Genomic DNA, 144,179 nt, shown 5'->3' on the forward strand with positions numbered 1-144,179 from the left:
CTGCAGCTTGTTCACGTTTTGGTGTATGTACTACCAGGTCATAAGAAGTTTAGACGTGATATTCCGTGCGCGTATGATCTTAATCGAACGCAGCTAGGAAACCGCGCTGTGAGTTTCATTCATCTGCGGTACTACCCGTGCATATTTTCGTACAGAAAGTACACAAAAGCTGCTGCGAAGGCAACTGCAGTTACCTTGAGGGCGGTCACTCCAGTGCGATGATTACCAAAACAGGCCAAGAGTTGTGAAGCAGCTTTTCTGTTTTCACTTTCCCGAATTTCAATGAGTCACGCACTCTTCATCAACGGTCCTAGAAATCGAGTGAACATCGTTAGGATTCGGACAAAGTCAGGCAGCGCTATTTCTTAGAGTATTACATTTTTTTGAAGGTCATTAAGATCAACGTTAATAGAACTAAGATTCTATTAGCGTTGATTAAGATCATAATGAACGAATTAACCACGTACAACCAGCTCTGATCGAGCAAGATATTTAATTGTGGTATATACGGTACATTATGTTTAATGTCACAAAGTGAAATTGGCTATGAGGGATGAAATATAAGCAGAATAAGATGACCCGCATTTGAACAAAAATTTTCTCAATATATTAAAAAAATGCTCAGCAGATCGCGCAAATTGCGCTGCAAGTGATCGTGGACATCGTACAGAACATTGCATTTACGCTCATAACAAAAAAAAGCAGCATTCTTACGAGCCTTCATGTATATATTAACCTGTGAATGACCCCGACTACGTTTGTGCGATTAAACAGACGTCGAACGTCTTTTTATCGAGCAGGATAAAACAAGTTGGAAGCGCGCCCACTAGGTGAACCTTACAATGAACTAGAAGATTGAGTTCTTATTCAGTGAAATTCTATGACAAGTTGCTGGTACAGTGAGCTAAAAATACGATTTCTAGTTCAGTATAGTCGCTGGTAATATTGTTCTTTAGAGTGCTTAGGGCAGCAGAAAACGCACTCATCAAAATAGTCGTCATATGAAAAACGCACTTCCAATCATTTATATCATCGTCCTTGCATGCGCTAACAATAGGCCCGGAAGTTGAACAGTGTTAACTGTATATTAGTTTTTCTTATTCATTCTTATTTCTCGTTTTTTTATTTAATTTAATCCGTCACTATAGTCCAGCGTTGCTACAGTAACCCACGCTGTTGAGGCCACGGAGAAGGAAGACGCTGCAGCACTCCGCCTGGTAATTCCAGCAATAATCGGATAATAAAGTGTTGAACTATTTATATGCACAGGCAAAGCTTACGCTTCAGAATACAAAAAAATGCCCCGCCGGGGTAGTGCAGTGGTAAGACGCCCGACTACTGTGCCGGAGTACCCGGGCTCGAACCCGGCCTCGGCGGCTGCGTTTCGATGGAGGCGAAACGAAGAGGCGTCCGTGTGCTGTGCGATGTCAGCGCACGTTAAAGATCCCCAGGTGGTCGAAATTACTCAGTAGCCCTCCACTACGGCTCCTCTTTTTCTTTCCACTTTCACTACTACCTTCCTCTCTTCCCTTACGATGCGGTTGAGGTGTCCACAGAAAACAAGTGAGACAGTTACCGTGCCTTTCCCTTCCTATAAATAAATCAGTTTGTGCGCACGTTAAAGATCCCCAGGTGGTCGAAATTATTCCGAAGCCCTCCACTACGGCTCCTCTTTCTCTCTTTCACTCCCATCTTCCTCCCTTCCCTTTCAGCGTGGTTGCGGTGTCTACAGAAAATAAGTGAGACAGTTACCGCGCCTTTCCCTTCCTATAAATAAATCGGTTGTGCACAGAAAACAAGTCAGACAGTTACCGCGTCTTTCCCTTCCTATAAATCAATCCATCAGCGGAGGTGGCTTAGCTACAGAGCCAGTACCAGGCCAGTGCATTTTTTTTCTTTCTTCCTACAACCACCACCACAACAACAACAACAAAAGCAGCAACATCGTCCGCGTACACCACCAACTTCACCTCGGCTACTTGTAACTTAAACCCATTAATAGTGCGTCGTTTTTCATTATTTTCATACAAAATTGTCTCAAAGTAAATACAAAAAAAAGAGGGCTGAGGGGAAGCCCTGCTGCACCAAACACTGCACGCTTATGAGGGCCCCCAGACTCATCTTTACGATCAATCTTGTGCAGTTTTGGTAAGCCAGGGCCACGCCATTGCGTTCGCACAACCCACAATGGACTGCAAAATTTCGTGAGCAACACAGCCGAATACTTTCTCGAAGTCAATCTGGAGAATAGCTCGCGACCATCCCAGTCATTGAAACATTCAACAGCACTTCGCTCATCTTTACGGCTCATCTTTCTCTCATTCCACTTTCACTCCCATCTTCCTTCCCTTACGGCGCGGTTGCGGTGTCCACAGAAAAACAAGTGACAGTTACCGCGCCTTTCTCTTCCTATAAATAAATCAGTTTTTTTTTACGCTTCAGAATATTTGCACGTGCGAACTGGTTTCGAAGGCGGCGTCGCTTAGCGCAGTGTAGGCACGCTGCGTTTTTGAGTACACCCCTTGTCGCTGCCGATCGCAGCGCCACCTTTGTTTGCAAACATGACGCTGTGTTTACAAAGGGGGCACTCGCGGAGCCGCAGCCGACTGGGGGTGAAAAATAAGGTTAGCGTTCATAGGAATACATGGAATCGAAATATTCCAAAGTCGTTTTCTCATTTCACGGGGCACCTGTGATGTCGTTATTCGGTACGAAGCAACTATAAACATCCTAGAACAGCTCGTCAAAATATGAAATCTCATTACCGAGGCGAGGTATTTTTAAAATACGTGAAACATGTTGCTGTGCGAGTTGGAAAGGCGACCCGTAGAAATACATGAAAACACAACTTACCGGAACATTTTTCTCATTTTGCAGAGCATCAGAAGTGGTGGCTGGTCGTTAAACGTTGACCATCACTTTCAAGAAATATGTGATAAAGTATGGTACGTCATTACGGAGACAGTCTACTTTTAAAACTCCCCAAATAACCTGTACAGTCGAGCCCACTTATAACGGCCCCACTTAAGACGAACTTTCGCTTATAACGAACGAGACCGGAGCGACCGCCAAAATATACATTACTTCAGTGGCACAAGATCGCACGTATAACGAACGTCCATGAGCGCTGCCGATCGGTTTAGTTACAGCGAACGGACGGTGTAAACCCGGCGCCCCGATACGAGATAACGATGGGCTCCCATCCCTTTTGGTCTGTTTTCGCAATCCTCCTTGCAAGCGAGCTACCCTTTGCTCGCCGACGCGGGCTGCCTACGAGTGTCGGCGCGTGGTGTGGCCTCCAAGGCCACGCTGCCGCCCCTCCTCGCAACATCCGCTACCCTCTCCTCTCGCCGCCCCTCCTCCCAACTCCGCTCCACTCTCCTCTCGTCATTCCCTCGTCTTCGCCTGTCTCCACGGCGCCGGCCGCCGGCATAGTCTTGGAAGCATGGAGGAAGGCCATGCGATAGGAGCGATGGTGTACCGTCCAAATGCACACGTGTCACAGAATGTATTAAGATACTGCGCCTTTCCTGCAAACCAATTATATGTAGCACTGCAACGAATGCCGACAAGAGGCTAATGATGGGAGGCATATTATAGGATAGGAAGGGTAGGCTTTAAGAGGCATCTAAGAGACCATCTAACTCGTTTGTGATGTTCATGCGCAGCTTATGCACTAGAAACACCACCACACCACAGTGGTCAAACCCGGCACATCCCACATGTATAATCACTGTTAATCTGGCCATGTCTAAAAAAAAAGCTGCAAAGCAGGATTGGATTCGATTGAATTCTTGGACTGGATGTGGCTAGCCAGCGTCACCAGTATTGCCTGGGCCCTGTACGTGATACGGACAGGAAGCAGAGTTGAAAGGCGCAGAAATGTGAAATAAGCATTCAATAGAGGGGTTCTCTTGCATGGGTAAGGGTGCTTGCTTGGAATTACGGCATGCCCGTTCTCAGCAACAGCACACCAGTAATGTTTCGCCACGCTCCCTAAAGGTATTGGACTCACACTGCAAAAGAAAGTGCTCATTCGTTCGATCGTTGAACACATTTATTCAAAAGAGGGAGTAGATATGACGGCAGTCCTGGGTGGCGCCCTCAGTCCAGGGCACCAGTTGAGCGTGCAGCCAGCCGTGCCTGCACTATGAGCCTCTGCTGGGCGGGCAGGTTGGAGTTGCAGAGCCCCGCTGGAGTAGCGCAGTGGTTATAGCGGTGGACTACAGTTCCCAAGGACGTATTCATTATTGATATAAACAGCGCGAACACGAAAACAAGGGACAAGAAACACGAAAGCCACAGTACAGCGCATGTACTGTGGCTTTCGTGTTTCTTGTCCCTTGTTTTCGTGTTCGCGCTGTTTATATCAATAATGAATAAGTACCAACTCGCCCAACAAAGTATCTTGGTATCCCAAGGACGTAGTATTAAATCCCGGCCTCGGCGGCCACTTTTCGATGGAGGCGAAAAGCAAGGCACCCGTGTGCTGTGCGATGTCAGTGCACGTTAAAGGACCCCAGGTGGTCCAAATTTCCGAAGTCCTCTACTACGGCGTCTCTCATAGCCCGAGTCGCTTTGGGACATTAAACCCCATAAACTAAACTAAACTAAGCAAAAGGAAGCTTACGGTATACTGGCGAGCGCAATCGGCTTCAAGCAATGAGCAAGAACTTCAGCCATGGATGACGACCGAGCACAGGATACTATAATTGGTGCACAGGGAAGGGAAGGTGCAGTATCTGTCAAACTTGTGCTGTAACACCTGAACAGCACCCCAAGGGAAGGAAAGTGGGAGTGAAAGCGGAGAGAGTAAGAGGTACTGTAGTGAAGGACTACGCAGTAATTTCGTATTTCGACCACTTGGAAACCTAACGTGCGCTGACATCATAAAGCAAACGGATGCCTCTCCGTTTCGCCTCCATAAAAACGCAGCCGGCGGCTGTAATGATTGACCCGGGAATTCCAGCGCAGTAGTGCGGCATATTAAACAGTGTACAGGAACAAGATATTTAGCATACTGTAAACGTATTAGCGTAAACATACACTGGTTTACAGGATCGCCTCTTATGCACGCCCAGTGGCTACATATTGTCCCACCCTCGCCAATGCCTGGGTGCAGCAGGCAACTAGTAACCGGTATATGTGTACAATAGCACATCTCCAATATGATAAAACTCAAATTTCGCAAGCAGGAACCAAATGATGATCAAAATGAAGAGAGTGAATTAAGATGTGCTTTACTGAAAATACTCTGCATCCATGCGTGGCTACACGGCACAATGCAGCACACACAAATTGGATAACCGCACCACGCTCAGCGTCAGCTTGCACATTTTCTAACAAAGCATGCGGTAGCTTCCTGGAAAGCCACAAAGACAAACACGGTAACCAATGACACTGTATGTTTTATGCTGAACAAACTTGAACTTCAAAAAGGCATAAAGAGAAACTCTGAATGCAACCATCAAACAACCTTTGTGGCAGTTGCTTTACATGAAGCCGGAGGGACAAATGACAATGCTCGCTCAAGCAACATGAGTGATCGTGCTTACACAATATTAAAATTACTATAACTCAACTTCACAGGATGCTTTCCTGGAGCTCCCAAGGGTCCACAACCACATTAAGAAAGGAACTTTACAGAACAATATTGCATCTCCCTGCAAGAACACAGAGGTCGCAGATGACTGCCCCTATCGTGTGCACCAAATGGAAATTCAAAACACACAAACATGTCAAGTCACACATCCCACAGTGGAAAATGATGAGGTCTCCAGCATCCACACATCACACTCGTTTCCTCTTTCTCAACTGTTTCTTCGGTGGCCCGTCCAGCACGTCGCTCAAGGTGAGGAAGGCACGCACGCACAGCCATGCATCCATTCCGAGCTGATCAATCTGCATTTTTTGGTCAGCCCGCTCGTGGCAGACGAGTTCACTGCGCACGACACCAGCTATTTGCCAGAAATCAACCTGCAAGCGCCGTTTGCACTCCTGAAACTTCACGCTCACTTCTGTGGGGCCCAGCTGGAGTTTCTGCTGAATTCTGGAAGCCACCTGCGGATGCCACCAGATGCGCTCGAAGGCGGTTGCCGCCCGCTTCAGGGTCGAACCTAACACGAAGCTCACGGCGCACTCAACTAGGGCCAGGTTGCGCCGCATCAGCTGCTGCACTGCATGCCAGTAGTGGTAGTTGTGAGAGTACTGCAAAATGTACAAGGAGGTGAGAGTGTAGCCATTGGAAAGCAGCTGATGCAGGCTGCTGAGCATACGGCTTGCCTGCAGGTTACCACAGAAGTAATAGAGGTGGTACACCTTCCTGCTAGCAGCCACCCAAGTACAAAACTTGTCGACATCATCTTCATCCATTTCCCAGTACCGGACAGAGAGCTTCTCTATAGTGTCATTCTTGCACAGGCTACCAACAATGATGTGTGCGAGCTCTTTTGAGATGTGAAACCTGAAGCATGCATTTTTCAGGACTCGCGTTGACGATAGGTAGCCTGCAATGAGTGTTGCGTCCTCTACCGTCACATACAGCCCATAGCTCAGACTCAGATCCAGCCCAGTGATGTGGTCATGCAGAGGCAGGGCTGCTATTACTTTGTGAAATGCTAGTCGGTCCAGGTTAGTTAACTTGTGAGCCTCTACCCCCCCACTCAAGAGCTTGCCATACGACTGCAGGGCCAACACAAATTCATCCGCATACCACAAACAAGTGTTGAGCTTCACCTTATTGCAAGCGTGCATGCTTTGCAGTGCTTGGTAAAATGACCCCGCATCATATATGCGGTCAAAGCAGAGCTGCTCTAATGTGTGGCAGTTAACAGCTTCTGTAAGAAGCTGGCGGTTATCGCTTTCACAGAAGGTCTGTGGCAGAGAAAGCCTTCGCAGAGAAGATGTCCTCTTCAGCGCTAATATGAAGGGAAAGGCTTGAGAAATTCTGCCAATCAAGTCAACAGCATAGCGGTGGATTGGGTCCTCCATCCCGCTCTGGTCATGTGGCAGTTCATGCAGCGAATCTAAGTCCCAATAGCAGGAAGAAACGTCCACCTCCAACAGAGATTTGCTTATGGCGATGAGACGAACAAAGGCCAGGGCAGTGACCAGGTCCAGGTGAAAGTGCTTAAGCCGTAGTACATTCAGCGTAGAGTTCCCCAGGAGCGCATTGAAAACAATGTCCACCTTCGATGACTCACAGTAACTGTGCTCAATGGTCAGAGTTCTTAACGTTTTGTTGCAAGAAAGAAAATGGTGGAACGCAGTTCCTTGTTGATCCGTCAGCACAGTGCCACCAACCATAAGTTCCTCTATGCTCTCATTTTTCTCCAGAGATTCAATAAGAGTTACAGACTTCCAAAAGAGTGAACAATTGGTGACATCAAGGACACGGAGTGACTTTGACTGGGCAACAATGCTAGCCACTGCGCGCTCTGCAACTTTGACGCCCTTGGAATAAAACTTGCGCCAATCCAAGGACAGCTCTGTGATGGACTCGATACCGCATATGCTACGCATGAGGTGACGCACTGCACTGTCTGTCAGCATACACCAGGTCACTCGAACTACTTTCAGCGTGCTCTTCTGCAAAGCGTCGCAAAACACCTTTGCATAGCAACTCACCACAGGATGCAGCTCATCAAGGGCCTGCAAATGGAAAAGAGCAGCATAGCAGAGCAATCATTCTTATACAGATCTAAGAGCTCCTTTCTCTAGCAATCTGCTTGGTAACAAAGACATACAGCACACCTCGCTTTGCTGCATAGTTGGCAGCTACAACACTGCTTAACAGAGGCACATGAGAAAACTGTACAAGTTTTGTTGACAGCAAAAATCAATTGCCAAGTTCTCTCAGTGGTGCTGTTTGTTACGAAGCAGCAGACAAATAGTGATCCTAAAATTGGTTTTAAGAACTGAGATGCTTTTTCCCCTGCCACCTCACTAAATTGTAGAGAAAACCAATATCATTACATATGGGCATTACAAGACTGCACTCAGCCATGTTGGCTCATTCCTCGATTCTCTTTTTGTGAAACTATTCCCCGCCTGAACTTCACCCCAGCGAGGACTTTGTGACCACTGTTCAGAAGCTTAAGCCCACAGCGATCTCACAAAAAAAAATCTTACTTTGAAGAAGCTGCACCTAGATGGCATAATATATGATTTCTCACAAGGACTCCATTTTGTTTTTAAAAGGAATAAAAACTGTCTTAACCATGCAATGTTTATCAGCACTACGGAAAGCCTGCTGTCTAAAGTGGACTTCTTAGGCACACTGTAGAAAACGTCTGAAAAGAATTTTGCAATCACTTTATACGCCCATTTTTATGTAGTCCCATGCTGGAAACCATGATCAGCGAGTGCAATGGTGACTGCACGTCGGCAAAAGTGCTGTATCAAAAATTCATATCTCATCTGCCACATAGTAGACTGGACATATTTTAGTACTTAGTAGTGCCCATTATCCACATCCATGGTTCTTGCAGACCAGGGAAGTATGATTAGTAGACATAAAACTTAGTGGTTACGGTTTCACCTAAAATTTAAAACAGTGCGGTGCCATCTTATGACAAAAGCTAAGAGCACCTAATTGGCGATGTGAAGTGAGTGTTGCTTCTTATTCAAGAGCACACTGCACTGAAGTGCATGAAGTATACAATCAAACTAACAGGCACTCACAAAAGAAAAACATAACACACTGTACATAAAGGAATTGGTGACAATTTCAGAGACATGCTCACATTGGGAACTAATGGTGACTGCGCATCGGCAAAAGTGCTGTATCAAAAATTGATATCTCATCTGCCACATAGTAGACTGAACATGTTTTAGTACTTAGTAGGGCCCATTTTTCGCATTCATGGTTCTTACAGACCAGGGATATAAACTGATCCCCTCATATAACACAGGTAACAAACGAAGCTAATCGCGTGCTCGGCTTTTATCTGCGAGCACTGCGTGCAACTCCCCCATAAGTTAAGTTACTAGCTTATCTAACATTTACTCGCCCCAAACTAGAGTATGCATGCGCTGTCCGGGATCTTTACCAAAATAACCTTTCCAGCAAACTAGAAGCTACACAAAACCGCGCGACATGATTCATATACTCGGCTTATTCCTATCATGTATGTGTCACTGAACTAAAACAAAATGCTCCCCTTACTAGCTTAGCACGCAAACGCAAAATTGCTAGACTCTGCCTTTTCAGAAGTTTTACCATCACCCCCTGCTCAAGTCTTTCATCAGCCCCGCCCCCCCATACCTCCAGCCGCACGAACCATGAAAAGACCGTTTACCCTCTGCTTGCCTGGACATCTGCGCATCTGTCATCTTTTTTTGTTCGCACCCCACGGGACTGGAATGACTTGCCAAACACTGTCATTCCATCCCATCAACCTTCAGATCATCTATCGAATGATTCATGTACTCGTCAACCACTCCCTCATGTAATACCGCTAAAATGGGGCCTTTGAGGTATCAATAAATAAATAAATAGCCAATAATGGCAGCATTTTGCCGCAAGACAGCCCTTGTTTTATGCAATTTTCCTACACATCTTACTCTCTATCCTACTCGTAAACTAATCTGAAATCTGGCAATGCCTAAAGTAGTATTGGTCGATTATACCAAGTGTCCCTGCTAGGTGTAATGAAGGATTTAAAAAAGATGGTGTGCCCTACCCCAGTGAATCCAGCTGTATTGAGAATCGCATGGCAGAATCTTCATTAGTTATTTCATACTCCAAACTGAGTTCAATAGTAAATAATTAGCCGACTTTTTAACTGTTGGCTTTCGGAATAAAGCACCAATACAGAAGTTGTAGATCACCTAGAATAACAGCCAAGTAAAATGTTCTACAAATCTATAGTCTACATAAGCTACCGTTTTCACCGTCCTTGAATGTGTTGTGTTAGCCATTGTGGTGCATAAGTCATGCTTAGATAAATGCGACAACTAGAACATTTCATCGCATACTGTTTATAGCACATCACAGTAATGTAAACAGGAGTAATGTGCCAGGCAGAGCTGGACTGAGAGGAGAAAGTTGACTTTTGCCATGCACGTAAACCCAGCGGTAGCATCATCTCAGAGGCCATTAACGGATGCGGGGTGCCCTCGTCAAGCACTGAAAGGCGAAATCGTCACTTGACATCACTCCTCTCTCCTTTCTTGCTATCCCCAATTTATACTTGTCCTCGCTATCCTTTCCCACAGAGAAGACGACGGCCAGCCAGAAAGCAAAATAAACAAAGACCTGTGACAACAAAAGCACCCCCTTTGTTTTCATTATGAGACAGTGTGCCACCACCACCGTGCTAGAGATGATGCACTACACGTAAACTATCGTATCGCATTACCTTTAGGCACTACGAAATGAAATGCAATGCGCTACTGTTGCCTTCATGTAAGCATGGATATTGGCAACTGAGGCCTTCATGTCAAATACAGGGTTGAATGTGGTGCCATGCTAAAAAATACTTTTTGTTAAGTTTCTTTAGAAGATTTGCTTTTTTTTTTAAGTCGAACGTGAAATTTCACATGGGCATTTCCTCATAGCAAGAAGCTTGGGCAAAATGAAATGTTTTCAACCGATTTAAAATGCCTGGTGACATGAGGTTCCATAGTGCACAACAAAAAAGAGACACAACAGAGCACTAACTTCCACTAAATTAATTTTTATTTCACTCAGACAGCTTTTACCCCTTTTTCCTCGGCACACACGAAGTTGATCAAGAGAGGGGTAATAAAAACATGCCTTTCTAATGCAGTCAATACGTCATGTACATGCCTATGCAGACAAGTTTCAGGAATCAAGTAGACTGCCTACAGGAAGCAGGTTACCCGAGGCACCTCATAATTGCAATAACAGAAAGCCTGCGCAAGCAGGTCAAAAGCACAAGGTTGACAGATAAAGGTGAAGATGTGAACAAGAAAATTGTGGTAATACTCTACATTCACAACCTTTCCCACGTGCTCAAAAAGATTGCACAGAAAATTGAGGTAAAAGTTTGCATGTCAGCACCAGAAAAATCTCGGTATGTGTAAGGTCACATGCCCCGATGACACTGATCGGAGTTTCTGCTCTATACGGCGTAAGAACCAGTTCGTGGCATGTACGAAGAATGTCTACAGGCTACCACTTTCTTGTGGCAAGTTGTATATAGGGCAAACAGGCCACTGCCTAAATAGGCGACTTAGTGAATACCACAGAAATGTTAAAGATGAGAGTTTGGGCAATTTGACTCGTCACTGCCGTGGTCACAAGTGCGTGTCAAAGTTTGAAGTTTGCTCAGCGATAGGCGAACATGGTGATGAAAAAACGAGAGAGATAATAGAAGCTGTGGCAATGGAAAAAGAGGGGTTGGAAAAGTGTGTTAGTAGTACTGTTTCACTATCAAAAGAAGAAAATATTTTCGGATTCGGGCCGTAGGCAATTGCATGAAAAGTGCTCACAGGCAGGTCGGTGTGTGCTTTTTGTTCTTGTGTGTTGACTCATAATGCGAATAACAAGATAAACATCGCTTGTTTCTGCATAAAGCTGTCAGAGCAAAATAAAAATTTGTTTAGTGGAAGTTTGCACTTGTGTTGCGTCTCCTCTTTTTATTTTTTTTTTAATCCGGTGGAGAATTGCGCGGCACCGGGATTTGAACCCTGTCCTCTTGCATGCGAGGCGGATGTTCTACTGCTACGCCACCGCCACCACTGTTGTGCGCTACAGAACCTCACGTAGGTTACCCACTAGCCGGAACCCTGACCCTTCTAAGTTAAAATGCTTCTCACTTCAAGTTTTGCACAATAGAAGATGGTAAATTGTTAGGTCATCTCCGCAAGCATCACATACAGGATTTTATTCTTTGAGAAGCTAAGTTTTGTGCAAGATGTATATATGACCAATGTCGAGGTGACATAGGATTACTCGATTAAGTGCTGTTGACTGTATGACTTTCATTCTTGAATATGCTTAACAAGGTGTAATTTGCTATTGATCATTATACCATGAAGCCTGCCATTTTGTTGTTTACTCGGTACAAGCTTCGTAAGTCTTTATGAAAAATGTTGATTTGTTTTATTACAGTGTTATGAGTATGGGCAGTGCATTCATCCGTGTTCTTAATCCCGTTGAGTCCCACGTGGCTAGGGACTCTGCGGAACTTCACTAAATATCCGTATTTATCAGCTTTTACTACAATGTGGATGTCATCTCCTAAGTAAAAATATGTAAATTTAATCAGGGTGGTGTAGTGGTAAGACACCCGACTACTGTGCCGGAGTACCGTTGAGTCCCACGTGGCTAGGGACTCTGCGGAACTTCACTAAATATCCGTATTTATCAGCTTTTACTACAATGTGGATGTCATCTCCTAAGTAAAAATATGTAAATTTAATCGGGGTGATGCAGTGGTAAGACACCCGACTACTGTGCCGGAGTACTCAGGTTCGAACCCGACCGCAGTGGCTGCGCTTCGATGGAGGCGAAACAAAGAGGTGTCCGTGTGCTGTGCGATGTCAGCGCACGTTAAAGATCCCCAGGTGGTCGAAATTACTCAGTAGCCCTGCACTACAGCTCCCCTTTCTCTCTTTCCACTTTGACTCCCACCTTCCTCCCTTCCCTTACGGCACGGTTCAGGTGTCTACGGCTACAAGTGCGACAGATACTGCGCCTTTCCCTACCTGTGAACCAATTATTATTACTTTATTATTATTATAGGAAAGGCACAGAATCTGTCGCACTGTCATGGTGGCTTAGTGGTTAAGGGGAGACAAGGGTCTTAAAACGAATTTTGTTATTTACTAACCAAATTTGATGAAACTTCCGATGAGTGTTGTTTTTTCTGCTGATTTCAAATATGCAAAAGTTTTCCTTCCGGAAAAATGTGTTGAATGCGTTGTCATGCTAAAATAATACTTTATAAATCGTGAATCAGATGTATTTCCAGTGCGGCCCATCAGTTGTCATTTTACAGATTTTCTGCAATGCCATCGCCTCAACTTTGCTGCATGCGCTGATAAGCCACCACTTGCTCGCCAAGTGCACTGGCGACAGTCGTCCTTCATCGAGGCGAGGGGTAACCACACTGCTTTCCAAGTGCAGCGAACAAGGACTGTGATGGAATGCCTTCATTCTCCAGGCACATCTCCTATCAAGCAAACTGCCCAATTGACAGCAGAGTCTGAAACATGCTTCGAAGGAACTGCTCAGAAAAGAGGGCGCCTTTCTTCTCAGCCTAGACAGTCACTGCTTTACAAGGTGGTTGTGAAGCCGCGTGAGTGCTTTGATGCTACAACCTTGTCACATCGTCTTCTTTAACCAACCCTTGACAAATGCCTTGGCATGACAAGATTTCAAAGCTTCACTATTCACCGCCCCACCAACGGTATAACTGTTTGTGTGTGCTCTTTCCTACGTTGATCGGCTCTGGGAATTGGAAACTCTGCCTGCCTCTGACACACCCGATACAACAGAGTTGGCAGTACAAGCTTATCTGGCATTTCGATTAAAGGATGCCCCCTATGGGGTAACAGCCTTAAATAACTCTCAAAATAAAAATATTTCATGTGACGATGCTACTTGAGCGTCGCCACACGTGTCGGGAAAAAAAAATCCACTGACTCTTCCCTGAAGCACTCTCCCAGACGCAACCTTCAGGTAATATAATGAGCTTTACTGAAAGCCAGTATAAAAAGCAGCATTAATGCTGTCTAGGAGCATATATTGCAACTAGCCGTTTTTCAACATGGTTTACAACTTCTGCCACTGACAATGCACCTGGAGTGAATTAATATAAACAGTCTTAGCTAAATAACCTTGTGGAATGAAAAATGTGCTGCAGGCTAGGCCAGCACCTTTTAATCGCCCTCAGCTCATCTCACCAGGGCTAGGAACCTCCACTCCTTTCAAAACTTTTTAAAGTTATTTAGCTGGGACACCTGGCAAACTGTGGATGCAGTTCTCAGCCTTTAGCCGATGCATGCCAGTGGGACTGCATTTGCTCTGACGAGAGCTACAGCGAAGGCCTGTGGTGCTGCCCTGTTGTCATACAACTGGACAATCCTGTCAAAAATCGGCAGTCTTGCATAGACATGGGCATCCTCACGAGGGTGAACCCTCATGAGGGCGTCCTCACCCTTATCCTCATGAGGATTTGACTTGGTGCGGGAAGGGTGAGGGAGGATGAGCACTGATAAACTTGTGAGGGTGAGGGTAAGGGAGGGCAAAGAAGGTGAGGTAAGGGAGAGGGCAAATGTTCCACAAAAAGCGTAGTTTCTGTATAAGAAAATGTATGCGGCAACACTAAAGGCACGGGTGAGCAAGCATTTTCTCCTCCACTGGGCCTGAGTTCTATAGAAAACAGATGTAATGGAACAGGGCACAGGCGCTATAGCTAGGCTTCGAAAGAAAAGGATATTTCATTTATTTATCCTTCATCTCATACCCTAGTGATGCCCTGAGGCAATAAATATCGATTAAAAAAATAATACACAGCAGAAACGGCGAAGAAGCAGGAACGAATGCCACACAACTGCTCTGGCGTTCATGGTGAAGAAGAGTCTAAGAATGACCCCAGCTGCAGGGAGTCACCGACAGAGATGTAGGTGTTTCCAGCCTCACAAAACATGATGGGACCGGCGAAGTACTCAGGACCACCGTTTCCAACTGCTAACATTTCTTTGCCATTAGGGAAATGCAGATCCAGAAAAAAAAAGCGCGTCCTAAAGAAAAGGGATGCACAGAAGAAACGTTAAACACAAAAGACCAAGGTTGGTTGATCTTATCTGCTGCGACCCTGCCACGCGTCTTTTTTTCTTTCCTGTATGTAGTAGCTTGCATGAGGTCGATGCATCAGAAGGTATTTCTTGACTGCCTGGGCAGCAAAGCTTTGCATAGAGCTTTCATAAGCTGTGCAAATCCCAATTCGCAGCAAAATTAAGGGAAAACAAACAACAGCGAATTTGTGCTGATAAAAACCCCAATAAAATAAACTGCAGTTCAACATCTGATGTAATCGTTGTCATGTGTTTGCAAAACAAAACAGCAGTGAATCTGTGCTGACAAAAGCCCCAATAAAATAAACTGCAGTTCAACATCTGATGTAATCGTTGTCATGTGTTTGCAAAACAAAACAGCAGTGAATCTGTGCTGACAAAAGCCCCAATAAAATAAACTGCAGTTCAACATCTGATGTCATCGTTGTCATGTGTTTGCAAAACAAAACAGCAGTGAATCTGTGCTGACAAAAGCCCCAATAAAATAAACTGCAGTTCAACATCTGATGTAATCGTTGTCATGCGTTTGCAAAACAAAACAGCAGTGAATCTGTGCTGACAAAAGCCCCAATAAAATAAACTGCAGTTCAACATCTGATGTAATCGTTGTCATGTGTTTGCAAAACAAAACAGCAGTGAATCTGTGCTGACAAAAGCCCCAATAAAATAAACTGCAGTTCAACATCTGATGTAATCGTTGTCATGTGTTTGCAAAACAAAACAGCAGTGAATCTGTGCTGACAAAAGCCCCAATAAAATAAACTGCAGTTCAACATCTGATGTAATCGTTGTCATGTGTTTGCAAAACAAAACAGCAGTGAATCTGTGCTGACAAAAGCCCCAATAAAATAAACTGCAGTTCAACATCTGATGTAATCGTTTTCATGTGTTTCCAAAAAAAGGAGAATTTTCTTATTTTTACCATGTTTTGCTTTGTTGTGGATTAGCAAAAACAGTCATATCGTACATTAAATATGTACGGCATGTAATTGCAACACATTCTCTTTTTTGTAATTGCTATAGCATTAGGTTTTACTTTTTCCGTCTTCTTAAGACAATTTTTTTCAGAGGCGTTTTAATATTGTTGGGGAAGTAATAGTATGTGAGCAGTGAGTACAGGGAAAAAAAGAGTTGTTTCATTTCCAGTATCCGTTTGCATTTCGTGTTAACCTGCTGAAGTCCTTACTGGAGTATCGATTTATAGCTCCATTCTGTAGTCAGAACAAGTTTCATGCACTGTAATGCCCAACGATTATAATGCCGAATGTTATGACAGACTCATGCATGAGAGGGTATGACAGTGCTCAATCAGGTTCTATAAATCTTTGCTGAATGCGCTTTCAGGTTTGGCTTCGCCTATAATGATGCCAGCGCAAGGATGCTTGCAGTTCTTAGCTTTATATATTGCTGTCCGCAGAATCCAAGCCTGCTGGAGGTATCAGCCTTGCTAAGAAAGTTATTTTAAACCACTAGTTAGCTCAACCCAAGCTTCTTAAGAATGGTATGGCTAAAAACTCCCTGCATGCCTCTCTTGAATAATCCTGCCTACATGAAACGACACACAGCATCAGCATCTGGCTGAAAACATTGATCAATGCAAGATTTTCCTGTGAAGTGGTCATCCTTGTTTAAGAGGCCCTTGCCAGTGATGCTACGGGTGTAGAGAAGCACTGCCGCTGTGAAAAAGTACAAACTACAAGGCCTGTAGTCATTTCATATTGCTATCAAGTTTCTCAATGCCGTCGTAGTCGTCTTTACTGCACCCCAAGAACTGGCTGGCTGGCATGTGCAATATGGTGCAGCATCAAGTACAAGCTGGCCTGCAGCATCAAGCACGTAGGCAGGTTCATCCTGTGGGAGAGTACCGTCGTTTACCAGATATCACTATCCTGTCAAACGCTACATGGGACAAATTGGATACTGCAGAAACATTACACTTCAGGAGCACCACGCAGGAGTAGGCACACTGGCGAGGGGTGGGCAACTGGCCGTCCACTGTGACCATTGCCGTGGTTCTGTTTCGCGGAATCAAGGCGCACGCCTCAGTTACGTGAAACGACAATCTTGAAGTTCGTGTCCAAATTCAGCAGCAAAATTAAAGAGCCCGGTAGAATCTGCATTGGAGTAATGTGAAAGCATGGATGCTGCTGTTGCTTGCTTCTGGCTGCTTCTAGTAGCTTAATTTACTTCTTGTTTACCTATTTTAGTCTTCGGTACTTTCAAATTGCGTGCCACTCCCTCCCTATGCCCTTTTTCGGCTTTACTTCTGGTTGCATGACGTCGCATTAATTCCCTTCTTGTAAACCCATTTGAGTCTTTGGTACTTTCAAATTGCGTGCCAATACCTTCCTATGTGAGTGCCAATACTCACCTATGGGGCTGAAACGTGGAGGCTAACCAAGAGAGTTCTACTTAAGTTGAGGACAACCCAGAGGGCTATGGAACGAAAAATAGTAGGGGTAACATTAAGAGATAGAAAGCGTGCAGAGTGGGTCAGAGAAATAACTCAAGTTACCGACATTCTAGTAGAAATTAAGAAGAAATGGACATGGGCAGGACATGTAGTGCGAAGAGAGGATAACCGATGGTCGCTGAGGGTAACAAACTGGATTCCAAGGGAAGGAAAGCGTAGCAGGGAGCGGCAGAAAGTTAGGTGGGCGGATGAGATTAAGAAGTTCGCAGGGGTCAAGTGGATGCAGCTAGCACAGAACCGGGTTAAGTGGAGAAATATGGGAGAGGCCTTCGCCCTGCAGTGGGTATAATCAGGCTGATGATGATGATGATGACCTTCCTATGCCCTTTTTTGGCTTTACTTGTTACATGATGTCACATTCTTGACGTCACCCTAATTGACTGCCTTAACTATTTTAATATTCAATACTTCCAAATAGCGCGCCAATCCCTTCCCATACCCTTTTTCGGCTCTACTTCCAGTTACGTGACGTCATATCCTTGATGTCACTATAATTCACTTCTTGTTTACCCATTTTAGTCTTTAGTACTTTCAAATTGCGTGCTAATCCCTTCCTATGGCCTTTTTCGGCTCTACTCCGGTTGCGTGACATCGCATTAATTCACTTCTTGTTTACCCATTTTAGTCATTGGAACTTTCAAATTGCGCACCGATCTTTCCTATGGCGCCTTTTTTGGCCCTAATTCCGGTTGTATGATGTCACACCTTTGAAATCACATTAACTCCCTTCTTGTTTACCCATTTCAGTCTTCGGTACTTTCAAATATCGCGCCAATCCGTTCCTATCGCCTTTTTCGGCTCTACTTCCGGTTGCGTGACGTCATATCCTTTACGTCACGCTAATTGACTGCCTTAATTAACTACTTTAGTCTTGGAGGCAATTGCAGCCCAGGTTGGCATGGCGATAGTGTGCAGCGGGTACAAAGTGGCACTAAAGGACGTCTTCGTATTTCACGGAGGGCCAGGGCACGTTTACTTTAGTCTTTGGTACTTACTAGCTTTCAAATTGCGTGCCAATCCTTTCCTATGCCCTTTTTTAGCTCTACTTCCGGTTGCGTACAATATGAACTGGAGGGCTAGTTGCTCTGACATCTTCAAGTGGTGCAGCGCAACGGCACGAAGCCTAGACCAGAGAATGAGACAGACACAGCGCTGAACTAACAACATAAGTTTATTCAGGGTGCCAACACTATATATACCCTGGCGCCGCAGAAATAACATGAAATGAAAACATGGGACAGCAAAGTCAACCCGTATCACTCTGGCATGCAGATATTTTCAAGTCCGGCAATTATAGGATAGCAGATAGTTGAGCTCTTTCTCTGATATGGCAACGGATGGTGTGCTGACACAGTTCGCACCAAGCTGCTTAATTTCCGATGCCTCAATGATCTCCCTTGTTAACTTATCTTTGTGGGTGGTGACAATCTGGCTTTTGTTAAATAAAGGATAACACAAGCAGTCACGACAGTGAATTCTTATGTGGCAAGCAGCATTCTTACCATTAGTGCGATGTTCCCTAAGTCTGTCATTCAGACAACGGCCAGTCTGTCCAATGTACGAAGAACCACAGGAGAGGGGGATCGGGTAAACAACATTATTTATACAACACACATATTTGCTGAGATGATTTTTTTTACAATTGTTAACATCATCTTCTCTATTCTTACCAGTTCTATTCACACGCGAGCACATGGAACTTAATCTGACAGGGGCTGAAAACACCACATCAACACCAGCTCTTTTTCCTATTCTTTTCAAATTATGGGACAGAACATGGATATATGGTATAACGGCCACATTCTTTTCGACGTTACTTTGTTTGACCCTGTCACCAAGTTTTAGCTTTTTTAACATTCCTTCTGCTACTGAAGCAAGCATCTCAAGAGGGTATTCTGCCTGAACAAGCCTGTCTACTTGACCTGAAAAACTGCAGGTAACTTTGTGGGTGCAGGATTTTTTCACAGCACTGCTTAAGCATGACGTCACCATGCCACTTTTAACTAGTTTCGAGTGAGCTGAGCTGTATGGAAGCAATGGCTTTTCATTTCTGGGCTCAAATGACCATCAACAATGAACAGCGGTAATATGCAATGTCAGGTCCAGAAACTTTATAAGACCGTTTGCTGGCACTTCGTGCGTTATTTCAAGTGGCGCCATAAGATCAGAAAAAACATAACAAAGGTAATCCACGTTGTTTGTCAAACCTGGCCAAGTCACATTCTACTAAAACAAGATAATCATCAACAAACCTAAACAAACTAACATTTATACCCACAAGACGTTTTTCGAGTACCTTGTCAATCATTGCAAGATAAATGTCGCTGAGCAATGGCACGATGCATGAACCAATGCATATCCCTTTCTTTTTTTATAAAAATTTTCCTTTCTATTCGGCATAGGTAGATTGACATCGCATCCTTTAACGCCACATTATTCACCCATTTTAGTCTTCGGTACTTTCAAATTGCAAGCCACTCCCTATGACTTTTAGCTCTACTTCCGGTTGTGTGACTTCACATCCTTGACGTCACCCTAACTGACTGCCTTAATTAACTACTTTAGTCTTTGGTACTTTCAAACTTTCAAATTGCGTGCCAATCCTTTCTTTTTTGGCTAGACGTCAGGTTGCATAACATCACATCGTTGACATCACCACGACTAATTTAATTAATTGTTTTAATATTTGAGACATTCAAATGTAGCGCCAAGCCATCGGCTAGTGAGACCATTTTCACCTTTACTTTTGCATTTTTGCCTCTAATTATTTACCTAATTAACTCATTGACCTATTTTTTCGGACAAATTACGTCACCCTCTATTGATTAACACCACTCATACCTCTACCACTTCTTAATTACTCAACTGCTGCGAACACGATTCTTCATCTTTGCCTCTAATTAATTACCTAATTAACTTATTTGGCCTAATTTTTTTTCAGTCACAACATTCGATTGACACTACTCATTAACTTCTAGCACTTCTCAATTACTCCCAGCTGCTGCGGACAACATTTACATTTTCTGCTTGGAATTACCCAATTAACTTATCGGCCTAATCATATATCGGCCTCTTGTGTTGGCAAGTGAAACTTCGGTTGCCTTATCCGGTGAAGATTTCCTACACACGCCAGCGTGACAGTGTTCTTACTTCGTCATCACTTTGCCAAGATCAGCTTCACTGTAGAGGTAGACCACGTTTATATCAGTTTTCAACGTCTCATCGAAAACATTGTTTTCTGTGCTTCGTACGTCACGATACATAACGAAAAAGTGATGGTGGTTCAATGCTGCAGAAATTCCGCAACTGTTAAATTGGTGTTTTTAACTGACACAAAGCAGAGTTCACATTCGAGGAAAGCTACAAAACATCTTTTTACACTCGGCGATCGAAGTCTGCATGGGCCGGGCCCGACCCGCTATAAAAATGCTTTTTTTACCTAATGAGGTGGGAGGGTGACATCAAAATTGAGCCCTCCAGGCCACTTGGACCTCGAGCAAGACCTGCGGCCCCAAATCCACACAGGTACTTTCATTTGGCTTGGTTAAAGCGGTCTGTAATATCGTAGCTTACAGCTTCATTGAAATGTTTTAAGTGTTCTAAATTTTATTCACATACAGAAGACTAACTGGTATGAAGTACTTTTATGCATGTTGCCAAGGCGAGAGTCGCACCAGAGAACACCTGTTTTGCATACTGTTAAAGTATCTGCAAGGTCCGAACAAGAGGAAAACTTCGGAGAAGAAACATTGAGAGTTTGCATGATACCTACTCTTGAGCACGCAACACTACCATTCAGCATCTCACACTCACTCTAAGACTGACTACATAATAATAATAATAACAAAGCAGACAGTTGAGGTTAAATTAAATCCAATTCCACATTATCATGGTATTCTCTAACTGGCAGGTTGAATCATGACAGGACTGCATTTTCATTCTGCTTAGCCATTTCTGTAAAGGGGCCTCCTCTCTTCCGTGAATTCCGCGTGTTGTTCTGCAAGCATTTGCTCGCTTCTCGCATGAGCGATATTCCTGCTTTCAGGTAGCGTCCTGTCCCTTTGTCTGCATTGTGCCAAACACACGCATACACCATGTGTGTGTTGCTAAACTAACTAAAAACAAAGCAACGAAAGCCACTATGTTAAAACAGCGCTAGAACACGGACAGATAGAAAGAGACGAACACAAATTCATTCATCTGTCAGTGTTCTAACGCTGTTTTAACATAATGTTCGACCAACAGGCCCAACAAGCCACTCTGAAAGCCACTACTGGTACTAGGCCCGGAAGATGCCCAATTCTGCAGAGTACAGGGTTGTAGCACGCTTTTCCAGATGGCGGTTCCCGCATTTCGGATCTCCCAACAGTGCCACAATCCCGTGAAGTAAAAGCCACGCATGTGTTTACCCATGTATGGGCTCCCCCTGCTCACAATACCCTCTCTCCCCCAATACCTGCTCTATACTGAGGCGACAGAGTTTAGCGAAAATGGGGAAAATACCCTTTCTTCCATATTCTTTCTGCGAGCGTTGGTGTGAGGATGCAGTAAATGTTTGTGTAAGAATTTTCACTGTACTCTTATTACGCAGCTTGTTCACACATTGGCGGCTATACCACAAGTGCCTACTTATCGGTACTCGATGATGTAAGCTGCGATACCGAGCATTGCTTCTGCGCAAGCTTGTGTACAGGTGGGTGCCACACCATGGTTTCAGTGCGTGATTGCGTTGGAAAGGCGCATGGCAGAGGCTTAAGAGCAGGCAAGTGTTCATTAGAATTGGCCTGCCTGCGTAAGTACCGAAAGCGTCCCTCAACGGACTTGAAATAAGTTGTATTTGAACAGCGATGAGAAATAACACTTTTTGGGATGAAAGAAATAATTTTATTTTTTTCATTTACATGCCGTGATATGAAGAGAAAGAATAATGAAGACTGGCCCTAGATATTATTATCCAGAGGGTGGCTGGTCAAGCTATCAAGTTTACTCCATATTTTATGTGCTGTTATTAAAATAAAGTGATGCAATTACTCCCTCTGCATTCAACGTCATGCGTAGTACCAATATACACCTGATTTTTTAAAGTGCTGAACTATGGGCACCTTGCAGGAGTAACTCTCACTGAGATGTGCGCACCCCACGCAGCGCGAAGGAGATTTTTGTAGTGGCCGGTGCTCCCGGCCGTGCCGCTGAGACGCGGCAGATCTGCTATGTGTGGGTTGCATTAGCCGTTCGTTCTTTCTATTCGTGGCATTCTATGGTCACAAATAAATTGCTAGGTTGCAGTCACTGGGTTGCACACATTTTCACTGACCTGATAAAATAGTTTTCACGTCCCCAAATAAGCTTTACGAAGCAAAGCAACGCTAAGTTTCGATCGCTGCCGTCCAACGAGCAAAGGAGCTGGCAATCATGCTCGGATTTGCTGCATCCAGATTTTCCACGAAGCGTTTTTTCCCAAAAGAAGACAGAACACACTGCCTTCACCTGCTTTAGCAGTCTTTCTCACCTCGTCAAAAAAAAAAAAAAAAAGAAAAAAAAAAAGAAATTGGCCAACTAATAGGCATCTTCATTATGTGGATGATGCCAATTGGCATGCCCAACGAATGGAATTCGCATCTACTGGGACCGCCGTGCGCGCCCAGTGGGCGGCTGCGCTTGTGAATGCAGTTGATCATTGCATAATATTTATGTAAGCTGTCCTGTGGTCTATATTTCCCTGTCTACAATAGCTTGCATGAGCACCAGTCATATACAGGGTGGGTGGGCCTTCATCAGGTGCCGATACACCTTTTGTCTGCTCTTCCCGTTTTCATTTAATGAACACCAAACGAAAATGTGAAAAAAAAAAAAAGAAACCTCCCTTATCTGATATCGATGTTCCAGCTATCTGCTTCGCCCTCCTCTGTTGACGTGATTCATAATGCCCCTGTCTGCCATTCCATGCACATTTCATTTAGTTGTATTAATGACACATCGATGTCTACTGAGCTGTTCAGCCTCAAATGATGAACTGTTTCTCATGCCATACTGCTCTATTAAGACTAGTAACACTGATAAACGTTACTTTTCTTTTTACTTATTCGTGGACGCTCTGAACAGATCTTGCATTCATTACATGCCAACCTGCTCCTAGCAAGTGGTTGCGAGCGGCTGGCTGCCACCTGTTATCTTCCTGTCCTAAATTAATTTCGTAGCAAAGGATTTCAAAGTACGGTTAGAGAGGAAATAAGTATAGTAACAAAAACAATTACTAGCATTTATGTCAGGATTTGAGCAGGACATTCTTTCAACAAAACAAAAAAAAATAGGCATGCTACAATTCCCATGTACCTGTCAGAGGGGAACACATGCATCTGTAATAGAAACCCTACATCACTTGTTGTGCCCTGCCATAATGTAGTTTTCCATTCTCATAGCTGTGTCAGCGACCGCCACCGCATGGACAGATTGATCAGTGTGGACCCGCCATCCTTTCCTTTATTATGGTAACCGCCTCACCAGAAAGACAGCTAAAAGTTTTAAAAGTCTTCTGCGTACAAGTGCCAGCGGCATTGTTAAGCCACAATAATTGTTCTTGAGTTTTCAGGCTTTTTTCGTTTCTTCAGCTCCAGCTTCATTCATTCCTATTTTTCTCCCATACTTGTTCCATCCTTCTCCGCCGCTCAATTCCTTGCAACTTTCCGTTTTTTCGTTTATTTTTTTTTTTAGCTAGTCCCGCTTGGGGCGTTCGAGGCTGGCTTTGTGTGAAGCTGCACCACACGTGGGAGGAAGGGTGTTCGCCACAAACGTTTTTGTATTTTTTTTACATTTTTACCATGTTTTTGTATACCCCTCCCCCTTTGTTTTTTGCTGGACGTTTTTCTAATGCGAGCGCTTCTTCTGCCGTCTTCCGTTTCTCATGTTTCCAGCCCCATCTCGTGTCGTGTGGATCCCGGATTGTCCACGCTTCACTGCATCACTCCAGTTGGCCAAAACTGGCACCATTTCGCAGCGCAGACCCCAATTACATCCCCACAGCCGCATCTTTCAAGCACTCGCCCTGCCCAGGTGGCTGCGCCGACCACTACAAAAATCCTCCGCCGCCCACTCGTGGCGCTGCCTGTTCGCCGCGCAATGCTGCCCCCAGAGTTTCTGCACGGTGCCCATAGGCTCAATCTTTACTAAGCGCATGTTATTTTTTGTCTGTTTCAAAATGGCGCACCTTATCTCTCAACATTACTAGAAGCTGCATGCAGCCCCCCCCCCTCTTTCCATACTCATCCTTTCCCAACCCTCGCCTACGGCGAGAGGAGAGAAGGGGGAGGGGGGCGTCGTCAAGAGGGGCTGCCTGCAGTGGGGGAGCGACAAAGGGATTCTGAAAGAGCGGGGCTCGAAGGCGGGGCAGGTAGCACCTTTGCAATACAGCATGGGAATAGCGGCCTGAGTTTCGACACTTTCTAGTTTCGTGCGCACCCCGGGTACAGTGTTCGACAAGGCTGTAGCTGGAACGTTGGTAGCCAGGGTGCACTTCAGGCCCGAGAGCTTTGGCTGGCAGCGCTTCGTTTGAAGACTGGCTCTGCACAAGAACAGTTAGCCACACTGCATGGGAGGAGATAGATAAAGCACAAAGCAAACAAGTTACCGCTGGGCTTCGCTCCCTATGGCAATGCGCAGACAGGCTAGACTCCTTCACAGCGATGGAAACTGTCATTAGGAAAGCTGTTTGAAAAATACTATTCCGCTCGGCGGGCAGACCACACACTCCTAGTAATGCTGGTCCACAGCTAGACTCGAGCAGCGGCTGTGGCTGGTCTTATCAGATCTCCCTGAGGCGCCGGATGGAGACACGGGTTCATGTAGCAGCATTGCTCTCCGAAGAATACACACACTCCCCCACCGTTCGTTCCTTTGTCGCTCTCTCTGTCCAAAGTAAGGGTCTTCCTTCAGCCCAGTCTCCAAATAAAAAAAAAAAACAACAGTAAGCAGAAGGAACGGCTGGGCAAGCTCTTGAGCTTGTGTTGGTGACTTGCTGTGTAGCTCTCAATCGGACGTACACTCAATGTTGACGCTTCTGTTGAAAACAACACTTTGGTGCGCTGTTGCAAACTCTATAGGCTCAAGAATATCCGTGTACAATGTGCGCAGTTTCCATTCCGGCTGTCTTCACATATATTTTCGGGAAACGTGCGGTCCAAATGAAAGGTGTGTACGACGCCATACAGATTCGAGGTGAGTTTCATTCTTTTGCAGCTCTTGGCTTCACAGTGCAGGCTATCCGGTTTCCGCCTTTTGTATATACGGGTACTGTCTGGAACTAGCAGATAAGGAGATGTGAACATAGGCAAACTAACGTAGAGGGAGTTGGTTCATGTGCTGCTTTTCAATCCCAGTTCTAAGAGCTGCTTTTTTTTTTTTTTTTTTTTTTTTTTTATAAGCCGGTCTAGATGCGACCTAGGAAGCATAATCAAACCTTATACTACATGAAATGCTGGCCTGTTCACCTTGCACGTCGTACTGCTCTAATTAGGCGCTGTCTTGTTCTGCTCTCGCTTAACTTTAATAAGAATTAGAAAAAAAAAAAAAAAATGAGCTTGCACCATGCACTGAGGCGGCGTTCGTGAAAATCAGAAGTGAAACAGTGCTAAGTGTTTCACTTTCCATTTCTTGTAGTATGTTCCTGGAGGAAGTCAGATGTGATCAGAGCAAATAAAACAGGTAGACAAGAATCAATCTAGACAAATAAGTGGTGCATACCTATGTTAATGAATGGGCCAGAGAAATAACTTGAGTTATTGACATTCTAGATGAAATCCAGAAGAAATGTCCATGTGCAGGGTATGTAGTGCAAAGAGAGGAAACGATGGCAGCTAAGGGTAACGAATTGAATCCCAAGGGAAGGAAAGTGTAGCAGGGGACGGCAGAAAGCCAGGAGGGCAGATGAGGTTAAGAAGTTTTGCAGTGGTCAAGCGGTTACAGCTAGCACAGGACCGGGTAAGTTGAGAGTAATATGAGAGAGGCCTTCGCCCTGCAGTGGGCATATTCCGGCTGATTATGATGATGGTGATGCTGACTTAGTTCTCCTCAGAATGGAGTAAAGATATCAGCTGCAGCCATCTGTGCTCCTTTCCTTTTTCTCCTCTTCTGTACTGTTCTCGATCAATAATCCTTATCGCGTATCCGGTGCAGAACACCAGGTAATCCAAAAGGAGGTTGATAAGATACTCGCTCAAGACATCATCGAACCCTCGACGAGCCCGTGGGTATCCCCAGTCGTTCTGGTTAAAAAGAAAGACAGCAGTTGGTGCTTTTGCGTCAATTATCGCCCTCTCAACAGTATCATTAAGACGTCTACCCTCTTCCCAGAATCGATGATGCCTTAGATTGCCTCCATGCAGCTAAATACTTTTCTTCCATCGATTTACGGTCCGGGTAATGGTAGATCGCTGTTGGCGAGCAGGACTGTAAAAAAAACGCATCTGTCACACCAGACGGCTTGTACCACTTTAAAGTCATGCCGTTTGGTCTCTGTAATGCACCGGCGACCTTTGAACGAATGATGGACTCCCTTCTAAGCGGATTTAAATAGACAACCTGCCTGTGCTACCTCGACGATGTCGTCGTTTTCTCGCCGCGCTTTTCTTCGCACCTTGAACGCCTCACCAGTATTCTCAATCTATTCCGTACAGCCGGCCTCCAGCTCAATTCATTGAAATGACAGTTTGGTTGCAGCGACCTGTTCCGGCAAAAATTCACGCCGTCAAAGATTTTCCACATCCCCAGTCTTCAAAGGATGTGCGCAGCTTTGTCAGCCTCTGCTCATACTTTCGCCGCTTTATCAAACATTTTGCCCATATCACTCGTTCTCTCACCGACCTACTTAAGAAAGACACCGCTTTCATGTGGGGCCCTGACCAGCAAGGTGCGTTTTCAACGCTTATAAGCTTACTGACTTCTCCCCCTGTCTTGGCTCATTTCGATCCCTCAGCTTCCACTGAAGTTCGAACAGACGCCTGCGGATATGGGATCGGTGCAGTGCTGACTCAACGCCAACATGGCAATGACCGCGTCATCGTATATGCTAGCCGCCTTCTCTCCAACGCCGAACGCAATTATGATTACTGAACGCGAGTGTCTCGCCCTTGTATAGGCTGTCGCTAAATTCCGATCTTACTTTTTCGGCCGTCAATTCTGAGTTGTAACAGACCGTCATGCGCTTTGTTGGTTGTCATCTCTGAGAGATCCCTCCGTCCGTCTTGATCGCTGGGCTTTGCGCCTTCAAAAATACTCCTGCAACGTTATCTACAAGTCGGGGCGCCTTCGTCAAGATGCTGATTGTTTGTCTCGCTATCCTGTAGAGCCCCCTGATCTCAGTGACACAGAAGATATTCCCTGTGTCTTCACCCTCTCCAATCTCGCCAACATAGCAGGTGAGCAGGGCAGCGACCCATCTTTAAGAGCCATCACTGAAGGCCTGACATCTGGAAGAACAGATTCTTCTCTACAACGTTTTGTTGTACAGGATGGAGTGCTCTACCGCCGTAACTTTCATAATGACGGTCCTCCCCTCCTCTTGGTGATTCCCAAAAAGCTCCGCTGCTCTGTTATTGAAGAACTCCACGACCTGCCCACAGCTGGCCATCTCGGTGTGTCTCGCACTTACGACCGGGTGCGGCAACGTTTTTTTTTTGGCCGGGGCTATACCGCAGTATCTGCCACTACATCGCAGACTGCGACAAGTGTCAGCGTAGGAAAAAACCATCGCGGCCACCAGCTGGCCTTCTCCAACCATTTACGTACCCCTGGAACCATTTTATCGTGTTGGGCTTGACCTTCTTGGCCCCTTCCCAACGTCACGGTCGGGTCACAAATGGATCGCAGTGGCAAACGATTATGCAACACATTATGCCATCACACGAGCTTTACCCACAAGCTGCGCTACGGATGTCGCTCACTTTCTTCTACAGAGCGCCATTCTCCATTACGGCGCTCCTCGTCAATTAATCACCGACCGCGGCCGCTACTTTTTTTTTTTTTCTTAAGAACAGCGCGACTTCGACAAGGACGGAAGGAAGACAACACGGACAGGCGCTGACTTGCAACTGAAGTTTATTGCTCGGAACGTGATAATATATATATCAGGCTCCAAACAACAAGAGAAAACACAGAAGCGATACACATTTGATTAAACACTAGAAAACTCGTGCGATGCCACCACGTCACTTCCCTGTAGCTAGATATCTAAGCTCCTTTGCTGACAACGCTAAGGACGGGCTGCTGACACAGGCGTCATTTGAGGCCGCACAAATCGCATGGTCAAATGACGCCTGTGTCAGCAGCCCGTCCTTGGCGTTGTCAGCAAAGGAGCTTAGATATCTAGCTACAGGGAAGTGACGTGGTGGCATCACACGAGTTTTCTAGTGTTTAATCAAATGTGTATCGCTTCTGTGTTTTCTCTTGTTGTTTGGAGCCTGATATATATATACTACCACGTTCCGAGCAATAAGCTTCAGTTGCAAGTCAGCGCCTGTCCGTGTTGTCTTCCTTCCGTCCTTGTCGAAGTCGCGCTGTTCTTAAGAAAATGGCATACCAACTCGCCCAAGCATCAGCGCTACTTTTTGTCCCGAGTTGTTGAAGACATCCTGCGCTCATGTTCTACGAAGCATAAGCTCGCGACTGCGTACCATCCCCAAACCAACGTCCTTACCAAGCGCTTCAAACGCACACTTACGGACACGTTATCCATGTATGTATCACCTGATCCCCAAGACTGGGACCTCGCTCTTTCATATGTGAGCTTTGCTTACAATTCTTCCAAGCACGACACAACTGGTTATTCACCCTTCTTCCTGCTCTTTGGCAGGCACCCCGCTTTACCTTTGGACACGCTAATTCCTCCTGCTGGCCGCCCCATAACTACCTACGCAAGTGACGCCATTGCGCAAGCCACTGAAGCGCGCCAAGTAGCCCGTAGTCAGCTCCTCACCTCTCAGACTTCTCAGGAGTCTGCCTACAATAGGCGACATCGCCACGTAACCTATGACCCTGGGTCCTTGGTTCTTTTATGGTCTCCTGCACGCCGTATTGGTCTCTGCGAGAAACTTTTGCCCGCCTGTAGTGGCCCTTATCGGGTGGTGCGCAAGTAACTGATGTGACGACGTATGAACTTGCCCCTCTTGTGCTCGCGTCCTCCTCCTCTCGCCCCACTACTGACATTGTCCATGTTTTGCGCCTGAAACCATACGAACTGATGCCTTCTTTGCCAGATTAGCGCCGGGACGACGCTTACACAAGCGGGGGGGGGGGGGGGGGGGGGGGGGGTCACGTTATGTTCGTCTTCCTTCTCTTGCCTCGCGGAAGGGACAAGGTGATAACGAAGAAGTGGACTGGTTCGGTGTTGCTGCTATACCACTTGAGGCTGTTGTAAATACACTGTAAGTACATCGAGTTTCCACGTAACAATACTACACCAAAAACCCAAAGGCTTATATACAAAAATATCTGGTGTACCTTCACCCACCTTAGAAATACTTTTCACAGTAAAAGCACTAATCCAGAGGTCCAGATCATAGCAAATTTGTCTAACTTTTGCGTATTCATGTGTAGTGCTTTCACAACAACAACAACAAAATACATCAGAATAGAGTGGATTCAAACCAGTCAGGTCCGATTTGAACCCAGGTATTCAGTTTATCAGATGCAGTAGTCAAGCATCTCAAACAGTGAGCCACCACGGCATGTGCTTTTACTGCTCACAACTAGGTCTAAGTAAGGTTAAACTTCGGCTAATTTTGAAGCAGCGGTGAGGTGTCTATCACATAATAAACGATCCTTTGAAAATTTGAGTGAGAAAATCGGAGTACAGAGCTGCAGGCCCTGCATAAAATAGAGAAATTGCAGCTAAGTGTGGTTTCAAGCTGTCAAAGCTGGCAATAGGTCTGCCTATACAAGCAAATTCAGCTGGCACTGCCAGCATCTAAAATGCTTTGAGAACTGCTGTTTCCAAAAAAGTGAGTGCCAATGCAAACTGCCTCAATGCTACATAGTGACCCACAGATTGTGTAACATCACAGGACTTGGCATAGTTGAGTTGCAAGCAGGTGTGAATCAAATGCAGACAAACCCTTGCATTAATTATTTGAAGCCTCGCAGTCCCCCAAACTGAAGTGCACGCTCCTAGCAGGTGGCAACAGGAAGGTGAAGTGGCCAAGCACTCACTGGTTGGCAGGTTGTGTGTCATCATAAAACCAGACAGAATGATCGAGCTCGAAGGAGCTGCCAGCTCAAGCAGCTCCCTTCATATGGAAGGGTGAAATATGAATTTAACACAAAAGAGCTGTCGCAGTCCCGAAAAACCTCTGGCAGGTAGATAGCAGCTGACATGGCTAGACACTGGATTGGTTGAAGGTTTCCTCAAAGAAAATTACCACTGAACAGCAAAGGATTCTGAAACCAAGCACTGTCTGTCACTTGCCAGCACAGATGATAACATCACCATGTGGCATGCTGCAGAAAACTAATCTCCACGCTTTTATGCCACATGAATCTCACTGACCGTGCATGTTTTTTTTCACAGATCTGGGAGGCTAGGCTAACAGCCTTCACTTCTGAAAGACAACAGTGAGGTCTTGTTATTTTGGCCATCAAGAAGGCAGGAAAATGTGCAAGTTATCAAAAAATCTTCCGAAAACCACGTGCATCCCCATAGTATTACCTAGTGAACACCTGTACGATGGTAGTCTGCATATGAGATAAAAAGGAAGTGAGAACAACGGTTTTTCCTGGTTTTCTGAAGTCCTTTGCTTTGCGCACAGCGGCAAGAATGTTCAAGTCTCCAGATTTATAAAGGCCTCCACGGTTCTCTTCACAGCCAATGCAGTAGCAGTGATGACTCTTTACAATAGCCCTGTCGTGTTTTGTGGATGCTTTACTGCACAGACTACACAATGGAGCATACAGCACAGCAGTGCAGCATAGTGGAAGGGCAGACATGGCACGCGGAAGCAAACAAGAGAAATATGCATAAGCGGAAAAATTGTAGAACTTCCTATTGTCCAAGAGAGCATACTAGCGAGCTCGTTGGTGCATGATAGACGAGCCCACAAAATACAGGCACTGTATAACAGCACAATACAGCACCTATATTGTGCGGTCTTGTTTTCGTTTTCGCACTGTTTTTATTACCTTCCTATTGTCATCATGCCTGCTATTGAGAGCACGCCTCTGGTGCACGAGCAGCACTGTTCCATGTAATTCAGCCAGAGAGAAGCTTGTTCGAATAATTCGCCACAAGATCGACCTAGAGGTGGTGCCACCGTCGCTACAATAGTGGGGATCGGAAGCCAGCGGCGCTCGCAGAAACGCCGCTGGCTTCCGATTTAGAGTGTTCCAATACTGCAGACAAAAAAATCCGTTATATTTGTCAATGCAGCAAAAAAAAAAAGCGCTAATTTCGGGAAACCAAGGCACGCAACAACCCATCTTTTAGATTTACCGGCATCACTTTGCACACTTTTTGCGCTGTATGGTGCTCACAGGCCCGATATTTTGGCCTGAACATGAACACATAGCCTTTTCAAGAGAGTGCGTGTGTGTTATACGAGTGAGACAAGCGAATTTAGTGTCAAGCCCACGGAGATACAAGGTTCGTACTCTGGCCTGCAGTACTTTAGAGGAAGGTTCGTGCTCTGACCTGCAGTACTTTAGAATGAATCAATGCAGCCTGGTTCATTATATCGCACTTTACTCAAGGATTAAGCAGGTTAAATGTAGCAATTGAGAGCGTACTGCCTTGCGGGTTGCCATAGGCTAAGTGGACATCAACTCTGGCTGGACAACCAGGCACAAGTATTCCCCAAAAATGAGATTACGCCGACACTATACAGGAAGCCTCGCCACACAAGAAAGTTGACTGCTCACGTGTAGAGCAGTGAGTGGATTGAGTTTGCCGAGCTCACAACAAGACGGGTACTTTTTGCGGCAGATAATCTGGTGTACCACTGTGAAATGACTCTAAATGAGTTCTTGAAACCGAAAGAAGTATAAGGAATTTCTGATGTGTGTGATGTTTATAAATGGTAAATTAGTAGTGTAATTATATTTTTTTCAATGACAATGAATTTTACCATGTGACAGAAGTTTTACACACTTGACAAAATTTAAGACTATCGCGCTTAATTTTCAGCAACATTAAAGTGCAAGCTACAAATCAGTAGCTGCGAAGACAGCATAAAAACTACGCTTGGTCACTGTCATATTCCGACAAGGCATTTTGAAGGTTGGAAGATTTCTTTATCATTGTAATTATTGAGCCGTGACTTGGGGCGGTTCTGTTGTTACTTCCAAAATAGGTGCCGGATATAAAACTATCCTGAAAGAAATGGAGTTCATCTTTTCATGTGACTGTAAATATATGTATTTATTCCCGAACTTAACACAGATGGTTAAGCCCATATGAAGCTATTTTACTCCCCTTGTCATAAACAACCAGTTTGCTCAAAGACAGCACTAATGAAAAGGTTCTGGTTTGGTTTGTGGGATTTAACATCCCAAAGCAACTCAGGCTATGAGAGACGCCGCAGTGGAGGACTCCGGAAATTTCGACCACCTGGGGTTCTTTAATGTGCACTGACATCGCACAGCACACAGGCGCTTTGCTTTTCCCCTCCATCGAAAAGCGGCCGCCGAGGCCGGGATTCGATCCTGCGTCCTTGGGAACAGTAGTCAAGCACAGTAACCACTGCGCCACCCCGGCGGGTCACAGATGAAAAGGGGTTCTAGTGATTCTAATGGGCTACCAGTGTACATCGATCTATGTGTATTATGTAATATTTAGTGTAACAAGTGCCAGGAAGATTTGTTTCTCAAACGTTCGAGCATTTCTCTAAACCAAAATTTGCTCAATACCACTTTTACGGATGCACAGAAGCCTCAGGAAAAAAGAGAAGAAAAGAAATGCATATATGCATTTAACGCGCCATGCGAGATCGGCTATGTAACGGATGATGTAGGGGTGGGCCTCGGTGTCATTGACCCCGTGAGGTGTTTAAGGTACTGTCAAATCACACAGCCGAGGAGCACTTTTCGAAACGGCCGGGTCGAACCCCCATTTTCGAAATTATTAGTAGAGCACCCTACTACTGAGACTCCGCAACAAAGGTTTAACAGCAAAAAAAAAAAAAAAAAGAAAAGAAGAAAAAAAAAATACTCAGACAACTCTATTGTGAATACAGAAAGCACAGAGTGGCTTGTCCACACTGGATTTTGCTATGCCGCAGTCTGCGGTAGCATGTTTCAGTAGTTGCGGTATTCCAAACCGAAATGGGAATATAAGATTTTTGAGTGTTTGCATTAGGTTGCATTGACGGCAGCAACCTGTTTTGCTTTGACACGGCGCCTAACAACAGCAGCGCTTCGTTTGAGACACCGCTTGCCAAAGAATCTCAAGAAGACTGCGACTGATGATGTCCTTTCCAGCATGACATACTCGATATGGACAAGTATTTTTTTTAATGGAGCGTGGAGTTATAGCCTGTTCATATTTCTTTTGCAAGAGGCAGATAGGTAAGCAAAAGCGCACAGAAATCGCAACACGAACAAAAATCACTTGTACATGCCGCACGCGCACACATAAATCACTGCAGGCTGGCACGGGACATGAACACGCATCCACACTGGGTAGGGTTTGCCGCTAGGTGACGACTCTGCTCGATCTCGAGGCCAATAGCTGGCTTTGCAGGTCGCATTTCAACTTGATCCCCTGTCAGATTTAACTGCCCCGCCGGGGTGGCGCAGTGGTCGAAATTTCCGGGGTCCTCCGCTACGGCGTTTCTCATAGCCTGAGTCGCTTTGGGACGTTAAACCCAACAAATCAATCAATCAATGTCTGAATTAACTGGTGCAAGCACCCCACATTCGAACTGCCAAGCATCTGACGCACGTGGATGTCAGCCTACACTGTGCTCGTAGCTGAAATTACATGAATTTCCGAGTACGAGACTTCGCAAAGCATTTTTCAGTATAAATGCCATGAGTACAAGTAGAGTGGCAGGAAAAGTTTTAAATGCAATATTATCAGCAACTGAATGCATCATTTGCTGCTGGACAAATATCAGTACAGACCAACTCGCCTACAGCTAACCTGTCGGCCACGTGGACACCATTCGTTTGATTCAAAGTTTATAATAGACAGCCTTTCCTCATTAGCACAACTAAAATACAGCCAGTGAAGAGTGGCATGCATTCCACAAAATATCTTGCACATGTTGGAAGTAGACAGTATCACGCCGCTTTCCACGATCTCCTCGCGCAATCATATACTCTTCACCATGACCATTGTTCACCACGAGCTCCTTCAGAGATGCTAAATTTCTAACGACGATCAAAGCATTCATGGAGATACCAGCTCGACTTGCTCATCCTGCAATTCTGACTGCCTGCATGAGACAGCAGCAGAGAAGGCAGAAACCGATTGACCTGGCAACACATCTCATGGGGCTAACTAGGCCAGCAAGGCATATTACATGAATGTTGTAAAATACCACGTAATCGCTCCATCATGAGAGCTCTCAACAGCAATAACTGATCAGCGGTGCTGCACACTGCAGTTGCTTTTCTGCACTGCCTAAGTGCAAAGCAGCAAAGCATCAGAGGATGCCAACATACTAAGCGCCCGTTCCCGCTGAAACATGACTTCGTGAGAAACGCGGAGGCTTCTATCTGATGCCTTAGGGGAAGAGAGGTGAACCATTTGGTAATCACTTCATTTGCATGCCAGCAAGGCCAGCTCTGGAGATTGCTGCATGAGCAAAAATGCTGGTCTCCGGTGTAAGGAGGTGAAGCATCTCAAAGCAACCAAGGATGCGATCCCAGCTCTTCATTACCCTCTAAGAACCAGATTTGTTACTAAATCTCTTCCATGCTTAGGACAACGCAAATAGAGACTGAATTCTGCGACAACCAGCAAAAGGAGCTGTGCATGTTGGATGTCTATAAATACTAATAAACACTTCAATGCAGTGAAAGTCTCAACTCTAAATGCCTTTGTACCGCATTGAGCAGTTACATTTTTCAAAATCAGGCGGTTCAGATAATACATTTTCCCGGAAAAAAACATTTTTTCCCACTTTTTTTTTTTTTATCAACAAGGTTTTACTTCACATTATCGCCTCCAGAGTATGCCAGATAAATTCTTTGAATTTGTCAAGTCGTTTCTGGAATTTGTTGCAATTAATAATTGCATATCATCATATTTAGAAATATAGACCTCTTCGCAAATACAATGTTAAGACAAATCTAGTATGTAACATCATCTTATGAGAGTGAAAATGTCATTGATCATCCTACTAGACAAGCACTCAAAAACATTGATTGATGTATGTCGCTTAAGTTTTCAACCTGAAATTACCGTATTTTATTTATTTATTTCAGAATGGAGGTAACACGTTTGCCCTCGAGACGGGACAAAAGGTTGGAGCATGTCCTCCTGACAGGGCCCTAACCATAGAGAGCAAGGAATATGCAGCAACAGTGGCGACGTCAGCACGGTTACAAAGTATGTACCAGTCGCGTTTTCTTCGGCAATATGTAATCATATATCTTTTTTTGCTCTATTTTATTTTTAAAAACAAGCTTCGAAGTGTGGTTACCCAAAGAAAAGAGATTGTTCTAGCAGAAGAAATCTGGGTGAGAGTTGTCAACACGCACCTCCACACATCGATGCCTGGTCATCACGCAGTGCAGGAGGACAGCCGCATGGTTTCCTTCCCGTGTGACCTTCAGAATGTTGTACTGGTTTTCAGCTATACGCAGTGCCAGCTTGCCAGGCTTTATCTCGTACACCTCCACGCCCAGCAGCAGAAACCACTCATTCAGCGGTGAAAGCAGGTTCGCCACCACAGGACATGTGGCATCCAAGTTCAACCAGCACTGCAATGGGTTAGGTTGATGCAACAGGGTATGTGAACACAGATCTGGTCCCCACTGATAGTCAAAGCAATTATGGAGTTTAAATATGCTGGCCAATTACGGAGTTTAAATATGCTGGCGTTACAGCAAGCGTAATGGTTGCACTCTTATGTACACAATTTTCACATTCTTGCTAACCATGGAGGTAGAAAAGAATGCAGGAGAGATCCTGTCGTCACATTTTGGAAACCAAAAATGAAGGCTCTGAGGTGCCCTCATTTCACATGTGCTGCAAGGGTGAAGGAAGAGCAGATTTTTTTTTTCCATGCAGGGCCACTGGTACCAGACTGACATCAACATCATCATCAGCCGGACTATACCCACTGCAGGGCGAAGGCCTCTCCCATATTCCTCCAATTAATCCGCTCCTGTTCTAGCTACATCCACTTGACCCCTGCGAACATCTTAACCTCGTCCGCCCACCTAAGTTTCTGCCGCCCCCTGCTACGCTTTCCTTCCCTTGGAATCCAGTTTGTTACCCTAAGTGACCATTGGTTATCCTCTCTTCGCACTACATGTCCTGCCCATGCCATTTCTTCTTCTTAATAATTTCCACTAGAATGTCGGTAACTAGAGTTATTTCTCTGACCCACTCTACCATTTTTCGTTCCATAGCCCTCTGGGTTGTCCTCAACTTAAGTAAAACCCTCTTGGTTAGCCTCCACGTTTCAGCCCCATAGGTGAGTACAGGTAAGATGCAATTGTTGTATACTTTCCTCTTGAGCGATACCGGTAAGCTGCTAGTCATAATCTGCGAGTGCTTGCCAAATGCGCTCCATCCCAATGTTATTCTTCTTGTTATTTCCCTTTTATGGTCCCAATCTGCGGTTACTACCTGTCCTAAATAGACATATTCACCTGCTACTTCCAGTGCTTTGCTACCTAACATAAACTGCTGGTCCTTCCCGAGGCTGTTGAACTCTGCAAATTGATTTTCAAGCCTACCTTTCTACTTTCCCTGCCTAGGTCATAAATCATTCTTTGCAGTTTATCCTCAGAGTTACTTAGCAAGGCAATGTCATCAGCAAATTGCAGATTACTGAGGTATTCTGCATCTACCCTTATCCCTAACTGCTCCCATTCCAAGTCTGAGTACTTCCTCTAAGCAAGCTGTGAATAGTACTGGGGAGATCGTGTCTCCTTGCCTAACACCCACCTTTCTTTATAAGAATTTTGTTACTTCCTTTATGCAGAACTTGTAGAACCTTTTCATAGTTTCTAAAGCTTTCTTAACCGCTTCCTTTGTCACTGGCGGAATGTCTGACTGCTTTTCCCTACTGCCAATCTCATTATTGTCCTGACCACTTTACTTACTGTACAGATCAGTATAGAGCTCCTCAGCTTAACTTGCCCATATTCGTGATGACGTTCCCTGCCTTGTCCCTTGGCGCATACACCTTTGCCTGTGCCCGATTTCTTCACTGCTTTAAGGCTTCCCCCCATTCTTTACAGCATGTTCAATTTTCTCCATGTTATACTTCCTTATATTGGCCACTTTACGCTCATTGATTAGCTTCCACATCTCTGTCAGTTCTATCTGGTCATTTGGGTTGGAAGCTGTCATACTTTGGCGTCTTAATCAAATTTTTCGTCTCCTTAGACAACCTACCAGTATCCTCTTTAACTATCCGACCACCTACTTCTACAGCGCACTCAGTAATGGTATTATTGTTAATTATTGTTCACTGCTTATTGCTCATTGTTGTTCATTGCTTCTAGGCTAATGTCGTCATTCTACGTTAGAGCTTAATATGCAATTTGTAGCGAGATCTAACTCTTTTGCCTTCCTCCTCACTGCTAATTCATTGGACTTCTTTCTTATTAATTTGTTTTGTTCCCTCTTCAGATTGCGGCTAATTCAAGACCGTACCATCCTGTAGTCACTGCATCGCACCTTTCTGACTACATCTACACCCTGCACAATGGCAGGGTTAGAATACAGTATGAAGTCAATTTCGTTTTTAGTCTCCCCATTGGGGCTATTCCACGCCCACTTCCGGTTCTTTTGTTTGCTGGAGAAGGCATTTATGATCCTCAAGTTATTGTGCTCTGCAAACTAAACTAGTAACTCCCCCCTGCTATTCCTAGAACCAATGCCATAGTCACCCACTGCCTGGTCTCCTGCCTGCATTTTCCCTACCTTGACTTTGAAGTCGCCCATTAGTACAGTATACTGAGTCTTTCCTTTCCGCATTGCCGATTCTACATCTTCATAGAACCTTTCAACTGCCTGGTCATCATGACTACATGTAGGTGAGTAGGCCTGTACAACCTTCAGTTTAAATTGCTTGTTAAACTTAATTACGATACCTGCCTGAACATTAAAAAGACGAAGATCATGGCATCTTGCCCTAATAAGTCCTGGAGCATCAATGGGCAAGAAGTGGAAGCTGTGACAGATTTTCTGTTCTTGGGCGCCAAGATTACCTCGGAAGGAGACTGCAGCCATGAAATTAGGAGACGCCTGCTTCTGGGAAAGAGAGCAATGGTTAGCCTTGACCACCTATTAAAGAGCAGAGACATTAGTCTGCCAACCAAGATCCGTATAACTCGTGCTATGGTCTTTCCAGTTGTGATGTATGGATGCGAGAGTTGGACTGTGAAAAAGGCTGACCGCCGAAGAATTGACGCGTTTGAATTGTGGTGCTGGCGAAGACTCTTGAGAGTTCCTTGGACTGCCAGAAGATCAAATCAGTCGATATTGTCGACCATAAACCCTGACTGCTCATTGGAGGGTCAAATTCTAAAGTTAAAGCTCAGCTACTTTGGTCATCTGATGAGAAGAGAGGAGTCGCTGGAGAAAGATTTGATGTTGGGAAAGGTTGAGGGTCGCCGGAGAAGGGGTAGGCAGCGAACGCGATGGTTAGATGGCATTCTCGAGGCATTGCAGATGAAGCTATGTGATGTTAAGAAGACAGTGAGAGACCGGAAAGCGTGGCGTGACATGGTCCATAGGGTCACGAAGAGTCGGACACGACTGAACGCCTGAACTGACTGACTGCCACCCTCTCATTAATGCTACAAAATTACTCTATATTACCAGTTATATCCTTACTGACGAGGAAACCTACTCCTAGTTCTCCCTCTCCGGTAACCTGATTGACATGACTCCAGAGAAAAGCTTTTGCAGCAAACCAAAAAGAAAGAGGACTCTACGGTGCCTAGCTGTTGTGTTTATTGGTACAGGTGATGCATACCAGTAAAAGAGTGAAGCACAACGTTCAACAACTTCATCTGTTCTACATGTTCCAAAGTCATAGCATTCACCCTGACCTTCTTCACAGTTCTTTATTCAGGCCCAGTGATTATTATTGTACCTTGACCAATTTGTTATTTTCCAATAGGCTTGAAGCACTGATAGAAGCAGGACCCCAGAAACAATGCATGACCAAAGATAACTGCTTCCCAAGTATTTCAATACCCACGAAATCTAATTATACGCTAAGACAGAAATATTCGTACTTTACTCAGCAATACTGCTGCAGTGCAGCTTGTGGACCAGGGCCTCCCCTATTATCTATTTCTTCCTCCATGCTGACCATGGTGCCAGCCATTACCAAAATGTCTCTCGACAGCCTTTCATTTTGATGTGGAATATATTACACGATTGGCAAACTATGCACAATTTTAACCAATACTATGAGAGACATGATACTATGAGGCAGCATTCCTGCAATGTTTCAAAGATCAAAGCACTGAGCGGTATGCAGATATACTCCAACACATCTCAACACTATAGGTGAAGCAGCGAGTAAATGATTAATGTGCTCCTTTTTATCAAACTGTCATTGGTGGTACCATGATAGCACCCAGAAGGTTAGGACTACCACTCTGTGATTCACTTCCTTGAAAATGGTTCCTTACCAAGCACCAAGATGAATGAGGCAGATTTCTGTCTGGTGGACACAAAGTGCAACAAAGAATGAAACAAGAGAAAGGAAAGATGGAGAAGAAAATCAACGTGACATGCACTTCACAGCAACAGCAGTGTACACTAGACAAGAGTCCTAGGGCAGCTGTACCGCAATAATGATGCTGAGTGGCAGCCACAAAGGTTATGCAACAGTTAAAAACAGTGTGGGTGCACTAAAGCAACACAAATGCAAGAATACAAAAATATTAGCTGCCGAGGAATGAATATGTGCCGGGTAGATTAACACATACAAACAAACCAAAAGTCAAGTTTCTTAGTACTCAATACCCCTCACCTAAAACCTTTTCGATTCGCTGTCACCATTTCAGCAGTCTTGTATGTGTTGCATGTGCTGCATGGCAGCACAAGCACTCTCCTAAATTTTCCAAACCTCCACAAAACCCCAGTCAAACAATACTGCATGCATCAGTGCAGTTTGCTCAGGACAAAAGGATGAATATAAGCTGTGCTGTATCATCTTTGTTTGTGTGCCAAATGAGCAACTCAATGACACCTTAGACACCTTTAACACCACCCTGGTTTCAGAAAGGCAGAAAAGTCAACAATAAACCATTTCCCAGGTGGCAAGAAAACCCTATGGCCAGTCACAATACCATTAATGATATGGCGCCGGAAGATGAGCCCCCCAGGTTGGAAGGCGTCCCACATGTTACTGGGGATGAACAAAGGGCGATTCCTAGTAGCTCCAGGACGAATGAAGCGGCTGGGCTAAAGACAAAAGGACGCTCAGTTGTGGATGTGTCGGGAAGCGACCGGAAAGTCCGATGTTGCAAGGAGATATATCACATAGCAACATGGAATGTAAGATCTATGACGCAAGGTAAACTGGATGTCGTCAAGCGAGAAATGAACCGATTGAACATTGATATCTTGGGTATCAGTGAGCTCAAGTGGACCGGAATAGGAGAATTAAACTCCGGCGACCATTATGTCTTTCATTGTGGGCACGAGTCCAAGAGAAGGAATGGGGTCGCTCTCATAGTAAACAGAAGAATGGGTAAAGCAGTGCTAGGGTACAACCCCAAAAACGACCGAATGATTTCACTTCGGATCCAAGATCACCCTTTCAACATAACAGTTATCCAAGTCTATGCACCAACCACTACTGCTGAGGAAGCTGACGTTGAGAGATTTTATGCGGACCTACAATGCCTTCTAGACCGCACCCCATCATCAGACATCGTTTTTCTCGTAGGAGACTGGAATGCTAAGGTCGGGAGTGAAGAAATATCCGGAATTATAGGCAAGTTCGGTCTTGGCGAGCCAAATGAAGCTGGGCAGAGGCTAGTGGAGTTTTGTCAAGAAAACAACCTGACCATAGTGAATACTCTTTTTCAACAGCACAAGAGGCGCCTGTACACATGGACTTCACCGGACGGTCTGTACAGGAATCAGATCGATTATATTCTTTGCCGGCAGAGATGGAGAAGCGCTATACAAGCAGTAAAAACAAGGCCTGGGGCCGACTGTGGCACCGATCATCAGCTTCTTGTTGCCAAAATTAAGCTTCGATTGAGGAAAACTCAGAAAACTAGAAGGCCTTTCAGGTATGATCTGGATCAAATTCCATTAGAATATGCTGTGGAAGTGAGCAATCGATTTCAAGAATTAGATCTAGAAGACAGAGAGCCCGAAGAGATGTGGACTGATGTTCGTGATATAATACAAGAAGTTGCTACTAAGGTAGTTCCAAAGCAAAAGAAATGCAAGAAAGCAAACTGGTTATCTGAAGAGGCTTTGCAAATAGCTGAGGAAAGGAGGATGGCAAAAGTTATGGGGGAAAGAGAAAGATACAAGGTTCTCAATGCGAATTTTCAGAAAATAGCAAGGAGAGATAAGAATGCCTTCCTGAACATACAGTGCCAAGCAGTTGAAGACAACAGCCAATTAAGGAACACAAGAGCTCTGTACAAGACAATCAAAGATATCAAAGGAAGCTTCTGTGCTAAGCTGGGCGTGATAAAGGACAAACGAGGCAAGGACCTCACTGAAGCCTCAGAGATAAAGAAGAGGTGGCAGGAATACACAGTAGAACTGTACAAGAAGGACCCGAATGTGCAAACCCAACATAAGACGGTTGTGATTACTGATCTCGAGCCGGGCATCCTGAAGAGTGAAGTTGAATGGGCCTTAGCCAGTCTTGCTAAGAAGAAAGCCAGCGGAAGTGATGGCATTCCAGCTGAGTCGCTTCAAAACCTCAACCATGACGCTGTTAGCATTCTGCATACATTATGTCAGAAGATTTGGACAACCCTGCAGTGGCCACAGGATTGGAGGAGGTCAGTTTACATCCCAATTCCAAAGAAAGGCAGTGCCAAAGATTGTTCCAACTACCGCACGATCGCACTTATTTCGCATGCTAGCAAGGTGATGTTGAAAATCCTCCAAGGTAGGCTGCAGCAGTATGTGGATCGGGAGCTTCCGGACGTGCAAGCTGGGTTTCGCAAGGGCAGAGGAACTAGAGACCAAATTGCCAACCTCCGCTGGATCATGGAAAAAGCAAGAGAGTTCCAGAAACCCATCTACTTCTGCTTTATTGATTATGCGAAAGCGTTTGACTGCGTAGATCACAGCAGATTGTGGCAAGCTCTCCAAGAGATGGGAGTTCCAATTCACCTCATCTGTCTCCTCAGGAACCTGTATGAAGGACAAGAGGCCACAGTCAGAACTGGGCATGGTCTTACCGATTGGTTTCCGATTGAGAAAGGAGTGAGGCAAGGCTGCATACTGTCGCCCTGCCTATTTAACCTATATGCAGAGTGCATCATGAGGAAGGCCGGTCTGGACGAGTCTTCATATGGAGTGAAGATTGCTGGAAAACGTATCAACAACCTTAGATATGCGGATGATACCACTTTAATGGCAGAAAGTGAAGTGGAACTCAAGAGACTTCTGATGCGCGTACAAGAAGAGAGTGAGAAGTTTGGGCTTAAACTGAACATCAAAAGGACAAAGATCATGGCGTCTTGCCCTATCAAGTCCTGGAGCATCAATGGACAAGAAGTGGAAGCTGTGACAGATTTTCTCTTCTTGGGTTCCAAGATTACCTTGGAAGGAGACTGCAGCCATGAAATTAGGAGACGCCTGCTTCTGGGAAAGAAAGCAATGGTTAGCCTTGACCGCCTAGTAAAGAGCAGAGACATTAGTCTGCCAACCAAGATCCGTATAACTCGTGCTATGGTCTTTCCAGTTGTGATGTATGGATGCGAGAGTTGGACTGTGAAAAAGGCTGACCGCCGAAGAATTGACGCGTTCGAATTGTGGTGCTGGCAAAGACTCTTGAGAGTTCCTTGGACTGCCAGAAGATCAAATCAGTCGATATTGTCGACCATAAACCCTGACTGCTCATTGGAGGGTCAAAGTCTAAAGTTAAAACTCAGCTACTTTGGTCATTTGATGAGAAGAGAGGAGTCGCTGGAGAAAGATTTGATGTTGGGAAAGGTTGAGGGTCGCCGGAGAAGGGGTAGGCAGTGAACTCGATGGTTAGATGGCATCCTCGAGGCACTGCAGATGAAGTTATGTGATGTTAGGAAGATAGTGAGAGACCGGAAAGCGTGGCGTGGAATGGTCCATAGGGTCACGAAGAGTCGGACACGACTGAACGACTGAGCTGAACTGATAGTATAAACCAACACTGACAGTGACCACCAAGCGCCATCTCGGAGCTAAATTTAAGCATAGACAGCCAGCAGTTCAGCCAAGAGTACCATTGCACACTTCTCTCAAAGCAATGTGACGCTCATTATGTGCACAACATACCATATTTACTCGCATCATAGGTGCACCCCAGCTTGGGTGCGAAATATCAAGTTTTTTTACTTTCGCGCATAATAAGCGCACCCCGAACTTGGCACTGAGATCAATGCCGTATTTACACAAATGAAAGCCGACACGCCTCCTCCAAACTCAGGTGAAAAAAGTATTAATAATAAAGAACACGCACATATATTCCACAACGCAAGATGCTGCATCTGAAACCTACTATAAATGAGCTTGGAAGTTTGGGCAAAGAACACTCATGACGATGACGGCAAAGCACGACAGCTTGGAGAAAGAAAACAAAGTTTTTTCCTTCCTCTATGCACGACAGTATCGGTGGTGACGGGCAAGTACAACAATATGCGGGTTGTCAAAAAAATTCATCAATAGGCGATAAAAGTTCTTCCGTCAACTACCGATACCCCCCGAACTGCCGCACGGAGAATGTACGCTTTTCGCTACCTTCTCTGTGGCAGCTCTGAAAGCAGGGAGACTTGAGGAAATGAATTCCAGGAGAGGAGGAGTAGTGTCTTGTCCATTTGTTTTCATGGGAAAAATCTGAAGCAGTGTTACGAGTACCGTTGGTCAAGGACTCTCGACACAAGCGGCAGTGTCATCACCATCGATGCACATTTTAGGCTAGGCGGCGCAAGCTGCCGTCTGACCCAAAAGGGTAGACCCACTACCATCTATCCATTTTTCAAAGGGGCCACATTTCGCTATTTTGCAAGCAGCGTGCGGTTGGTGTTGTCGTGTGTCCTACAATGGGGAAGTATGTGAGCTACACAGCTGGATTCAAACTGAAAGCTGTGCAGTACACAGTGGAGCAAGGAAACTGTGCTGCAAGCAGACATTTCAGTGTTGGAAAAACCAGCATTAGCTACTGGCGAAGTCAGCAGGAAAAACTTCAGGCCACCAACAAGTCACCACGGGCCTTCCGTGGTGTGAAGTCCGGAAGGTATCCGCAAGTGGAGGAGCAACTCGTTCAGCACATACGGCGCCTCTGACAAGACTGTTGTGCCGTGTCCCTTGAAATAGTGCAGACTGAAGCGCGTAGAACTGCCCGAGCGCAGGGCATCGAAGCGAAAGATTTTTAAGGCACATTCCGGATGGACAACGCGCTTCATGCGACGCCATGGACTTACCCTGAGAAGACGAACAACACTGTGCCAGCACTTGCCCTCGGCATACGAGGACAAGGTGGTGGATTTTCACAGTTTTGTGATACGCTCCGACAGCAAAAGAACTTCATTTTGCCCAGATTAGGAATGCAAATCAGACCCCCCTTTGTTTTGACATGCCAAGAAACGCCACTGTGGAGGACAAAGGTGCACGAAATGTGCTCATTAGAACATCTGGCACGGAAAAGCAAAAATGCACTGTTATGTTAACGGTAACTGCGGATGCGTACAAACTGCCGCCGTATGTCATTTTTAAGCGAAAAACGCTTCCCAAGGGAACTTTCCATCAACAGCCTGTCAGGCAGCCTGTTGTATCCAGCAATGCTCGTTTTGGACAGTTTTCGCGTCACCTCGTGGAAAGTGTTAAAGCAAAGCTGAAAGAACTGCACACAGATATTATTGCGATTCCGGGGGGCCTTACATCTGTACTGCAGCCTTTGGACGTGTACTTAACTAAGCCTTCTAAGGACAATGTTTGAAGGCTGCACACTAACTGAATGGCTGGAGGGCAGCATCAGCTAACTCTGGGTGGCAAAATTAGGAGGCCGTCTGTGGAAATGTTGTGATTGGATAGTGGAAGCCTGAAGATAGATCTCCGATGATGTCATCAGAAAAAACTTTAGGAAGACGGTGATCTCCAACGCATTGGATGCGAGCGAAAATGAGATGCTGTGGAATTCAAAGAAGTGTCCCCAGTCAGTGATGATGAGTGCGTGCTCTTGGTCTCGCATTGGATGCGAGCGAAAATGAGATGCTGTGGAATTCAAAGAAGTGTCCTCAGTCAGTGATGATGAGTGCGTGCTCTTGGTCTCCAAATCAGATGAGTAGAGCATAAGTGCATGTATGTAAATCAATTTTTCTTGTGCGTGCACTCGACATCTCTCGTCTGTTCACTGAAACATAAGCAGCTTTCTTTTTCATTTTTATGCTGAGTTTATTGGCAATTATGTGAGAGTAGCCATGTTCTTGACATACGTTAAATTTAAAGCGTGAGAATGCGAGTCGAAAAATTTTCGGAAATTTTACCCCGCGTTAGGCGCACCCTCAACTTTGAGCTGATTTTTCTGGAAAAACAAGTGTGGCTATTCTGCGAGTATATACGGTACTAATGGGTAAATCACAGGAGGAGCTTGGCATTTAGTGTGTAGAGGTATTGCACATGCCTCGAGGATTAACACAGGAGCTGTTTTCTCACTTCACTGACACTCGTGTAATGCAAGTTTAATTCAGTCAGCAAGCAGGGCAACTCAGGAGTAGGAAGAACTGAGTGAACCCCATGGGTAACAGCAGCCTCAAAGGACAGCTGTGGAAACGTCAGCCTGTAGCTGGACCTCGTTCCATTATCCTAATACCCGAGACAAGGGCATTTCAACAGCCTTCAAATAGAGAGACTGTCATGTCAATGGCCTTTGATTGCTGCTACATATGTGGCTTCAATGCCCATTGCACCAATAGCCCATCAAGTGTACGAAGCAGCTTGGAACTCTACATCGAAATCTTGAAAGCATTCGAGCGGCGGCAATGCGCAGTCTCGGATGCAGAGCATATGTAGAAATGCACTTGGGAATGAAATCAAAGCAGTAAAATCGCTGAAAATTCACCCTCCCCTCTCCTTCCTCTGAACCAAAAAGTCAGTCCTTAATTTAAAATATTGCAGAAAATACAACGCCATTTTTGCCAGTGGTACAAAAATCACCAACGCCAGCTCCCTAAAAATGCACGAATGCTATCACCTTCTCTAAAACAAGTAAATTTATTTTAAAAGTGCATAATATTAGTGTAGCAAATAATGTTTTCAACCTTACTGAGATTAACTTTTATCATTACTGCTTGCATGGGTTCAAAATTATTAAAGGCAACCGTGGCACCAAAACACACGTGTGAGATGATGGCGATCCTCAATGGCGATCGAGTTTGCCATGTAGCTGTGGCACAACTCGAGTTCAATCCCAATCGACAATTTTGAAGGCTCTTTGTGTAACAGCCTTTGAAAGTGGCTGTATCATAGGGGTATAACTTTTCTTCCTCGAAGAAGCAATGCACCAATACAAATGGCCGTACTCCTTGTTGTGATGAAAAATAGATATCAACTGTGTCTCCAGAGTGAAAAGAATGACTAGCAGTGCAGTTTCATAGCTCACTTTCTAAGCAAAAAAAAAAAAGAATGCACATACACAAGATTCATTAAAATAAATGGCATTTTGATACATCTGAAAATATCACCGTGCCCATCAGTAAAACTAACCAACTTCTTAGCCACTACTTTCAATCACACCTACTCCTGAACTGCAGCGACAGGTTAGTAGCTGAAATGCAATCAGTGCTTCAGAACAGGCACACCTCTCACCTATCAACACAGTAAACTTGCCTGCACTACCAAAAAATCATGCAGTCCATGTAGCAATGAGCACCTCAATGCCCTTGTGCCTGGGCCAATGGCACTCCCCTGGAGCAGCCAGGCGGCACACCTACTTTTGCTGCTTCAGCCAAAGACAAAGTGATTCAAGTAGTCTCTTTAATGGAATAAACAGAGTAGGTAACACTGGCCCACCACTTTTCCCAAATGGTCCTCACGTCTTTCGTACCCAGCAGACGGCAACCCCACCACCAATTTATCGACTTCTGGGAATACGCATTTTTTTTTTTTTTACAGTTCGTGACTGTGACACTTGCGTGATTGTAAGTGAGAAAAATTCATTTAGAAAACTTGGTGCTTTGCATGCCCTCATGTTTACGAAGGGCATTCATATCAACAAACATCTTACGATTTACAATAGGACATTCCCGTTGATTTCTTCAAGAAAATATCACGTCCACACGCTGCATTTGCACTGGCTGCTCTGAGCATAAAAAAGTTATCATGATGACAGGTGCACCAATCACACCATATTTTATTCTTTTTTGGAAAGGGGAAGTAGGATGACACCCCTTAATGGTGTCAACCTGAACCCCAAACAGTTTCCACATACTTTTGAGATCAAGTGAATAGGGTAGTTGCTGAAAGGGTACAATGGAGCCATTCCCTTACCAGTAACTATCTCTGGTTTATTACTCTTGAACAAAAAGTGAACCCCCATTCTTGTTACATGGCTTTCAAACAGGTTGCCGTGCAGGGCAACAAGCTCCCAATGCCCTCCCGTTTTGTGCGAAGAGAAGTAGATGAAAATGCAATTTGTGACTGGGTTTGTTATGTTGAATTCCAATGGCAGATCCAGAGCAGGTTTTTCTGCTCTGGCCAGAGCTACGCTATTCTAATAGCAGAACGGGAGCGGGAGTTGTCGGTTCCAATGGCAGATCAGGATCTCGTGTCGATCCCGGATCGCTCCATGGAGCGAAGGTATTTGCCGGAAGCCAGCGTGACGTTGTACCCGCTTCTGTTTCACGTCACAACCGGCTGCGGCAGCTCTGCTTCACATCGCCGCGGTGCTTCGCAAAGCGATGGACGACATGGACGCTGCGTCTCGCAGTGCAGCACTAATTCTGGAGGAAAGGCACAGTAGTGCGCGTTTTAATTGTACGCCATCGCTCCTGTCGCGTGGCTTTCCTTGGCGTGCATTCAAGTGTAGGATTGGAGATGGCAGAAACGCTAGACAAGATGAGACCTCAGGCTTTCGCCTTTCACACATGGGATGCTGGGATAATCCAGTTGATGATGATGATCCGGCTGCGTCTAGCACCGCCTCAAGAGCTTTTTCTTGCACTAAGTGCTCCTACGGGAGCGAACATGTTCCAATGGCAAATATGGAGGAAGGGATCTCGGCGCGAACGAGGCGCTCCGTTCGTGCTTCGGCCAAGCGCTCGCGATCTGCCATTGGAATTCAACATTATATAAAAAAAAAATCATTGTATGAAAGCTTACTTGGAAAATTTTGCAAATACTCGATTCTTCCATGCTCCTTCCTAGCCTCGCAGATTAAAGCAGGAAGTAACATAAATAACTAGGAATCACATAAAAGCGATAAAAAGTTTGTGGACTTAAAGGGGTCGTGAAACGTTTTCCGGAAATTTTGCACGGCTTAGTTAAATGGAATCCTTGTCCTGCATCATATAATATACCTCGATTCGTTTCATCGCCCGCGTTGATTTAATAGCGACAAAAACAGAATTTCGGTTTCCTAGCGCGCGTCCTCCTCAACTCAACAGATACGTCATAGCGCTAAGCCAATGAGAAGCTCCCGTTGCCGGAGCCTGCTGAGCCAAAGTTGACCAAGCTCGGTGTATTTTAGAGGTTTTAATTGTGCCCTACTCTACGCTCACATAGGGTTTTTTAATATGGCCGACGCCTAGGTTCCTCCGTGGGTTCCAGCGTCGCTGTGCTGCTATAATGAACTAGAATATAGTAGCTACTGTTAAAACATGGTTACATCGTGGGCTTTGAGCCTTACGCCGACGCAACTTTTCGGGTGCCAGGTCGGCGAAGATGGACCCTGCGAGCGACCGGTACAGTAACACTTGTGTCGGGAGGCCGCGGTAACCGCGACACAACTCCGGCTTGTAGAAGCCCCAACCGTCAGCCTCCCGATCCCAGCCGTTTCGGAACTACGCATTGGTATGTATGTCCGACTCTTGCAGCCTAGCCTACGTTTGACCGTTGCGAGAGTGCGCAATCGCTAACCGAAGCTTTCGAACAGGTGCAGCTGCGGACGGTGCGTGCCGATGCCGACTGCTCTTGAGAGCATCTGGCGAGATCCTGGCGGCGACTACGTAGTTGAAGCAGCCGTCTGGGTGTTACAGATCATCCGCATTTACTCCAAATGCTTCTTGATCATGGACTGCTAGTCGAGAACACAAGGTAAGAACCTTGAGCGAAAGGCGACATAACTTGAACAAGCGGCACCTGTTTTTCATTTTCTCGAGCAAGAAATGCTGTAATGAAATCTATTGCGGAGGGCAGTGTTAATAAAATAAAGCTTCCCCTTTAACGTTACTTACCTGCGATCATCTACACTGTCTACAGTGTTGATATTGCGCCACGTTAGCGCGAACACATCGCTGGTTTTCATATTTTTCTTGTTTTCGTAGAAGCGCATGAGCATGACGTTTCACCATGCAAATTACTGGTTTGCTTAATTCCATGCACGAGTAAATGAGAAAACACGCATCATCTGATAGTGTGAACTTGCTAAATGGAAAGGGCATGCACATTGATGTGAAGTAACGAGGGGGGGGGGGGGGGGAACGCTGTCCGGACACATTTACTTGTTTTATTAGCCAGGTATGACCTTCAGCAAGTGCAGCACTTCAAAACATAAATACATAAGGAATGCCACAAGAAATGCAGTAAATAAGTACAAAAGCAATCTCATTTCGGAGGACTCTGTGCTAAGTGAAATTGCATGCAGTGAAGTAGCCTGTCTCCTGCGGAAGCCGTGGGAAAATGCACTAAAAAAACGACACGGAAAAGAAAAACACACAGGGCAGGACTGGCTTCTGCAGACGATCACTAACTAGCCCGACAACTCTTGTTATAGCCTGTCCCCACTTGCTGCCAGAACAATCACCATACCAGCACTCAAAGTTTTATTTGCTAGTTTTTTTTTTGCCCACTTGCATTAGGTGAGTGTTGTATAGTGTGCAAATATAATTAAAAAAATTGACTTCACTGATACCATCCTCAACACCTGCACACAGTAAACCTCTCCAAAATGCTTTGACACTGACATTTTACATGTGCTGAAATGTAACAACCCCCCAAAAAAAAAGAAAGAAAGATGTACACCGAAACTTCTACAGTTTGAGTAAGTGTTGGAAATTTTACAGTTAGCAAATGAAGTTATAGAGTAGTTTTGCAGCACTTGCAGAAAGTTTGGCACGTGCCGTGTTGTGGGAAAACAACTGAGAGCTGTTGACAGAAGTGCACTTGTAGTTTATGGCTCCTTCGAATAGAATGACTCCATGCACAGAGCTGCTTAATGCATAAGTCGCATACTTAACATCTTCGTGCTATGCGGATGATATCAGCGTGGACATTGACATCGGCCACAACACTAGTATAGAGGGTGTAAGACGACTACCAGGTTTTGTCAGTCAAAAGCTGCATTGCCTTCAGGCATTATTTTGCTGCAGTAGCAAATTGTGATTGCACTGGAGTTCTAATATTGGTGGGTCTCATTCTCTCTCAATCACCTGCAGCAGAATTCAAAGTTTGCCATACTTCCAGGGAGAATAAATTGACAGTGAAAGTTACACTGTACAGCTTCTGTTAGACGGGAATTAATTGTACAGATGCATGAATAACTTTCAAATTTGTAAAAGACCTAAATCATATTTTCATTTTGCTATGCTGAAAAGTGAATATTGCTTTTTTTCTTGTCAACAGGAGGCACCACTACATCTGCTACAGCCAGCTTGCGCACTGGCTTTGGGGATGCCTCGGCAGACATCACAGTAAAGTCCTCCCTATTTGTAATGCAAGCCAAATAAGGGAAAGGTTTCCATCTGACAGTTTGTGCAAGGTTTGTAGAGTCATCACCTTATTCATTCTGAAACAAGCCGGAAAATATGAGAAGAGAGAATTGCAGGACAGCTGGACTAATAACTGGAATTTTACTAAAGGATAGAGGCAAAAGAAGACTTGCACAGAGATGCACATGTAAAAAAGGCCCCAAAAGACTGTTGACCGATTTCTTAGCCACACACACGTCCTTAGCCTTTGCAGTATAGTGTGCCTTTGGACTTGGATCTGTGGCTTCCCTTTTGTAACGAGTGGTTCTTGACCATAAGGAATTTGCTTTTTTTAGATTTTGATTTTTTAGACCCTTTCTGCTTTCCACGCTTTCACTGCTTTGGGGGTTTTTCGTGCACGTGCATTTCTGTGCGAATCTTCTTTTGCCTCTTTCCTTCAGTAACATTTCAGTTGTTAGTCAAACTTTGTCTTGTGCTCCTCTCACGTGTTTCGTCTTCTGGCTGGTTTTAAGATGAATCAGTACCAACTCATCCAGTTGTTAGTCTTGTTGATATCACTAGCCTGACTGCACCCACTGCTGGGCAAATGCTTCTCCCATATCCATCCGAATAACCCGATCCTGCGCCAGGTGCATGATTCTCGCAAACTTCCTAATTTCATCTGCTTGCCCGAGTTTCTGCCGCCCCCTGCTAAACTTGCCTTCCCTTGGAATCTAAAAGACATATATAGGCTCACTTAGAATGAAATTTTGTGTACTCACTCCCTTCCTTTACCTTTAACGGGTAGAATTTTTCTTCTTTTGGAACTGACCGCAGATACATCAGCTGCATCCATATGATCCCCGCAGACTTCCTAATCTCATCTGTCTGCCCGAATTTCTGCCGCCCCCTGCTACGCTTGCCTTCCCCTGGAATCTACAAGACATATATAGGCTCACTTAGAATGAATTTTGTGTGCTCACTCCCCACCTATACCTTTGATGGGTGTAATTTTTTTTAGCACTGACCGCAAATGCATCATAATTGTGCAGTTGTGTATATACCTGCTTGTATAGATGTCTCTCCCATATCTATCCAAATAACCCGATCCTCTGTCAGCTGCATCCATCTGATCCCCGCAAACTTTTTATCTGCCTGCCTGAGTTTCTGCTGCCCCCTGCTATACTTGCCTTTCCTTGGAATCTACAAGACATATATAGGCTCACTTAGGATGAATTTTGTGTACTCAATCTCTAACTATACCTTTGTCGAATGCATTTTTTTTTTATTTAGCACTGACCTCAACACATCATGATTGTGAAGCTGTATATACACATTTGTATATTTAGGAGAGAGGAAGACAGCAAAGAAGCGTGAATAAAAGATGTCTTGCTCTAGGTCAACTTCCTTCTAGCCTAAAAATTTTGTATGCACTGATGAACCTGCGGCCAACCAATAAATTATTTTGAAAGCAACATGTCTATAACACTCATTTGGTAACATTAGATAATGCCCAAATGTACTACAAAGTGGTGGTCCTTGTGTCACTGACAAACCTAGATTTTCTAGTTGCCGCGTTCACCTTTACACGACCTCGAAAAATAGTGGCTCATGGGGAATAGAAAAATCAAACCGTTTTCTGCAAAAGCTGCTTTGAAAGGTGGCCACTGTTTTCAGCATTTTGCAGTCTCATTCAGAAGCAAGCCAGCATAATCTGCAATCTGTAGACATGCATACAATAATATGTGCCTTATACTTTGAAATGTACCAGACTTTAACCAGTCATAAAACAGCGTGCTGAAAAGGTATGTATAGTAAAAGCCTCCTTCGTTGATGATACCCGTAGTTTGCATGAAAACATCTGCACTAGAACCTGCATGACGTTGAGTTAATTGGCCTGCTGGTTGAATATGCCACCAAAATGCTGGTAATACAATGAACTTTGTCGGTGCTGGGGTCAAGTCTAGAAATATAAAGTTGGGATGATTTAATTGTGAAACCTTGCTGCTGAATTCACTGCAGGCTAGAATGTAACAGGATTAAAGGGCAGCTGTAGACGTAAGGGCAGTCCACATTGTCACGGCATCTTATGCGTCCTAGTACACATATCTACATACCGTGCATGTTTTGCTAGTAAACAATGTAACCACAGATTTGCGAAGCTCCAAGAATGCTACACTGATGCTGTCTGAGTAGCTGCTTGTGTCGCTGAATATTGTGAAAGCCTTTTGATGGAACGAAAACTGCTTGGTGAATACTTATGCAGAGTGAGGTTGGTCAGGAGCGCAGGTGATGTGTACACCCTCGCAATTTAACCATACAAGCACAGACTGTATGATACTCATACAAATTGAAAAATATAAAGGAAGGAATTGAACTGAAGACTTCGCGGTTCAACAGTCCAAACTTCTACTACATGTGCTTTGGGCTGTGTGTGCTAGCCCGCCTGCAATCTGATTGCCCGAGCCAGGAAAATGGTACACACCCATATGAGCACCACTCCCAGTACTCTTTAACATGTACATAGAAGTGCAGGTGCTTGGGATAAACCTTGGCTGCCGCAATGCACCTCAAACAATGGCATGTTAGCCAGAATAGCAGGTTGGGCTTGTTGGTTTTCCATCCTGAGGTAACAGCGCAAAACGTGGACGGGAGCACAAGACGAGAAGACGATGAGACATTGTGTCGTCTTCTCGTCTTGCGCTCCCATCCACGTTTTGTGCTGTTACTTCAGAATGTCACGTGCCTGCCCAATATCTACATAATTGTCACACGAACCACTTTGTGTGTATTTACGACTACTTGCACAACACCATTGCCACCCACTGATGATGAGCAGCTGAACAGCAGTTTTTCACGTACACTCCGCTGCCATTAATTACAAATGCTATCACGCTACGACTTCCCATACCACCCCACCCAACCTCTGTGTGTAATGACTTAACCTTTGGTGCGTTTGCATGTTCTCGGGATACTGGAGAAATCCAAGATATCAATTAGTAGATTCAAGCAACTTAATCTGACATACATCTGGTGAGAATATTACAACTCTATCCATGTATACACAGATCTGTATCACCGCAAGCGTCGCCTACAATTGTGGTGATGGCGCTCAGAACATGACTCATCTTTTTTTTAAGGGCACCGCTGCTGAGCCTGTGGCCCCTTGGTAAGAGGCTTTCCACATCTGTGGGAAACCACTTTAGAAGTGGTGTGAATTCACAGTTTCAAAGCCTGCATTACAAATTTTTGGAAGTTTTCAACACCACACCCTTACCAGCCTTTGGCACTACACATCACTGAGTTCCTTATATCTACTTGTGCTCAAGGCCACAAGGTAGTGCTTTAGTGGATCCATACCCACTTGCCAATTATGTGCCATTATGCATGCTTTCTCCATAGACTGCATCTAAATGTGGTTTCACACACAAATATTTATACTTAATTGGACAGGCAGACTGCCCAGAATGTTCCACATGTGACATTACGGAGACTCTGGAGCGTGTACTAGTGGTGTGTCCCAGTATATGCGTGCAAAACAATAACTCGAGTTACTTCTTTGAAGTGTTTTGGCAACAGGCCTCTCTCAGAGGACTTATTGGCCGGTTGGCCAGAAATGGAAAGCTCTACAGGCAGTGCAGGCTTTCTGCTGCTTCTTGCATGACACAGGACTTGACTCGTGACTGTGGTGCAAGTTACTATTCCTGTATATATTTTAATCAAGTCATGACCCTCTTTGTTCTTCTCTTTCTGTAGCAGGTCAGATATTAAACTTTTAAGCCAATCTATCCGCATTTCCAATCAATAGCACTTGCGTGAATGCATTTCTCCTGGATGGTTGATCTGGTAATCACACCATCGTAATGCAAGGACATGGGGCGTATGAGCTTTTGAGATGAACAATTTTTACCCTAGAAATGTCTTTTAAATGATGTGAAGGATTCTGTATATATTTTAATCAAGTCACGACCCTCTTTGTTCTTCTCTTTCTGTAGCAGGTCAGATATTAAACTTTTAAGCCAATCTATCCGCCTTTCCAATCAATAACACTTGCGTGAATGCATTTCTCCTGGATGGTTGATCTGGTAATCACACCATCGTAATGCAAGGACATGGGGCGTATGAGCTTTTGAGGTGAACAATTTTTACCCTAGAAATGTCTTTTAAATGATGTGAAGGATTCTGAGCTCTGCTCAACATGATCCTCCTCTTTGGAGTCTTCATCAGGTTCTATGGGACTAGATGAGTGCTGTGGAAAGAACGTGATCGAAGTGGAACCAAGGGGCCTGTTCTGGGTGGTACGATATGCTGGTAGGGGCACCTGTTGTGCTGGCCTCACGGTATCGTTCAAAATAAAAAAAAATCCAAAATGCGCATATTACTGCTATGAGGGCAATCTGGCAGGAAACAATCAAATAGAACTGGTGGCTTCTGCGAGTCGAGTAGTTCTCAAATAAGCATATCTGTAAGGCTACAAATCGCAACTACGTTTACTGCCTTTATCACGCGACCTACACTTTTTTTTGCCAATGCACTGGGCCAGCGGTTTTGCGTCGGTACGACGCATCGTTTTAGGTGAGCTTTCTTCGTTTCCGGTCCATGCCGAGGCTTCGAATGACGCCGAGGTTCATTTAGGACTTCCAGTAGAAAGTAGTACGAACACATGAACCCAATCGGTGTGCCAAAACTTGTGAAAGCGAACGTTACTTCCACTCGGAGAAGCCGTGCTGCAATCGATCGCGACGTACACGGTTGGCATAGCGAGCACTCAAACCCGCACAACACGCCTAAACCCAGAACCTAACGGTGACAGGAAAAATAGGCGAAGTCTGAGTACTGTAGACGTTGTAGGAAGTATGCTTCCTCTTTCACCCTTAGGTATGCCCTTAAGTATGCCCTTTCACCCTACGCGTTGTCGCAAAGCTGCGACAACGCGTAGGGTGAAAGGGCCACCCAAGTACATTGTAGCAACCTTTTTTTTTTTTTTTCGGTTTCCGGCTTTCCGTGTAGTGCCATAGTTCAGGTCATCCGGCCGAAATAAAGGAAGCGAAGCTCGACACGCTATTCTCAGTGATGCAGCGCGGAGGCGATCAACTAATATACGAGTACGCGCCGCGGCGCCCGCTCCTGAAACACTCCACCCACCACTCGGATTGAACACACTTGTCGATTTCTTTGACCTGGAACCGTATTTAGACCGTATCTTTAATGACGCCAAGAATAATAAAAATAAAAAAAATTACAGCAGCGGCCGCACAACCAAGTTGTACCGGTGGTATGAGACTGCTCAAGACGTTGTGCTCCATCACGAATGTTCACAAAAAAAGAAAAAGAAAACAACAACAAATTAGATTGGAACCATTGTCATTTGGAGTACCCGGCGGAGCGAGGTATAGCCGTCGTTACCGAAAATCTGAACTTGAGCGTCACCTCTCGCTCTGTTCCAGAGCGCAGCGAGAAGCAGACACCACCCGTAAAGTGAGCTTTACCACCCGTCCTGCTCCGCCGCCGCCACCGACCGCGCGTCACGTGACAGTATTGTTGAAGAAATGCGTTTGCGTGAGCGAATAATTAATATATTTTTATTTGCTAACTTTAACAGCAACCTATTATTGTATGGGAAATAATGATTATATCTGCGTTTCCAAACGGCTAAACATGACGTAGGCGAGTACTTCTAATTCCGGCCTACAGGGTCGCATGGTCGCTTCAGGAACGCAAAAATGCTTTGATTTCAGAATGGTATTATTAAATGCAGAAGCAATATTTCGACGAGATATTTTGGAATAGGCATACCGAATGTTTACTGAAGCAAGGAAAATTGTAACTGGGCAGCTACATTTTCGTTTCACGACCCCTTTAAACAGAGTGAGTGTGCTATTAAGGCAAACGTGGCAAGAAAGTGGTCTAGTCACTGCTCATTTAAGAAATTGATTGTGAAGTGATTTTGTTTCAGTACTGTCTACCCTAACCCTGTGGAAGCAAAACTTATAGAAGTGGGGCAAACAATCTGTGCCAAGAAAAAAAAGTCTCCCATGGTTTTGGATGAATGTGAAAGTCCCTGCACAGCAAATGTCCCAACAATGCCTTACCACAGTGCAGTGTAGTGGTAGAGAGACACGGGTGTTGGTGAATGGAGAGCGAAGCGAGCGCAACTCCTTGGTCAACCCAGCAGCCGAGGACTCCTTGGGAAGAAGGGTGGCCACGTGGGCTGCATATGTGGGGAGGGTCTTCCACTCAGTGGGGGCGGCCATCATGCTGTAAATTCAATTGATTGAACAGTTAGTTCATTTCAGACACCACAGCATCACTAAAATAAGAAGCAGGGTTCTGAGTCAACAGAATCGACTCTCTGAGAAAATGGTTTGACTGGGCTGTTAAGCTGGTCAGTCGTTAACTCCTGTGTTACGAGAGCAGCCCAGTGCCCAATATGGCAGTGCACTTTTCTCTTTTGTAAAATCATGTATAAATAAAATGATAACGCTCACCTCATTAGACTATACATAAGCAATGTTTTGAGACTGATTGGAGAATTCAAGCAGTACACAACTCACAAATGTAAAAATACTTTTATGACAGCAGGAACACTGTCATAGCCAAAAGGTACAGAAACCGTCTTGCCTCAACACTTGCAACAACACTGACCTTAGACAGCTTCATTACAAATGTGGGTAGTGTGAATTAAACCACTGAAAGAATATTTTCAGCTCGAAATTGTTCCCTTCTCATGCAGCAATTCTCAGCATCACTGCAGTACTATTTGCAAGAACATACGAAAGGGTAACAACAGCACAGCGAGAAATTTGACGGGCTGAAAACCAGCGCGTGTAATGAGGCATATATTAGCTAATCGTAGGCTATACTGACAAAGGTGCTGTCTGCACACGATGGTTTTTGTAACTTGCAAGAGTGACGCGGCTGCACTCCCAGTGCACAGAACTCTTCCCAGAACAAAAAACTATTACACTATGCATACTTCGACGTAAACAATGCAGGATCATTGGTGCAGCGTCCACAACGAGCGCCTTTTCTCAGAGGTCGGCTCCATGATCGCACTGCTTGCAGGTTCAGCCGCAGACAGCGAAAAACCATGAGAGGGGACCGCTCTGGAGTCTACATAAGCAGTCAAAGTGATATTCCCTACGTTAAGTATGCGTAGACTGGGCTGAAACTGGAAGAGTGTCACGAGTTAACAGGAACGCTGCCTTTGAATTCGCGCGGGTCCGCGCCACTGTGTCTACTTTACTGCTCTAAATCTGTCTAAATAAAATGCAGCGACCTGCAGTAACAGCTTAGAAAACATTGCTTCGCAACATTAGCCACTCGGTTAATATTCTGATCAAAAGCAGTCGCCATGGCCTGTGACAGCGTGGAACTGATTTAACAATGACGGACCTGAAAGCCACATTTTACATGAGCTAGGGCAAATTGAGAGTTGAAATGGTATTCTTACCAAACGTTAGCGCACAAACTGCAGCCACTCAACCAGTCATGTTCGCCGTGCGCGTGCTGCCAACAACGCTCCAAATGATTTCTCCGCGTGAAAACAAAACAACCAAGCCATGAAAACTACCACTACCAGACTTTGCTACTACGGAACGCCAGTCACTACGGAACGCCATGTGCTCAAGCTGACAGCTTCCTCCGTCCTCAGCCAATCAGGAGGGCGCGTGTTCCTCCGCGCCTCCTCGTCATACTGGTCATACCTTGCCTCGTCTGCGTGTCGTCTGCGTGTCGTCTGCTCACAACTGACCTACTGCCATAAGCGAACACCGCAGCTATCATGCGAGACGCGCGCGCTTTCGTTTCACATGAAGACGCGAGCGTACGTTCATGAGCTTGCCCACCTCGAGGACAGCCGGAGCCTGGGCACGACGTTCGTCTTGCACCCCAGTCACACGGCAGTCCTCCAAGGCCTTGACTGCAAAGGTGGTTTATTGCACTAAAGACATAGAGAAACATACGTTTCTCTATGCTAAAGGAGCAAAACCGAGCAGCAGCGGCGCTCATGGCAAGCGCAAACGCTGCCTCTGTACGTGAATGCAATCAGTCAGCCGGCAATCACGACGGCCGTCAACCGCTGCCCGTGAAGTGGAGTAACAGCAGTGCCCGACGCGCCCGAGGCAGGCGCCGTTGCCGAAAGCTCCACACTTGTGCTTGAGCATTTCGGGGTAGCTCGACTGGAAACCATGCAGAAATGCTTGCCGCGGGCCGGCGTCGCAAAAAGTGACGTCACGGCCTCTCCTCAGTCAGCCCAGACGGCCATAGACGTCCGACGGTCGACCGACGGACGTCCGTTCTCGGACCTTCGGACATCCGACGGAAGTCCGGTGATGTTCGATATACGTACAGCGGACGTCCGTCGGACTATCGTTCGTGGATCCGGATCGCGTCCCACGGACGTCCGACGGGCAGCCGGAGGCGGACATTCGGACGTTTCCCGGAACATGCTTGCAGGGCCCGCTATTCGTGTAAAAACTTGACAATAACATTCGTGTAAAGCTCAGCAAGCATGTGCCATGGAAATTTCAGTCACATACTAGTGCTCAATGCCTTTGTCGTTAGAGTAAAGCAGACAATAGAATATGCAACAGGTTCAAGTTTCCTGTTGTCTGCTTTACTTTCACACACAAAGCACTGAACAGTAGTGTGCAAACTTCCATCAAAGAGGCACATATGCTAGCTGAGGTTTACACAAATGCACCATTCCTGAAAACATGCTAAGTGCATAGGCATACCAGCATGCAAGGTTGTAAAAAAAGCATTTTTTTTGCCTTTATTGCAAAAACTGCATGCATAAATAGTCTACACTAAAAAAATATCGATGTTAAGGAATGGCATGCCAAAATGCAGGCCAACTGGAGTATTAAGAATCTACTTGAATAATTTTTTTAAATTATCCTTGGCCGTGACAGCTCTTCCCTTGGGGAGGTGGTGGAGGAAAAGGTATTTATTGAAACCTAATATTTCGGAATTAGCGAGATGATCGAGTTCTGTGTGGGCGGCCTCCGCGGGCCGGGATTCCAGGAGCAGTTACTATCCTGTGCATTTGCTCGATCAGCTGTTGCTAGTCTTTCAGGCCTAAGATGGAAAGAGCAGGCTGGGCTCCTCCTGCAATAGAAGGGAAAATGAAATTCAAGTTATCTGTGCTGAACTTTGATTACACATCTCCAAGGGCAACTGCCAGTTTCTCTCAATTGCTTTTTCCAGATGGCACTGTACGCATGCATCTCCATTCAGAACTGTCACATACTATAAGAAAGGTCATATAACTGCAGCAAAACCCATGCAGAATAACAAAAGATACAAACGTAGTTTGACGAGAACCTGGCATTCAGTATTTTAATGTTTTTATGTTGTCACTTTGAACATGCCACTCTGAACAAACATGGCATGTTACGCTTGCTGCTACGCGCCCTCAGCAATGCCCAAGACATGGAGTGCACATGCAGAGAAACTAAGCATAAAGGATGCTGTATATGAACATAAAGCACAGCCAGAGCATTGCAGTATTACACAGGTACGCATTGGCGGCAGAAACCTGCATTTTGAGCGGTTTAACAGGCAGATTTCTAAAGTCATTGTTCCTGCTCTGAAAAGAAGTGATCAATAATAACATCATTTAAAATTGTTACCTTTTTGTTCTGTAAACTGCACATTTCGCTGGTTTCCATGTACCCTCTACTGAAGACATTCCCTGGGCGTGTCGGGGGTATATCGACATCAACATCTAGGCTACAAGCGTCTAGAAAGCGTCTCCTTAGAGCACCTGCGACGAATTAACTTATCTGATAACATGCAAGCTGCTGCAGCAGAATAAAGATAGACATTTGACATGTGGCTAAAGCCCAATGTGGAAGCATAGCCCGCCGCAGTGATTGCGCAGTGTTCATGCTTCTACAAGAGTTAAAAGTAAAGTTATTTGTTTACCCACAGCGCTATGCGACATTACAATAGCAAGGCTTATAGTTACACAAAACACAAAAAGCTGATAACCACAAGCTCCTGATGTATTACCGGCAGCATGCAGCATGGATGTATGTCATGGATCTCTCAACTACGCACAACAAATTACAAAAAAAAATAATGGTATTTATAAATGCAGCCAGCTGTTCACAAGAAACACTGTAGCTTTTTTATGGGGAAGGTAGTGGGCGCCAAAGAAACTGCCCCTGTAAAGGCGCCTAATTTGCCCCTATGTAATATCGGGGACAAGTGTGTGGACTTCACAAACTGCAATCAAAGTACATAACTTTCACATCGACCAGGAAACTCGGACCATACTTGTCGATGTGAAAGTTGAACGTTAGTTCTTTCATGTGTGCAAGAGAAATAAGGTCACAATTCGTTTACATCGCGATTCTAGTCCAAAATCTACAGACATACTGTCCAGACTTTCGCCCCCGCAGTATAAGCCACCACTTGGGTAAGAGATTAGTAAAAGAAGTGTATAAAAGACATTAGTGCTGTTGGACAGCCATAGCTATAAAAATGGTATCGACATTGGAGTACTACCTTAAGGCGGGGCCTAGGGCATTACAAAAGCAAGAGTTAGTGTCCGCTGATCCTCATTTGAATGAACAAAAAGAGGGGGGGGGGGGAAGAAATCTACCTCAATTACATGTTTTGAGTGACACCAAGCCGCAGTTAGTATTAAAGATATCACACAGTTTTGTGGAAGATTTGGGAGCGCTTTGCAGCTTTCTTACAGGATTGGACGAAAGAGCTCACCATCTTCAGAAAGGCACATTATATAGAAATGAAAATAGTGAATTTACTGCATCTGGCCACAACAACTTGCACACGGAGAGGAAGATGAACTGAAAATTTTATACATGAATGTACGCATTTACAACAGGTGAAACAATGACCATGATCTATGCCGATGAGTAAAGAGATCAAAATCTAGCTCAGAACGAGTTCTCCAGGCCGCGGGGCCGTTTCATTAACTTCGGGACTCCGCCCACATTTCTTCTCCCCGATGACAACGAACTCACACATGACTGGCTAACAAACATTTTGGCATGTCTTTCCACTTTCATAAGTTCTTCACCCTCTCCCTAATACAAGCAATGCAAAAGGGACAACAAATTCGTTTCACAACAAACGGAATTTAGAGAATGGACCTCGAAATGATTGGCTCACTAGGTCACATGCCAAACTCTCTCCCCTCGGAAAAAAAAAAAGAAAATAAATAATTAGAACCCATCAAAACGGTGTCCCACGTGCGCAACCATTGCCCAAAGCTTGCATCCTTGGCGGCTCCTTTTACAGGGCAATTATTGCAATTATTGGCGTCCGAGTCAGCACCATTGCGGACCACATCAGAAGAGCCAACCCACATCATACCGTCACTGTTACACACTTGCCCTTTTTCAACGCCGCTATATCCCACCATTGTTAACATCCAGGGTTGGAATCCTCAACGAGACCCCACTCAGCGCGCCTGCACTGAATAATTGTCACTTTTATGGGCTCCCCAACAAGGAAGAGGGCCTTACACTCTTCAACCTGACAGTGTTTTTTCTTTGAACGATAAGCAGTTCTTCCAAAAGAGGTGCTCGTTTCAAAGCTGTGCTGCCTCCGGGTGATGGGTCCGGTCAGCATACTAAGGATCCCTTAGTACGCTTAGTACTAAGGAACCCTTAGTTGTATACTGTTCGTAAAGCTCCTTAAATAAAAATGAGCCCCTTACATGACACAGCAACGAGAACAAACTGCCTGTCCCCGCGTCTTCGAGTGCGACAGCAAAGTCCTCGGAAGAGGGGACTTCTTTCCCTCTCTGCCTACGTTTCCGTTAAGCACTGTAGCTGCTGTAGCTGCCTATCTGTGCGCGTCTCTCCGCCTCCTGTCCGAGGGCAAGTGGGAGACGGCCGCAGCTGGGCATTGAACAGGTGACCCAAAAAGAGCAGACTAATAATGGTGCCTAGCATACCCACCGATCCCTTACAGAAATCATTAAAGAAATGAAAGCAACACATCAGATAACACTACAATGTTTCTAAGTACAAAGTCGACAACTCCAAGTCATATAAATATATGTACATCTCCGCACATTAACTAGACAGAAACAGTGCAGAGTAAACTAGTAATTCAGTGTCTAGCAACACTATTAAAAGGGGATAAAGGCCACGGGGGGCTACGATTATTAGTACCGTTTTGCCTTTAAACTACAATAACATACTAGTTGCAAGCTTAAAATCAAAGATTCACGCCTGTCCCACCCACAGCAATGGAACACACATCTGACTCAAGTCTGCAGAGAAAGAGCAAGCTAGACTATTGCAGCACCCTTGGTTATTTTTCTGGCATTTCTGAGGGTGAAGAATCTGACTTGTCAGTAGCATGTATATGAATAAGAACCCTATGACAGTAAATGCATCAGATTTTCTGGAGTGGCTTTTCTTTGCTGACCACATATGAGGTGAGCTATAATTTATTCAACTTGGCCTAGGTTTATTCTATGAATAACAAAGCTATAGCAGGTACACAGTCGTCCACTCAGGCTGAACATGCGAGTGCGTGGCATCCACTTTTTGAGATGCCACTGCATCCATCGCAGCCGCACACCGTAGCGAAGAGGCAGACAGCGTGAAGTACCAGCCTCTAGTCCCTCTACCACCACTGGGGTCCCAAACTAGGGACCCCTTGTTTTTGTCAGGACAGGCCCCCTCAGGGTCAGCTAGTAACCTCCTGTATTTGTATCTGATGGCAATGTTTTCCACCACCACCCACAATACGCAGCTGCGCATCACAGCAGATGTGAAGCAACAGCTCCTGGTCCTTCTATGCATAAGCCACTTTGCCTTGATGCATGCCTGCGCACCATAGTAAAGAGGCAGACGACATGACGCAGCAGCTCATGGTACCTTTACACATGAGCCCCCCATTGTACTTCGATACGCACCATAGCAAATATACACACTATGCCACACAGCTGCTCCTGGTCCCTCTATGCATAAGCCATTTTGCCTCAATACGCACCTGCGTACCTGAGCGAAGAGGCAGACGTGAAGCTGCAGCTCCTGGGCCCTCCATGCACAAGCCACTTAGCATCAATGCACGGCTGTGCACTGTAGTAAAGAGGCGAAGGACGTTATGCAGCAGCTCCTGGTCCCTCTACACATCAGCCATTTTGCCTCAATGCGCATCTGCACACCGTAACAAACAGCCAGATGTGACAAAGAAGCTCCTGGTTTCTCTACAAATAAACCACTTTGCCTCAATGCACGTCTGCACACCGGAGCAAAGAGGCAGATGACGTGAAGCTGGAGCGGCTGGTCCCTCTACGCACAAGCCACTTAGCCTTGATGCATGGCTGTGACGGATGCATTGCTGTTTTGCAAACTGCATGCCACACATTCCCATTCAAGCTAAGAGTGGACGACTGTGTCCAATGACAAAAAGTAACATGGTGGACAATGTAAAAAGAATTTGCTGCATAAAGTTTGTTGAAACCAGTTCTACATCCTACATGTAAACAAGCTAAAACCTTAATGTCGAAGGGATGTCCTGTGTGTTTAAAATCATCACGCTCAAACAACTTCAACACTGACAATCATGATTCAATATTAATAATATAGATAATGATACAATACTCACTTTTAGCCATACCAAAGAAATGAGAATGCAAAGGGATGTTGCTGTTTTTCCCCCGTGGATGACAGTTTTCCATGTTCAAAGTGCTGCTTCCTGTTGGCCTACGAAATCGGCTACAGCAAATGGCATCTGAAAAATTTTTGGAAGCCTCACGCTAGTCTTCAACGAGAAAAGCATTGCCATACAGAAGCAGAACACAACAATACATTAAAAGCACCAACTGCGGTGCTGTTTTTAGGATGACTAGGTAGAGGTTTTGCTGTAGCAAGCCAAATGTTAGCCTTCAATAAGGAAAGCATTCCCATACAGAAACAGAACACAAAATCTTTTACAACACATTAAAAGCATCAATTGCACAAATGCTTGTAAGATGACCAGGTACAGGTTTCTGCTATAGCCCACATCATGTGACCAGCGGTTATCAGAAGCCTTGTATGTGAGCATGATGCCCTAAATTCAATTTATGGCTATCACTGTATTAACAAGCATGGGTTTAAAGCTACTTTAATATGATAATCTAAGAACATGGTAAGAGCTTTCAGTGCGACACATAAGCTCAGTATCATGCACTATAAGGTGCTGCATGGCTCTAGTGCAGCTTTGGCATTATCTCGCTGTCAATAATGCAGTGAAGTTCTGAGGAGCCTTTGAATATCTGTAAGGACAAAGCAACAACAATTTTGTTTTCATCTCACTTTTGCTCAACTCGTTTTTTTCTTTTTTTTTTTTTTTTTGAGCCCGCGGCTTGCATGGCCTCCCAGTATGCCTGTTTTGCATAAAAGAAGGCGTTGCAGGCACCAGAGCTCACAGCCCAACTGTATCGCGGCGGCGGTATGTCAAATTCGTGCCAGAACAGCGCAGAACAACGGGTCAAAAAAAAGACAAGTGCTGACTTTTTTTTTTCTCTCATCTCCTTGTCCGGTTGTTCTGCGCGGTTCGGTCCCACATGCATAACCAACATGCGCAAGGTGCTGTCCTGGTTTGTCAAAGCTGAAGGAGAGTACTAAACCTTTAGTTATTTAGTAGCTACAGCCGTTCCTTCTAGAAACTGTAGTTGCCGTAAAGCTCGAGAGAGAAAGATCAGCGGCTGTCCATTAAAAAAAAACAAAACAAAAAAACTCGCGACGTTTTCACAAGTGTAGGCATGTCGCACGATAGGCTCGAGGAGTGCAAAAGTTTTCTCGTATAGTTTTTACAACTCAGCACGTTGCGCATGGTTAACAAATTAACTCCTTTAAAGCTCGGGCAGGCACTCCTTTATCAGAGACAGAGAAGTTGCGCTGCTTACTGGCGCAGCGTCCAGTAATGCCGAAAAGATGGCCCTCAGACTTGAGGCTGCACTTTAGTTAGTCGGCGCGGAGCCATCCTGTCAGTCTCGCCTAAAACACTCGACCGTTCGGCTGCTGTACAGAGCTGTTTCCTTACGCAAAAGCTCACCACTATCGGTGCATCGAAAAGTTCAACTAAAGAAACAAAAGTTCGGTGAAATACTTACTTTGGAATCAGCGGGTGAACAAAGTGTGCCAGCCGCACCAAGCCACAGCAAAAACAATGCTAGCAGTGCATTACAGCCGTAGGTATTTGTAACTGCGCAGAAAATGCAGAACACGAAAACGTGAAGCCATCTTCCATGACTAAACTTCAACTTGTCAGGTGGATTGGATTGGCTCATTTCAGATTTTTTTGAGGATAGGTTCGGTTTCGTTCTTTTTGAGCTTGCTGCTTGCTGCGTCTATTCAGCCACTGATTAAAATTTCACCGAAGCATCATGATAGAAACGTGTTTAATGGCTATTTAACTTTTAATCAAAAATTTTGGATGGAAGAATTCAACGATGAAACATGCGGAAAATAAAAAAAAAACTGTTTAATGAAAACGCTTTCTATCGCATCGATTCGCTCTGGCATCATATAATGCAGACTTGGCGGCATTACTGATTTATACGCAGTTCAGACGAGCACGACGACTACAAACTATATCATAGCTGTGTAAAAGCAAATCCAGTGGCGGACGTACGGCGGCTGTCCGCTGGGCGAACGGATTCGACCATCCGCTTTCGTACGTACGCCGGAATTCCGGCGGACGTCCGAAATCGGCCGCCGAGTTGCGCCCGAGTTCGGTTGTCCGTCGGACGTCAGTGGCCGTCTGGGAGGTGGAGGGCAAACCGGTGCCAAAAGTAGATCAGATCAGGATTTTGGGGATGGTCATTCAATCCCACGGTCACAACGGAGAGGTCCTGAAAAAATTAGAAAGTTACGCGATGCAAACCCTCGGGCTCTTGAGGAGGGTCGCCACTAAAGGAAGAGGCCTCAAGGAGAGAAATTTACTAAAACTAATCCAGGCATACGTAATAAGCAGAATCAGTTACGCCACGCCCTACCTGGACATCAAGGCCGGCGAAAAAGAGAAGTTAGACTGCCTGATTCGAAGATGCGTTAAGAAGGCGCTAGGACTGCCCATGGGTACCTCGAGCGAACGACTGCTCGAACTCGGGGTGCATAACACGTGGGCAGAATTGGCGGAGGCAGTGCGAGTCTCCCAATTAGAGAGACTAAGCACGACCGAGACGGGCAGGGTAATCCTTGCAAAAGTAAGCCTCAACCCAGACAGGGGAGTTCAAAAAAAAGTCACAATTAATAGTGAAATCAGGAATGCCTTGGTAGTCCCGCCCTTCCCTAGGAATATGCATCCAGAATTTAATGTCGAAAGAAGGGCCAAACGAGCTGAAGCTCTAGAGCGACGGTTCAAGAACATGGGAACAAAGGAAGTAGTCTATGTTGATGCGGCAAGTGGCAGAACAGGTGCGGCGGTAGCTTCGGTAGTCGATGGCCGAGGGGCACCGGTATCCGCGGCAGCCATCAGAGGCCGCAACATAGAGACTGCGGAGGAAGTTGCGATAGCGCTAGCTTGCGTAGGAACAGAAGCCAAGTTCATAATTAGCGACAGCAAAACTGCCATTCAAAATTTTGGGAAGGGGAGGATATCGCCGGAGGCGGCCAAAATCCTCACCCAAAGAACAATAAATAGGAAAATTCAGTTAATTTGGACACCCGCTCACGCTGCCGTCCCTGGTAACGAGGCGGCTCACGAGCTAGCCCGAGCTCTCTACTTCCGGGTAGCCGTCGAGCCCCCCGAACACTGGGCATACGACGAGCGTCTGCAAAATTATTTGGAAATCATCGACCATTATAAATTGGGACGTAGACTGGTACCCCCGCCAGATGTTAGGCTAAATAATAGAGAAGCTGTCGCGTGGAGGCGGCTACAAACTAATACGTTCATGAACCCGGTCTGGGCGTTTCACGCGCTACCAGACTTTAGGGACAATGATCTCTGCAAACACTGTGGGGCGAGAGGGACCCTCGACCACATAATTTGGGAGTGCCCACAATCTCCAGGGATAGGGCAAAATATTACAAGTAGAGAAGCCTGGGATACCCTGCTGCGAAGCGCGGACCCTGCGATCCAGCACCGCACCGTCCATCTGGCGGAAGAGGCCGCAAGAAGCCAAGGGCTACCTGCCAGCCTCTAATCCGCGGGCGCACGACTCCCCGTTTCCGATGGAAATAAAAGTTGTACAACCAACCAACCAGTTTTTTCCTTCCTCCATGTGTGCGGTAGTTTGCGTTTCAACTCCCGCCTTTCTCTGGTAGTACATGTGGTATCGAGGCGTGCTAGCTTTTGTTGTGGTTCGTCGTTATTCAACGCTGTCAGAAGCAATGCCGACTGCATCTATCGGTATTTTAGCGAACATTAATCACCGGGCGGCAAGTCACGAGGGAAATGTTTTTTTAAGTCTTTTAACTGTTACAGGCCGCTGCGCTAGACCGCGCGAATTCAAAGCCAACGTTTTTGTTCATCGTACGTGGCACTCATCGCGTTTTTACCTAGGCAATAATTATATCGCTGTGACAGCGCTCGTATCGGGCCCAGAGCGGTTCCCTCATGGTTTTTCGCTGTCAGCGGCTGAACCTGCACACGGCCGGTCTCGAGGGAGAGCGCGTTTCTCTCTTCTCTTACGGCCTCTCCAATGGGGGTCTGTTTCCACCGCCCGCCGCGCCTCGGTGGGGTCGCCACCGCCCCACTGCTACTCCTCCGCTACAGCCGTTCACGCGCAAGGGAAACGCGCGCTCGCTCTTCGTGGTACGCAACAGTACACCATCGGCACGCCGAAGAGTCGGCGGTGAGCAGTCCACACAACACGCAATCAAAGCAAGCTTGGAACGGGTCGAAATCCACACCAAAATTCACGGCACAAAGCACAACGCTGGCTGCAGCGGCATAGTGCGATGAGAGCACGCGGCGTGTGCACCAAGTCCTTACACCGTGACCAAGTCCAAGGGAACAAAACGCGAGTCTCGAGAAAAAGCCGGCAAAGCACGGGCTGCCGATCGCTTTGCGAATGGAAGGAAATGGAAGTTAGGTTGGCGCGCTTTAGCGCACGCGTTAATGTGACTTTAAAGCAGCGTCCCAGATGGTTCCTGTGAGTGCTTTCTTGATGGCACCCGAGTCCATCTGTGTGCACGGGCAAGAAGCGGGGGAAAAAAGGAAAAAAAAAAAAAAGAAAAGACCCAATCTGTCTACCACGTGTGCGGTACGCTTTCTGGACGCCGCTGCCCGTGCCCTCCTCAGGTGCCCCAGGGCACGGGTGGCCGCCACAACCCTGTAACAATCGTATAACGGCCTACCCGGCGCCACTCAAGTGGGTTTGTTTAAAAAAAAAAAGAAAAGAGGCAGACATCAATATTCCTTAAGACCGTGTACATATAGGTCAGACCGGAAATTTATCTACCAGCTAAAGTTCCTCCATCGTTAACATATAAGCCGCGTTGATATGGACAAAGCTATTCAATCGCATGGACAGCCGTGGTAAGAGTAAGTCATATAGACATAAGATATGCCATCAATCATATAAATATCCAGGCGAGTAAAGCGGAACTATGTTATTTCAGGCATAATTACAACGAGGATAATGAGATTGGAGCGGCAAAAATATTGTCTAATTCCAACTTCAATGAACCCCACTATGCGCAGAAACAGATCCTATCATGGCAAAATATTTGAAAAACTTTTATTCGCGATTCGTTATTACGGACAACTCGTTTTAAGGACAAATTTGCTCGGGAACAAAACTGTCCATATTAATGAGGCACGACTGTAATTCATTTTTTTGTTCTCCTCCATTTCGGCTAAACTATTGCTCAAAATATTACAGTAGTGTTCAATTTCAGTTTTGGTCAAATGTTATTTCGGTGTTCCTAACGTTTTTTTTTTTTTTTTTTTAACGCCTAATAGAGCTATAAATAAACGTTAGCATAACCTTTCTATAAACATTTTAACAACATATATCTAATATATATGCAGCTTTATACTACCGTTCTTGAAAATGATAAAACAACCCTGCACGAGCATGTAGCCTACCATTGGTGACAGTACACAACTACGCAGTACAGCGCGACATACAACTCCTATAGTCACCTCTGAATAAATAGCACCGAGAAAAGTTTTTATATCCATTATTTAGGAGTGTCCCTTGAGTAACAGTGGCGAATGTGTAATAAGCAAAGCATTCTATCAAAATAATGGGGCAGCGATTGCTCTCTAAGGCAGGCATTACTGCACAGATAGTTACAAGAACTATTAGTTCAAAAACATACTAGAAAAAAAATATTGCTAGGAATTAGTGCTTGAAATAGATTTCCTGTTTTTTTTTTCATGAAATAATCATGATATCATGTAAACATTTCATTAAAGCAACGTTTATTTACAAAATTAAAATAATGTTTATAATACAACATAAAACATTTGCTGGTCTATAAATTATAGCAAAATTGATAACAAAACTTTTACTCTGACTTTATACGACTTTATGCTTTATGTCATGTAAGCATTGTGCAACTTATATTACATTTCTATAAAATTATTTTCATCTTCGGTGTTACCTCGATGGTTTCTCATCTAGCGCTGAAAGACGGTTTTGCTATTGTTGCTGCTATGTTTGCCTTGGAGAAGCTTCGATGTGATCACTGCTCATTCATTTTTTTTTTCATCTTCTTGTATAGGCTTGGGAAAAATTTCAGATTAAAATGAACAAAAGTAGATACCATGCCGCAATACATGTCGTATGCTTGTCGAACGTTTGCTGAGCGACAGTGTTTTTTTTAATATAAAGACTCCATTCACGTGTGTAGCACGTTGACAGGAATGCTGCTGCAGCATCTACCTTCTGTAATCTTTCATTTAGGGGCTGCACTCACCACGAAACCCGCGGGCGACAGCACGAAATCAGGCAAAAGCCACCCGCCGCCACTGAAGCAGATGCGGAGCGAACAGTGAGCAGGTCGCGCCCCTTGCGGCAGCGGAGAGCGTGACTCAAGGAGAAAAATTCCCATTGTTCACGCGGCGATTGAGAAGGCCGTAAGAAAAAGCGCGCGCTCTCTCTCTCTCGATGATGATGATGATAAACTCTTTATTTACTCCCAAAGAAGGGGAACCAGCCGAAAGACTGGTTGCACTGCTTAGAGAAGGTCAGCGGGGATCCCTTGGGACTATGCGGCCTCCAATGCGCGCAAAATGAGCTGGCGCTGTTGGGCGAGCTCGGTGGTACGCAGGAGGGACTCCCACGCATCCATTGTAGCTGTATTGTCTGCGTTGTGTCGTATACATGTCCACACCATGTGAATGAATGTGGCCGGTTGTGAGCAGTGTTTGCAGCTAGGTGCAATAAGATTTGGGAAAATATTGCTATATAGCCATGGGTTGGGAAAGGTTCCTGTTTGTATTTTGCGCCAATGGACGGCCTCGCGCCGGGATAGTTCCTGGTGTGCAGGGGGGTTGAGACACCGTTCGAGCCGATAATGCTGGAGGATGTCCGTGTACGTATCAAGGCGTGAATGAGTGCCTTGGGGAGTGTCAGAGGAAGCGGCAGGCTGAGGAGGGTGCTCCGCCCGGTAGCTGAGTTCTCGGGCTAGAGCATGCGCCTGTGCGTTCCCGCTGAGCGCCTCATGAGCTGGGGTCCATATGAGAAGACGAGGTGTAGACGGTAAGGGGAGAGATCGGATGATAGTGTGTGCCTGTCGGGATATACGACCTGCATCGAAGTTACGAATTGCCTGTTGGGAATCGCTAACGACTACTTTGGTGGAGGGGTCGGTCAGAGCTAACGCGATGGCAACCTCTTCTGCGGTGGTAACAGTTGCGGCGTTGAGGACGCTGCAGGCGTTGTGCCAATTTCGGTGCGGTGCCAATGCAACCGCAACCATAGCGGGGCGACGGGAGTGGTGGGAGGCATCTGTGTACGTAACGTCGGGGCGACCGGTAAAACGTTTGTGGAGCTGCCGGGCTCGGTCGGCTCTGCGCTCTGTATGATACTCTTGAGCATACGTTTGGGAAGCGGAGGTATACGAAGACTGAGTCTCTGCTCAGGCGTGAGGTCCATATACGTATAGAAGTCACCCTCAGAGGTGTGATTCCTACCTGGCTCAGTACTGCACGGCCCGCATGTGTCAGCGAGAGGCGCTCATATTGGGAAGTTAGAGTCGCTTCAATCAGCTCGTCGACTGTGTTGGAGATCCCGAGGGTCATCAGTTTGGTGGTGGAAGTGGACATGGGTAGACCCAATGCTGTCTTGTATGCCTTGCACAGTGATGCATCCAGTCGTTCTTGATCTGTTCGCGTGAGGCGAAGGTAAGGGGCAACATAGGCAATGCGCGTACAAACGAAGGCTTGTACGAGGCGCAAAAGGTTGGATTCGCGCATGCCCTTATGCTTGTTGGAGACTCTCTTGAGCAGGCGGCTGATCTGGATTACAGATTGATCTATTCGCTGAAGAGTAGTGGCGTTTCCTCCATTATCTTGTAGATGAAGGCCCAGGATACAGATTCGGTCGGTACGGGGTATTGGAGTGCCCTGTACTTGCAGATTGAAGGATGCCGGAGGCGATCTGGGGCGTCTTTCCTGGGTTGGGACAATGATGTATTCAGACTTGGTGGCCGAGCAGGATAGGCCGACTGTGGCCAGGTAGGTACCAACGCGATCGATGGCTGTCTGCAGAGTCTCCTCGATCTGGCCGTCACTGCCGTGTGTAATCCACAGAGTGAGGTCGTCGGCGTATAGGCTGTGGTTCAAGTGGGGAATATCTGCCAAAAGATTGGGCAGGCCAAGCAGCGCAATATTGAACAGGAGTGGGGAAAGCACTGAGCCTTGGGGTGTACCCCGGCTTCCAGGAGAGATGGTGGAAGGATCTCCTGAGCCGGTGTCAAGTTGCACTGCGCGGTTGGTGAGAAAGTCGCGTATATATGCATACGTTCGTTGTCCCACCCCTAGGGTCTGGACGTTCTGCAGAATAGCTTCATACCGGACATTGTCGAAGGCCTTCGCGACATCTAGACCAACTATGACTTTGGTGTCCAAAGTGCTATGTGTCAGCACCTGATGCTTGAGCAAGAGTATGATGTCTGGGGCCGCAAGGTGTGGTCGAAAACCAAACATCGTGTCTGGAAGTAGGTGATGTTCTTCTAGGTAACGAAGAAGACGGGTCTGAATTACATGCTTCAATAGTTTTCCCACGCAGGACTTGAGAGAAATGGGGCGGAGGTTCGAGAGAGTAGGTGGTTTGCCCGGCTTGGGGATGAGCACGAGGTTGGCGCATTTCCACTCTTGCGGGATGATTCCCCGCTCCCAGCATTTTTACAGAAAGTCTGTGAGAGCATGAATCGAGGCGTCGTCGAGGTTCCGAAGCATAAGGTTAGATATCCGGTCCGGGCCTGCAGCTGAGTTTGTCTTGAGACGATTGAGCTCAGCTCGTACCTCCGGTAAAGTGATGGGAGCATCTAAACGGACGTTTTCCTTCCCCTGATAAGGAGGGAAAGATTTCACTGGTCCTGGGCGGATGTAGGTGTCTACTAGCTCCTGTTTGAGGGCGTCTGAGGTGCCCGGAAATTGGTGGAAGATACGCTGGAGCTGCTGGCGGGCTTGGAACTTGCTCCCTTCAGGGTCGAGGAGGTGACGGAGTAGTTTCCAGGTGCTTCTGGCGTTAGGAGCCTTATCCATCTGGTCACATATATTGTGCCAGTTTTGGCGTGTAAGCTCTACGGCATGGTTTTCGATGTTTGTATGGACTCGGGCGAGCCGTCGTCGAAGATTCCGATCCCACTTGCGAGTTTGCATCAGGGCCTCCAGCTTGCGCTTGCGGTCCCACAGTTGGGCATAATATCTGTCGCAGTTTGGTACGGAGTCTTCCACAGCAACTTCAGCAGTGACATCTGCAACTTGTTTGAGGATGTCGGCTGACCAAGCGGCGATGTCTGTGATAGGTTGGGAAGAGCCTTGCTCTGTTCGCTTGGCGCGGAAGCAGTCCCAGTTGACTACTTTAGCTGGCCGCGTACGTTGTCGAGTAGGCTCCTGAATGACAATCTCCAGAACGTAGTGGTCGCTTCCGAATGTTTCCCGAGTATTGCACCAGGTAGCTGCAATCCCCGGTCCCGTAAAGGTGAAATCCGGGATTGTGTCCCGCAAGACGCCCGTTCCTCTCCGAGTGGGTTGGGTGATATCCGTTAAGAGGTTCAGATGGAGTGTGTGCCAATCGTCCCAAAGCAATCGGCCTTTAAGCGTGTCGTAGTGGTAACCCCATGCTTGATGCGGAGCGTTGAAATCACCGAGAATAATTAGAGGTTGCCCTCGCGCTAGGTGTTGTACTCGGAGGAAAAGTGGCCCGAAGACGGCCTTGCGTGATCGGGGTGGGTTATAGACGTTGAGCACGAAAAGGCATTGCCTGGTCGCACGAGAGGGCCGGGGGAGAATTTCGAGAAGGATATGGTCTCGGAAAGTGGAGTCTAGCTCATGCAAGATAACCGTAAGGTTTCGCCTAACTAGAGTAGCCACCTGGGAGTTTGCTCTTCCCGATGTGTATGTCCGATATCCAGCCAATTTTGCACGTTTCCCTGCTTCTTGAAGGGCAAAGATTTCTGGGGGGTCGCTCGCGGTAAGGAACTGCTGAAGGACCGCCCTCTTGCGCGCGAACCCCCTGCAGTTCCATTGCCAGATGGTAGTGTTACCCGAGCGAGCCGCCATGATTAGGTTGGGTGAAGTTCGGAGTGGAGGTCGTTGGGTGATTTGGCGTCTGAACCGGGAGCGGGGTCATGCCTTCATGTTTGCAGAGGGAGTCGATTGCCTTACCAAGAGATTCTAGCTGTAGAGCAAACTGAGAGCTGAGGGTGCGAAAGGAGTTCTCAATATTTTCCTCCAGCGATTGAATACGGCCTTGAAAGAAGACGCCCTGTGCTTCGAGGCGCGCTATCTGTGCGTGTATGTCTTCCGTTTGCGTATCGCTTGCGGCAAGAGCCTTGCGTTTGTGGGCAGTGCCAGATGGTGCGGGGGAAGTAGGAGGAGGAGCGTCTAAGCGTTTTTCGATAGTTTCGACTCTATGAACCAGTTGTGTTACGACGGCCGTGAGGTGTGTAATGGCTTGTTCGAGTGCGTGAGAAGTGGGAGTCCCTCCTAGCGTACTCACCGCTTGAGATGGAGGCGGTGTCGGTCTTGGCGGAGCCGGGCCCTGGAGCTGCCCCGGTGGAGCAGGCGGCGGCGGCGGCTGCGGCGGCGGCTGCGGGAGTCGATTGCCTTACCAAGAGATTCTAGCTGTAGAGCAAACTGAGAGCTGAGGGTGCGAAAGGAGTTCTCAATATTTTCCTCCAGCGATTGAATACGGCCTTGAAAGAAGACGCCCTGTGCTTCGAGGCGCGCTATCTGTGCGTGTATGTCTTCCGTTTGCGTATCGCTTGCGGCAAGAGCCTTGCGTTTGCGGGCAGTGCCAGATGGTGCGGGGGAAGTAGGAGGAGGAGCGTCTAAGCGTTTTTCGATAGTTTCGACTCTATGAACCAGTTGTGTTACGACGGCCGTGAGGTGTGTAATGGCTTGTTCGAGTGCGTGAGAAGTGGGAGTCCCTCCTAGCGTACTCACCGCTTGAGGTGGAGGCGGTGTCGGTCTTGGCGGAGCCGGGCCCTGGAGCTGCCCCGGCGGCGGCGGCGGCGGCGGCGGCGGCGGCGGCGGCCGCGGCGGCGGCGGCGGCGGCGGCGGCGGCGGCGGCGGCTGCTGCTGCTGCTGCTGCTGCTGCTGCTGCTGCTGCTGCTGCTGCTGCTGCTGCTGCTGCTGCTGCTGCTGCTGCTGCTGCTGCTGCTGCTGCTGCTGCTGCTGCTGCTGCTGCTGCTGCTGCTGCTGCTGCTGCTGCTGCTGCTGCTGCTGCTGCTGCTGCTGCTGCTGCTGCTGCTGCTGCTGCTGCTGCTGCTGCTGCTGCTGCTGCTGCTGCTGCTGCTGCTGCTGCTGCTGCTGCTGCTGCTGCTGCTGCTGCTGCTGCTGCTGCTGCTGCTGCTGCTGCTGCTGCTGCTGCTGCTGCTGCTGCTGCTGCTGCTGCTGCTGCTGCTGCTGCTGCTGCTGCTGCTGCTGCTGCTGCTGCTGCTGCTGCTGCTGCTGCTGCTGCTGCTGCTGCTGCTGCTGCTGCTGCTGCTGCTGCTGCTGCTGCTGCTGCTGCTGCTGCTGCTGCTGCTGCTGCTGCTGCTGCTGCTGCTGCTGCTGCTGCTGCTGCTGCTGCTGCTGCTGCTGCTGCTGCTGCTGCTGCTGCTGCTGCTGCTGCTGCTGCTGCTGCTGCTGCTGCTGCTGCTGCTGCTGCTGCTGCTGCTGCTGCTGCTGCTGCTGCTGCTGCTGCTGCTGCTGCTGCTGCTGCTGCTGCTGCTGCTGCTGCTGCTGCTGCTGCTGCTGCTGCTGCTGCTGCTGCTGCTGCTGCTGCTGCTGCTGCTGCTGCTGCTGCTGCTGCTGCTGCTGCTGCTGCTGCTGCTGCTGCTGCTGCTGCTGCTGCTGCTGCTGCTGCTGCTGCTGCTGCTGCTGCTGCTGCTGCTGCTGCTGCTGCTGCTGCTGCTGCTGCTGCTGCTGCTGCTGCTGCTGCTGCTGCTGCTGCTGCTGCTGCTGCTGCTGCTGCTGCTGCTGCTGCTGCTGCTGCTGCTGCTGCTGCTGCTGCTGCTGCTGCTGCTGCTGCTGCTGCTGCTGCTGCTGCTGCTGCTGCTGCTGCTGCTGCTGCTGCTGCTGCTGCTGCTGCTGCTGCTGCTGCTGCTGCTGCTGCTGCTGCTGCTGCTGCTGCTGCTGCTGCTGCTGCTGCTGCTGCTGCTGCTGCTGCTGCTGCTGCTGCTGCTGCTGCTGCTGCTGCTGCTGCTGCTGCTGCTGCTGCTGCTGCTGCTGCTGCTGCTGCTGCTGCTGCTGCTGCTGCTGCTGCTGCTGCTGCTGCTGCTGCTGCTGCTGCTGCTGCTGCTGCTGCTGCTGCTGCTGCTGCTGCTGCTGCTGCTGCTGCTGCTGCTGCTGCTGCTGCTGCTGCTGCTGCTGCTGCTGCTGCTGCTGCTGCTGCTGCTGCTGCTGCTGCTGCTGCTGCTGCTGCTGCTGCTGCTGCTGCTGCTGCTGCTGCTGCTGCTGCTGCTGCTGCTGCTGCTGCTGCTGCTGCTGCTGCTGCTGCTGCTGCTGCTGCTGCTGCTGCTGCTGCTGCTGCTGGGCGACTGCAGGCGTACCCGGCCGCTTTCTGGACGGCGTCCGAGATGATAGCCTTGAGGCATTTGGCCCGAGGGGTGGGAAGGAGTCCGAGCGGTCCCTGAGATTGCGGACGTTGCACCAAGATCCTGCATTGTACTCGTAAAAGTGTGCCCGAGCGTAATACTGTTTTGTTCAGGTAAGCCCAACTGCTTTACTCCTACTGCGTACACGTCGTTGTTCAGCTGTCCTGCGTTTTTAAAGCGTACTGTAAGCGTTTTTAAAGCTCAAGCGTTTTTCGCATAGCTATAGAAGTTGTGTGATCAGAAAAGTGCTTTTAACGCGGTAGCGTTAAGGAGCTCGTGTCGCAGAAAAGCCGGTGTCGTCGGCGGCGTTGGCCGTGAGCGATAAATCCCGACATGCACTTCAAAAATAAAAAGCAACTTCCAAGATGGGCTGGGTGGGAATCGAACCGGGGTCTCCGGAGTGTGAGACGGAGACGCTACCACTCACCAACGATTTCTTTTTTTTTTTATTGCCTGTTTTGAGTTCACATCAATTCAAAAAAGAGCCACAATAATGGTAAAACTCGCAACAACCAGACTTGGGCTGTCACGAAAGGTTTAAAATTTTTTGAGGACAGCCAGTTCATCGAGCACACTGATCCAGTCAGGTGGATCAGAAAGCACCCGATACGTTTCTCTAAGGAGCAGCACACTCTCGATAAAGTTCTCGCGTACAGAACGCGTATTGACATCTGCATGTTGCACTTGCATCCTTGTTTTCCACAGGCTGTGGAGGCCCAAGACCATGACTAAATCCAAAGGAATACCCTCACTCTCGACTGGAAGGAACCGTATGCCATACGGATCTAACGGAAGGTCTTTCTTTAGTGTTCTCTGGAGAACATCCCAGTGAAAGACTGGGTCCCAGCAGTCCAGAAAGACGTGCTCGATTGTCTCTGGTTTTTTGCAAAGGAGACAGTCTGTTGTCCAGGGAACGAATAAGCCTCTTTCATGTAACCAGGTTTTAACAGGTAATGTGTTGGAATGTAGCTTAAAGAAGAACGTTTTAACTGAAGGCCTAACTGGCATCTTTTTCACACGCTTTAAGACATCCTGTCCGGGGCCTCCACGGTGTGGTGCACGGTAAATCGGCAACGGTATCATCACATCCAGAAGATCTTTGTACAGCTTCTTCTTACACACTTTGCTCAAGTATTCCATTGAAAAACGCGCATGCAACATTCTGAAAGACAAGACAACTTCGCGCATGTACCCTTTTAAAGCGCCACTCATATTCTCACCAGAACAGACAACGTATTCTGGAAGCATTTTACACAGTCGTACTTGCATGACCGTCCTCAAGAATTTGTCGTTTTGATCACGAAGGAAAAAAAAACGCGAGACAACCTGTCGCAAAAAGAGATGCACAAGGCCCAAGCCCCCCGCCTTAACAGGAAGAAAGAGGTTGGTTCTGCTGCATTTTTCCCATGTTGATGCCCACATGAAAACGGCAAAGACACGATGAATTTTTTGAATGCTAACACGCGTCGCCGAAAGCACATTCATTACGTACCATATCTTTGCCACAAGGAAAACATTGCACACATAAGCGCGTGAGAACATTGACAACGGCTTGCCCTGCCATGAATCAGCTTTCTCTCTCGCTCTCTCTGCTTGGCCAGCCCAGAAAGGGGTGGGATCTCGGTACGATTCAAGCGGCACGCCTAAATACTGGGTCGGCAATTTTGACCATTGCAAACGAGAAAAGTATTCAGGCGTAACATCCCAGTCTCCATGCCAGAAACCGGCACTTTTTTCCCAATTTACTTCACAGCCTGTCTGTCGGCAGAATTTTTCAACAAGGGCAGTAACTTCTTGAATGCTTTCTCTGCTTGAACAGAATACAGCGATGTCATCTGCATATGCCAGCATTTTGACCTGTGCTGACTGCAGCATAAAACCAGTTATACGTTCATTGTTTATGACAGACCGGCAGAGAGGCTCGAGATAGGCCGCAAACAGTAGGGGTGACAGGGGGCAGCCTTGCCTCACTGACGACAGCACACGAATGCTGTCAGTGAGCTCTCCATTCACAATTATCCGTGTCGTGCAGTTCGCATACACCATTCGAACACCTTCCTCAATCACTCGCCCTATGTTTGAGTGTGTCAATACTTCGAACAAGGCATCGTGCGAAACGCGATCGAATGCTTTGGCGAGATCCAGCTGTATCATTGCCACTCGAGATCCAATCGCGTCACAACACTCCAAAACAGTTCGTACCACGTGCACATTAGTTGCGATGCTTCGACCTTTAATGCCGCACGTCTGGTGTGGCCCAACCAGACTCGGTATTACACTTTGAAGCCTTTTCGCCAGCACTTTCATGTATATTTTGTAATCCACGTTGGTGAGGCTTATCGGCCGATAAGAACCCACCAACAGGCGTTTTCCTGGCTCATCATACTTCGGAATCAAAACAATGTGCGAGGTAGAAAACGAAGGTGGGACCTGCTTACGTTCGTATGACTCATCTAGCACTTTAAGCAAAATCTGGGCTGTGTAATCTTTAAATGCTTTGTAGAAAGCAGCGCCAAGTCCGTCAGGTCCTGGCGACTTTCCCATTGGAAGGTCGTCTATCGCACTTTCTATTTCTGTCAAACTTATGGGTCGTTCTAGACGCGTTTTAACATCCTCATCGAGCTTTGGCATTTGGCGCAAAAATTCTGCCAGAAAGCCATTTTTGACTTCGCGTTTACGGCCAAGCAATTCATTGTAGTGTTCTATAAAGGTATTTTTGATAGTAGCAGGGTCACTAGTTACAGCACCTCGTTGTCAATTTGCCGTATTTCCTTTTGATACGCGTGCCGTTTCTCATCTGACAGCGCTCGCTTAGTTGGCGTCTCCCCCGCCCAAAATTTTTCCGACCTTGCTCTTATCACTGCTGCCTTATACTTTTCAGTGTCAATGTTTTCAAGTTGTCGTTTCAAGGCTTTTATTTCTTGTGCATATCTTCCCGGCTGGACGCTATCCATGCTAAGCAAAAACTCAAGCTCCTCGTGCATTTCTTTCTCTTTTCTTTTTTCCTCATATCGAATTGCGCTTGCAGTTTTGATAGCTAAAAGCTTTACTCTCTGCTTTAGCTCCTCCCACTCAACTATATAGCTTTCGGCCTGCGTCGAAAGTAATTTATCGAGCTCTTTCGTTGTCTCTCTTACAAAACTGTCGTCCTCTAAAAGCTTCACGTTAAATTTCCACAGGTGCCAGTTAAATCGTGACTTGCGCTGTTTCCTGCCAAATGTTCCAATTGCTAAGCAATGGTCACTGAAGCTTACGGGCTTAACGTCATACTCTGTGCACAACGAAGCCAGTTCAACAGAGACATAAATTCGATCTAATCTGGCGTTGCTATCCCTTTGAAAATGCGTGTATTTAGGGTGTGCGTCGTAAGAGAACAAATAGCCAACGTCTTCGAGATTACACTCATTAATTAAAGAGTGCAGCAGCTGAGCACTCTTATCCCTCACTGGCAAATTTTTTGCGCGGTCCTGAGCGAAACAAACACAGTTGAAGTCTCCTATCAATATTACTACCTTGTCGCACCTAAGATGCATTTCGAGACTTTCGAAAAATGTTCTGCGCTCGCTCACCGCGTTCGGAGCATATACACAGACAAAACGATAACTATAATTTGAAAACGAAAAGTCAACAACAAGAAGGCGACCGCATTGGGAAGCCACAACGGAAGCAACGTTGATGCCTAAACTTTTACGAATAAATAAAACGCAGCCACCCGACGCGCCGACGGAATGGCAGACGCATACGTCATACAAAGAAGAAAAGGACGACGCCATACGATCAGTTAGCTCTTCGCTTTCAATCTTAGTTTCTTGGATAGCGATTAGGTCAAGGTCATTTTCAAGAATTAGGCGTCGCAGCTGACTTTGTCGTCTTCTTGCTCCCAAACCCCGGACATTTAAAGATGCTAGACGAAGTGTTACATCGAGATTAACCGCCATGTTTAGTAACAAAAGCCCCGCTAATAAGAGTTCGTGGCGGGTAACAAAACACTAAACTCACAGTGCATAAAGCCTCCATGCAGCGTTCCCCAATCCAGTCTTTCGCAGGCGCCGTACAGATCACAGCCAGCACCGTCTTTACTGAGTCCACCTGGCCACACAGGCCAAAGGATTATGGAGGCGGTTTCACCGCCTGCCTTGGCTCGGACGGGACGTTCGGGTTCGGCCGCGATTTGACGGCCGGCCGTCTCCTCCCGGTTGTTTTTGGTGGCGGCTCCCCGCTGCCACTGCCGTCCAGTTGCTCACTCTCGGTATCTTTCTGGTCACGCGGCCGCTTTCCGGGAAGTATACCGGCACCGACGCCAGCTGCTCCCTGAGTAACGTCCATTGCGGGTGCTTCGGCGCCCTCGATGTTCGATTCGTCGTCGTTCGTCGCGTTACCCAGCTGAAAAAGTTCATTGGTTCCAGTAAGAATTCCAGCTGGTTTTAACTGGAGCCAAATGGAATTTGTGGTTCCAATTGGCAACAGCTTGCCCAATTGGTTTTGCTAGCTGGCAAAATGTTCTCCTATTGGAATTCTTAATGGTAACAGAATATGGCAATGGACGTAGTTGGCATGCTTATCACTAGTTAGAAACTTAGTTGGTTCCAATTAGAGGTCCAATGGGTTCCAGTAGGAAACTAGGCCGATTCCAATGGGCATCCAACTGTTTTAATTTACCAGTCCCCCTTCAATATTCCACTGGTTCCAAATGAAAATGAGGTGGTTTCTTATTGAAAACAAGAAAATAAGTTCAAAATATCACACTTTCTTTCCTTTGGTCATCCAGCATGGATTTAAGCAGTTAATGAAAATTTAATTTATGTGCATGACCTTGTTACAGTGTACATAAAGTGAATGCTATTTTGGCATAGTTTAATCTGTTTGACTCATAAAAGAATGGCATTGCCAAGAAAGTCAAAATTACTGATGATATATATAGTTATAGACATCTGCTTCTTTAAATAATCCTTTGAATGCATGAAATATTTTAAACAAATTTTAAGTTCTAGTTTAAAAGGAAAGAAAATATTTTCAAGATTTCCATAGAACACAATTCTTGCAACTATTGTGAACTGATGTTTCTTAATTGAGTACAGAATTGAAACCCTGCTAATAATCGAGTAAAAAACTCGAGTAAACACACTTTATGGTAAAAGTACTGGTGAAAAATAAGCAAACTCAATGCTTTGGATGAGACCAGAGCATGTGCACATATACAGGTGCATATCTACAGGCATATATATACGATATATCCCACGGGCATATATATTATATATGTACGACATTCTTTCAGCTGCTGTCTGCTAGCGTAGCAGACGACGCGAGTTCCGATGATCGCCTACATCAATCAAAGCAAAGTGCAGCGAAAACAATTATTTGCAAAAACTTAAAATTAATTTTAATAGCAGTAATTTTAAATATGTCACTTATCACTTGCTATATAATTTTGACTAATGCATGTTTTCCGCACAGTGAGCGACATCGCTGTCGTGCCTTCGGCTTTAGCTTTCAGAAGCCAAAAATAGCCGTTCCGAAGTCTAGACTAGACGACTAGCGAGGGACAACATGGCGGTGACAATGGCAAGCATGACGGCATGTTCGTGCAAACGCGTGTTTGCAAATGCTCTGTGCGGCTAGAATCCTGCGCTAATTATATGTTACCATAATTGAAACGTAGCCGTCATTATGAATGATTTTTCGGCATTTCATCTGACGCACTAAGTGGTATCACAACTTCTGGCAAGACTAAAAAATGTGAAGCGACTTCTACAAGGCCTACGACATGCTACTCTTCGGTAAGTAAAAAGTTTCTTTTCTTGTGGTAATCCCACCCCGTGTAAGTGTTCTAAGGTTGCATTGGTGTTCAGCTGAATTTTTAGAGCGTATTTAAGGCACTGACAAAGACCAACATTGACTGAAACGGGCCCGATAGCTACGATGACCGCTGCTGATCTCATTCGAGCGAACTGTCCAAGTGAGGTGATAACCTTTGTTCTCCGTGATTGATTTCCGTAGATTTATTGTATTAGCCTGTCGAACTACGTTTGGATTTACCTGCGGCCAGCAAAAAACCAACTTCATTATCCGATTGTTGCCGTCTCAGAACCGTCACTGCATATCCTGGTGGCTTCACTGTGATGACATGAAGCGCTGGTAGGTTTAAAACTAGAAACCTAGGCCAAAAATGTGTGAACAGGCAAAGACCGGTGGCTGAATGATTCAGTCTATACCTATTGCGACTAGGTTTATCCGTGATGCGATTGTGAGTGAGCATGTACCTCATTCACCTTTCACTTGTTTCATTTGGAAGCACCATTCAAGGAAAATATTTAGAGACCACATGCTTGTACAACACTTCACTTGTCCCTTGGAGGATTCTCGCCACATGTGTTTTTGCATTTGTATGCGGTTTTGCATTTTACTCGTTCCAGAGCAAAAACTTGTACTCGATGACTTGTACTTTCTAACTAAACTAAGCTTTGCTAAATGCACTTTTTTTTCTCTACACGGCTACAGGAAGCGACTGCAGGACATGGGCATGCCACTGCAAATGGCTCGGGAGGCTGCCATGAAAGACGTGACGGGCCTCATCAACGAAAAGATTGCATATCTCAGAAGGCAAGCGAAGAGGTAATTGAATAATTTTATACCATTTTGTGTGTGACATTCAAAAAGCATCTAAGCTTGTCAGCTCTGTGATTACTTATGCTTGCCTTTATTACTTCAGGGAACAAGCTGCCAATGGAGCACTGCAGGGAGCAACCACACAAGCAGCTACGGCAGATGGCGATTGCTGAAGAATGCACAAAGGCACATTCAAGAAATTTTTTGAATTTGGATCTTTCACCATTCAGCTGTGCTGTTTTATGGGTAGCTAGTTAAAAAAAGATCTTATTTGTTTCAAGTAGAGAAGCACTTTGCATTGCAAGTACATTAAAGTAATAAATGTGAAAGTGTGTTATTGAATAGAGCTTTGTTGTCTTCATTTCAAGTAATTCATGCAGATCTTGTTCTGGCCCACTCCAAACACAGAAATTAGTCCTGCAAGCATCAACATGCACCAGATGATGAGAGTATGGGTCTAGTATTAGTTCCCTAGTTAATATTCATTGGAGTAGGAACTTCCCAGCTATAATGGGGCAGCATTGATTCCATTATGTTATAATGGGTACTAGCTGGAATCGTCCAGTTAAAACCTATTGGAGTTGTCCAGTTAGAACCAGCTGGAATCGCCCAATTATAACCAGCTGGAATCGTCCAATGGGAACCAGCTGGAATCGCCCAATTGGAACCAGCTGGAATTTACCAATGGGTGTCCGAAAACCTAACTGGTACCAATTAGAAAAATTCCAATAGGAACCAATGAACTTTTTCGGCTGGGTATCCAACGCAGATTCCTCTTGGTCGGTAACTATTTGTTTGCTCGGTGGGCTAGCGTGAACACTAGGCTTCTGCGGCACAAGGACTTGAAGATTAGGCTGCAATACTTCCTTGTCCGCTGGTCCTTTTCCTGCTTTCGAAGTCTCCTCAGCGTCCGCCTCATCCATGTACAGCTCGAACGCTTCATCGCTTTTGCCGGGACCGGTGACGCTTGCGTATGTGCGAGTGCACTGACTCTCTTCGTGTCCGAACCGACGGCAAGAGCTGCATCGCGGAATGCGGCACTCACGCCGTATGTGACCTGTACCTTGGCAGCGCAGGCAAAGCGGGGCCCTGCCAGGCACTACTACTAGAGCCAATTCGCCACTGACGCTCACCTGATGCGGAAGGTCGTCGAGCTTGACACCTGGATTCAACTTGAGTGTCACAAGTCTTGTTGTTGAACCCTTATCCGACACGCCCTGTGCTCTCCACTTCTCCTTTGCAACATCTGTCACCTTCCCGAAAGCAGCAAAGGCGAGCCGCACGTCTTCGTCTGGTACACTGTGCAGCAACCAGTGTACCTTCATTCGGACGTCTCGGTTAGCAGGATCGATGACGAGACACCGAGCACCTTTAACCTGCAGGTCTGCAAAGCGAAGTATCCTCTTCATCGAGTCAGCGTCCTTGAAGGTCAGGGCCCAGACGTGGTTCATGCGGTACGCCTCCAGGGCGATAACATCCGGCATGAGCGAAAGCGGAGCAAGCGCATCACGAAAGTCTTCCACCCGGTATGGGCGGGCCCTGATGTCACCGTGCAAAAAAACAGTATTTTCAACAAATCGACCTGTAGGCAAACTTGGCAGTACAACCTGATAATCACTGTCCGATACAAAAAGCCTGTTTCCGCGGCCAGACATGACCGCTGTACCCGCTCCAACGGAGCCCAACATAACACGTCCGTACAAAAGCGGTACAAAAGCGCTTCTAGTGAATGCGGTGTTGCCTTAGAAACGTGCCGTAGAACGTTATACTGCGGTGTATATCGGTAATTGTGAGCATGTTATTTACAGAAGTCGTAGTTGCACGAGTGGCGAAGTACGTTTCCGCTACATTTCTTCTGCGCTCTGCGCACATGCAGAGCCATCTTACGGCAAACACAGAAGAACCCCTCCTCGCAATGTGCGGCGCTGCCCCGACACGTGGCGCGCCACTCGCCCCTGACGTTTCGCCGTGCACTCTCACGGGCTGTAGAATCTTGAAGGCGAAGCTTAAGCGTCCTCCAATTTTTTGACCGGGCATTGCTATGAGAGTGCTGCTGCTGTTGTGGTATTTTCACATTTGTGGGTTGTGTAATCTTTGAATTCACCAAGTAATTGAAGAACATTGGTTATATATATTTCAGTGAGGCGATAATTTTCATCTCATGCATAGTTCGATGATGCTAGCAATTTTGATTTGAGTAAGTTTGTGGTTACTCATTACAGAATAACATCTGAATTCTTTGTTATGATATAAAAGTATACTGTCTGATAGACGCTTCAAGTGTTTCCGTGTGTGTAAACCTCTTGAAATCGATTATTTCAGCTTGACCAGTGCAGCCTGATCAATTGTTCCTCAAAAAGCGAATAAATTTACCGATTTAATTCCACTGAAAGGAGCTAGCTGCCTTCTTAAACATGTGGTTGCTAGAAGACCAATGAAACAACTTGCGGTTATGGTTCCCCCAAACAGCTTTGCTTTAAATTGTTGAAAATTCTATAACTAGATTCCTCTGGTATCGAATCCTGCTGCTAACTTTGGCCTTGTGTTGTGGTGTCTGAAATGTCTGAAATCGGATGTTGACAGCAAGATGCCTGCCCCCACCGAGTGGAAGACTGTCTCTGCATATGCAGCCTACTTGGCCAACCTTCTTCCCAAGAGGCCCTCAGCTGCCAGACTGACCGTGGAGCTGCGCATGCTTCGCTCCCCATTTACCCAGACTCGTATCCTTCTTCCACCTCACTGCACTGCGGTAAGGCATTGTTGCGACATTTTTCCGTCCAGGGAATTTTTTTTCTCAGTACGCGTGGTTTGCTTTGCGTTGAAGTTTTACTTGCACAACGGCCACAGTTAAGGGTTAGTGTAGGCAGTGCTGGAACAACAATCTTATGCGAGAAGTGACTAGACCATTTTCTTGCCATATGTGTCTCAATAGCGCATTACTTTTAAATCCATCATTTTTTAAAATAAATTTTATGTGATTGAGACACATCCACTTGCTTCTATTATCTGCCAGGCTTGGAAGGAGCATGGAAAAATGAGTGACTTTCAGAATTTAGTGGAATTTCATACTTATATTTATTTCAGCTCTTTGTGCACTTTTTATTTACTGAAAATAAGCCAGGGACAATTTCTGGTGAGGGGATGAGCATTGTACTGTTCAACAACTACCCTATTAGCCTGATCGCAAACTAAAAAGAACAAATTGCGATGTGATTGGTGCACCTGCTGTCATGCTAACTCTTATGCACCGAGTGTAAATCCAATCTGTCGAGGGTAGCTTTTATGAGAATTTGTGGGGACGTTCTCCTAAACTGTATTGCAAGCTGTTTGTTGATTGTGAATGCCCTGTGTAAACAAGGGAGCATGCAAAGTACTAATTTTTCTAATAGCATTCTTTCCACGCATGGTGACGCAATTCAGTGTCACAATCAACTGTAAATAGTGCGTATTGCCAGCAGCCGACAAATTGGTGCTGGGGTTGCTTTCTGCTGGGCACGAAAGGGATGAGGACCATTTGGGAAAAGTGGTGGACCAATGTTACCTGCTCTGGTTATTCCATTAAATAGTGTACTTGAATCACGCTGGGTTTAGCTGAAGCAGCAGAAGTGAGTGTGCCGCTTGGCTGCTCCGAGGCGTGCCGTTGGGCCAGGCACAAAGGAATTCAGGTGCTCGTTACTACAATGATGTGCTTAATTCAGCAGCTATAATTTTTGCTGCGTAGTTTTTTGGCAATGCAGACGAGTTTACCATGTCGATAGTCGACAAACATACCTCTCGACATCCTCCTATCGCATTAAGCGGTCTATGGAACTGCAGCGCTAGTCGTCCTTTTCACTGTGTGGACAGTTGTGGACGCTGAGTGAAATGTGATATTTTCAGCCTTTTCATAGCGTATGACTGTGGACTCTGCAGGTAGTTGAAAGCGTGGGAGCAATTATCTTTTGTCATGCATTGCTTCTGTGGTTCCGCTGCTGTCAGCGTTGCAAGCCTGTTCGAAAATAACGCATTGGTGGATTTCCAATAATCATCACGGGGCCTGTATACAAAATTGTGAAGGAGGCCAGGGTGAATGCTGTGTGACTTTGGAACATGTAGAACAGATGAAGTATATTTATAAGCTGAAAGTTGCGCTTACTCTTTTACTGGTATGCATGACCTGCACCAATGGATGCAATAGGTGGACCCCGTAGCACCTTCTTTCTTTCTGGTTTGATGCAAATGTTAGTTCTGGAGTCATGACAATCAGGTACCACGCTCTGCATGAAAAAAAAAAAAAAAGACAATCAGCTTTTCCTTGGCCTCCTTGCAGCACATATGAAGTGAGGGGCTTATATGAAGTGAGGGCACCTCAAAGCCCTCATTTCTGCTTTCAAAATGCGACGTCAGGATAATCAGCTCTTCCTTGGCCTACTTGCAGCACATATGAAGTGAGGGCACCTCAGAGCCCTCATTACTGGCTTCCAAAAATGCGACGTCAGGATCTCCTGCATTCTTTCCTGCCTCCGTGGTGGTCAACAAGAATGCGAAAACGGATCTCCTGCATTCTTTCCTGCCTCCCTGGTGGTCAGCAAGAATGTGAAAATGGTGTGCATGGGAGCGTAACCATCGCTCTTCTTCTAGAATCAGCATATTTAAACTTTGTGATTGCTTTTAATCTATCAGTTCAGCGGAGGCCAGATTTGTATTCACGAGCCTTGCTGTATCAACCTGACCGATCGCAGTGCTGGTCCAGCCTTCATGCCACCTGTCCTGTGATGCTGGACTTGCTCCCACCACTCAACGAGTGGTTTGTTCACCTGTGCATAGAGGTGTACGAGACCAAGCCTGGAAAGTTGGCGACCGGTGCAGCTCCCAGGATTCTGGGACACCACCAGCGAATGAGCCATGCAGCCATCCTCCTGCATTGCTTGATGACCAGGCATCGATGCCTTGAGGTGACAACTCCCACCCACATTTCTTCTGCTAGAATAATCTGCTTTCTTAGTTGTCATGAGTAAGGCCCTTAACTTTCTGTTGCTGAGAATATTAAAATTCGCGAGCAGAAAACATTCCTCAAAATTCACCTGGGGCCCAAAACAGTGGTGCAGAATGCACCTTGCATTATTGGAACTAATAGCATGAACCCTTTACTTTCTTTGTTTCCCAGCTTTCCAGCATAGCTAAAGCAACCTTCGCCATAGGGCTCATGAGCCGGTAGGAGAAGCCAACTTTTCAATTATCATGGGGCAAAGAGTGAAGCGTCCAAGTGCCAAAGAAAAGTTGGCTGCTGATACAAAATGGATGCTGATGTGGGTTGTTGAAAACGTGAGCGCACTGGAGAGAATATACAGTCGAACCCGGATATATCGAATTTTGGTTAAATCGAACTCACGGAATATCCCCTTGAAAATCCCATGTAAAAGTATAGGAAAGCCGCGTCATATATCGAACTTAATTTCACCGGTCGTTCGATATATCGAACTCCGCACCACGCACTAGAAAGTGTGCCTTCCCCAAAGATGATCGCATCACCCTTGGCCGTTTCCCGCGTGACGTTTTCAAGCCACGCGTGGAAAGAATGATAGGGGACAGTTCGGCGACGGCTGGTCTGGGCAGCGCCGCGCCCATTCCCCAAAGGCGCGCATCTGCAGTTATCGTTTTCAGTGCACCAACACATGACGTTTGCAAGCCATGTGCGTGGGTGTGCCCATCCTTTTTGCCGAGCTCTTTAACGTGCATCGCACGGCATGGAGGTATAGATACACGCAGGTAAAAGGACGCGAGCTATGGAACAGCATTCAGCAGAATGGCTTATTGCTTCTGACAGATCCCCTGAAACCAACCCGCCAGGGTAACAGCGTTTCGATAGACACATCTCCGGACTTAACTCTAACCGGAGGCTGCATTTATGCCACGTGGTGCAACAAAGGTGAAAATTTAGGCAGCGACCATAAAATTATAGAAATCATAGTAGATAACGGCCCACCGGTCGTCCGCACCAAAAAGGCAACGTTGGTGAACTGGGAGGCTTTCCGAAATGGGCGCACAGGTGACGAGGAAGGCATAAGTAACATTGACGATTGGAATAAAAAGGTCATTCAGTCGGTCAACGAAGCAACGGAGGAGGTGGAGGTTGACGAAGACATTGAAGGAGTAGACCGTCACATGGTCAGTCTCTGGCATAAGAAGAAGGATCTAGAAGCGAGACGCACGCAGATAAGAGGGAATAGGATCTTACGCAGAGAATTCGCAGTGCTTAACAAAGAAATTGAAGAATATGCGCTCGTTTTAACGAGGCAAAACTGGGGCAGCATTTGTGAAAAACTGGACAGGAATATCGGGAAGGCAAGTATGTGGCACTTCGGCATCTTCTAGATCCCGACAAATCTAAACTGGAGGCCAGGCAGCAACTTCACAGGCTAATACATACCTTTGACGGGACCGCAGCTACTCTCATAGCCCAAGTCCGAAATCGGTATTTGAACTGTGCAGAGGGTATAGGCCAACAAATGCTTGATTACAAGGGCCAGGAAAACTCGGAGCTAGATAGCCCGATAACGGTTGCCGAAGTCCGGGCAGAAATAAACAGACTGAGAACAAAGACTGCTGCAGGTCCGGACAGAGTCAACAATCGAATGCTAAGAAACGTGTACAACGCGTCGATCCGACACCTCGCAGCATTCATGCAGGAGTGTTGGGAGGCCGGTCGGCTGCCAGCGACATGGAAGGCCGCAAACCTCGTATTCCTCCCGAAGCCGGGGAAGCGGCCGGGTTTCGAGCACTTGCGTCCGATCTCGCTCACGTCATGCGCGGGGAAACTAATGGAGCATGTTGTTCAGGCCCGGCTGAACCGGTTTTTGGAGGACAACGATATCTATCCGAACACCATGATAGGATTTAGACCGCATTTGGCCGCATGCGATGTCATGCTGCAGCTAAAAGAACAGATCATATACAATTCAACAGTAGACACCAGAGTGATCGTTGGTCTAGACGTGTCAAAAGCTTTTGACAACGTGAAGCACTCGGCTATTCTGCAGAATCTCAGTGCATTAGATGTCGGAGTTCGCACGTACAACTACATACGCGACTTCCTCAACGATAGAACGGCAACTATCAGTATAGGGGGATACACTGTAGAAGGTATTCGACTGGGAAACAAAGCCACACCACAGAGATCGGTGTTGTCCCCGACGCTGTTTAATATCGCCATGATTGGTCTCCCCTCAAAACTAGAGGAAATCCAAGGGCTACACCATACATTATATGCACATGACCTGACTCTGTGGATGTGCAGGGGCAGTGACGGTGAAATTGAACACACTCCAGCGGGCAATCGAAGTTATAGAAAGATACTTAGAACCGATCGAGCTCAGATGTTCGGCCGAGAAATCGGAAGCGCTCGTTCTCACGTCAATGCGATCGCCCCATCGTCGGCGTATAAAGCAGGATAACCCGAAAATAACACTCAGGGTCAACGGTAACGTTATACCAACGGTGGCAACTATTAGAGTTCTGGGATTACAAATTTAGGCCAACGGCAGGAACTCGGAAACGATACAGAGGCTAGACGCTAGCACCAGTCAAACCTGTAGACTCCTGAAGCGGATCGCAAACAAGCATGCGAGCATGAAAGAAGCTAAACTCCTTAGGCTAGTCCAGTCTTTTATAATCAGTAGGATAGTCTACGTGGCGCCATATTTACGGCTTCGCAAGGCAGAAAAGGAGAAACTTGACGTTCTCATTCGTAAAGGGATAAAAACGGCACTAGGTTTACGGTTTCCAATACCCTCGAAGAGCTCATTGAAGCTGCAAGGACTTCACAATACCAGAGACTGTTGCGCAGTCGTACTGGTCGGAGCACTTTGGAAAAACTGGGGTATGAGCCGCAAGCATGCTGCAGACGTACAGAAAGAGTACCTAGACAGGTTAGGGACAAATTAAAAATACCTCCGCTCCCCAAAAACATGCACCCCGTTTACCATGAAAGCCGGATGAGTGATAGAGCAACAGCTTTGCAAGCCCGTTTTGAGGGAAGACGTCTTATATGCAGATGCCGCACAATGCGCGAACGGTAGGGGACGTGTTTCAGTAGCAACTAGAGAAGACGGGGGCTCGATAGTTTGCTGCAGCACCCGAAATTCGACCACAACGGAGGCGGAAGAGGTGGCCATCGCGCTAGCTCTAACACAACAACAGGTCAAAATTATAGTTACAGACTCGAAATCAGCGATTAGAAACTTTGACGCGGGCCGCATTTCGGACATAGCAGCAAGAGTGTTGGCCAGTGGTCCACCACCGGCAGAGCAGGTCGCGCTCATTTGGACACCGGCGCACCAAGGGACGGGAACGAGAAAGCGCACGTACTGGCCCGAGGATTAGCTACATTCCGGGATCCCAGTGACGACTTATGCGCAACCCCGTACCCCTTGCGCAATGAGGAGCCCCTACAGTTCGACGATGACCTTAACACCTACCAAGATATCCTAAATCATTACAAATTAGGCAGATCAGTACTACCAAAAGCGTGTAAGCAACTCACCAAAAGCGAGGAGGTTATGTGGCGTAAGCTACAGACTGGAGTATTCCCGAACCCACAGGCTTTACAGCTAGTGGCACCCGGAAATTTTTAGCCCCAGTTGCAAACGTTGCGATGGCATAGCGGACATGATCCATATATGATATGGAGGTGTCTTAGATTTGGAGAACCTGACCGAACAGATGAGTCCTGGGAGGCACTACTTCTCAAACAAAACGAAAAAGGGCAACGAGAAGTCATCCTTCTTGCTCTGGCCGCTGCTAAGATCCAAGGGATCCAGGTCGACGGCTGAGGGCGAGGACATGGTTGGGACAGAGCTTCGCCTCGGATCCTCACCAACCTTTTGACGGGTGCAATCAATGTTATTTCTCTCTCTCTCTCTCTCTCTCTCCTTCAGCACGCGCTAGGCATGCGCCAAGCCAGCTCAGCCCGTTTTCAGACAGGCGTCAGACGCTTTCTCCATTGTGTGTTGCGAACCCTCTGCACGCCGCGGCTCGGCTGACGTGGGCTGGTTATGTCGCCTGCGGACGTTAAAAAGTGGCAGCTGTTTTTTATTTTTATTTGTTGTTGTTTTTTTGCGAGTCAGTCTTTCTTATTGTTGTGCTTTGGGACGTTATGAAGCGACAGTTTTTTTTTTTTTTTTTGCGGGAGTCGTTTATCCTTGCATGTATGAATCAACGAAAGCACGCGGTCAGCTGCTGCGATCATGACGCCCGCCTCAAGCGCGGCGTGATAAATCGAACCAGGCTTGTGCAATCAAGTCATCACGGGCACTCTGCCAAGTTTGCGCCCCGCCACCGAAGGAGCTATCAAAAGATAAACGTGCCCCGACGTTATCGCTGCGCAGCATCTTGGCACGCTGCCAAGAAATGAGCTGTGGATGAGACGACCAAAACGGAGTGACGCGCGCCATCGACATGCAAGCGAAAACGCTCACAATGTCTACCGCGGCAACATAGAAACCTTGTTTTGAGCTGCCGCGGTGGCTCGAGCGACGAGAGGGACGCAGTTCCAACAAGTTTGAAGTTTTTCACTCTGTCGCTGCCGCTAGTCGCTGAGATCGCTCAAAAGCTTGCATGTGAGCAAGCGGACCTTAATAGATTTTTTTTTTCAAATTTTCGGTGCAAAAGTGGAGGGTGGGTTCATTATGCGAGTGGGTTGATTACGCGACAAATACGGTATCGTTTTTTCGCATCGTAAGTGCCGTCACAAGCCGATTTCTGTATATAGAATTATCGATATTGTGAGCCCTCCACGGATCTTCTTTCATTTGTACATACCATGATCTTCTTCCTCTTGTACATACCATCATCATCGTCCCGCGGCGCCGGCTCCGGGGCTCCGGCGCGCGCTTGGGTTTTCTCCATCAGATTAAACGCTGACACGGCATACCTTGCCTTGCCTTCACGACCTTGCCGTCTGGACCTGGCCTTCTTTCACAAGTGGTGGAGGTGAAATTCGATCCCCTTGCTGCCTTGTGCCCTGCCTCTTGCTGGAGCTACGTTCCGGTCGCCGTTTAACAATACCATCGTCATGTCAACCGGGAGCAGTCCCGACCCGGCCGGGCCCTCTACATCGGCTACACCGCCGCCTCCAATGGTGCCCACACGACAACGCGACCCGCCGCTGTTCGCTGGTCGTCGCGACGAAGACGTCGATGACTGGCTTGACACTTATGAGCGCTGCAGTGCCTACAACCGGTGGGATGACACTTTGAAATTTCTGAAAGTATCTTTCTACCTTATTGATGTCGCCAGAAATTGGTTTATTAACCGCGAGCCCCACGCCACAAACTGGCCCACCTTCAAGCAGCAGTTCCGACAGTACTTCGTCGACCCGGCTGTTCTGACGGAGATCGCAAGGAACAAGCTCGCTACCCGCCGTCAAGGTCCCGATGAGTCCTATGCGTCATACATAGAGGCCGTGCTGGCACTCTGTCGGCGTATCAGTCCCACCATGCCGGAATCTGAACGTGTACACCATGTCTTGAAGGGAATCAATTAGTTGCCCAGAATCCATCAAGTGTTGATTCCATTATAACGACCTGCCAACGCCTCGACCAGCTACAGTCCTCCTGATTGCAGCCCGGCTTCACTACTGCCCCGACCTCTACTGACCTCGATCTACGAGCCATGATTCGAGCGATAATCCGCGAGGAGCTCCAAGCCCTCAGCCCTTTCTGCCGGCATGGGCGCGATCATTCATCTCCTTCTTCTAACGACGCTGGCCTCCGCCACATCATTAAAGAAGAGTTGGCCACTATCAACCACCCTGTCACACCTGATCCTCCTGCACCTCGCCCAGCACCGACTTACGCTCACGTCGCTGCATCCCCTCCTCCTTTTGTTCCCCCACCCCAAGCACCACCCTACAACCACATCAACGCCATGACGACGGCTCAACCAACGCTACCTATTACGCACCTTGGCGCCCCTCTTGCCCAGTGTGCTATTATTGTGGAATTCGAGGCCATATATCTCGCTTTTGTCGCCGACGCATTCAGAACGAGCGACGTGGTTATGACGCCTTCGAAAGTGACATACCTGCATATTACCAGCGACGACCAATTCCCAGCCAACCCCTTCGATTCTCTCCACCGCCGGTATCCTCGTCTGAACCAAGTGGGGCTCATGTATCCCGACGCCGGTACCCTTCCCCATACCGCCGCTCTGATTCGCCACTTCGACCAGCAACAACTGCTCCTGTCCGTAATTCGGAAAACTAAGCAATGCAGTTTCCAGAGGTGAAACTGCACTTCGCGAACTTACAAAAAGTCCTCCTCATCGCCCGTATAATATGATTTCCGTTTTAGCTGTAGGATTACCGGTCGAAGCTTTGACACAGGAGCTGCACTTTCTGTTATTCATGCTGATTTGTGCCACCGTTTGCGGAAAGTAAGAACACCATATGATGGACCTGAACTTCGTGGAGAAAATGGCGTCCCTCTGCACCCTTCAGCAAAGTGTACAGTTCGAGTTGCTATAGACGGCGTCCGCCACCATGTGCAGTTTGCTGTGCTTTCACCGTGTGCGCATTTGATGATTTTTGGATGGGATTTTTTGTCAACCACTTCAGCGTTAATTTCTTGTGGCGACCGCGTCATCCATATGACAGACAGTGATTTTTCATCTGACATTTCTGCACGGCATCATTCCCTCATTGCCGCAGCTGATACTGTATTGCCTCCACAGTGCGAAACACTTATTACCGTTGTTTCTGAACACATCAGTGACGGGGATGTACTCATCGCACCATCTCATCGTCACCTTGCACGTGGAATCGCCTTCCTATCAAGTCTTGTACGATTCCGCAGCAGCTCAGCGATAGTAGCTGCCACGAACACTTCCCGTGAATCCCTCGTGATGTCTAAAGGAACTTCCCTGCCATGCATGCTCATGGCAGGGGTGCGCACCCTATATCTATGATGGTACTCACTGCCCCGCTACCTCCGCAACGTGATTCATCGCAAGTCTCTCTTTCCATGCTGTCAAAGACAATCAATCCGAACCTCATGCCGCACCAACGTCAAGAATTGCTGCAATTGCTTCAAGCCCACCAAGCCATTTTTGATGCCACTTCCCCACCACTGGGACTGACTAGTGTTGCACATCACCACATCCTTACCGAAGGTAACTCAGTTGTACGCCGACGACCTTATCGGGTTTCTCTCTCGGAACGAAAAGTAATTGAAGAAAATGTCAATGACATGCTCCATCGCGATATTATTCGTCCATCAACAAGCCCATGGCCCTCCCCAGTAGTATTAGTTAAAAAAAAGGACGGATCGGTACAATTTTGTTCATTATCGCGCACTCAACAAAATTACCCTACCCGCAAAGACGTATACCCGATGCCGCGTATTGATTGACACCCTTGACTCTCTCCAAGGTGCCGAATATTTCTCGACCTCGGACCTCCGCTCAGGTTATTAGCAAATACCTATGCACGAGGACGACAAAGAAAAAACCGCTTTCGCAGCTCCCGACGGTCTTTAAGAGCTTGATGTTATGCCCTTCGGTCTTTGTAACGCACCAGCAACATTTGAAAGAATGATCGATAGTGTACTTCGTGGCCTCAAATGGAGAACCTATTTATGTTACTTGGATGACATTGTTATCTTTTCGTCAACCTTTACCGACCATCTCACGCACCTGAATGAAGTCCTCACGTGTCTTGCTTCAGCGGGCCTTCAGCTCAATACCAAGAAGTGCCACTTTGCAGAGAAGAAAATTAAAATATTGGGACATCTGGTTAGCCATGACGGCATTCGCCCAGACCCTGAAAAAATAATCGCGGTCTTGAACTTTCCTCGTCCGCAACGGACTACAGATTTGCGCAGTTTCCTCGGCCTGGCGTCTTATTTCCGGCGATTTATAAGACATTTTGCAACTATTGCTGCACCACTTCATGAACTACTTAAAGCGCGCAGCCATTTCGTGTGGACTGCAGTGCAACACTGCTTTTAACGACCTGAAGCACGCCCTCACATATCAGATCCAGTTCTTGGCCACTTCAGCGACAGCGCTCCTACCATCCTGCACACTGATGCCAGTGGTCACGGTCTTGGCGCTGTACTTCTGCAGCGCGATGCAACTTCACGTGAGAAAGTGATTGCCTTCGCCAGTCAGACCATGACTCCAGCTGAGAAAAACTACACCATTACCGAACAGGAATGTCTCGCCGTCGTCTGGGGTGTTCAAAAGTTTCGCCCTTACCTATATGATCGGCATTTCACAGTTGGACCGATCACCATGTTCTTTGCTGGTTATTTTCCCTGAAAAATTTGACAGGCAGACTTGGCCGTTGGATTCTACGCCTGCAAGAATACCATTTCGACGTCCTTTATAAATCGGGTCGCCAACACCAAGACGCCGACGCTCTTTCTCGCTGCCCGGTTTCGGAATCAGCCTGCTGTTATTCTTCACAGTGCATTTCCACCTCTGACCACAGCCGATCATCGCTTCCAGCGACGCATATCACTGCAGTTTCTTTTGACGGCTCTGAGAACAAGCACGCTCTCCGCTCAAAGCAATTAGCTGATGCCTACTGTCGGCCCATCATCGACAGCCTTATCGGCGCTTCGAGCCCACCCAACGCTAGGCTTCGCCGACAGCTTCGCAATTTCAAGCTTGAAGATGGCATACTACGCCGCTACGTGTATTATTCTGATGGAACTCGCTGGCTCCCAGTCGTACCGAGTGTGCTTCGCCCACGTATACTAGTGGCTTTCCACGATGACGCTACTGCAGGTCACCTTGGTTTTAACAAAACATACGACCGCGTGAAAAGACGATTCTTTTGGCCTGGCCTGTCTACCACCGTAGCTAAATGCGTTGCTTCCTGCCACCTGTGCCAACGTCGCAAGCGGCCGACTTCTTCCTCCTCTGGTCTCCTACAGCCCCTTCCCTGTCCCGCCACACCATTCGACGTAGTCGGCATCGAATTATATGGTCCCATACCTCTTTCCAATGGGGCTAACCATTGAATTATAACAGCTGTCGACCACCTTACACGCTATGCTGAGACGGCCCCTGTACCGACTGGTTCCGCTGAAGAGGTAGCTGATTTCTTTTTGCGGTCAATTGTATTGCGTCATGACGCTCCTCGGGGGCTTCTAAGTGACCGCGGGACGGCCTTCTTATCGACAGTCGTACCCGAAGTTCTTCGTGCGTCATCCAACCTCCATAAGACCTCAAGTTACCATCCCCAGACTAACGGTCTGACTGAGCGATTTCACCGCACCCTATTGGATATGATATCCGTGTACATCATACCAGATCATCGAAATTGGGATGCTGTTCTACCATTCGTCACATTCGCCTATAATACTGCAGTACAGCGGACTACCGGTTACTCCCCATTTTTCCTCGTTTTCGGCCGTCCTCCCACTACAATCCTCGACACTTCCTTCTTCTCTACGCATGACTACTCCTCATCATTACCAGCCCAGTTCTTATCCCGTGTGGCCAGATGCCGTCATCTTGCCCGCCTCAACACAGAAGCGTGCCAGCAAGACCGCAAGAGTCGCTACGATTCGAAGCATCGCGTGGTCTCTTTTCGTCCTGGTGACGAAGTACTGCTCTTACACCACTGCGCACCCCTGGCCATAGTGATAAATTTCAGCGCCGCTATCTTGGTCCCTACAAGGTAATCAACCAAACTTCGCCAGTAAACTACCAAGTCACACCTGTTGATCCCCCAGCTGACCGACGCCACCGTGGAACTGAAATTGTTCATGTATCTCGCTTGAAGCCGTTGTGCGCCGCGGTACATCGGTTGATTAGGAGCGGCCCGGCTGGCCGCTTTCGACCCCCCGGGCAGATTGTGTGAGCCCTCCACGGATCTTCTTTCATTTGTACATACCATGATCTTCTTCTTTCTTTTGTACATACCATCGTCATCGTCCCGCGGCGCCAGCTCCGGCGCGCGCTTGGGTTTTCTCCATCAGATTAAACGCTGACACGTTATACCTTGCCTTGCCTTCACGACCTTGCCGTCTGGACCTGGCCTTCTTTCACAATATATTGAACTATTTCGCGATCCCCTTCGAGTTCGATATATCCGGGTTCGACTGTAGTAGCCTAGGAAAGAAGGGGCAAACGAGTGCAGGACAGTGTAGTGTATGGTTCTGAAAAATGCCTTTAAAATAATATTCATGCATCTGATGCACTCGCATTTTCGCAAGCCGTTTGCATTTTCTTTGTACGCTTTCGGCTACGGTTGGTCCAAGTAGTTTGAGACTGTGTTGCCGCGAAACCTTCAAAACAGTATTGTTTTTTAACAGCCTCCGGCATACAGGCTTATCACTGTGATTCTGGACCGCGTATCAGTTCCGTAATTTTTGTTTGTTAATGCTCGATGTCGCGAGTCACACCTTTATCAGTTTTGTTGTAGCGCAAGATGCACCGAGATCTATCTCGAAGGTTCCAGCCACTCGGGTGGCTTTCCACAATGTTCCAGCCACTGCTGGTAGCTGTCTGCGACGTTATCTAGATTGTTCTGTGCAGCCTTTAAATTGAGCGTTGCCGAGTGTGACGGGCATTCTTTATCCGACGACCGACGAGCGCGTTTGTTGTTATCGCCGCCGCCTTGTTGCATCTCAACAAGGGCACGACGATCGCTTTTCTCGACGAATTAGCGGACCTCAAAGATGTATTCGCCCTCCACGACCAAACGCTGGAAGACGCACCGGACCTATTCCGTCAGCCCACATTTGACATCAACCCGCCATTGATCCACAAAAGGAAAGAGCAGATTCTCAGTCTGCTTCGAAGCTACGGGGAGTGCTTCTCATCGTCATCGAAGGTACGACAAACACCACTGGCCAAGCACCGCATAATAACGGACGAACACACCCGACCTCTGCGCCAAAGCCCTTATCGTGTATCGCCGCGAGAACGCTAGGCCATTCGCGATCAAGTTGAGGAAATGCTGCGTGATGACGTAATCCAGCCATCGAACAGCCTCTGGGCGGCACCAGTCATTTTGGTCAAGAAGAAGGACAGCACACTTCGCTTCTGCGTTGATTACCGCCGCTTGAATCGCATAACGAAGAAGGATGTCTACCCGCTTCCCCGCATCAACGACACTCTCGACCGGCTCTGCAATGCAAGGTACTTCTCATCGATGGACCTGAAGAGCGGATATTGGCAAATTGAGGTCGACGAAAGAGATCGCGAGAAGACCGCATTCATCACACTGGACGGACTTTTTGAGTTCAAGGCGATGCCATTTGGCCTCTGCTCCGCACCAGCCACATTTCAACGAGTAATGGACACAGTCCTGGCAGGCTTGAAGTGGCAAATTTGTTTGGTATATTTGAACGACGTTGTTGTCTTCTCGTCAAACTTTGAAGACCACCTCAAACGACTACAGACAGTGCTGGAAGCCATCGAGTCATTGGGACTAACGCTAAAAGCAGAGAAGTGTCACTTCGCCTACGAAGAACTCCGCTTCCTAGGTCACATCGTTAGCAAGGACGGTATTCGCCCAGACCCGGAGAAAACAGCTGCAATCGCACAATTTCCACCGCCTGCCGACAAGAAAGCTGCGCGCCGATTCCTTGGGCTATGCGCTTATTATCGACGATTTGTGAGAAACTTTTCGCGGATCGCCGAACCGTTGGCGCAGCTTACAAAGGCTGACGTACCTTTTAAATGGGAAGCGCCGCAAGGAGAAACCTTCGACGAACTTAAGCGCCGCCTGCAATGCCCTCCTGTACTTGGCCACTTTGATGAAAACGCCGAGACCGAAATTCACACCGACGCGAGCAGTGTGGGCCTAGGAGCCGTTCTCGTCCAGAAGAGTGCCGGACAGGAGAAAGTAATCGCCTACACTAGCAGGTCCCTCATAAAAGCCGAAGTCAATTACTCGACGACCGAGAAGGAGTGCCTTGCAATCATCTGGGCCACTTCTAAGTTTCGTCCATACCTATACGGCCGACCATTCAAGGTGGTAAGCGACCATAACGCGCTCTGCTGGCTGGCTAATTTGAAAGATCCTTCCGGCCGCCTTTCCAGATGGAGCCTACGACTTCAAGAATTTGACTTGACTGTAGTCTATAAGTCGGGCCGGAAGCATTCCGACGCAGACTGCTTATCCCGCGCTCCCGTCGATGCTCCCCCGAAGGACGATGACGACGACGCATTTTTGGGACCGGTAAGCGCCAGCAGTTTCGCAGAACAACAGCGATCAGACCCTGAGCTGAAAGCGCTAGCCGATTACTTGGAAGGAAAGACCGCTTCCCCTCCTGGTGTGTTCAGGCGATATTTATCATCCTTCATGTTAAGCAATGGCCTCTTCGTGAAGAAGAACTTCGCACCCAACAAGACCGCGCAGCTTCTCGTAGTACCTAAAGCCCTTCGGCAAGAAATTCTGCAGGCGTTGCACGATGAGCCCACAGCAGGCCACCTCGGATTTGCGCGCACGTTGCGTCGGATCCAGGAGAAGTATTACTGGCCGCGACTGCCTGCCGAAGTTGCCCACTACGTGAAGACGTGTCGTGAGTGCCAACGACGCAAGACGCCGCCGATCAGACCAGCAGGACTACTAAACCCGATTCCGCCCCCAATCCTGCCCTTTCAACTAATTGGGATGGATCTCCTCGGCCCCTTTCCATCTTCGTCTATGGGTAACAAGTGGATCATCGTGGCCACTGACTACCTTACCCGTTACGCCGAAGCAAGAGCACTACCAAATGGTATCGCGGCAGAAGTCGCCAAATTTTTTGTTGAACAAATTCTCTTGTGACACGGCGCCCCAGAAGTGCTCATCACGGACAGGGGAACGGCGTTTACGGCAGAGTTGACGCAAGCAATCCTGGAATACAGTCACACAAGCCATCGACGAACAACTGCGTACCATCCCCAGACCAATGGCCTTACGGAGCGCCTGAACAAAGCGATCGTGGACATGATCGCTATGCACGTCGACGCTGAACACAAGACCTGGGACGCCATCTTGCCGTACGTGATCTTCGCGTATAACACGGCAGTCCAGGAGACGACCAGAGCCACCCCGTTTAAGCTTGTGTACGGCAGGGAGCCCACGACGACGCTCGACGCAATGCTGCCGCACGTAACCAGCGAAGACAACCTTGACGTCGCCGCCTACCTGCAGCGTGCAGAGGAAGCCCGACGACTCGCACGGCTACGTATTAAAGACCAACAGCGTACCGACAGCCGACGATACAATTTACGACGACGCCACGCAGAGTACAATCCAGGAGACCAAGTGTGGGTTTGGACACCAATTCGCCGTCGTGGATTAAGTGAAAAGTTGTTGCGTCGATACTTTGGGCCATACAAAATCCTTCGCCGCGTCGGACCACTGGACTGTGAAGTCATTCCCGACGGAACGTCAGCATCACAACGGCGAGTGCACGCCCAGAAATTGTACATGTTGTACGACTGAAGCCATATTACGCGCGTTAAAGAATCTGTGGTGTTTAAACTTTGCAGTGTTTATGTGTAAGTTTCTTTGTTTTGGAACATCGAGGCGATGTTTTTTTTAAGGGGGAGTAATGCCGCGAAACCTTCAAAAGAGTATTTGTTGTTTTTTAACAGCCGCCGGCATACAGGCTTATCACTCTGATTCTGGACCTCGTATCAGTTCCGTAATTTTTGTTTGTTAATGCTCGATGTCGCGAGTCACAGCTTTATCAGTTTGTTGTAGCGCAAGATGCACCGAGATCTGTCTCGAAGGTTCCGGCCACTCAGGTGGCTTTCCACAATGTTCCAGCCAGTGCTGGTAGCTGTCTGCGACGTTATCTAGATTGTTCTGTGCAGCCTTTAAATTGAGCGTTGCCGAGTGTGACGGGCATTCTATGTCCGACGACCGACGAGCGCGTTTGTTGTTATAGCCGCCGCCGAGTTGCTTAGTTCTTTTGCGGGCGCAAGTCAGCCCCAATAAAGAGTTATTTCAGTACCATCACGCCTGTGTCTTCTTTTTGCGTATACGGCCTTGTCACCACTACGTGACAGTATTATATCGTACTACTACTCTTTTAAAGTTCCCTCAAGCAGTCAAGGTTCCCCTCGCATTGCATTTATGCAAATGTAAAATAGAAATATTTTGATCTTATGGTTGTTCCCACTGATGTCTGCAAAAATAATGGCAGAGAACGAAGAGAATGTGACTGCTAACACGTGCTTATATGAAAACTGTTTAAATCCACGTTCCTTTTTTTTTCTGAGTTGTGGGAAACTGTAGGCCATCGTCATGAGTTGGTCGGTATTGTGGCGACTTGTGCGAATGAGGCTGGCTTGACTTTAAATTTGATGAGGAAGCTGCGAGTTGTGCAGATGGCAAGGATTATGATGGCAAAGGAGTACAAGCAACTAATTTGGCAGACATCTTGCATTGAACAGGTGTCAACGTGATGAGCTCTGCCAGAGAGAGAGTTCGATCATGTTGGAATCACCAAGGGAAGCCTTAGTGATATTGCCCTGTAGTCATCAAATGACGCTGGCAAGGTGGCGTGGGTAGTCACCGAGGCAATTGCAGCACAAGAGTTGAAGGGCATGTCGACGCGTATACGGGCCAGCTTTTAAAAGAAACCGCAATGGCTTAGCTCTCCTGACAGGTGAGGATGCCACTGGTTTCACAGCAGAATCTCAACGATACAACTGTCACGATGTTATGAAAACGTTTGTGTCATCAAAAGTTTATATCATACAAAGCAAATTAATTTCATATATATTGACGGTATTTGTTCGCAGCAGCTCAGCTGTGGCTTACTATTCATACTACACGCAGTGCAACTGACGATTATGACTTGTGTGAGGTGCAGACAGCACTTAGTGCCCAATGCGCTCGTGTTCGTACATTCTGTAGTAGCTAGGGAGTGAATGAAATTGTGCACATTTTACAGAGTTCAGTTTGGCTGGGGAATTTTGTGAACTTGTGTCATCCCTAAATTTGGACCACCATTTACCAGATTGAGAGCAGATTTGTGCACCATGGTTGCATAACTGTCATTGTAATACGGAACTGGAGCTTTGTAGCTGTTTTCCTTAGCCTTTGAGCCTCCACAGCCAGGGCTTAAAGGGATACGGAGGAAAGATTGAATTTTGCTTGTATTGATAGGTTGCAGTCGAATACCTGGGATATGTAACACCTGTACTCACCTATGGGGCTGAAACATGGAGGCTAACGAAGAGGGTTCTACTTAAGTTGAGGACAACGCAGAAGGCTAAGGAACGAAAAATTGCAGGGGTAACACTAAGATAGGAAGCATGCAGAGTGGGTTAGAGAAATAACTCCAAGTTACTGACATTCTAGTGGAAATCAAGAAGAAGAAATGGGCAGGACATGTAGTGCGTAGAGAGGATAACCGATGGTAGCTTAGGGTAGCCAATTTTATTCCAAGGAAGGAAAGCGTAGCAGGGCGTGGCAGAAAGTTAGGCGGGCGGATGAGGGTAGGAAGTTCGCAGGGGTCAAGTGGATGCAGCTAGCACGGGACCGGGTTAACTGTAGGAATATAGAAGACGCTTTTGCCCTGCAGTGGGTATAGTCAAGCTGATGATGATGACCCGGGATATGAACCTCACGGTGTCCCAAAATGTACTTGCGCCATCCTGAATGAGCAAACTCTCTGTGCAGAAACAAAAAAAAACAAAAAATTCACATAGTTCTATTTATGGCTGATTCTATTCATTTATCGCTGGTGCTTCATTGCCGATATTATGCGTTTCATACAGCGCAGCTTAAAATTGCGTGTCGGCATCGTGCTGGTAGTGATTAGTGCTCGAAGGTGTGGTTGGAGCTTGCACATTCGCGTCATCTGTTTTTTATTTGTGAGAATGTTTACATTGTTGCAAAATCATTTATGTTGTACGCAACGCACTACAGCCTGGGAATTTTACAATTTCATATTGACTTTGATCACATAGTTGTGATTCTGCTGTGTTTCGGTGAATGATGGTGCAGCTTTTTTTTTTTTGATCTACGAAGTCCCAGAAGATGAAATGTTATTTTAGGCACCAAAAAAGGAGACTGCACTGACATCAGGGGCATGTCTGAATGCAGAGTTCAGAGGCTAGGTTACACCGCGTATGGACTTGCAGACTGCGATCATGTTGCACTTTTCATCTCTTTGTCATGTCTTTTAGTGGTAGTGAAGAAACATCATTTTGAAATCAAAATTTCTCACCAATAAATTCATTCGTTGTTGCTGCACAAGCATCATCACTACATAATTGCAGTGTCCATTTAATGCTGAGCCCCGCCGGGGTGGCGCAGCGGTTAAGGCGCTCGACTACTGTGCCCAAGGACGCGGGATCGAATCCCGGCCTCGGCGGCTGCGTTTCGTTGGAAGCAAAACGAAGTGGCGTCCGTGTGCTGTGCGATGTCAGTGCACGTTAAAGAACCCCAGGTAGTCGAAATTTCCGGAGTCCTCCACTAGGGCGTCTCTCATAGCCTTAGTCGTTGTAGGATGTTAAACTCCACAAACCAAACATTTAATGCTGCTGTGTGGTAGTGTGGCACTGACAAGGTAAGGAAAGCTGTGCTTCTTCATTGGCAAAACGTGCACGGACCAAACAAGATTCTATGTCACGTTATGCTGGCATCGCACGCTTGTCTCTTGAAATCGAGATAGTCATTGTGTTGAATCTGTGTTGACCATTAAGGAGGTCCTGCTTATGGGCACGGTTGTTAACAGCCCTGAGTGGTCATAGGAAGGTCCGGAGGGTGGATGCGATTAGGAAGCTTACAGAGATAAGATGGTTGCAGCTGCCACGGTACAGGGTTAACTAGTGGGATATGAGAGAGGCCTCTGCACTATAGTGGAGGCAGTTTGGTTGGGGTCGGTGATGGTGATTATGATGATTTTGACAGTTTTCACAATGACCTCCACACTGTGGGGCTCCGCAGCCCCTTTAGGTGTTTTAAACCGCGCGCGCGTCTTTCTATTTGTATTGTGTTTGCACGGGTAGCGCGAGTGCGCATGAGCAAGCAGATAATCTTGGGGGGCGTGATGTTAGCGGCGACAGACGAGGGTAGATAAGGGCGTCAGAAGCGAGGCAAGGTCAATGAGCGAGGCGCGTGGCCTTTTTCGCCCGGCGGAAAGACCGGCGCGGGGCAACCGGCGAGCGTCATGGGCTAGCATGGGTGTGCACGGACGACCGAAAGAAGACCGTCGACGCGAAGATGGAAGCAGTGCCTGCAGGAACAGCCTAGGCGTATTTCTGTGAGTTGCTGTGCCGCGAAGAGCAATCTTTCTTGTGTCGCCGTTAGCGCTTTGGCCCCATTGCTCGTTTTATTCGCTCCGCAGTGTGTTTTGTTTCGCCGCGGTAAGGCCCTGACATTCTTCCCGCTTTCCGTTGTTGTTCTATTGTCGCGCGCGTGAACAGCCTGTTCTTAGTGCAGTAGCGCCTTATGTTTCTCTGTTTTGCTTTTTTTGTTTATCCGGAATAAACCGGTGTTTTTAAGAGACTGGATTTGTCACTCGTCGGGCGAGACCATGGCTCGCGGACCTGTTTTTTTGAAGGCGAGGCCTTCAACACTTATTCAGAGCTCAAAAGGCGGGGCATTGTGCAGCAGTGTTCCAGCACCTTCATGGCACTGTGCATACATCATTTTCATAAGCATGCGCAGGGTTCTGCAATAAGAGGGGCGAAGTTTTACCCCAGTCCTCCTCCCTTCAAGGCCCCTATAGCCAAAACACAATGTGATGATGAGGAATGGTTATAAGAAATTTATAGTGATGTGGGATGTCATAGCAAAACACATAAAATATTGTGCACAAAAAACAAAAGCCCCGTCGGGGTGGCGGAGCTCGACTACTATTCCCAAGGTTGCGGTATCAAATCCCGGCCTCGGCGGCCACTTTTCGATAGAGACGAAAAGCAAGGCGTCCGTATGCTGTGCGATGTCAGTGCACGCTATAGAACCCCAGGTGGTCAAAATTTCCAGAATTCTCCACTACAGCGTCTTTCATAGCCTGAGTTGCTTTTCGACATAAAACCCCACAAACCAAACCAAACCTAAAAAGCAAAACAAGTGTCGCCGTAGATGCAGAATTTAAAATTACTCGACGACGCGTGTCTAGTCCCCGGCTTTCCAGGGGAAAAGGTGGCTTGGAATGTAGCAACACGGTCCTCGGCCACCAGCATAGCAAAAGAAAAAAAAAAGAAAATCTGCGTGACCATATTACTGTACCTTTAAAAACGACAGAGTGAAGGTGTGGGGGAAACTTGGTGCCCAACTTAGTGGATTACGGGGGTGGCCGCTTCCTCCTGCCTCCTTCTTTGTATGATTATGCTGTACTTGCCCACAAGCGTTGTCTCTGAGACCTAGTGAATGCTTTCAAATTCTGCTGCTTTCATTGTGCAGTGGACTGTTGTCATGTTCAAAACTAGCCTGATCTGATCTGTGCAATTAATGCACAAGTAAATGGAACTGTATACATTCATCAAAGATGCCCTCGTGCTTGACCTAGGGCAAGATTTATTGTTTATTGTTAGGCGGGGGAGATTGGAGAAGTTGGTTCCATTTGAACTACAAGTCTCTGGGACATAATTTTAACACGATAGCGTTAAATACCTCATTCACCAGGAAATCCGGCGTCGGCATTGTCGACATTGGCTTCGGCGTTGTGAGGAAAAAATCACGAGTATGGTGCTAGCAGGTGGTAGCTGCTGGCAGCTGACATGACCATGCACTGACTGGACATAGGGTTGCCTGACGTTACGTTTGGCTGGAGCTGCCAACTGCGGCCTCTCCTTTCATATGGGAGGGTGATATCGGAATCAGCCTGTGAAGACTCTTGCATTCTGAGTCAGATATGCTACCCCTAGCCCACGCGGGCTTGTTCACATGGCTTGGGTAAAAGGGGGCTTGGTTAAAAGGGGCTTTATATGTTGGGTGGTAGCCTATGCTTTCATGCCATTCCCTTAAAAGCGAAGCTTAAGTGTCCGCATACTTTTTGTTGAAGTTTTCCAATGTAAGATTCCCAATTTGGGGAAACTGTTGTTGCAACGAAATGGCAGACGACAGATCACTGGAATGAAATCTATTGTGCTGAGCAGATTTGAGGTCGAATTCCCCGGTTTAGGCGTAGCAATCCAGACAGCTTCACAAGGAGTATTCGCTCTGCAACTGCTTTTATTCTTCGATTGCATGAGAATATGAGTTATCCAATTGCAGCGGTGTATAGAGGTACAGATACGGACATAAGTTAATGGACCACACTTTTCCATTCAAATTAAAATCGCGTCTTCGGCACTGGAGATAACAAAACAATATTTGTCTAAGTAAAAGGGCACTGGCGTCTAATACCGGTTCGGACATACCACGACCGCCAGTTTCAATTATGCATTGCGTGAAAAAATTTAGAAGCAAATAGCATGCTCCGCTTGCTTTTGCCCGCAGCGGTAAACATCCACCTCGTGTGCTGGAGGACCATAGTTCAAATCCCTATGCCACACAATTCCCCGCCAGATTAAAAAAAAAATGAAAAATAAAATGGTGGTGGCTTAGCTTGGCTAAGCCTGGATATCAAAAGCCAAAAGGTTCGGCAATGCCATGGCTTAGCTTGTGGTTCCTTGGCGTAGTTGGCCCATCACACACACTTTCAAATGGATTGTCTGGGAAGCCAGGCTGAAACTCACGAGTAGCATAGCCGCTCACCCGAATGTCAAGGTCCACTTTTCATAAGCGGTTAACCTCGTCCACTGTTCTTCTCAGCAGTAAAACATGCCTGTCTTGCTGCGTCACTCATACATCTCTTTTCCAACCGCTCAGCACGCTGTTCTTCGCTTTCCTCGGTCCGCCGCCTGCTCTTGTTTTCATTCCGCCGTACAGCAGTGGCTTCGGTCTGAGCAGCAGCACGTCTCTTGTCATTCTTCTTCTTCTCTTTCCTGCCATAGGGTGTCACAGGCCGAGGGCTTGAAAACCTAGCGTGCATCATTCTTCTTCTTCTTCTCGTGTGACGTCACGTGGTTTGCGAATGTGCAGCTGTGGCTTTCTTTAAGGATGAAGCAAATGCGAGACTCGGAGTTGACTAGCCTAGTGAAGCTTTTCGCTTCAAAAAAAAAAAAAAAACTACGGATGACAATGGAATTGCACAAACAGCTTTTGGTGAACACCTCCGAGAACGCATTCCCTCACCAGAAAACGATTTGGCCACCTTGGTGTAGTAATTGGCCACAATGCTCTATTAATGCTCTAACAAACCCACGGCCCTCGGTCCCCAGCGGCTGCGAAGCAACTGACCACAGCGGCGGTCAGACCTAAAACACAGCAAAAGGTGCTAAGAATCTCTGGCTCCGGACAGGCCGTCATTGGAACCTGATCCTAGTGAGGCTAGTTTAGCAGTACTGTTAGAGGAATTAGAGGCTATGAAATGGGATTTGATAGGGCTTAGTGGGGTTAGGAGGCCTAATGAGGCATATACTACTATAATAAAGGGCGGACGTGTTATCGAGGTTTACCGGAGAGACGAGAACTAGGAGTAGTATTCCTTGTCTAAAAGATATAGCTGGTAATAAAGTAATAAAAAGGAATTCTGTAGCATTAATGAGAGGGTGGCAGGCATCATAATTAAGCTTAATACGCTTCATAAACTGAAGGTTGTACAGGCCTACATTCCTACGTGTAGTCAGGATAATCAGGCAGTCGAAAGCTCCTACGAAGATGTAGAATTGGCAATGAGGAAAGCAAAGATGCCGTATACTTTACTAATGGGTGACCTTAGTGCCAAGGCAGGGAAAAAGCAGGCTGTAGACCAGGAAGTGGGTGAATATGACATTGATTCTTGCAATAGCATTGGGGAGTTACTTGTCGAGCTTGCAGATTGCAACAACATAAGAATCATGAATACCTTCTTCAGCAAACGGAAGAACTGGAAGTGGACATAGAAAACCCCTAACAGGAAGACTAAAAATGAAATTGACTTCATAATGATTTCTTACCCCAGCATTGTTCAGGTTGCAGAGGTAATCAGAAAGGTGTTATGCAGTAACCACAGGATCATAAGGTCTCAAGTTAGTCTAGATCAATCTTAAGAGGGAACGAAACAGATTAGTAATAAAGAATTCCATCAACGAATAAGCAGTGAGAAGGAGAGAAGAATAATTCAGGATCTCGCTACAGAATAGATATTCAGCTTTAACTGAAGATGTCGACCTTAGACTAGATGCAATCAACAATAATTTCAGACATATCATTACTTGAGTGCGTGGTAGAAGTAGACAGTAAGATGGTTAGAGTGGATACTGGTAAGCTGTCTAAGGAGACAAAAGATTTGATTAAGAAGTGCCAAAGTATGAAGGATTCCAACTCAACTGACAGGATACAGCTGGCAGAGATATCAAAGCTAATCAATAAACGTAAAGTGGCTGGCATAAGCAAGTATAGCATGGGGAAAATTGAGCATGCTGTAAAGAACGGCGGCAGCCTTAAAGTGGTGAATAGGAAATTGGGCATAGGCAAAAATCAGAGCACGCTAACGATAATGGTTCTATTTAAGTAGAGGACAACGCAGAGGGCTATGAAACGAAAAATAGTAGGGGCGACTTTAAGAGATAGAAAGCCTGCAGGGTGGGTCAGAGAATACCTCAAGTTACTGACATTCTAGTGGAAATCAAGAAGAAGAAATGGGCATTTGCAGGACACACTGCGAAGAGGGGATAACCGATGGTCGCTTAGGGTAACAAACTGTAGTCTAAGAGAAGGGAAGCGTAGCAGGGTGCAGCAGAAAGTTAGGTGGGCGGATGAGGTTAAGAAGTTGGCAGGGGTCAACTCGATACAGCTAGCACAGGACCAGGTTAATTGGAGCAATATGGAGGAGTCCTTCACCCTGCAGTGGATATAGTCTGGCTGATGATGAAAAATCAGATGCATGCGAAAAGGGACAAGGCAGGCAATGTCATTACGAATATGGACAGGATAGTCTAAGTAGCCATAGTAGTCAGGAAAATAACAAGGTAGACAGTGGTGAAAAGCAGCCAGACGTTCCGCCAGTGGCGAAGGACGATGTTCAGAAAGCTTTTGAAACTATGAAAAGAGGGAAGGCAGCTGGGGAGGATCAGGTAACTACAAATTTGTTGAAGGCCGAGAGGGATATCGTGCTATGGAAACTGGCCGCCCTACATACAAAATTCCCGGTGTCATTGAGGGTACCGAAATCATGCAATAACGCTAACATTATCTTCATTCATTGAAAAATTAGGCCAATCAGCTTACTACCTGTAATTTATAAGGTGTTTACTAAGGTAATTGCTAATAGAATCAGGACGACCTTAGACTTCAATTAAGCAAAAGATCAAGCAGGGTGTCGGAACGGGTACTCTATTATAGATCATATCCATACCATCAATCAGGTGATAGAAGAATGCTCAGAATATAACCACCCCTTATACATAGCATTCATTTATTATGAAAAAGCATTTGACTCAGTAGAAACCTCGGCAGTCATACAGGCATTGAGAAAGGGTGTAGATGAGCCGTTTGTGAAAGTACTGGAAGATATATATAGTTGCTGCACAGCAACCTTAGTTCTGCATAAAGAAAGTAAAAAAAAAAATTTCCATGAAGAAAGGTGTTAGGCAAGGAGACACAATCTCCCCCAGTACTATTCACAGCTTGCTTAGAGGGAGTACACAGAGATTTGGAATGGGAGCAGTTAGGGATAAGGGTAGATGGAGAATATCTCGGTAATCTGTGATTTGCTGATGACATTGCCTTGCTAAGTAACTCAGGGGATATGAACTGCCATAATGATTGATGACGTAGACAGAAATAACAACAATGTAGGCTTGAAAATCAATACGCAGAAGACTAACATAATGTTGAACAGTCTCGAGAAGGTACAGAATGTATAGGTAGGCGAATATGTCTACTTAGGACACGTAGTAACCGCTGATCCAGACCATAAAGGAAAATAACTAGGACAATAAGATTGGAATGGAGCGCATTTGTCAAGTAAATAGTAGCTTATCGGTATCGCTCAAGAGGAAAATATACAAAAGTTGCATCTTACCTGTAACTCACCTATGCAGCTGAAACATTGTGGCTAACGAAAAGGGTTCTACTGAAGTTGAGGATAACACAGAGGGCTATGGAACGAAAAATGGTAGGTGTAACATTAAGAGATCGGAAGTGCGCAGAGTGGGTCAGAAAAATAACTCGAGTTAATGAGTTAATGGCCCGTAGCAATATTCTAGTGGAAATCAAGAAGAAACGGGATAGGCAGGGCATATAATGCGTAGAGAGGACAACCGATGGTCGCTTAGGGTAACAAACTGGATTCCAAGCGAAGAGAAGCGTAGCAGTGGGAGGCAAAAATTAAGTGGGCAGATAAGGTTAAGAAAGTTGCAGGAGTCAAGTGGACGCAGCTATCACACGACCGGGTGGATTCGGCGAATATATATATTGTGAGGGTCCTTCTGCCTGCAGTGGGTACAGTCAGGCTGATGATGATGATGATCAGTAATCCATACCTGGAATTGGAGTACAGGTGCTGAGCAGTAAATGTTGCTCTGGAAGTGCTGCAACTGCACGTTGGCACTTGTATATGGGGTTGTTCAGAGGGCCAGATTAAATAAAGTGATGAGGGCCTGATTCAAAAAATCGAAGAGAATCCCTCTCCCACCTCCAACTCTGACCCCTGTTATCATGTTTGAGAAAGCACATTCTAGAATTTTCTTCATAGAATACAAGCCATATTTGCTCCAAGAATCATCTGTGGGCTGTTTGTGTGTGCGTGCTGGGAGACCATTTACGACCAATTTGGGCGACGCATCACGGCGCACTCGGCGTGCAATCCTCCCATGCGATGCCACATGCGCTTTCTGGGCGCGCTCATGTATTGGATGTTCCGAAGTTATGCGGCCGGGACAGGGCAGGAAGGGTGCCATCCCGACTTGTTTTCTTATTTTTTTTCTTGTGTGCCGTCATGGGCTGAGTTGAGGGGAGAGAGGAGGAACATCGTTTTCGGTCAACCATGTCTTCAAAAAGGTAGCTTAGAAATTTTTTCCGCTTTTACGATTGATAGGGTACCTACTGCTCATGTGCGTTTTCTAGTTTTTAAAAGTGAAAGGATTCCATGTTTCAATAACATTAGTGGGAAAAAAGAGCGAAAAGCATCAACACATGCGTAATAAGGATTGATTGATCTAGTGTGGTTTGTTCTCTAGGTTCGTTTTCCTGGGGATTGAACATACCTATCTTTTTCATTGAACATATCTATCTTTTTCTGATCTTTAAATGCCCCTGTCGTTTTCTAAAAGAAAATATTTACCCTAGATTTTTACCTTCGAATTTCAAGTAATTCGAGTTAGTCCCTATCACTTTAGCATATCCATCACTGAGGCAATTTTGCATATCTTGATGAAGTAAAACAAGCGGCCATTTTGGAATGTATTCCAGTTTATCTTTTTAATTTTTTTATTTGAGGAGCCATTCAAGACAACTGAGCTGTATTCCAAGGATGGGAGGATGAATGTTTTGTCGGCAAATACTTTGACCTCTTTTGTTGCATATTCGAGTTCTTTTTTTTTTCTTAGAAAGTAAAGTATTTAGGAAGGCGTCGAACGCACAATATTAAGATGTAATGTGTCAAAGATAATGGTCAACAGCTGTGGAATAAGGCAGCAGTTTAACATAGGTAGTGAAGCAGTGGAAGTAGTAGGCGAATACACGTCTACCTAGGAGGGTTAGTAACTGCACATCTGAACCATGAAAGGGAAATGCCTAGAATAAGATTGGGTTGGAGTGTATTTGGCAAGTACTTTGAGATTACGACTACCGGTTAACCGGTATCACTCAAAAGGAAAGTACATATATAATAGTTGCATCTTACTAGTGCTCACCTATAGGACTGAAACATGGAGGATAACGAGGGTTTCACTTACATTGAGGAGAGTGCACAGGGCTATGGAACGAAAAGCGGCAGGGGTGACGTTAGCGATAGGCATGCAGAATGGGTCTCAGATATAACTCAAGTTCATGAGATTTTAGTGGCAATCAAGAAGAAATGGGCATGGGCCGGATATGTAGTGTGAAGAAAGGGTAACACGGGTGCTAACGAAGTAATATGCGTAAAAGTTTATTTTGTCTGATTAACTTCTATGTCCTATTTTTCGCACCAAAGGTGCAAAGAATGAAGTGTTCGGTTTATTCTGATCTGGTCGTCAGCTTGGGCTATTCGAGAATAAATTCATGTCATTGGCAAAAAGCATCAATTCTACACGAGTCTCAGTAGCCTCATTAATATCTTTACTACAAATTCGGAACAGTAACAAAGCTAAAACTGACCCCTGTTGAATTGAAGAGAAACAGTCAAACACACGCACTACCTGCGTGCAGTTGTTCAGAGGGACTTCAGTCCCTTCAGAATAGTTTTTCCAATTCCTGTTTTATGTAATTTGAAAGTAATTTACTGTGTGGAACCTCGTTGAAGGTTATTGGGGTTTTGCGTGTATGTTTATGGTTACCTAGGCGGTCTGTGCGCGTCTCGCGTGCTTGAAATCATGCTATTCAAGCCCAAAGAAGAGGTATTTTGTAGTGTTATACTGTGGGTGCCATATTGGTACACTGTGGCAAAAGTGATTTGAGATGGAAACTGAACTTAGAACTGAGTTCTGCTCATCACTGTGCAATGCAACCCCCCTATAAAAACTACTACCATCTAAAGACTACCCCGATGTCTGCTTTCTGCAATTTGAACGATCCCCACCCCCCGTAAAAATGAATGTGCCCCCCCCCCTCTTTCTTGCTGCGATTTTGTTGAGATGAACAATTTGCAGTGGTATGCTTCGTTAGCTAGCTTCTCTTCGTGCAGCTGTTTTTCAGAGTTTCATCTGAAACTGCTTGTTTCTGACGATTGGTTATTTCCGACTTGGTTTCTAGGTTTATTTTATGTGTTGCAATTTCACAAATAGTTTACAGCAGAATTTCTTGTTTACATAATGTCTTGTGTTACTGTTTACTTGATTTGTTTTGATTTTGATATTGTCTCCCAAACTGCCATGACCTACCTGATATATAGAGCATACATATAGGAAAGCAATATTTGTGAACATTGAACTTCTCTTGCTGCCGTAAGCAATTCTAATAAGCAATAATACTGCAGCATCTTGTGATAGTACTATGTTGTATCTGTGTTTTTTGTCCCACGGTCTTACTGGTGCTACATGGGCCCTGTAGCAGCTAGCTACAGATTAATTTCTGCCACCTGCCTTCTAGTTAATGGGCTAGTTAATGTGCATTCTTGTGCCTTTGGGTTTAGGAAGATTTTCCTAGCCTAATTTTCGAGCAGACAATTATTACTGCTAGTCCATCAAAAGAAGTCGAATCTATTGAGACAATGCGAACACAAATATAGAAAGCTGCTTATTTTTATAAGGATTTGCCAATTTGAATCTCTCCTCTCGACGTGTGTCCTTCCTTTGTGAGTGGTTAGCAAAGGGAAAACAGTGCAGCACCATAGGCCTTCACTGTGGCTCTCGTCAGAGCAAATCCATTCTCACTGGCATGTGTCGGCTAGAGACTGTGAACTGCGTCCACAGTTTACCAGGTATCCCAGCTAAATAACTACTATAACCAAGCTATTAAAAGGGGACGGAGGGCCCTAGCCCCGGTGAGATGAGCTGAGGCCGATTGAGAGTCGCTCGGACTAGTCTGCAGTACTTTTCTAATTCCACAAAGTTATTTAGCAAGGCCTGATTTGCTAACTTTTTAAATATTCAATAAAGACCAATTTGCTAGCTTTTTAACTACTTTCAAGGACAGGGTCAATATCGGAAGTTGTAAACCATGTTGAAAGACAGCTGGTTGTATTGTTTGTACCAAGGCAGCGTAAATGCAGCTTTGTTTTCTGCCTTTCGGTGAAGGTTATCACATTCTGGGAGGGGGGGGGGGGGGGGTGTTATATCGCAATCCCAGTTAATGCTCACGGCCTTATAGGGGAGAGTGCTCCAGAGAAGCTTCTGCTTCAGCGGATTTTGTTTTCTGACACACGTCTAGCAACGCTCAAATAGTGTCTATGTTATGTGGATGCTTTTCACTGTGCAAGTTATTTAAGGCCATTACGCTGAAGGAGGCTTCTGTTAAAGCATATGTTTGGTGTAGTGAGTGACACCATGGACTCTTGTGTAATAACCTTTCTACGCTCTAAAAAAGGAATGAAGCTCCTAATAGGAGATATCCATAAGAAAGCTGATAAACAATGATAGGTAATAAAGTTGGTGGGTCTCTGCGCACATGGGAATGAGTGGAAATGAGAAGGCAGATGAATACGCTTCACGAACTCATCATGATGACTTTGTCACTGTAAGAAAACAAATCAACAAGACAGTATGAAGTTTCTTTGTACAAAGTAAATTAAAAACAAAATGCATGCTTCATGGGATAATGAATGTTGTTCATGGGATAATGAACAACAAAAAATGTCTGGCTAATCCTATAATTATAAAGTCATGCAGTTATAAGAGTGCTTTATTGAAGTAATTCTTTGTTGCCTCCGCGTTCGCCATACACATCTAACTCATAATTTTAACTCCTCAAACAGAAAAAGCCTACATATGAAACATGTGGAGATGAGCTAAGTCATATTGCACATTATGCACACACACACAAAAAAAAATAAAATAAAATAAAAACTTTCTGTATCACTCTGTAATGAACTCATTTTTAAAGCAAGTAAACCTTCCAGACAAACTCTGACATGCTATCTACTATAAAAAAGTGTTCTTTAGCACGATACACTAACCTTGTGTTTGGTGCATGCATTGGTTGTTTAATTTAATGTCAGTAAAAGCGGTAGTTTATACAATCCATAGTTTCGTGCAAACATTTCACTTCCCTGTTGTTCCATGTCATCTACAACTTCTGCATTGACACCTTATTCCCATAGCCAGCAGTTAAAAGGTTAGCTAATTAGTATTTAGGAAGTAATAAAGCTTGCGGGATTAAAAAGTAGTGTGGATTATTCCACAATACTGTCAACAGCCTTCAGTTGGCTTCGTTAGGATAAGGCACCACATTTTTTCAAATCCTTCGTTTATACTTAGCTGGATCACTTGGTAAGACCGGACAATGTTGACCGGCCATACCATATTTTGGAAGGGTTTATGAGTAAAATAGACCTCAAGAAATAAAAATTGACATTAACATTGGAAATAGTCTTTTTATTTGGAGCAATAATTTTACAATACAATATGCACTAAGATTTTGGACCCATAGCCAAGGGCTATTGTCGGTTCCATACACAATACAATTAAGTGCAACATAATTGCAGCACGGGAAGACGAACACATTCCAATCATGAAAGAAAATAATAAAATTTACATTTGTAAAGTTGTTTGCAGACTGTGAAATAAACAAAGAGCATCCCCAAGAGAATCTTCACTGATATCTCTATCCTGGTTTCACAGTTATGCACACTTTAAGCATTTTCATTTAAATGCTTCTGCATTGCAACTGTTTAATGATATCTGCCAATAGTTTCTTTGTGTCATTATTGAAGTTATCGTTTCTTATCTGATTGCACTTCATTACTTTTTTACTGCAATTAGCCTTTTCTTTACAGTTATATTTGTTACTGCTAAGCATGTTTTCAAATATTGTCTGGCTTTTTGAATGTGTTTTATGCCCTGCCTGTAAAAATTCTCCTAAGAATTGATAGTAGTACTTTCAAATAAATGATTACGTAATAGTCCGCTTTATATGAACAGGATTTCCACAAGTGACAGTTGATGTTCGGGCATTTTCGTTTGGGAATTTTATGTGTAATGGCTGGCTGGGTGCAAACTATTGCTTCAGTGCATTGTCACTAAAGTACAGCAGAAGAGATGTGAGAACACAATGTTATCTCAGCAGCCAAGGCCACCCACTACCACGGGTTCGAGCTTTGTGCGAGCAGATGCCCCGATCAGCTGTCACTGCGTGCATACTGCAGCACTGCACTTTGCACACAACCTCTGCAGGGGGGGGGTGAAAAATTTGCTACAATGAAACAATCCACCAAGTTCACAAAGGAGACTTTTATGGAACGCCATCCTCCAGCTCTACACGCATCCACACACAGTCACCAATAAGGGAGTAATTATTCATTGACATCCACCCAAGCGCAGCGATATGGCTAGAAAAATTCGTCCTGGCTCGGGCATCGATCTTGGGACCACCACCTTTCCGGGGCAGTTTCTCTACCAACTAAGCTAACCAGGACAGTCAGCAGTCTAGATGCTAGGGCAAGAGCGAATTGATCAATAACTCGAAGTAAGAACGGTGTTGAAGGTATGTTTAGAGACTGGCCCCATTTCCATTTCAGGGGGATATAAATGATTGTCCTTCATATGTTTGCATGACTCATGAGTATAATATGCTCGAAACTAGATAATGCAAAAGGTGAAGGAAATAGGCCGAAAGTTGTTGAGATGGGGAGGTTTGGGAGGTTTGAGGATGATAATGACCTTAACATCCTTCCATGTGGGTGGAAGAGTTCCAGTGTTGAAGCAGTGGTTGAAATATTCAGTGAGAGCCATTAAAAGTATGATGTGATAAAGTTTCAAGAAGACGGGCAATGTTTTTAACATTTCCATTTTGTAATTTATTTCCTTTTTATAACTGTTGAAATTTTATACACCAATACTTACTGTAAGCAAACATTGGCTTTTGATTCTGAGCAGTTTGATGCCCTTGAACAAATATTTATTTTTTAATTGCGCACTCTGATGCACTAAATTTTCTTAGCATGGTCAATCGTTGGCTTTTAATTCTATGCATATTCACACCTTTGAACTCCCTTTTTGCAATTTGTCTTTTTTAATTATTTTCAAATAATGAATTGATCAATTACGTACAAAGTTTTCTTCATTCGGCATCATAAGCATCACCTTTTCATTCCGACTAGTTTGACACCTTTGCATGAACCCTCCCTTTTCCAGTAGTTTCAGTTTTCATGTTTTTAGTTAGTCAATTACAATGATTTCATTAACTGATGATAGCCTATCACGCACCAATCAACCATCAATCACTAAAATCGAAAATTGCCATGGTACGATTTTTTATGCAGCCCATTATTATTTCCGTCATGCAGTACCAACTACTACTGCTGTGATGCAGACTGCTTTTGAGCTGAATGAGCTGTGCAAGTTATTGTTTAAAATTACGGAGGACACTTCAGCTCCGTCTGTAAGGGTACGACACGATACTGTAGACTACCAGCGCACATATAAAGCCGCACTTTAATTAAGCCGTATGAACGTGCCTTCATGGGCTAGAGGTAACATTGAATTCAAATTTCCTGGCAGGCTGATTCTGATATCACCCTTCCATGTGAAAGAAGAGATGCGGGTTGGCATCTCCTGCCAAGCATAATGTCACTCAACCCTATAGCCAGTCACTCTGCAGCTTTGTCCGCTGCCAGGCAACGCCTGCCAGAGCCATTCGCATGATTTTGTGCTCACAGTGCCGGTGCTGTATGCTGGCACTGATGCCACATTTTCCGTGAATGGGTCATTTAATGCTATTGCATTGAGAAAGAATAATACACACTGGGCTAAAATGAGCGAGCTAAAAAACAGGGAACCAACTTCGCTTCCGAGTAATGAACGGGGAACCAACTTTGCTTCCGAGTAATGTGTGAAGAGAAAGCTCATGGGAGAGCTGTCAGTTTTTGATACAGCATGTTTGTCTACATGCAGTAGTCATCATGCCCTCTGATCATGGTTTCAAGCGTCTGGCTACATGAAAACGGTCACATGAACTGGCCAAGAAGTTTTTGGCAAAACTTTTGTACCGCCATTGTAGAATCTACTTCACACAGCAAGCTTTCTGTTGCACTGAAATTTTCGGATGCTTAAAGTACAGTGTTTGGTTCCTTTGAAAAACAATGCGGGGTATGTGTTAGAATTGCTATAATCTGCTGTCATAGTTCAAGGCAGTTTTTTTTTTTTCGTTTTTTTTTTTTATGAGAATATTTGACATCTATAGCTTGATGAAGTGGCAAAAGAAAAATGTGGTCCATTCTTAAAACCAATTATATGATCAATAACTGAGCCTTGCTAACAAACAACGTAACCAGAAAGAGCCGCGCAGCTGGTTTTCTTTGCGAACAAAGCTGGTTCAGAGTTTCCTTAAGTGCCTGTGTTAGAAGATTAGTACATTACAGCTGCTAATTGTGCAGCAAAGAAAGATGTGCTAGATGTATTTGTTACCAAACAAACTGCTAGCTAGAAGCGCTTTAGTTGTGTGTAAGAATTATTGCTCTGATTTGCCTTTCTTTTCCATGTGCAGGTCCTCGATGGGCTGCGTTTTGTCTTCCCAAAAGTGTTCTGCGACGCTTTGTGCAAAAGTACACTGAACATACTTTGTATGACCATGTGTATACTAACGAACAGTGGAACGCAAGACCTTGTGCATAGCATATGTGGTTTCGAGTTCATCACAGAGCTGTTCTTCGATCGGTGCATGTTTCTCGGCAACGTCAGAGATGTGGAGCTCGCATTTACTAGCATCATTGCCAAGTCAAAGTCACTCTGTGTTCTTAGTATCACCGATTGTTCGCTCTTCCGCAAGTCGGAAGCTGCCCTTATTGAATCGCTGGAGAAAAATGAGAGCATTGAGGAACTTGTGGTGGGTCATCATGTGCTGGCTTGTCAACAAGAAACAGCCTTTCGCTGTTTCCTTTCTTGCAACAGAACGTTAAGAATGCTGACCATTGTCGGCGGACGTTGCGCGACGTCATGGTGGACAGTGTTTTCAATGCACTCCTCGTGAACTCAACACTGAAATGTCTGCGGCTCAAGCACTTTATCTTGGACCTCGTGACTGCACTGACCTTTGTTGAGCTTGTCTATCGCAACAAAAGTCTGGTGGAGGTTGACTTGTCCTCCTGCTCTTGGGACTTAGATTGTCTGCACGAACTGCCACGGGACCAGAGCGGGAGGGAGGACCCGATGTACACAGCTTAGCAAGGTTTCTCAAGCCCTGCCCTTCATATTGGCACTGAAGAAGACATCTTCCCTACGAAGGCTTTCTCTGCCACAGACCTTCCGTGAGAGCGAAAACCGCCAGCTCCTTGCGGAAGCTGGCAACTGCCGCTCACTGGAGGAGCTCTGCTTTAAAACGATGCATTGCGAGAAATTGTTTTACTGTACACTCCAGAACTGGCGTGCTTCAAACAAGGTTAAGCTCGAGACCTGTTTATCGCAGGTGGATGACTTTGTGTGGGCCCTGCAGTTGTGGGGTGATCTCTTGAGCCTAGGGACCCACCAGATCACTAACCTGGACCAACTGGCATTTCAGAAAGTCGTAGCCTCCCTGCCACTGCATGACCACATCACTAGGCTGGATCTAAAACTTTCCTACATGCTGCCTGTCATGGCAGAGGGCGCTTCTCTTATCGCTGGCTACTTGTCCTCAACGAGAGTCCTGAAAAACATCTTTATGAACTTTAACATCTCGAAAGAGCTTGCGCATGTTGTCCTCGAAAGCCTGTGCAGGAATGACACGATAGAGAAGCTGTCCAACGAAAACTGGCTGGTGGGTGGTGATGACGTAGGCAAGTTGTGTAGTTGGGTGGCTACCAGCAGGAAGGTGTACCACTTCTCCTGCATCTGTGCCGAGTCGAATACACGCTGGATGCTTGTCACCAGCCTGGCTCAGCTTCTTCCCAGTGGCTACGCGCTCACATTCGTGCATCTTATTCAGCACTCTCACAACGACCCCTACTGGCTAGCCATTCAGCAGCTGAGGTGACACAACCTGGGCCTCGTCGAGTGTGCCTTGAGCTTCTTATTAGGTTCGACTCAGAAGCGGGCAGCGGCTGCCTTCGAGCGCATGTGGTGGCATCCGCAGGTGGCATCCAGAGCTCAGCATGAACTCCAATTGAGCCCCACTGAAGTGAGTGCAAGGATCCAACAGTGCAGGCGGCACTTGCAGGAGGACTTCTGGCAGATCACTAGTGTTGTGTGCAATGAACTCGTTTGTCACGAGCGGGCTGACCGACGAAAGCAGATTGACCAGCTTGGAATGGACGAGTGGCTGTGTGTGCGCGCCTTCCTTACCATCGATGACGTGCTGGACGTTCCGCCGAAGAAGCAGTTGAGAAAGAGGAAGCGAAGTGCTGGAGAACCCTTTCCTTTCCTCGCTGTGTGATGTATGATGTTATCTTGTTTTGTATCTCGATTCTTTTCTTGCTGGGAGATGCGATATTGCTCTGTATTAAAAAGTTCCTTTCCTGCGTGTGATTCAGGACAAGTGTGCATGCTATTCTGTGCATGGTGGTTCTGCTTTGCAAGCAATTAATGGTTTAAAACTGCACTGTCTACAGTGAATGAATAGCCTGCCTGCCTCCCCTTTCATTCTTCCCTCTCTTCTAGGAAAAAAAAAGAAGCAAATTGTGCGTGCTGCTGTGGATTGCTCGCAGGACTAGACGCTCCTCCTGCTTCAGGTCAAAGCCGCGCTTTGACGGCCAAGCTCCTCCTTTCATCCTTCCCACGCTTTGGACTTGAGAGACATCTTGCAGCCATCCTCTTACTCCCTCCACTAAAATGAAAAAAAAAAAAAAACAAAAGAACAAAAAACGTTGACAGGACATGCAGGACCCTACGTCACGTTTGTGTCACGTGATTGCGTGCCCAGGATCTGCAAAAATATACCCCACCGGGGTCGTGGGGCGGAACCATGGATTATGGACTCTTTTTCTGGATTGGGCTATGGGCTAATGGATAATTGTTTGTGAAGTTCTCAAATATGGACTGGATTCTGGTCTGGCTTGTTATGTGAATTGGATTGGCTTTGAAGTTTTCGTCTGACGCATGCCACTGATCTGCTACTAAAAGTTTTTGCCTTAAAAACATATGCACTTTTGATCTGTTGTCATGGTTGCGTTTGCAGTACGGAATGTGCCACTCTTCTTTGCTTTCACACCAAGTGCAGCCCACACACAAATTGAGATTGTAAGACCACAAGACATTTTCAAAACACATGCAAGAACAGTAAAATGCAGCGGCCCATGCTGAGACATCTGGAAACTCCAGGGCAGACATGTCAGTGCCGGTGAAATGCGAAGGGTGCGAAGAATGTGGCAAAGAAATTCTGGAGCCATACAAGCTGTCTCAGTATAAGGAATTGGAGATAGCAGGAACAAATTCAGGACGCCCAGGGAAACTGTCTAGAAGAGGATGACGCTATGAGGTACATCATTTCGGTTATAGCCGAATCTTTTGGGTGCAGTGATGAGGCAATCCTACCAAATGAAGAAACAGTATCAGAAAGTATAATGAAAAGGAGCTTAGTATACCAATCTTAACTGGAAGAATGTGAAACGATATTCCTGGGTACACTACCTTAAGTATGGATGAAATTCTAATCAATCTAGTTAATGGACTTTGTCCAACAAGCAAGGAAATGATGTTAAAAGCATTGGAAACAGTCATAACAAGGAAACAAATTATGGACAGCTGGCAACAAAATAGGATGAATTTAATCTATATAGGGAATTTAGACAGGAAGAGCATTAAATAATCTAGAATGACTACGACAATGTTAGTTACGTACAGGCTGACAATGCATGCAGTGAAATAAAAATGGAGGAGTAGAATTTATGATGTTCGCTTCCTTTTCTGAAGATTCCTAAACTCTTCCTATCATGTAGTTCGGTGTGGGAGAACAGGAGGAATTCTTGATGACAGTAGAGCATATATTTGGAGAAAACAGAGCAAAACTGGATGCGCAAATGAATTTACAAAAAGAAGAAATTTGCACTACTTTACTCATTGATATACTGGTTAGAGCCTAAGTAGAATCGCGTTACACAAATATGCATGGAGTCGGACTGGACTCTCTTCGATCACATCACTTTTTACTAACTAAAACGGCAAAGAAATAGGGGCAGTCATTTTCGGCGGCTGGCCCCACACATTAATCGTCCAGTGAATAGGCCAAGCCCCATGAGTTGGCTTCAGCCTCTAATCCAGGACCCCGCTAGCAATACAAATTACATCAAAGAGTAGGGCAACACTCTCCGGTAAGGGTATCGAACATTGTCGCGTCTGGCGGATCTCTTCCCACTTGCCTCCCGCACTCCATGCTTACGCTAATGGTTAAATCCTTCCCACAAATGCACTGCCACGCGCTACCCATGCTTGACTACAACATGGAAAGGGAAAGACTGCACAGCCGCTGTGCCGAATACCCAGAGCAGGAGAAAGGGAGTTTCGGACTTCCACGCACCGAGAACTATACCCAAGTCAAATCCTAAGTTATAGTGTTCAATATACCTAAGTGCCTCCTCTGCACTCTTTGTCGCATCAGCGTACAAGGTAAGCCGACCACGATTTCACACTGCGCAAAGTCGCAGCATCAAGAGAGAGAGAGAGAGAGAAATAACATTTATTGCACCCGTCAAAAGGTTGGTGAGGATCCGAGGCGAAGCTCTGTCCCAACCATGTCCTCCCCCTCAGCCGTCGACCTGGGTCCCTTGGATCTTAGCAGCGGCCAGGGCAAGACGGATGACTTCTCGTTGCCCTTTTTCGTCCTGCTTGAGTAGTAGTGCCTCCCAGGACTTATCTGTTCGGTCAGGTTCTCCAAATCTAAGACACCTCCATATCATATATGGATCATGTCCACTATGCCATCGCAACGTTTGCACCTGGGGCTAAAAATATCCGGGTGCCACTAGCTGTAAAGCCTGTGGGTTCGGGAATACTCCAGTCTGTAGCTTACGCCACATAACCTCCTCGCTTTTGGTGAGTTGCTTACACGCTTTTGGTAGTACTGACCTGCCTAATTTGTAATGATTTAGGATATCTTGGTACGTGTTAAGGTCATCGTCGAACTGCAGGGGCTCCTCATCGCGCAAGGGGTACGGGGTTGCGCATAAGTCGTCACTGGGATCCCGGAATGTAGCTAATCCTCGGGCCAGTACGTGCGCTTTCTCGTTCCCCCTCAACCCCTGGTGCGCCGGGGTCCAAATGAGCGCGACCTGCTCTGCCGGTGGTGGACCACTGGCCAACACTCTTGCTGCTACGGCCGAAATGCGGCCCGCGTCAAAGTTTCTCATCGCTGATTCCGAGTCTGTAACTATAATTTTGACCTGTTGTTGTGTTAGAGCTAGCGCGATGGCCACCTCTTCCACCTTCGTTGTGGTCGAATTTCGGGTGCTGCAGCAAACTACCAAGCCCCGTCTTCTCTAGTTGCTACTGAAACAAAAGAAGACGGGGGCTGGCTGCGTTTCGATGGAGGCGAAACGAAGAGGCGTCGTGTACTGTGCGATGTCAGCGCACGTTAAAGATCCCCAGGTGGTCGAAATTACTCCGTAGCCCTCCACTACGGCTCCTCTTTCTCTCTTTCCACTTTCGCTCCCATCTTCCTCCCTTCCCTTACGGCGCGGTTGCGGTGTCCACAGAAAAACAAGTGAGACAGTTACCGCGCCTTTCCTTTCCTATAAATAAATCAGTTTAAATCAGGCGGGGGCTCAGTAGTTTGCTGCAGCACCCGAAATTCGACCATCAAAAAAGGGCCTAAGATCCATTTGGGTGCTCGTCACCGGCCACCCCCAAGGATGCCACTTGGGGGACTACCCAGCAGCGCAGTCAGCTGTGCCTTTCCCAAGGCACGGCCGGTCTCGAGGGAGAGAGCGCTTCCCGCGCTCTCTCCCTCGAGACCGGCTGTGCCCAAGGACGGCTTCCAGTGCAAGGGCCCCGCCGGGGTGGTGCAGTGGTAAGACGCCCGACCACTGTGCCGGAGTAGCCGGGTTCGAACCCGACCTCGGCGGCTGCGTTTCGATGGAGGCGAAACGAAGAGGCGTCCGTGTGCTGTGCGATGTTAGCGCACGTTAAAGATCCCCAGGTGGTCGAAATTACTCAGTAGCCCTTCACTACGGCTTCTCTCTTTCCACTTTCACTCCCACCTTTCTCCCTTCCCTACGGCCGGTTGAGGTGTCCACAGAAAACAAGTGAGACAGTTACCACGCCTTTCCCTTCCTATAGATCAGTTTTTTCCAGTGCAAGGCCCGAAACGAAGAGGCGTCGTGTGCTGTGCGATGTCAGCGCACGTTAAAGATCCCAGGTGGTCGAACTTACTCCGTAGCCCTCCACTACAGCTCCTCTTTCTCTCTTTCCACTTTCCCTCCCATCTTCCCCCTTCCCTTACGGCGCGGTTGCGGGGTCCCCAGAAAAACAAGTGAGACAGTTACCGCGCCTTTCCCTTCGTAAAATAAATCAGTTTTTTTTTTTCCAGTGCAAGGCCGGCAACGGAGGTCGAAACAGCCTCCCCAACGCACAGTGCGCATGTGGGAAGGGGACCACGTTCACAATACAGGAAGCAAACAGGCGGATAGCAGCGCCATGCAAAGGCGCCCATGTAGGAGTGATCAGACTCGAGCGGCGGCCCTACAGGAGAGAAAGGATAGAACCTAATTACCGGAAGAACTGAAGAAATTGTTCAGAACACGGTGGAAGAAAGAGAGGTGCTCCGACGGCGCCGCGAGGAGCGGCCGCTTAGTGTGACTTTTACGCATGACGCGGCCGCCAGGGGCAGCACCGGTACTGGGGGGCCTATCTCGTCGCTCGTTTCGCTTGCGTTTCTATGGGCGCGCCTGGGACGGGCGCTTGATTTTGGCACATAGGGGCGTTCGCCGGCTTGAAACAATTTCTTTTTGTTTGTTTAAAGGTGTGCACCTTTATATTTCTGCCAATTTTCTGGGTGGTGGTGGTGGTGCTGGTAGTGGTTATTTATTGTATATACAAAAGGAAAGAAAAGATGTTTGCCAGCCCCGGTATCTGCTATCTGATATCTGAAGCACCTGAACTGGGGCGGCGGAAATAAAGGGATAGCGAGGAAAAGGTAGAGGAAATCAAAGAGGTGAGCGATAAGGAGAAAGAAAAGGGTAGGTAAAAATAAAAGAAATATATACTATGGTACAGTATACAGTAGTTTGCTTGAGGCCCACCCACAAATGTCTTAGTCACTGAGCACTTGGCACATCGGGCGGGCAACTGTCGCAACGCACGCACTTGCACCCTGTACAAAACAATTTTCTGGGTTATAATTAGACTCGGGGCTGCATGAATGATTTCTTAACTGATATGCAGCTTTGCAGTTTACGACAAACTCGAGTAATATAATATTTCCTGAAAGCACTCCTATGAGCGGCGTGTAAAAAGCATCCAAAGGAGTGCACGACGACCATGCGAGCCTTCAAAGCTGCCAACATATGCGCAAAGTTTCAGGTCCTGTCGCGCCGGAAAACAAAACGAAAACAGTTACGTTCGCGTACTCCGATGTTCAAATTTCTTCTCGCCGTTCTTTTTTCCGGTTGATAACAAAAAACGCTAATGTCCTGATTTATTGCATTACGGACAATTGTAGAAAGCTTTTACTGCACCAAAATGCAAACATGATGCAAGAAATTTAAACAGAGGAACCCATAGGCGCGTCTCTCGCATTTCTTTTTATTACTATGCACATATGTGCGTGTCGGTCGTGCATTACAGCGCAATTTGAAAATTCCATAGAAGAATAAACAAAGGATGGTCGGCCGACCTTATAAATTGATTTTGTAATTTGGTATATTGTTGACCGATTACTGGGAAACGATATCTGCAATTGGTGTTGCTGCCATTTTTTTTTTCGGGGCATAGGAAATTAATAATAACGAAGGAGTATAGTGACGCGGATATGTTCTCTGCTGTTTTTGAAAACTTTCGTTATTGATTACAGAAAGTATAATAAAGTTAGGTAGCTGAAAATGGTCTCACTAAAAATATGCAAGTTTTTGTTTGTATTCAATTAATCTTGCTTTTTGGGAAGTGTTGGCTTTTTTTATTTGCATGGACAATAAAGGAGAGGGGGCTGCATAACGGTTCCGGCTACTACTTCCCACCAAATTTATTAGAAACACCTGGCCTGTTTTTTATATTATTTTAAAGTATAATAATTGGTTCACAGTATCTTTCACAAATGTTCTGTGGACACCTGACCCGCGCCTTAAGGGAAGGTTTTCTTTGGTTTGGTTTTGGGGTTTAACGTCCCAAAGCGACTCAGGCTATGAGAGACGCCGTAGTGGACTCCGGAAATTTTAACCACCTGGGGTTCTTTAACGTGCACTGACATCGCACAGCACACGGATGCCTATTCTTCTCGCCTCCATCGAAACGCGCAGCCGCCGGCGGTCGGGATCGAGCCCTGGTACTCTGGCAGAGTAGTCGGGCATCTTAACCACTGCACCACCGCGGCGGGGCGAATCGGCCCAGGAAGTGAAATTATCTTTTTGCAGTCCTTTGTCTAAAAAAAAAAAGTTTGTGGTAGAGCGGTAATACTTCTAGGCTATGTTCTCAGTATATTTATCTATCAAACTCCGAAAGCTTATAGTATTTATATAATGTTTCAGTACAGACGTACGATCGCACTAATTTCAAGAAAACAGCGAACAATAAAAATTTCTGAAGACAAGTATTGTTTTTATATATCTTAAACTTTGTCTACGTATTCCCCTTTACTTTAGCTTTTAAATTCATCGAAAATATATTGCATAATTTCATTGCGCTAGTAATTACGGCCACTCCAATAACGCCCTTGCGCAATTCTCAGCGCACGACGCAGGTTTCAAGATTCTACGACATTTGTGAATCGCAAACTATTTTCCAACTGTGGCATAATATTTTATTTAGTTATTTATGTCTCCACGTTGCAATTTAGCTGGCAGACACCATAGTGAAGGATTCAGAACTTTGTACGCGTGGCGTTCTTGATGCGCTTGTGGCATCGGGCAGCATAGAGATGTTTTTCGAATTTTACCTTCACCAAAACACGCATTACACAAAAACAGGATAAAGTTCAGTGAGCAAGCAACATATTCCAAAAATTATTAGTGAATCGAAGAAATTGTGAAGGTCATGGAGAACTGCCTCGTTAAAACAATGTTTCTTGACTGTAATCGTTTATTTTTATCATTTGACGACGCACATTACCTTCATTCCTGTGCACAGTTTCTTTGTTTCTTTCATTCAGTGCAGGCTATGCGTGCCGGCATGAAGTGTGATCTTCATATCGAACGCGTGGCAAAAGACACAGTCTGGCCTTGTGGATGCCGTCATCTGAGATAGACACGTGCATCCAGCTATAGATAGCTTTGCTTTTCTGTGTATTGGATACTTCGCTTTGCCACTGAAGTGCCACGTTAATTCTGATACCATCTGGCGTAGCGCAGTTTCTCATGTGTCAACGGCTGTCGCACCCGCGAGGGTGAAGTGGGCGCTCAAACCTCCCTGACAGCGTTTTGATCTCGTCTCCTTCACCACCGTGTTATCGGCGTCTGGTTGCCGTGCAACAAGGGGCGGATAGAATAGCGAAGCTCCATTGCACATGCGTTGAACAGCTACCCAAGAGGCATTGTACCGGCCATGAAGCTGCTCTTTATTTGGCCGGACAAGGCAACAATCCGCTAGAAGCACGCCCGGTGCGCGCTCCGGAGCGGCGAGCGCAGAGTGTCGTCTGCTCGAGCAGACGACGCATATCTGTTTGCTCGCAAATGGAGTTTATTTGTTTAGTCAGCATTACGAAAGTTTCTAGCTATTCAAAAGTCGGGTGAAAATATAGGAAAAGTAATATCTAAGGAATGGGGCCTTTTAATGCTGATTTAAGTTGGAAATTATCAGCGCGCGCACCGGTGCTCCATAAGCACGTCAGCAGAAACGGCGGAGAGGATGGTGAGGATGGCCCCCAGAACATGTGCTGCCCCTGGCGGCGGCCCTCTCTTCCGGTCACAAGCAGCACGGCCGGTCTAAACGCTCTCTCCCTCGAGACCGGCCGTGCAAGCAGCCGCTCGCTCGCTGCAGCGCGGCCGCGCCGTCGGAGCATCTCACTTTCTTCCACCGCGGTTCAGAAGTAAAACAAGCCTGTATGGTGGTATTTTCGTGATAACCCAACCTATAGAATTAGCCAGGGTGGAAACCAGACCATTAAGGAGATGCAAATAATCGTGTTTAATGACTGCCTGTGTCTTGTGTATTTACAAATTTGGCAGCTTAATTCATTCATGTGCTCGTAGTTCAGTGACATCTTCATATAATTTCACAGTGTTTCCTATTGTTACGAAGCGGCAAGCCGATGAAGACAGGAGACAGAACATGACCGATGGCGATGGTAGATGACGTTTAATGAATGTTCGCGGGCCTAGCGCGAGCGCTCCTGCCCGCGCCACTGCCCGCTTCTTCTTCCTTGTCGTCCGTAACATGAACCGGGGCCACCGAGCGATCGTCCCGATCGTGGACGAGGAAGTTTGGCGATGTAATGATTTTATGGCATGATGATGGGCGTGTCCGGATGCTTGAAGAAGAAGAGGAAGAAGGAAGAATAGAACGGCTTGCCGGTACGATGTCTGATGCGTGGGTGATCCGCCTCCCTTGGAGCTGTCAACCATCCATAACCAGAGTCCATGGGACCGATGGCTCGATGTCACGTCGGGCAGCTTGGGCGGGGGTTGCGTGTCCGTGTCCATCGGTTCCTTCGGGTCTTTCGGGACCTTCATCTCGGTTCTGATCAGTATGTCTGTTATCCTTGTCTTCAGGTCCGGGCTGGGGGCTGGGCGGTGGTAGTTGTTGAGGTTGAAGGGCTGGGGCGAAGCTGCTCGGCGATGTCCCTGGGCCCTCGGTGATGGTCCCGGCTTGAAGATGGCGTCAATGCTCCAAGGCGAGGATGGGGATGTCGTACGCCGCACCTCCAACCAAATGTTACGAAGCGGCAAGCCGATGAAGATAGGAGACAGAACATGACCGATGACGATGGTAGATGACGTTTGTTGTTGTTGTTGTTCTCCTCTAATGTGATGGCACATACCCACACAGGGGGATCGGCCAAGAATTGGGGTGCAGAGATATTAGATTTTGAGATGTATAACTACATCGGAAAAAAAAATAATAATAAATGCTAGGGAATAGAAAAGGAAATGTAGATATGATAAACCAAAATATATAATAGTAAATACTAACGCACGCAGTAAGAGAATAGTAAGATTTATATGTACAGAATAAAACTTCAAAGCATATTAGCCAGGTAGACGTTTTGTTTCTATTAAGAAGTTTTGAATGGCGTTGAAAACATACCTGTGGCTGTACCCAAGCATGGTGGCACCGAACGATAATAAAATTTGGCTGCTCAAATTAAGACCCAGCTGTTGTAACGGCTTCTCTAAGTACCGTTTTCTCATCATGGTAAAACGGCGGCAAAATATCAAGAAATGGTCTGTTGTTTCCGGTTCCCCGCAGAATGCGCAGACAGGAGAAAGCGCCAAACCAGACCTGTGCATATAGAAATTTAGGGGCGGAATACGACAGCGTAGCCTTGTTACAGAGACCTCAGTCTGCCTTGATTGACATGATTTCCTATTCCACGAATACTTGAGGTGCAGGTAGTCATCCGAGGATAAAATAGATCCAGACTGCGTGCTTAATAAGGCACGCCGCCGAAATCTTGCTGCTGTTATGTACGCTGTTGCCGGGAGGATGGGCAATACAGGGCCGTTCAGAGAATCTTTGGCTAGTCTGTCTGCAATCTCATTGGCTGTCACATTGCTGTGTCCTGGTACCCACACTATATGTATGAGCCTCAAATGTGAGGGGAGCAATGAAAGAAAGGTGTTTAAAATTTGCGAGTCCATATTCGAAGAAAGCGACAAGCACAAAGAATAAGAGTCTGTAATTACAGCCAGTGTTGAGTATGTTGTGTCTAGTTTGCGCAGAGCAAGCACCACCGCCAGCAACTCCGCCTGGAAAATTGGAGTAAAATCCGGAAGACGGACTGAAAAAACCCAGTCTAAAAGCGGACAGTATATTCCAACGCCGGCTTTTTCATTAAATTGAGAAGCATCCGTTGCTATTGTTATGCTAACGGGAAGACTTTGTAAATGATCTTCTAATAATCCATTTAAAATGTGAGGTGCTAAGTGTTTCGCATTATTTGGGAAAATGTCATCAAAGATAATTTGAACCGACGATGCACTTACTTTTGTTGGAAAGATGTTAGAAAGGACTACGTGCAAAGGTTGTAACAGATTTTGCACTAGAATTACCTGCGGGGTATGAAACCGAGGCCATACGACTCCAAAAAAGGAGTCTGGCTCGCAACAAAAAATTGATATTGAGCGGTGGAATTGTGATTCATATATTTTCAGATACGTCTGGACAGTCAAGAATTGTAATCTAGTTATTAACGGTGGTATTCGGGCTTCAAGGTATAATACATTATTAGCCACGAATTCGGGGAGCCCAAGGCATAATCTAAGCGCTTCCCGCTCTAAAAGAACAAGCGGACGAATTTTGTAAGCAGGTGAACCAGAAAATAACACAGATCCAAATTCTATAATTGGGCGGACATACATAACATAAATCATTAATAGTGCGTCTCGCCGCATCCCAGACCTTGGACTGCTTAACCTGCGCAACATACCCACAGCACGTGCCCCCTTCGCTGCAACATGTTCAATGTGATCCCTCCATGCCAGATGGTCATCGTAAATCACCCCTAGATATTTCAAAGACTTAACTTGAGGAATCATTTCCTGCTTAAATGTTAGAGCAAGAGTTACCGGATCCTGAATTTGGAAAACAAGGAACGCGCACTTTTTAACATTTAATTTAAATTTTAAGTCATCTAACCAATTTTGAAGGAAGCTTAGGTACGATTGCAGGCGCCTGTTGAGGGATTGAATGTCAGGTGCAGCCGTAAAGAATGCGATGTCATCCGCATAGACATACGTGCGGATCTCCTCATGAGTGGGAATTGAACTCATTAAAATGTTAAAGAGCACGGGCGAGAGAACTGCCCCTTGAGGGACACCTCTGGTTTGTTGATATTTGCTAGAATGTACTCCATTCAATGAACAGTAAAATTGTCTGTTTTGTAGGAATGTAGATATCCAATCAATTAAGTATTGTGGAAAGCATAGCGATTCTAATCTGTGCAATAAAATTCGGGGCTCCACACTATCATAAGCCTTCTCTATATCTAGAGTCACCAATGCAGCATGCATTTTTTTGCGCCGCGCAAGAAGAATTCGACTCTCAAGGTCGGTATGTGCATTCCATATTGAAAATTTTGCTCGAAATCCGATTTGACAGGGACTAAGAATATGTTTTTGTTCGACAAACTTGGTAACACGTTTGAGTACGACCCTTTCAATTAATTTTACCAAGTTTGATGTTAAAGATATTGGTCTGATATTTTCCAAAGTATAGCCACCGCCATTGTGTTTCCGTAAAGGAATCACTTTGGCTAGTTTCCAGTCACCAGGTATCCAAGAATGAATAATTGAATAATTTACCAATTCTAACAAGGAATTTGGAGACACTTCAAAGAGGATTTTTAACATTTTTGACGTTACTCCGTCAGGGCCAGGCGCAGCAGTTGGCAACGTCATTATAATCGAAGAAAGCTGAGAAAAAGTAATTTTAGGAACATCCTTAACCGTATATACTGGGCCTACTAACGTAGGGTATTTGGGAAGTGTTGACAAAAAACGCTTTTCTAAACCTTTAGCGATGTTTTCTACTGTTCTAAGAGCTTCTTGAGGAGTCGAAACACATGAGGGTAAATTTTCTGAGACAGGAATCTTTTTCCGCGATTTTAAAAACCTGAAAAGTGCACGTCGGTTATTAGATTGTGAAAGGTAATTGAAATACTCATTATCATAATTATCTTTCGCTTGTGCGACTGTGCGTTTAAATGCAGCTGCAAAAAATTTATAATCATGCCAATTTTTGGGGCACTGGTTGTGAAGGAGCTTCTTCCATGCAGCCTTTCTTCTTCTATAATCGCGCGAACAATCTGCATTCCACCATTTTGGTGATGCATTGCCTTTAGATGCACGTACTAAAAATTCACACTTCTTACGACAGGATGCAATAGCCTGGCATAATGTTTGCGATTTTAACTCTTCCGTAGACTCAACCACAGACTCAAGAGACGAAATCAAAAATGAGTGAAACTGGTTATAATTTACGTATGATCTCAACTGAGATGTCGGCAGAGTTAAGCGGCAGTTAACCTCAAAAACAATAGGTATATGGTCGCTAGAGGTGCCACCATCAATTGTCGACCAATTTAGTATAGAAACACCAGTGTTTGAAAAAGTTAAATCTATCACAGATTGACTGTGAGCACGTACAAAAGTTGGTAAGCCAGAATTCATGCAGTGAAGGTTATTGTCTGAAAGCCAATCCCACAGACGCTTGCCGCAGGGATCCGTCTTGTAACCCCACGATACATGGTGCGAATTAAAATCTCCAGCCAAAATAACCGAATTTTGACAATTAACTAGTAGGTGGTCTAGAGATCTGGTGTCCTGAACACCATGAGGGAAATAAATATTCGCTAATGTAAACGGACTGAACCCTGGAATTTCAAAATCTAGAGCCAATAATTCTGAATCTAAACTAGAATATTGAAAGGAAATCTTAGCCCTATGACAAAATTTTGAAGAAACTAGAATTAGTAACCCACCACCTCTTGACTGGCGATCTTGTCGAAATGATAGATAATTTTGTAAGTGAAAATGTGATCAGTTGTAAGCCAAGTTTCTTGTAAAACAATTATTTCTGGATTATGTTTTAAAGAAAGATAAACTGAATCTGTAGTAGCTGAAAGAAGAGATCTACAATTCCACTGAAGAACTTTTAACTTTCCTATGTTTATGTAATCCGGGCAGCAGCAACAGCCTGCCCCAAAATGTTTTCCTTTGGTTTAGATCCTAGCTGTTGCTTTTTTGATTTTGCTTGTGGGCGAGGTGATGACGGGTTTTACAACGGGGATCCACTGCGTTTTAGAATTCGCGTATCTGTCTCATCCATATCTGCATCGTGAGCCTCGTCTGACTTGTTGGAATTAAGCATAGGTAATGCGGAAAGAGACTCATTTTGCGAACAAGACATTGCAGCTAATGAGTGCTGCACTGATAGTGAATGTCCAGGTGCCGTAGAAGAAACCATAGCAGGTTGCACAGTCTGAGAATTATTAGCTGCTAGAACATTGGATATGCATTCTGTGACTATTGTCACAATCCTATCCACCATTTTGGTCATGGTTGCTTCCATAGCAGTTATTATGGTTTTAGACATCGTGGAATCTAATGGAGCTCCTGAACGGGCCGACACACCTGCATACCCATGAGCTCTGTCTTTAATTTCCTGAATTGCCTCACGCCTCGAGCAACGTTTTCGGTCAATAATCTCCAGAATTTTCATTTCATGCGCTCTAGAGGGACATTCCAAAGAATTTGCTGAGTGAAGTTCGCCGCAAAGACAACATTTGAGAATTTGATCAGAGCATAAGTGTGTTTTATGTGCTTCACCGCATTTGCAACACCGCAAAGTGGATTTGCAACCGCCTGCAGTATGGCCATAACGCCAACAGTTGTTGCACTGCAGAGGCTTTGATGGTAGGTGATCAACTCTGAACATTAAAGGCCACGCTTTAATCTCCGATGGACAGACTGTGCCTGCAAATGTAGCAATAACCGATTCTGTCGGCACACGAACATTATTTACCTCCCGGCTACAGCGATAGAGCGCAACAACGCCTGCCGCGGAAAGAAGGTCAAGGGTTTCTTGTGGACTTAATGAGGAATCTACACCTCGGACTAGACCTCTTGTGCAAGCCAGGTGTGAAGGGATAAAACTGCTTACCTGATGAGAGGCGAAAGAGGAGCATTTTAGCAGGTCCTTTATGCATGATAGTTCTTGCGAACGGCAAAGAATCCCGCCGCGACCAAATTGGCGCACCTCGGCTATTCCTTCGTAGAAGGAAGTGATTTCCTGAAGGGCAGCTCGAACAGCTCCTGGGTTGTTCATTTTAATGGTGCCCCCATCCTTAGGTACGAGTGCCACAGGGATGTTGCGGACACCGGAGCTCTGAAAAGCTTCCAAGGGCAGATCATCGGTCAGGAGGGAAGCCGACCAAGGGGAGCGCCCTTGGCCGGGGGACTGCGTCGACATTACCTTAAATTGACAATGTCACCGCGTGCGTTAGTCAACAGAGAACAAAAGAAGCACAGGAGAAAGACAACACCGGGACCAGCAACCCAATACTTAGCCGATCGTCAAGGAGCAAAGGGCGTCGCTGCACACAGCACAGTCGCAACACCTTGGCGGAGCGACGCGGATTTAAATGCGGATTTAATTTTAAATGTTCGCGGGCCTAGCACGAGTGCTCCTGCCCGCGCCACTGCCCGCTTCTTCTTCCTTGTTGCCCCGCATATATGGTACCAACAATGTGTTGGTACCATATATGCTTGCGCTATCTATTTATATATTCACCTAGTCGCGTATTGTTTATCCTCCTGGTTTTTGAGCTCGTCCGCTGTGTGGTTTTGTGCATGTGTATGAGCTCGCACTGATCTATTTCCTTTTTTATACAACTGCCATTCATACCTGCCGTTCAAATATGTATCCGCCCAACACAACAACATTCAACAGCCACTGACATAATTTCTCTACAAGCAATCTTCGCATAACTCCATCAGTGATGGAACCATTGATCTTGGTGCTGCTGCGCCAATTGCGCCAAACTGCGTCAAAAATCCTGCTACATGCTGCTACAAAACCGGCTTTTTACCCACTTCTGCGCCACGCCTGCGCCAAAAGTCGCGAATAACTATGCCGACAGAAAACCGAACTGTCGCGGAACCAAAACTGACGTCTGCTGGCAACGCTGTGCTAGGCGGAAGAATATTTTTGCGGGTGCTGGGGGCGATCACGGGACACAAAATTGACGTTGGTTACGTCACTTCTGCGTTTCCTGCCAGTGTTTTTTTTTTTTTTTTTTCGATATACTGGGAGGGAGTGAGAGGAGGCTACAATATATCAAGTCCAGAGCGCGGAAGGGTGAAAAGAGGGGCTGGCAGGCTGGCCGTCGAAGGGACTCGAAGCAGTAAAACCCCCTCCCCCTCCCACCATCCCATCTCCCCTTCCCCCGGACACCAAGAGCCAAGAGTGCCGCCGCGACATAAGGCCGGCATAACCCGTGTCCGGTATCCCCCCCCCCCCAAGAATATCCCAAAGAACTAGTAGTAGTAGTAGTACTAAAACGCGTGACGGCTTCGACCTGCCCTGGGCGCTCGCTGTGTGTGTGTGTGTGTGTGTGTGTGTGTGTGTGTGTGTGTGTGTGTGTGTGTGTGTGTGTGTGTGTGTGTGTGTGTGTGTGTGTGTGTGTGTGTGTGTGTGTGTGTGTGTGTGTGTGTGTGTGTGTGTGTGTGTGTGTGTGTGTGTGTGTGTGTGTGTGTGTGTGTGTGTGTGTGTGTGTGTGTGTGTGTGTGTGTGTGTGTGTGTGTGTGTGTGTGTGTGTGTGTGTGTGTGTGTGTGTGTGTGTGTGTGTGTGTGTGTGTGTGTGTGTGTGGGTGGGTGGGTGGGTGGGTGTGTGCGCGCGCAAAGGATGTGCGAGCAGGCTGGCCAACGGTGACGGCGCAGTTTCAAACGAGGGACGGTTTGGAACTGCCCTCAGCAAAGCACAGCTGGGGTAGTATGCGCGCTTTCTTCCTTCTTTTTTTTCGTACGAGTGAGGTATGGACTGGCGATGGTCTGAGTAGCAGCGGCAGGAGCGCTAAGGATTTGACTGTTTCTGTGCGCGCGCACTGGACTCTGTTAGCCGCGTTTGTATGTTCAACGCCTTATGTGGAACATCTTGTATAATTTCACAGCTTAATCCCAAACGTCAACGTTTACGCGCCATTTAGATTATCAGATTTTTCGGCTGCGTTTCGATGGAGGCGAAACGAAGTGGCGTCCGTGTGCTGTGCGATATCAGCGCACGTTAAAGAACCCCAGGTGGCCGAAATTTCCGGAGTCCTCCACTGCGGCGTCTATCATCGCCTGAGTTGCTTTGGGACGTTAAACACCACAAACCAAACCAACCAAACCATCAACTACAAAACTGTGTGTGGGCGCCCGTTTGAAAATAACTAATGTGCAGGTACTCAATATATTTGCAGCCCCGCATACGGTCAGTAAGTGTCCTTGGACGTCTTCATTACAACGAGGAAAGCGCACAATACCTGCGGTGCGCTGCGAAGAAGCAGACTCACGACTCCGAGTCCCTGCATCGCTTTGATTATCCAGCCACCCCGCCAAACCACCAGAAGAAAAAGAACGAAAGCAGAGATTGCGAACGTACGGAATCAGCGCTCTCCGCGCATCGCGCCGTTTGACTGAGCAGCGCCAGCAGCGCGCCTCTCTCGAGGGGAAAAAAAAAATATCTCCACCCAGGAACGGCAAAAATCTTGTTCCCCCTTTCCCTCCAATCAGCACGGGCCTTGAAGGAAAAAGGCACCTTGACGTTACCCTGATGTACAGGATAAGGACACCGAGAAAAGAGGTCAGAGTCAGGAAAAGGTACAGAAGTGATCAGGCTGGCCAGGAATATGAGCACCAATGCTGAGCTACTTTTCTCTAAAGGCGTATTTTGCAGACATTGAGAGTGGACGAGCCCCTCTGATGAATGGATAGGAAATGCTCGCAGCAGTTCAGTTCAGTTTAGTTCAGTTCAGTCGTTCAGTCGTGTCCGACTCTTCGTGACCCTATGGACCATGTCACGCCACGCTTTCCGGTCTCTCACTATCTTCCTAACATCACATACATTCATCTGCAGTGCCTCGAGGATGCCATCTAACCATCGCGTTCGCTGTCTACCCCTTCTCTGGCGACCCTCAGCCTTTCCCAACATCAAATCTTTCTCCAGCGACTCTTCTCTTCTCATCAGATGACCAAAGTAGCCGAGCTTTAACATTAAAATTTGACCCTCCAATGAGCATTCAGGGTTTATGATCGACAATATCGATTGATTTGATCTTCTGGCAATCCAAGGAACTCTCAAGAGTCTTCGCCAGCACCACAATTCAAACGCGTCAATTCTTCGGCGGTCAGCCTTTTTCACAGTCCAACTCTCGCATCCATACATCACAACTGGAAAGACCAAAGCACGAGTTATACGGATGTTGGTTGGCAGACTAATGTCCCTGCTCTTTACTAGGCGGTCAAGGCTAACCATTGCTCTCTTTCCCAGAAGCAGGCGTCTCCTAATTTCATGGCTGCAGTCTCCTTCCGAGGTAATCTTGGAGCCTAAGAAGAGAAAATCTGTCACAGCTTCCACTTCTTGTCCATTGATGCTCCAGGACTTGATAGGGCAAGACGCCATGATCTTTGTCTTTTTAATGTTCAGTTTAAGCCCAAACTTCTCACTCTCTTCTTGTACGCGCATCAGAAGTCTCTTGAGTTCCACTTCACTTTCTGCCATTAAAGTGGTATCATCCGCATATCTAAGGTTGTTGGTACATTTTCCAGCAATCTTCACTCCAGCTGAAGACTCGTCCAGACCGGCCTTCCTCATGATGCACTCTGCATATAGGTTAAATAGGCAGGGCGACCGTATGCAGCCTTGCCTCACTCCTTTCTCGATCGGAAACCAATCAGTAAGACCATGCCCAGTTCTGACTGTGGCCTCTTGCCCTTCATACAGGTTCCTGAGACAGATGAAGGTGAATTGGAACTCCCATCTCTTGGAGAGCTTGCCACAATCTACTGTGATCTACGCAGTCAAACGCTTTCGCATAATCAATAAAGCAGAAGTACATGGGTTTCTGGAACTCTCTTGCTTTTTCCATGATCCAGCGAAGGTTGGCAATTTGGTCTCTAGTTCCTCTGCCCTTGCGAAACCCAGCTTGCACTTTCGGAAGCTCCCGATCCACATACTGCTGCAGCCTACCTTGGAGGATTTTCAACATCACCTTGCTAGCATGCGAAATAAGCGCGATCGTGCGGTAGTTGGAACAATCTTTGGCACTGCCTTTCTTTGGAATGGGGATGTAAACTGACCTCCTCCAATCTTGTGGCCACTGTAGGGTTGTCCAAATCTTCTGACATAAAGTATGCAGAATGTTAACAGCATCATGGTTGAGGTTTTGAAGCAACTCAGCTGGAATGCCATCAATTCCGTTAGCTTTGTTCTTAGCAAGGCTAGCTAAGGCCCATTCAACTTCACTCTTCAGGATGCCCGGCTCGAGATCAGTAATCACAACCGTCTTATGTTGGGTTTGCACATTCGGGTCCTTCTTGTACAGTTCTTCTGTGTATTCCTGCCACCTCTTCTTTATCTCTGAGGCTTCAGTGAGGTCCTTGCCTTGTTAGTCCTTTATCACGCCCAGCTTAGCACAGAAGCTTTCTTTGATATCTTTGATTGTCTTATACAGAGCTCTTGTGTTCCTTAATTGGCTGTTGTCCTCAACTGCTTGGCACTGTATGTTCAAGAAGGCATTCTTATCTCTCCTTGCTGTTTTCTGAAAATCCGCATTGAGAACCTTGTATCTTTCTCTTTCTCCCATAACTTTTGCCATCCTCCTTTCCTCAGCTATTTGCAAAGCCTCTTCAGATAACCAGTTTGCATTCTTACATTTATTTTGCTTTGGAACTACCTTAGTAGCAACTTCTTGTATTATATCACGAACATCAGTCCACATCACTTCGGGCTCTCTGTCTTCTAGATCTAATTCTTGAAATCGATTCCTCACTTCCACAGCATATTCTAATTGAATTTGAACAAGATCATACCTGTAAGGCCTTCTAGCTTTTTGCGTTTTCCTCAATTGAAGCTTAATTTTGGCAACAAGAAGCTGATGATCGGTGCCACAATCGGCCCTAGGCCTTGTTTTTACTGCTTGTATAGCGCTTCTCCATCTCTGCCGGCAAAGAATATAATCGATCTGATTCCTGTACAGACCGTCCGGTGAAGTCCATGTGTACAGGCGCCTCTTGTGCTGTTGAAAATGAGTATTCGCTATGGTCAGGTTTTTTTTTTTTTGACAAAACTCTACTAGCCTCTGCCCAGCTTCATTTGGCTCGCCAAGACCGAACTTGGCTGTAATTCCGGATATTTCTCCACTCCCGACCTTAGCATTCCAGTCTCCTATGAGAAAAACGACGTCTGATGATGGGGTGCGGTCTAGAAGGCATTGTAGGTCCGCATAAAATCTCTCAACGTCAGCTTCTTTAGTGGTCGGTGCATAGACTTGGATAACTGTTATGTTGAAAGGGTGACCTTGGATCCGAAGTGAAATCATGCGGTCGTTTTTGGGGTTGTACCCTAGCACTGCTTTACCCATTCTTCTGTTTACTACGAGAGCGACCCCATTCCTTCTCTTGGATTCGTGCCCGCAATAAAAGACATAATGGTCGCCGGAGTTAAATTCTCCCATTCCGGTCCACTTGAGCTCGCTGATACCCAAGATATCAATGTTCAATCTGTACATTTCTCCTTGATGACATCCAGCTTACCTTGCGTCATAGACCTTACATTCCATGTTGCTATGTGATATATCTCCTTGCAACATCGGACTTTCCGGTCGCTTCCCGACACATCCGCAACTGAGTGTCCTTTTGGCTTTAGCCCAGCCGCTTCATTCGTCCTGGAGCTACTAGGAATCGCCCTTTGTTCATCCCCAGTAAGATGTGGGACGCCTTCCAACCTGGGGGGCTCATCTTCCGGCGCCATATCATTAATGGTATTGTGACTGGCCATAGGGTTTTCTTGGCAGGAAATACTGGAGTGGGTTGCCATTACCTTCTCCAGTGAATCACATTTTGTCAGAACTCTCTGCCGTTACCTGTCTATCTTGGGTGGCCCTACACAGCAGAGCTCACGACTTCATCGAGTTTCGCAAGCCCCTCCGCCACTACAAGGCAGTGATCCATGAAGGGGATGCTCGCAGCAGCACTGTCTAATCTGGAGTCGTCAAGGAGAAGGAATAGTGGATTAAAGTTGCAGATTCAAGAAGCGGCAGTTCTGAATTTCTACAGAAAGCTAGCAACCTTCTTTCCAAGGCTTCGGTGTTAATAGTATAGTTGCCTATCTCCGTTATGCCTTCCCTCAGAATAAATACGGCTCTGTTTTTAGCAAAGCCCCCTGTTTGCTTAATTTGGGGCTTTTTAAGGAAAGAACAGCACTTCAGACTGCATTTGAACTTGAAGCTTATTTTACGTGGCTATTGTCGTTATAATCATATCTGAGCAATTGGGTTCCAGAAATAAAACAAGCCTTCTTTATTTAAGCGTCTCGAGATTTGAAATTTTGCTGCAGAACGCTTTTTTTTCTGCTACAAAAGCTCAAACATTTGCTACAAGATGCCATTTTTCCTGCTACAAAACTTTAAATTTCTGCTACAGAGTACGATTTCTTTTGCTACAAAAGCTGCTGCAAGAAGCCAGTTGCCAGTTCCACCACTGCTCTATTTATATGTGATGCAAACTAAGTGCGCTAGCGCCTGAAACACCTGCCATTCGTGAGCGACGATGAAGGACGTGCTTCAGCCTAGCCCGCATAAACCGGCGCATCCGATAAAAAAAAAAAACATTTGTGATCATAAAAATATCCTAGACATTTGTCATTGGACCTCCCATTAACGTTCGAGAAATAAAGTACCCAATAAGTGCATGAAATTTCCTACTGTTGCTTGTCAGTTCATCGGCAATCAGCATTTGACATTGGCTGTGTGTGTCGTGCCATTTATGCATATTTTCCCGACGACGGCCGCTTTTATAAGGAACTAGTTCCTTTACTCGTGCACAGAATCGATTTAATACATTTCGTTAAGCATGTGAGAGCTAACATATTGCCGCGAGATCGACCTAGAGGTGGCGCCACCGTCACTCCGGTAGTGTGGATCGGCAACCGGCGGCGCTCGCAGAAACGCACGCTGCGTATGTCTGCTTCCGAGTTTACGGCGGGTTTGTTTGCGATGAAAACGTGTCTTCTACAGTATTTCTGCAATATTGCTGAAAAAATCCAAGGATTTCGCCAATGCAGCAGAAGAAGAGCGGATTTTAGGAAAACAAAGCACGCAACCACCAGTCTTCTAGATTTACTTTGCACGTTTCTTGCGCTATACAGCGCTCACGCGCCTAATGTTTGGGCCTGCCTAATGGCAGCTTTGTTTTTCTTATCGACTTTTAAACAGTTTGCGCGTGTCTCATGCGAGTGAGACCGGCGAATTTATTGTCAAGCCCACGCAGATACAAGGTTCGTGCTCTAACCTGCAGTACTTTAGATTGAATCGAGAAAGCCTGGTTCATTATATCGTACTTGACTCGAGGATAAGCAGGTTAAATGTAGCATTGGAAGCACACTGCATGGCGAGTTGCCTTAGGCTGAGTGCACATCAACTCTGGCCCAGACAACCACACACAAGTATTCCCCAAAAATGAGATCACGCCGACACTGTACAGGAAACCTCGCCGCACAGGAAAGCTGATTGTTCACGTGTACAGCGCTGAGTGGATTGAATTTGCCGAGATGCTTTTTGCGGCCACTGTCATAAAATGTTAATGTGTATTAATGCATGCGCCACTAACTGTAAATGATTCCCTGAAACCGAGGAAAGTATAAGGGATTTCTGATGAGTGTGACGTTAATATATAACGGTAAATTAGTAGTGTAATTATTTTGTTTTGCAATGCCAATAAATTTCACCGTGTGAGAGAACTTTTACACACTTGACAGAATTTACAATAATCAGCGATTAATTTTCAGTAACGTTAAAGTGCAAGCTACGAATTACTCGCGGCGAAGACATCGTTATAAACTGCGCATGGGCACTGTCATATTCTGGGAAGCAATTTTACAGGCTGAAAATGTCTTTATCACTAATTATTTAGCAGTGACTAAATCTTATGCGAAGTATAATATTAGGGTTGCCTCCAAAACAGATGCCGGATATAAAACTATTCCGAAAGAAATGGAGGTCATCTTATCATTTGACTATATAAAGATGTATTTCTTCCCGAACTAAACACTGATATTTAAGCCCGCATGAAGCTGTTTTACTCCCCTTGTCAGAAACGACGAGTTTGCTCGGAAGACAACACCTGGACGAAAAGGGATTATAATGATTATAATAGGCTACCAGTAAAGTACATTAATCTAGGTGTATTATGTA

General features: G+C 46.3%; 2 protein-coding genes and 3 long non-coding RNA genes across 5 annotated transcripts; 3 read left to right on the forward strand and 2 right to left on the reverse strand.

The window, feature by feature from the left end:
• Nucleotides 1-5,392: 5,392 nt before the first annotated feature.
• LOC146192583 (uncharacterized) lies at nucleotides 5,393-59,084 on the reverse strand. Its single transcript, XM_084602483.1, has 4 exons — nucleotides 58,899-59,084; nucleotides 57,538-57,703; nucleotides 35,927-36,148; nucleotides 5,393-7,650 (listed from the first exon to the last, which is right to left on the reverse strand). Exons 2-4 carry the CDS (start codon nucleotides 57,700-57,702, stop codon nucleotides 5,791-5,793), a joined length of 2,247 nt encoding a protein of 748 aa, XP_084458609.1. The 5' UTR covers nucleotide 57,703; nucleotides 58,899-59,084; the 3' UTR covers nucleotides 5,393-5,790.
• On the forward strand, nucleotides 49,434-52,210 carry LOC146192584 (uncharacterized). Its single transcript, XR_014706402.1, has 3 exons — nucleotides 49,434-49,610; nucleotides 49,693-49,853; nucleotides 51,381-52,210. It is a non-coding gene; the product is annotated as an uncharacterized LOC146192584 (long non-coding RNA).
• Nucleotides 59,085-60,326: 1,242 nt separating the features above from the next.
• On the reverse strand, nucleotides 60,327-66,674 carry LOC146192585 (uncharacterized). The gene is made up of 3 exons (XR_014706763.1): nucleotides 66,540-66,674; nucleotides 65,048-65,173; nucleotides 60,327-60,556 (listed from the first exon to the last, which is right to left on the reverse strand). It is a non-coding gene; the product is annotated as an uncharacterized LOC146192585 (long non-coding RNA).
• Nucleotides 66,675-83,159: 16,485 nt separating this feature from the next.
• LOC146192586 (uncharacterized) lies at nucleotides 83,160-84,582 on the forward strand. Its single transcript, XR_014706764.1, has 3 exons — nucleotides 83,160-83,411; nucleotides 84,133-84,246; nucleotides 84,344-84,582. It is a non-coding gene; the product is annotated as an uncharacterized LOC146192586 (long non-coding RNA).
• A 2,245-nt stretch (nucleotides 84,583-86,827) lies between these two features.
• On the forward strand, nucleotides 86,828-122,364 carry LOC146192587 (uncharacterized). The gene is made up of 4 exons (XM_084600467.1): nucleotides 86,828-86,989; nucleotides 88,962-89,174; nucleotides 120,500-120,838; nucleotides 121,115-122,364. Exons 1-4 carry the CDS (start codon nucleotides 86,828-86,830, stop codon nucleotides 121,961-121,963), a joined length of 1,563 nt encoding a protein of 520 aa, XP_084456593.1. The 3' UTR covers nucleotides 121,964-122,364.
• The last annotated feature ends 21,815 nt before the right edge of the window (nucleotides 122,365-144,179 follow it).

The sequence above is a fragment of the Amblyomma maculatum genome, chromosome 4 (assembly GCF_055883805.1).
Source record: "Amblyomma maculatum isolate TAMU_Amacu chromosome 4, ASM5588380v1, whole genome shotgun sequence".
NCBI lineage: Eukaryota > Metazoa > Arthropoda > Arachnida > Ixodida > Ixodidae > Amblyomma > Amblyomma maculatum.

Coding starts and splice junctions, on each gene's coding strand:
- LOC146192583 (XM_084602483.1), bottom strand. CDS start 57,702: ATGATGGCCGCCCCCACTGAGTGGAAGACCCTCCCCACATATGCAGCC. Junction 36,149..57,537: donor TACCACTACACTGCACTGTG/GTAAGGCATTGT, acceptor AACCCATTGCAG/TGCTGGTTGAACTTGGATGC. Junction 7,651..35,926: donor CCAGGCATCGATGTGTGGAG/GTGCGTGTTGAC, acceptor TTCCATTTGCAG/GCCCTTGATGAGCTGCATCC.
- LOC146192587 (XM_084600467.1), top strand. CDS start 86,828: ATGCCTGCCCCCACCGAGTGGAAGACTGTCTCTGCATATGCAGCCTAC. Junction 86,990..88,961: donor TTCCACCTCACTGCACTGCG/GTAAGGCATTGT, acceptor GACCGATCGCAG/TGCTGGTCCAGCCTTCATGC. Junction 89,175..120,499: donor CCAGGCATCGATGCCTTGAG/GTGACAACTCCC, acceptor TTCCATGTGCAG/GTCCTCGATGGGCTGCGTTT.